Source organism: Panthera uncia, chromosome D1 (genome assembly GCF_023721935.1).
Source record: "Panthera uncia isolate 11264 chromosome D1, Puncia_PCG_1.0, whole genome shotgun sequence".
In the NCBI taxonomy this organism is placed as follows: domain Eukaryota; kingdom Metazoa; phylum Chordata; class Mammalia; order Carnivora; family Felidae; genus Panthera; species Panthera uncia.
Genome location: NC_064808.1, coordinates 6,116,916 through 6,250,098, shown reverse-complemented (window position 1 = coordinate 6,250,098; position 133,183 = coordinate 6,116,916). Strand labels below are relative to the sequence as shown.

Genomic DNA, 133,183 nt, shown 5'->3' with positions numbered 1-133,183 from the left:
GGGGCTCGAACTCACAGACCGCGAGATCATGACCTGAGCTGAAGTCGGACGCTTAACCGACTGAGCCACCCAGGCGCCCTATTTGTTTGTTTTTTAAAGTAAACTCTAAGCTGAACGTGGGGTTTGAACTCATGACCCCAAGATCAAGAGTCGCATGCTCTACTGACTGAGCCAGCCAGGCACCCCGAGGTGCCATTTTATGTATTTATTTATTTATTCATTTTTTTATCAAATTATTTTTCAGTTTTTATTTATTTATTTTGAGAAAGAGAGAGAAGGAAAGAACAAGTGGGGGAGGGGCAGAAAGAGGGGCACAGAGGATCTAAAGCAGGCTCTGTGCTGACAGCAGAGAGCCTGACGCGGGGCTTGAACTCACCAACTGGGAGATCGTGACCTGAGCCAAAGTTGGATGCTTAATTGACTGAGCTGCCCAGGCGCCCCGCAAGTTGCCATTCTATTGCTGAGAAAGTAAAAGCTCAGAGAGGCTAGGGAACTTAGCCAGAGTCACCCTGCTGGGTGTCTCTGAGTCCTGGCCGAGCCGGGACTCTGTCTGGTTCCCCAATACAACTTAGCACTTCTTGTGAGCCAACAGGCCCCACCGTCCGGACCCAGGTCCCCCGGGGCCTGTGGTGAATTACGCCCCTAACCCAAGCAGTGTCTGGGCTAAGCCTTTCCCCACAGTCTCTGGGAAAAGCCAGGGAACAGTCACCACCAGGCTAGACAGCCTGAGTGTCATCGGAGGGCAGAGCAGAGACCGGGAGCCACGTCGTAACTCTGAACGCAGGCCCTGAGGGCAACTGTAAAGGGACGTAGAATACAGGGGTGGGCTAAGGACAGGTCCAGGGACAGCACCTCTTACACAAATGTACCAAAAAAGGTATTAGGGGTGGGGCACCTAGGCAGCTCAGTCAGTTAGGCATCCAGCTCAGGTCATGATCTCATGGTTTGTGGGTTCGAGCCCTGAATCAGGCTCTGTGCTGACAGTATGGAGCCTGCTTGGGATTCTCTCTCTCCCTCTCTCTCTGCCCCTCCCCTGTTTGTGCTCTCTCTCTCTCTCTCTCTCTCTCTCAAAAATAAATAAATAGGGGTGCCTGGGTGGCTCAGTCGGTTGAGCGTTGGACTTCGGCTCAGGTCATGATCTCGCAGTTTGTGGGTTCGAGCCCCGCATCAGGCTCTGTGCTCACAGCTCAGAGCCTGGATCCTGCTTCAGATTCTGTGTCTCCTTCTCTCTCTGCCCCTCCGCCATTTGGGCTCTGTCTTTCTCTTTCTCTCTCAAAAATAAATAAACATTAAAAAAAAATAAACTTTAAAAAAAAAAAGGAAGGTATTGGGGGCAATAAGGTGATGGCTTGGGCAATGAGCGAGCGCTCAGCCGATCAGCACACGTTTACAGGGCCTGTTAGGTGCCAGGCACAGGGCTCTGTGCTGGGGGCTTGGTAGAGAACCAAAAGACACTTCCTGCCCTCATGAGCCTTCTCGCCTGGTGCAGGGAATTTGGGACACACACTTTTCCTTCTGCCACTCTCCCATCAGAATGGACGGGGTTTCCCTCCTGCCCTTCATTCAGTCGTTTCTTTATCCAACAAGTATGTACTGAGTGCCCACCATGAGCCAGGCCTTGTTCTAAGTGTGGAGAACGCATTAGTGAGCAAAACAGATAAAGGTCCCACCTCGTGGAGCTTCCGGTCGATAGGCAACAAAGAAACAAGGAAACACATAGAGAAGTGTTGACTTTGGGAAATGAGGAGGGGAGGGGAGGGGGAGCAGATGAGGAGGACCCAGAGGGTCCGAAAGGAGGAGAGACAGTCCTTCTATCCCCGCAGAGGGTGTACGCAGAGATGTGGGCTCGGGAGATCCAGGAGGACAAGGGAATGAGCGTGGGAGGTTGGAGGCTCGAGAAGTCACGACCAGTTATCTCAGAAAGAGGGACAGCGGGGGTGGGGGGCACCTGGGTGGCTCAGTCGGTTAAGCTTCCGACTTTGGCTCCGGTCGTGATCTCGTGGTCTGTGGGTTCAAGCCCCATGTCAGGCTCTGTGCTGACAGCTCAGAGCCTGAAGCCTGCTTTGGATTCTGTGTCTCCCTCTCTCTCTCTGACCCTCCCCCACTCTCTCTCTCTCTCTTTCTCTCCCTCTCTCTCTCTCAAAAATAAATAAACATTAAAAAAAAAAAAAAAAGAGGGATGGGATCCACACGGACAAACACAGGAGAATGTAAGGAGGTGTGTGCCCAGAGACTCCCGTGGCCCAAGTTCACAGTCAAGCAGCCTTCCGCTTATCATATTTGCTTCTCCTCAGGTGCAGGTACCTCGTAGGCGGGTGAATGGGTTCAGCCAGGGCGTGGTGCTCCTGGGAGGTGTCCATGTGTTCTGGACACTCGTCTAGGCAAGAGGCGGCCCCTAATTCTCCTCCCCTTGAGTGGGCGCTGGGCTGGGTCATTCACTTCTAATGAGTAAATGGTGGCTGAAAAGTGTGACATCCAGTCACAAGAGGCACTTTGGCTTCCTGCTTGCCCTCTGTATTGGGTCACTCACTCTGGGGGAAGCCACTTGCCATGGCGTGCAGACACGCAGGCAGGACCACAGGGTCGGAGCTGAGGCCCTGCAGCCCACAGCCATGAGAGTGAGCCCCCAGGGAAGGGGACCCTCCAAGCAAGTCTTCAGATGATGGCAACTCAGGCCGACATCTTTTTGATTGATTGATTGATTGATTGGCATCTCTCTCTTTTTTTAAATTTAATTTATTTTTAAAATCTCCATCCAAGTTAGTTAGCATATAGGGCAACAATGATTTCAGGAGTAGATTCCTTAGTGCCCCTGACCCATTTAGCCCATCCCCCCTCCCACAACCCCTCCAGAACCCTCCGTTTGGTCTCCGTATTGAAGAGTCTCTTTTGTTTTGTCCCCCTCCCTGCTTTTATATTATTTTTGCTTCCCTTCCCTGATGTTCATCTATTTTGTCTCTTAAAGTCCTCATATGAGTGAAGTCATAGGATTTTTGTCTTTCTCTGACTAATTTCGCTTAGCATAATACCTTCCAGTTCCATCCACGTGGTTGCAAATGGCAAGATTTCATTCTTTTTGATTGCCGAGTATACTCCGTTGTATCTGTATACCACACTTTCCTTATCCATTCATCCATCGGTGGACATTTGGACTCTTTCCATACTTTGGCTATTGTCGATCGTGCTGCTATAAACATGGGGGTACTTGTGTCCCTTCGAAACGGCACACCTGTATCCCTTGGATAAATGCCTAGTAGTGCCATTGCTGGGTCGTAGGGTAGTTCTATTTTTAGTTTTTTGAGGAACCTCCACACTGTTTTCCAGAGTGGCCGCACCAGTTTGCATTCCCACCAGCAGTGCAAAAGAGATCCTCTTTCTCCGCATCCTCGACAAATCTGTGGTTGCCTGAGTTGTTAATGATAGCCATTCTGACTGGCGTGAGGTGGTATCTCAGTGTGGTTTTGATGTGTATTTCCCTGATGATGAGTGATGTGGAGCATCTTTTCATGTGCCTGTTGGCCATCTGGATGTCTTCTTTGGAGAAGTGTCTATGCATGTCTTTTGCCCATTTCTTCACTGGGTTGTTTATTTTTTGGGTGTTGAGTTTGATAAGTTCTTTATAGATTTTGGATACTAACCCTTTATCTGATATGTCACTTGCAAATATCTTCTCCAATTCTGTCGGTTGCCTTTTAGTTTTGCTGAGTGTTTCCTTTGCTGTGCAGAAGTTTTTATTTTGATGAGGTCCCAATAGATCATTTTTGCTTTTGTTTCCCTTGCCTCCGGAGATGTTTCGAGTAAGAAGTTGCTGCGGCCAAGGTCAAAGAAGTTTTTGCCTGCTTTCTCCTCGAGGATTTTGATGGCTTCCTGTCTTAATGTTTAGATCTTTCATCCATTTTGAGTTTTGTGTGTGTGTCTGGTGTAAGAAAGGGGTCCAGGTTCATTTTTCTGCATGTCGCTGTCCAGTTTTCCTAATACCACTTGCTGAAGAGACTGTCTTTATTCCATTGGATATTCTTTCCTTCTTTTCAAAGATTAGTTGGCCATATGTTTGTGGGTCCATTTCTGGGTTCTCTATTCTGTTCTATTGATCTGAGTGTCTGCTTTGTGCCAAGCTCCGGCTGACATCTTGATTGCAAACCTCACGAGAGATGGCGAGTCAGGACTTTTAGCTCTGTTGCTCCTGAAGTCCTAACCCATGGAACAGAGAGGGAGTAAATTGCTTTTTGATCGAAACCACAAAGCTCTGGGATAATTTTTCTACAACAACAGGTAACTAATACACCAAGTGTCTTTGACAGAGGGGCCATCGGAGGGCAGGCTCCCATCTGTTTATGCAAGAACCCAGGCTCCTTCCACTTTGTGGCTCTGCCATCCCCTGGGGACCCACGGAGTGCCCTGGAGACCCTCTGCATTTGGCCGGAAGTCAGGGATATAGAAAGTGAGGGAGATTGTTAGGGAGCTATTTAAATGCCACACCTGGTAGTGAATAATAAAATACAACGAAACATGGGATGAGGAAGCGACATTTAAAATGGAAGCGAAAGAGGGGCGCCCGGATGGCTCAGTCAGTTAAGCCTCCGACTTCGGCTCAGGTCACGATCTCACAGTTTGTGAGTTCAAGCCCCGCGTCAGGCTCTGTCCTGACAGTGCGGAGCCTGGAGCCCAGAGCTGGCTTTGAGTTCTGTGTCTCCCTCCCTCTCTGCCTCTCCCCCCACTCAAGCTCCGTCTCTGTCTCTTTCTCAAAAATAAATCAACATTAAAAAAATTAAAATTGTGAAATACTTGATATGTACAAAATAGTTGTCAAATGTACATAAACCATGGAGTGAAATAATAGACACCAAATTTGAAAAACAAAACATTGGCAACATGTCTGTTTCTCCATGGCCTCCTCCCAACACATCTCCCTGACTTCCACACCCCTACTTTTTATGATTGTATTTTTTATTTTTTTATTATTTATTATTTTTAAAAAATTTTTTAATGTTTATTTATTTTTGAGAGAGAGAGACCGAGAGACAGAGGGTGGGCAGGGGAGGGAGAAGGGCGGAGAGAGAGGGAGACACAGAACTCGCAGAGGGCTCCAGGCTCCGCACTGTCAGCACAGAGCCTGACGTGGGGCTTGAACTCACGAACGTGAGATCATGACCTGAGCCAAAGTTGGACGCTTAACCCACTGAGCCACCCAGGTGCCCCATATTATTTTATTTTTTAAAGTTTATTTCTTTGAGAGAGACAGAGAGAAAGAGCGCACACACGTGGAGGGAGGGGGGGGGTGCAGAAAGAGAGAGGGAGAGAGAATTCCAAGCAGGCTCTGAGCTGTCAGCGCGGAGCCCAACGTAGGGCTCGATCCCACCAACTGTGAGATCATTACCTGAGCAGAAAACAAGAGGGGGAGGCTCAACCGACTGAGCCACCCAAGCGCCCCTCCATTTCCCATTTTCAGTGACACATTGAGCAGATTCCACATTTTTTAGTGCCTAGCATGGGACTTGATAAATGATACTTATTTATAATAAATGGTAACTGTCTCTGACCTTCCTTTGCTTGGACGCATTCTCTCTCTCTCTGTCAAAATAAAAAATAAATATTTTTTAAAAAAATAATAAAAAATAATTATTCTGAATCAATCTTGCCAGAGGTTTGTCGATTTTCTTGGTATTTGTCGATTTTCTTGGTATTATCAAAGAACCCAATTTTGACTTCAAAATTTCTTTTCTATTTTATTCATTTCTACTCTTATATTTGTTAAGTTTATTCCTTCTACTTTCGTTAGGAATGTTTGTCTCTTCTTTTTTTAAAGCTATTTATTTTGAAATAATTTTAGGCTTGCAAGAAATTGCAAAAACGGTGCAAAGAGTTCCTGTATACCCTTCACCAAACTTTTCTTAATGCTAACATCTCACACAACCACAGGACTGTTCTTGAAACCAGGAAATTAACAGTGCCATAATACTATTAGCTAAACTATAGACCTTGTTTTATTTGTGCCAATGGTCCCACTAATGTCTTTTTCCTGGTCCAGGAATTCCAGGATTCCAGGATTCCAAATTGCATATCACTGCTGTATTATTTATTGTTATGTGACAATTACCCTAACACTTAGTAGCTTAAAACAACAAATATATATAATATATATATTATATATATATATATATTTATCTCATAGTTTCTTGTGGGTCAGGAATTTGGGAGCTGCTTAGTTGGGTAGTTCTGGGTCAGGGTCTCGGAGAACGTTGCGTTCATGATGTCAGCCTGGACTGTGGTCATCTGACGTCTCGATTAGGACTGGGGGATCCGCTTTCAAGGCGGCCTATTCACGTAACTGCAGGAGGCTCTAGTTCACGACCACGTGGGGCTCTCCAGGGTGCTGCTGGAGTGGCCTCTGGCTTCACCCAGAGAAAGGACAGCTGGAGTCGCAAAGTCCTTGATGACCTAGCTTCAGAAATCACGCTGTGTGGTTTTCACAATATCCTGTTGGTACACAGGTCAGCCGTGTTCCATGAATAGCAGCCTCTCTCAGGCCGTTTTGGAGGCTGGTTACCACCCTCGTCAGGCCTCCCTGGTCTCCTCCAATCTGGAACAATGTCTCAGCCTTATCTTTCTTCCATGAACCTGACACTTTTTTTGTTTTTTTAAAGCGTACTGGCCCTCAATTTGCATTTCTCTGATGTTTTGTGATGCGTACTTTGAGATGATTCGCTTTGGGTAAGAATACTCCAGAAGTGAAGTCCTCTTGTAAGTCCTGCATCTTAGATGGTCCATGGTGTTGGTACGTCTTATAACTGGACACGTACACTTTGACCACTTGGTTAAGGTGGTGCCTTCCAGGTTTTTCTCTTTGTGATTAGCAAACATCTCTGGGGAGATACTTTGGATTGATGTAAATATCTTGTTTCTCATCATACTTTACTTGCTAATTTTAACATCCATGAGTGATTCATGCAACAATTATTACTGTGGGGTTTGCCTAATGATGATTTTCTACTTCTTTTCATTTTTTAAATGTTTATTTATTTTGAGACACAGAGAGAGAGAGAGAGAGCTCGCGCATGTACAAAAGAACAGGGGAAGGGCAGAAAGAGAGGGAGAGAGTCCCAAGCCTGTTCCTGGCTGGCAGCGCAGAACCTGACACGGGGCTCAAACTCACAAACCATGAGATGCTGACCCGAACCGAAATCAAGAATCAGACGCTTAACCGACTAGGCCACCCAGGTGCCTCCTGATTTTCTGTTTCTATCATTCCTTCCCCATTTATTTATTAGAATCCTACTTAAAGAAGAGCTGTTTCTTCTACCCCATTTATTTATATGAGTATAGGCTCATGCATATTTATTTTATTTTTAAGTAATAATCGATTACTATCTGCGATGGTTCATTTTACGTGTCGGCTTGACTGGATCACGAAGTGCCCAGATATTTGGCTACGTATTTTGGGGTGTGTCTGGAGTGTGTTCCAGGATGGAATGAACGTATGAATCAGTGAATTCAGGGAAGCAGTTAGTCCTTCCCAAAGGGGGTGGGCATCATCCAGCCCAGTGAGGGCCCGAAGAGAACAAAAGGTGGGGGAAGGAAGCATTTGCCCCTTGCCGGACTGCTTGAGCTGGACATCATCGTCTGCTGTCGCTTCTTCTTCTTTTTTTTTAAATTTTTAAATGTTTATTTATTTCTGAGAGAGACAGAGTGCAAGTAGGGAAGGGGCAGAGAGAGAGGGAAACACAGAATGCAAAGCAGGCTCCAGGCTCTGAGCTTGATCAGCACAGAGCCCGACCTGGGGCTCAAACTCACGAACTGCGAGGTCATGACCTGAGCCGAAGTCGGACGCCCAACCGACTGAGCCACCCAGGCGCCCCGATGATAAGTTTATATTTAAAAAAATTTTTTTTAAATGTTTTTATTTATTTTTGAAGGAGAGAGAGAGAGAGAGAGAGACAGAGCATGAGCAGGGGAGGAGCAGAGAGAGAGGGAGACACGAAATTCGAAGCAGGCTCCAGGCCCTAAGCTGTCAGCACAGAGCCTGACGTGGGGCTTGAACTTATGAACGGTGAGATCATGACCTGAGCCGAAGTCGGACGCTTAACCGACTGAGCCACGCAGGCGCCCCCATAAGTTTATATTTAATGTCTTTGATTCCAACCCAACACTACCCTTTTCCTTATTTGTAACTTCTTATTTCAACAGTGACAAATCTGTTTCTCTTCATCCACAATGTATTACTTACCTGCTCAATACAAGTATATACATATTAGATAGTTTCAGAATTTCTAACCCATACCGCTCTGAAAAACAAATATTGTAATTGAAGTGCAACCTTTGTCTTTTGCTTTACTGTATGTAATCAAAATACTGCCAGGCGACCTTCAGTATGGTTATGTTACTCGTTTTTAATGCAGCTAAGTTCATGCCTTACTGTTTATTTTCCTTATTAGGTACCCCCCCACCACATTCTGGTTGACTTTGTTTATTTCTTGTTTTGGGGAGCAGGCAGACCTAAGAGTCAGCACTATACAAAAATTGTACTCAGATTCTTCCCTTACCCCTTCTATGCCAGTTTCATTCCTGAATTCTTTCTTTCTTTCTTTCTTTTTTTTTAATGTTTATTTATTTTGAGAGAGAGAGAGAGAGAGAGAGAGAGAGAGAGAGTGGGAGAGGGGCAGAGAGGGAGAGGGAGAGAGAGAATCCCAAGCAGGCTCTGCACTGCCAGCACAGAGCCCGACGTGGGGCTCGAACCCACGAACCGTGAGATCATGACCTGAGCTGAAATCAAGGGTCAGAGGCTCAACCAACGGAGCCACCCAGGCGCCCCCTGGATTCTTTCTAACCCGTTTCCCACCTACTCCATAAAAGTAATAAATGTCATTCGTTCTGGCTTATCTTTCTTGTCTTTCTTTTTGCACAAATGAACAGATGTATGTCTATTTTCTTAAAATTCTCTTCCCCTGTATGGGTAGCACCCTATCTGCTGCTGGAAATTACTCCCTCGTGGTTCATAGAGATTTTTCTCATTTTTTTTTTTATAGCTGCATTGTCTATATGTACCAAATCTATTCACCCACCTCCCACATGTGGTATAGTGTGCAAAGTTTGTTTCAATTATTTGCAATGACAGACAAAGCTGCAGTAAATAATCTGCATGTATGCTTTCGTATTGTTGGAGATGTATTCTCAGGGGAATTTCCTAGAAGTGGCATTGCTGGGCCAAAAAGTAAGTCCATATGTAGCTTTGCTGGAAGTTGCCAAATTTCCCTGGGGAAGGGTTGTTATACCAGTTCCCGTTTCCCCTGGCGACATATGAGGTCTGTCTCCCCACAGCCTCACCAACAAAATATGTTGGTATTGTTTACTTTTTTACCAATCTGATGGTTGTTTCGGTGTTGATTTAATTTGATTTACTTAACTGAGTTTGAACATGTTCTCGCGCGTTTGAAAAAGATTCTTACTTTTTGTTTTCAAATTTATTTTTATTTTAGAGAGAGAGAGCAATGTTGAAGAATAAAACATAGTTAACATCCCAGCGTCCAAGAATAAACTATATGTGAACCTAAGAGGACCTTAGGACCTGGGATACCGAGCCAATGTTTACGTTGGGCTTTCACAGAAATAAGATATCGTCGCTAAAATGCTGCGTTCCTATTCCCTGAATATTAGTTCTGCTTAAATCCACATTGCTGAGTTACTGAAAATTAAAGCTTCCTCTTAACGGCTTGCTTGGCTTCCGTAAACTGCTTGGCGTAATCATACTTCCCCGTACTCGGTCACCCCATCCTGCTCTAACTAGATTAAAAACTAACATTACCAACAACATGATTCAGCATTCAACTAGCTGGAGTCAGCAAGTTATGTTTCAAATAACTCTAAGGCAATGTGACTGGGGCCCGCCTATTTCAACTACCACCTTTCGTAACCTGATTGGTTTGTGCAGCCTTTATAAGAAATCTTCAAACCTAGTTCGGGGCCAGACTTTTGGGAACTGTTACCCCCCCCCCCCCCCCCCCAGTCTGGCCCGGCCGTCATAAACTTGGTTTTGTGCGATCGCTCTTGCTGTTTTGGAGTTCGTACGCGACCATAACCTATAACATTTGGAGGTTCCACCGAGATCGTTTTATTTCGCGGACTCCAAAATGTTTCGTCAGCATCTGAACGGAATCCCTAGGGGGGAGCTCCCGAGAGACGGTCCTCGGCCCCGGCTTTCCTTGGCTACAGGTAGGCTAGGAACCACACTTGGCTTCTCCTTTAGGTTGCTGTTTCTGGCCAGATCTGTTGCTGGAGAGGAAGGCTGGACGCAGCTCAAGTTCCCCCAGTGGGTGCTTAGAGGAGACGTCCCTAAGACGCCGCCGGGACTCACTAATCGTCATCTGATTCTTAATTTGTTTTGACGATTCTTGGGTCACCTGCACCTGGTTCTGGTTCTTGGTGAGGCTGATCACCCCTACACCACTGTCCATCTCTTAGTCGTCTTTAGAGTGTCGTTTATCTGTTGTGACCCACTGTTTAACCTCGTTATAGGTCTATCTTCCTCTTCCGAGCCTCGATGCCCCCTCCAATGTACGTTAAATAACTTTTCTGGTTTCAGGAAAAGAGGAAAAAACTATGGCTTTAACCTAAAGCCATCCTGGGTGCGGACATATTGCCACCTGGACTGGCCGACATTCTCTGGGGTTGACTGGAGCCCCCAGAGGGCTCCTGTAATCTCAACCTTGCTTATGCCGTCCGCAGGATCTGTCGTGATGTTCATCCCAACCGGGAGCCATATGCCATCACCTGGGTAGATCTTCTAGAAGACCCCCCCGTCCTGTTTAAAATATTGTAAAGGCCAAGGGAAACACCCCGCTGGTCCTCCTTCTGCCCCTGCGCCCCCGACATCCTCTGAAGCCCTTCTACCTGTTACCCAACCGTCAAAGAGGCTCTACCCTGTATTGCAGGAAAACCCAGAGGGAGGGGATTTCACTTCTGGAGAGCAACGGCCGCCCCCTTACCCCTCAGCTCCCCCCTCCGCTGTTAATGCTCAAGATAAGATGGCTAGCCCGCCCCATACCAGGGCAGGGACATCTTAATGGGACTAGACCCCAATCCCCCGAACTCCCAGCCCCCATTCTCCCCCTTCGGCAGACTGCCCCAATTCCTGGCCCAGACGGGCCTCAACCTAGGTCTACTCTAGTTTATACCCCTTTCTCTACCACTGACCTTTACAACTGGAAGGCCCCAAATCCCCCTTTGTCTGAAAACCCCCGGGGCCTGATTGACCTCTTGAGCTCCATTTTCACCACTCACTTACCTACTTGGGAAGATTGTCACCAACTCTTGCAGGTCTTACTGGCTTCGGAGGAAAGGGCCGGAGCGCTCCCGGAAGCCACGAGAGCAGTCCTCGGCCCAGATGGAATGCCTACCACAGACCTTCACCGAATTGAGCACGTTTTCCCTCCCGCGCCGCCCCAGTGCGACCCTAACACGGATAACGGTAGGGAGCATCTACTCCAGTATCGCCAGATTCTGTTACAGGGGCTTCGCGCAGCGGCGCGAAAGCCCACCGACCTGACAAAAATTCAATGACACGGTCCAGGGACCGAATGAATGTCCTAGAAAGGCTTTACCAGGCTTACCGCTTATACTCTCCTGTTGACCCCGAGGCAACAGAGAACCGGAAAACCATTAACATGGCTTTCGTTTCTCAGTCGGCCCCAGATATCCGTAAAAAGCTTCAAGAATTAGAGGGATTCGAAGGAAAGGTAATCTCTAAGCTGGTAGAGATAGCTCAACGAGTTTTCCAGAGTGGAGATAGTCCAGCCGTTATACAAGGAAAGGAAATAGCAAAGGTGCTTGTGGCCGCATGGGGAAGGCCTCCCAACCACAATAAGGGGATAGGGAAACCTCAACCCCAGCAGAAGACACCCCGCTCGACTTTAGGGAAAAATCAATGTTTGCATATTGCAAAAAAGAGGGACACTGGAAAGATGAGTGCCCCAAGAAAAAGCCAAAACCTCCCAGCCCGCCTACCGTTTTGGTCGCCCAGGAACAATGACGTCCCCACAGCTCCCCTCTTTCCCTGAGTCCCCAGGAGCCTGTGGTTACCCTCAACATAGAAGGGAAAGAAACCAGATTCCTGGTTGACACTGGGGCTACGTATTCTGTTCTTAAGGAACCCTTGGGACCCGTGACTAAACAAAAGGTATATATTCAGGGAGCCACAGGACGAACACAAGGCTACCCGCGGACTCATGTCCGAATTACTGACCTAGCTCAAGGGACTATTACTCATTCCTTTGTGCTCATACCTGATTGCCCATATTCCCTTCCGGGGAGAGATCTATTGCACAAGCTTAAGGCCCAAATTTCCTTTACTGGAAATCCTATAGACTTAAGCCTACCGCCACCTGCCATTCTAGTCACCTGTCCTATATCAGAAGAATATCTGCTCCTAGAACAACCAGAGCCGAAGCCCTCTCCATTAATAGAAAAATGGAAGGAGATAATTCCTACAGTTTGGGCTGAAACTAATCCCCCTGGACTGCCATTCAACAAGCACCTCTAGTGATCCAGCTAGCTGCCACAGCCACCCCAAACCGGGTGAGACAATATCCCATCAGCCGGCAAGCGAGGGAGGGACTTGCCAAACACATCAATCGCTTACGAGAAGCTGGGATCCTAATGCCCTGTCATTCCCCCTGGAATACTCCCTTGCGTCCTGTCCCCAAACCTGGGACCTCAGAATATAGGCCAGTACGTGACCTCAGAGACGTTAACAAAAGGGTGGAGACAATTCATCCTACAGTCCCCAACCCTTATACCCTCCTAAGTGAACTCTCACCTAATCACTGTCTATATTCTGCCTTGGACTTAAAAGATGCATTCTTTGCTGTACCGATAGTCAAAGTTAGCCAGCCCATTTTTGCCTTGGAATGGACTAACCCAGATGGAACTTTCAATGGGCAATTAACCTGGACTCCACTGCCCCAGGGATTTAAAAACTCCCCCACTCTTTTTGATGAGGCTCTCCGAAGGGATTTGGTCCCCTACTGGGAGAGCCACCCAGATGTTACACTGTTACAATACGTAGATGACTTGCTCCTGGCCGCTGACTCCTTAGAAAATTGTACAAAGGCTACAGAGGACCTGCTAAGGGAATTAGATGTCCCGGGATATAAAGTTTCCGCAAAGAAGGCGCAAATTTGCCTGGACTCTGTCATATACTTGGGCTACCAACTGCATGCAGGCAAGCGATCGCTGGGGCCGGAAAGAATCCAAGCTATCCTCAACATTCCTAAACCCACGACTAAAAGGGAGATCAGGGAGTTCCTAGGGGCCGCTGGGTATTGCCGCCTCTGGAGAGCGGGTTTCGCTGAAATGGCAAAACCCCTGTACTCTGCCGCTGGGGGTGAAGGAACTGAGATGGTCCGGGGAGAACAAGAAGATAGGGCTTTTAAGCAAATCAAAAGCGCTCTTACCCAGGCTCCAGCCCTAGCCTTACCGGACCTTACCAAGCCTTTCCAACTGTTTGTACACGAGGCCTGGGGAATTGCGAAGGGAGTCCTCACCCAGACTTTGGGCCTCTGAAAACAACCCGTAGCCTGTTTATCTAAGTGGCTAGATTCAGTCGCCGCTGGATGGCCCAGCTGCCTTAGAGCGGTTGCTGCGACCGCCATAGTGGTTAAAGAGGCCTCCAAATTGACACTTGGGCAAGACCTCCAGATTATAGGACCTCATGCAGCGGCTGCCTTGTTACACTCCCCGCCGGACGGGTGGATTTCCAACGCGCGAATCGTCCAGTATCAGGTGCTGCTCCACAAGTCACCTTCCCGAAGACGGAGGCCTTAAACCCAGCTACGTCGTTGCCTGATAGCGAAGCGGGGACCCTGGTCCATGATCGCCTGGAAACAGTGAGTACCCTTACGGGACTGAGGGCAGACTTAAAGGATCTGGTTAGCAGATGTAAAGCTCGTGCTGAAACTAATCCTTCTCCTAAGTTTGATTTGGCAGGACAGAGACTCCGCGGACAGATGCCTGGAGAAATATGGGAACTTGACTTCACTGAGATGAAACATGGACTCTATGGCTGTCATTATCGCCTTGTACTTGTAGACACTTTCTCTGGGTGGGTGGAGGTTTTCCCCACTAGAACAGAGTCAACCCAGGTAGCGGCTGAGAAATTACTCGATGAATTGGTTCCCCGATTTGGCATCCCTATTGGCCTGGGGTCGGGTAATGGCCCAGCTTTCATCGCCCAGATATCTAAGATGTTGGCCAAAAGCTGACAAATAAATTGGAAATTGCATTGTGCTTACCACCCCCAGAGTTCAGGGCCGGTAGAAAGAATGAATAGAACTCTAAAAGAAGCCTTGACTAAATTAATTACAGAAACTGGCGAAAACTGGGTAGGCCTCCTTCCTTTTGCTCTACTCAGAGTATACGTTGCACTTATGTCAAGGGTATCACCCCTTTTGAGATTCTGTTCGGGAGACCGCCTCCTTTACTCCCCACATCAGGAGACGAACACTGGGCTGAAATTTCCGACCACCATCTCCTTAAGGCTTTACAGGCCCTGCAAATTATGCTGCCAGCCATCCATAACCTGATCAAGGAGAGCCGGGAGGAACCCCTCCCCCCCGAAACTGAACCATTAGCTATCAGATTGGTTGCTGTCACACCCACGGATTGGACAACCTCTGAAAAAGGGCTATTCGTGTTCGCTTTTTTATCAGGGATAGAATGTTTTATAAGTATTGGATGCTTTTTGTAATTTCTATAACTAGACAGGCACTCTGTAAACACGCCCCAATCCGATGTCAACGGATTGGTCTCAGCCAACTCCACTTCCTATGCCTCCCCTTCGCTCATTTTTTACCTTTGTAGCCATTTCCTAAGTTGGACAAACCCTGTTCTTTTCAAACAAAGAGGAAAGCCCATACTATCACCCACTGGAGCCAAAATGGGCTTCATTGGAGCCAGCCCCCATCCCAAGGGACCAGAATGTCAACACCTTAAAAAGGTGCAGCTTTATGCTTGCCCCTCGGATGGGCCTCCAGATTGTCAAGGCCATGGGCAATTCCACTGTGCCTCTTGGGGCTGTGAGACAGTTGCAGACCGGACTCATAAAGACCCATTTCTATCCTCTATAACTACATTTTCTAATTGTAAAACCCAACACCTGATATCCCTAAAAATTAAAGATGGATGAGACCCCCGATGGAACTCAGGAAAAACTTGGGGACTCAGACTGTATGTGACTGGAAGTGATCCAGGTGTTAAAATCACCATACAGAGATTCAAGGTCCGGGTTACCCCAAGGGCCCCCGTCGGACCAAACCCCATTATTAACCCTCTACCCGATCCTGAAAGATCACCCACCTTGGCTGCCACGAAGGCAATCTTGCTGACAAACACTTCCCCGACAAAGAGACACATAGTGAGGAGACAGACATCTTTAAGGCCTTATGTTATACTTTTAAGTTTTTAAACTCTACTAACCCTAACATCACCCGAGACTGTTGGCTATGCCTGGATCCTAGAACCACCCCCCCCCCTTATATTGGAATAGGAACACCAATACCCCTGGGAACAGGAGATAATCATATCCAGAATATGAGCCACAATCAATTACAAATTAAGAGCCAACGGGGACAACACCCCAGTCTTACCTTAGGTGATCTAAAAGGTCAGAGACCTGTTTCTATGCAGGAAATTATCAAGTTAATCCCGATATTTAAGCTATTGTAATAGCACCATTCCCATTCCTAAGACCCCTCACCTTGGAGACACCCTCCGCTTCTCAGTACCCCCCACCGGGACTTGGTTTGCATACTCCTCAGGATTAACCCCATGTTTAAACTTATATCACATGAAAAAACTCTCTGATTTTTGTATCCTAGTTCATCTACTTCCCCAGGTTTTTTATTCCTCGGGGGAAGGTGTCCGGGAACACTCAGGCTTCATTCCACAGTCTAGGTGGGTAAGAAAACCCATCTCTATCATTCTGGTGCCCTTATTGTAGGATTAGGAGTTGCAGGGTCCCTAGGGGTGAGCAGGGCTCCTTTCATTACAGGGGACCAAAATTTCAAACTGCTTAGCAAACAAATTAACCAAGACCTTTCGGATTTAAAAAAAAAAATATGGACAAATGAACAAAATCTATAGACTCACTAGCAGAGGTAATAGTTCAAAATCGCAGAGGCCTGGACCTCCTGTTTTTACAACAAGGAGGGCTCTGTTTAGCCTTAGGGGAACAGTGTCGCTTCTCTGTGACCAACTCAGGTCTTATTAAACAAAGCCTGGCCCACATCAGGCAGAGATTAGAAAAAAGGGAAAAACAAAGGCAAGCTAATCAAAATTGGTATGAGTCTCTCTTCTCTTGGTCTCCCTGGTTAACTACCTTACTTTAGTGCCTTGGCCGGGCCACTAATCTTGGTTGTTCTTATTCTCCTTATTGGGCCCTGCCCCGTAAAAGTACTCCTACAATTCATAAATCAAAGACTCGGATCCATTAAACTCATGGTACATGAGGGCATTATGTACCCTTGACGCCCCAGGACAGTAACTGATACCCAAGGAATCGGGTATAAACCAAAAGAAGTGGGGAATGTTGAAGAATAAAACATAGTTAACATCCCAGCGTCCAAGAATATATGTGAACCTAAGAGGACCTTAGGACCTGGGATACCGAGCCAATGTTTACGTTGGGCTTTCACAGAAATAAGATATCGTCGCTAAAATGCTGCGTTCCTATTCCCCGGATATTAGTTCTGCTTAAATCCACATTGCTGAGTTACTGAAAATTAAAGCTTCCTCTTAATGGCTTGTTTGGCGTCCGTAAACTGCTTGGCGTAATCATACTTCCCCATACTCGGTCACCCCATCCTGCTCTAACTAGATTAAAAACTAACATTATGGGGGCGCCTGGGTGGCTCAGTTGGTTAAGCGTCCGACTTCAGCTCGGGTCACGATCTCGCAGTCCGTGAGTTCGAGCCCCACGTCGGGCTCTGGGCTGATGGCTCAGAGCCTGGAGCCTGCTTCTGATTCTGTGTCTCCCTCTTTCTCTGTCCCTCCCCCGTTCATGCTCTGTCTCTCTCTCTCTGTCTCAAAAATAAACATTAAAAAAAAATTTAAAAAAAACAAACTAACATTACGAACAACATGATTCAGCATTCAACTAGCTGGAGTCAGCAAGTTATGTTTCAAATAACTCTAAGGCAATGTGATTGGGGCCTGCCTATTTCTTTTTATTTAAAAAAAAATTTTTTTTTAACATTTATTCATTTTTGAGACAGAGAGAGACAGAGCATGAACAGGGGAGGAGCAGAGAGAGAGGGAGACACAGAATCTGAAACAGGCTCCAGGTTCTGAGCTGTCAGCACAGAGCCCGACGCGGGGCTCGAACTCACGGACCGTGAGATCATGACCTGAGCCGAAGTCGGACGCTTAACCGACCGAGCCACCCAGGCGCCCCGGGGCCCGCCTATTTCAACTACCACCTTTCGTAACCTGATTGGTTTGTGCAGCCTTTGTAAGAAATCTTCAAACCTAGTTCGGGGCCAGACTTTTGGGAACTGTTACTCCCCGTCTGGCCCGGCCGTCATAAACTTGGTTTTGTGCGATCGCTCTTGCTGTTTTGGAGTTCGTATGTGACCATAACCTGTAACAGCAAGAATGGGGGAGAGGGGCAGGGGGAGAGAGAGAGAGAGAGAGAGAGAGAGAGAGAGAGAAAGAATCTCAAGCAGGCTCCACGCTCAGCACAGAGGCCAGGGCTTGATCCCACCACCCTGGGGTCATGACCTGAGCCAACATCAAGAGTGAGACACTCAACCGACTGAGTCACCCAGGTGCCCCTGAAAAGGATTTTTATGTCTTTTATTCTGTGAATTTTCCGTTCAGATCTTTTTTCCTTTTTAAAAATCAGGGTTAAAAAAAATTTTTTTTATAAAAAAATAAAATCAGGGTTTTGGTCTTTTTGTCTCTCAAGTTGTAATAGTTCTTTCTATATTAAGGATATAGGTCAACAAATTTTCTCTTCATTTGTCAGGTGTCTTTGGAAACTGTGAGAGGCTTTTGTTTTCTATTTTATATACAATGTTTCTATGGCTGGAATGTTTTATGGGGATCAAGTGTTAACACGAGATAATTTCAACAGCAAGTAAAAGGCTCCTCTTTAAAGGCTTTAAAATAAAGGACATTTATTATTTCGTATAACAAGAAGTCCGAGTAGGTGGTAAATTCCTCTGATAATTAAGTGGCTCGATGATGTCATCAGAGATCTAGCATTTTCTTATGTTTCTATTCTGACATCCTCAGCGTAATGATTTTTGTCTCCGGATGTGTCCTCTGGTGGTCCTACGATGGCGGTCACAGCTTGTTTATGGCATTTTTAATAATGTTTCATTTATTTTTTAGAGAGAAAGAGCAAGACCGTGCAAGCGGGGGAGGGGCAGAGAGCAAGGGAGACAGAGGATCTGACGTGGGCTCTGCGCTGACAGCCCAGAGCCCGAGTCGGGGCTCAAACTCACGAACTGTGAGATCATGACCTGAGCTGAAGTCGGAAGCTTAACCGACTGAGCCACCCAGGTGCCCCTTGTTTATGGCATTTTTGCTGTGCAAAGATCTTCGTGTGAGGTAGTCAAACTTACTAATCTTCTCTTTTATTGTCTCTGGATTTTGAATCAGAATTAGAAAGCCCTTTTCTACTCAGAGGTTAAAGAGAAATGCACCCATATTTTCTTCTAGTGCTTTTGTGGTTTTGTATTTTACGTTTAGATTCCTGAGCCAACGACTCATGTATAGGGTAAGGAATGGGTCTAGTTTTTGTCTTTGTCCATACGGTTAGTCAGTTGCCCCACCATTTATTATAAAGGCCATCTTTTCTCTAGTGAGTTGAGATGCCTTTGTGCCTCCTTTGCTATACCAAATTTCCACGGTACTCTGTCCCATTGGTTTGTCTATCCATCCAGCACTACTATGCTGTGTTAATTACAGAGGCTTTATAGTGTGTTTTAGAGCCTGTTAGTCCTCTGTATAGCGATCTGTCATGTGATAGCTCTCGATCTACTGTGTTTTAGCAGCTTCTGGGTGTGCCAGGAATCTGGGAACAGTGTAGGGTTGAGGACTCTGGCTAATCTAGCTGTTAGGCAAGTCCACAGTCAACTCAAGGCTCCACGGAGGCTGAAGCCTGAAGAGTCACCTTCTAAGCTCACCCATGTGGTTGTGGGTTGGCCTCAGTTCCTCCCTATCTGGAGACCTCAGTTCCTTCCGGCATGAGCCTCTCCATGGGACTGCTCACGGCATGGTTTCCCTCAGAATAACTGATCCAAGAGGGAGAAAGGAAGAGAGGCCCAATATGGAAACCTCGGTTTTTTATAGCCTAGTCTCAGAACTGACATATTATCACCTCTGTTGCATTTTATTGGTTCAACCCAGGAACAGTGTAGGAAGGGATTACAAAAGGAAGTGACGTCACTGGGGGACACCTTGGAGGACGGCTGCCAAATCTTTCTTCCTAGCTGTTGTTGTTCCCAGTATTTTCCTGACTACTTTTTCAGCATGAGCTTTAGCACCAAGTTGTCTAAGTTGCTGGCTATTTCTATTGGGGTTGCGTTAAAATAATAAATTAACTTGGGGTGCCTGGGTGGCTTAGTCAGTTGAGTGTCTGACTCTTGGTTGTGGCTCAGGTCGAGATCCTGGAGTTGTGGGATCGAGCCCCAAGTTGTACTCTGCACTGAGTGTGGAGCCTGCTTGGGATTCTCTCTTCCTCTGCCCCTCTCCCCCACTCGCATTTTCTCTCTCTCAAATAAAAAAAAAAATTAACTTAAGAATAACTGACATCTTTATAAAGTTGATGGAACCCCCATTCCAAGAACAAAGATGTTTTCCCATTTGTTCACACCTACTGCTGTGTCTTTCAGCAATATTTTACTTTTATTTTTATTTTTTTTGCAATATTTTAAAGTTTTCCTCATTTAGGCTTTACAGATCTCTTGTTAAGTTTCTTCCTAGGGAATCAATCTTCTTTGTTGCTGTTATAAATAAATTTCTCTGCCATTACATCTTCTCATTATTGTTTAGTGTATATAAAGACTATTGCTTTCTGTGTGTTAATTTTCTATCCAGTCAATTTATTTGAAATATTTTATAGTCTGAGTTAGTTTTATCATCGATTTCCTTGGGTTTTATAGGTATACTGTCATTATCTCCAAATAGGCACACTTTTATGTCCTTCTTTATCATTTTTTATGCTTCTAAATTATTTTTCTTGTCTCCCACAAATGGCTAATACCTGTAGTAAAGTGTTGAGTAGCAGAGAAAGTGGGCATTCCTGTCTTTGTTCCTGAACTTCGTGAAATGTTTCTAGTGTTTTCACTTTTAGTTAGATACTGGCATCAGAATTAAGATATATAATATTAGTGGAGTGCCCGGATGGCTCAGTTAGTTAAGCATCTAACTCTTTTTTTTTTATAAATTTTTTTTTAATGTTTATTTTTGAGACAGGGAGAGACATAGCATGAACAGGGGAGGGTCAGAGAGAGGGAGACACAGAATCTGAAGCAGGCTCCAGGCTCTGAGCTGTCAGCACAGAGCCCGATGCGGGGCTAGAACTCACGGACCGCAAGATCATGACCTGAGCCGAAGTCGGCCGCTTAACTGACTGAGCCACCCAGGCGCCCCTAAGCATCTAACTCTTGATTTTGGCTTGGGTCATTGAGGTTTGTGAGATCGAGCCTCACTTGGACTCCACACTGACAGCAAGAAGCCTGCTTGGGATTCTCTCCCTCCCTCTCTCTCTGCCCCTACCCTGTTCACACACATGCTCTGTCTCTCTCTGTCTCTCTGTCTCTGTCTCTCTCTCTCAAAATAAATAAATAAATAAATAAGGCATGTAATATTAATATATCATATTTTAAGATTATACAATTGCTGTTATACTTAATAATATGTGGCATTATGTACATATCATACATCTATACATCCATATATTAATGTATATATATATATACTGTATATATGCATATATAAAATATCTCTCAATTTCTATGTTCTCCAATGTTTTTGTGAAAACAGGGTGTTGAATTTTGTGGAAGGTTTTTTTCATCATTAAGAATAAAATCATACGGGGCGTCTGGGTGGCTCAGTCAGTTGGGCGTCCGACTCTGGCTCTCACAGTTGGTGAGTTCGAGCCCCGCGTCGGGCTCTGTGCTGCCAGCTCGGAGCCTGGAGCCTGCTTTGGATTCTGTTTCTCCCTCGCTCTCTGCCCCTCCCCCACTCACACTCTGTCTCTCTCTCTCAAAAATAAATAAACATTAACATTTTTTTTTAAAGAATATAATCATACAATTTTCCCCTTAAATCTATGAATATGCTGTGTAATATTAATGGGCCTCTTAACATTGAGCCCGTCTTGAATTTCTGGAACAAAGCCCACTTGGTCGTGTGTTGGAGGAGGTCATCCAGAGGACGTGACTGCCAGTCGCCCCGCCAGCTGGACCCAGGCAACTGGGGGCTCCTCACCCTCTCCCCCATCCTCGGAATGTGTGTTCTGCTTGCCTTCCCAGCCCGAGAAGCTGTCCAGGAACACAGCCTGATGATAGTAATGTCATTTTAAATCGGTTTGTTTTCTTATTGTTGAGTTTTAAGGGTTCTTTGTATATTTTGGACAACAGTCCCCTATCCGATGTGTCTTGTGTAAATACTTTCTCCCTGTCTGTGGCTTGTCTTCTCATTCTCTTGACATTATCTTTTTTTTTTCCTTGAATTTTCTTTTGCAGAACAGAAGTTTTTCATTTTAAGGAAGTCCAGCTTATCATTTCTTTCTCTCGTGAATCATGCCTTTGGTGTCGTATCTTAAAAGTCATGATCTTACACCTTCAATGTCGTGTTCTATGTCAATTATACCTCAAAAGGACTGGGGGCAGGGGAGTCATGGCCAGACCCAACGTCGGCTAGATTTTCTCCAATGTTATATTCTAGGAGTTTTATAGTTTTATATTTCATATTGAGGCGTATGATCCATGTTGAGTGAATTCTTGTGAAGGGTGTAATGTCTGTGTCTAGATTCGTTTTTTTGCGTGTACATATCAAGTTGTTCCAGACCAATGTTGAAAAGACTGTATTTTCTCCACTGTATTGCCTTTGTTCCTTTGTCGAAGATCAGTTGTTTATATTTATGTGGCTCTATTTCTGGGCTCTCTATTCTGTTCCGTCGATCTATATGTCTACTCCCCCCCCTCCCCTGCCCCCCACACCACACTGTCTTGATAACTGTAACTTTTCAGTAAGTCTTGAAATCAGGTAGTGTAGTCCTTCTGCCCTTCGATATTGAGTTGGCTCTTCCGGTCTTCTGCCTCTCCAGGTAAACTTTAGAATCCGTTTGTTGATATCCACAAAATTACTCGCTGGAATTTTTGTTAGGATTGCACTGGATCCATACATCAAGTTGGGAAGAATCGATATCTTGGCAAAGTTGAGCCTTCCTAGCTATGAATATGGAATATCGTTCCATTTATTTAGACTTTCTTTGATCTCTTTCATCCGAGTTTTGCAGTTTTCCTCATATAGATTTTGTATACGTTGTAGATTTATACCTCAGTATTTCATTTTCGGGGGATGCTAATGGAAATGGTTTTGTGTTTTTAATTTCAAATTCGACTTGTCCGTTGCTTGTGTATAGGGAAGAGATGGACTTTTTTTTATTTTTAAGATTTTATTTTTAAGTAATCTCTACACCTAACGTGGGGCTCAAACTCACAACCCTGAGATCAACAGTCACATGCTCCAATTGAGCCAGCCAGGCACCCCAGAAAGAAATGGACTTTTGTATATTAGCCTTGTATTCTGTAAACTGGCTATAATCACTTATTCGTTCTAGGAATTTTTTTTTTTTTAATTTTTTTTCAACGTTTTTTTATTTATTTTTGGGACAGAGAGAGACAGAGCATGAACGGGGGAGGGGCAGAGAGAGAGGGAGACACAGAGTCGGAATCAGGCTCCAGGCTCCGAGCCATCAGCCCAGAGCCTGACGCGGGGCTCGAACTCACGGACCGCGAGATCGTGACCTGGCTGAAGTCGGATGCTTAACCGACCGCGCCACCCAGGCGCCCCTCGTTCTAGGAATTTATTGTTGATCCTTTCAGATTTTCTACATCGATGATCATACCATCTACAAACAAGAATCAGGTTTATTTCTTCCTTCCCAATCTGTACCCCTTTTATTTCCCTTTCTTGTCTGATTGCATTAGCTAATACTTCCAGTGCAATGTTGAAAAACAGTGATGACAGGGCACATCCTTGCCTTGTTCTTGATCTTATTTGCACAGCTTTGAGTTTCTCACCATTAAGTGTGATGTTATCTGTGGGGTTTTGGTAGATACTCTTTATGAAATTAGGGAAGTTTCTCACTACGCCTAGTTTACTGAGAGTTTTTATCGCGAATGGGTGTTGGATGTCGTTGAATGCTTTTTCTGTATCTACATGTGATTTTATTTTATTATTTTTTTTAAATTTTTAATGTTTATTTTATTTTTTGAGGGAGAGGGAGAGAGAGAGACAGAGTGGGAGGAGGGGAGGGGCAGGGAGAGGGAGAGGCAGAATCCAAAGCAGGCTCCAGGCTCCGAGCTGTCAGCACAGAGCCCGACGAGGGTCTCGAACCCATGAACCGTGAGATCATGACCTGAGCTGAAGTCAGACGCTGAACCGACTTAGCCACGCAGGCGCCCCCTATTTTATTTTTTATTTTAGAGAGAGAAATAGCAAATGGAGGAGAGGCACAGAGAGAGAGAGAGAGAAAGAGAGAGAATCTTAAGCGGTCTCCACACTCAGCACAGAGCCCCACCCAGGGCTCGATCCCACGACCTTGAGCCGAAATCAAGAGTCTGAAGCTCACCCAACTGAGCCACCCATGCACCCCTGGAGCTCTTCACCCTCACGGCGTGATTAGGGTTTGTTTATTGTTGTTTTGAATATTTTGTTTCTTTGGATTCATGGTTGTTTTTTCCTGGGGGGGGGGGAGTTTCCTCAGTTGATGTGTTTCATTTTCTGATTTGGGGTTTAATTAATGAATTAATTAATGAATTAATGAATTAAATTTAATTAATGAATTAAAAAGTTTATTTATTTTGAGAGAGAGAGAGTGTGTGTGAATGAGCGGGGGAGGGGCAGAGAGAGAGGGAGGTGGGTATGGAGGATCAGAAGCGGGCTCTGCGATGACAGCAGCGAGCCCGATGTGGGGCTTGAACTCATGAACAGTGAGATCATGACTTAGCAGAAGTCCACCGCTTAACCAACTGAGCTACTTAGGTGCCCCTATTTAAGTAGGCTCTGCACCCAATGTGGGGCTTGAACTCGTGACCCTGAGATCAAGAGTCCCGTGCTCTCCTGAGTCGGCCAGGTGCCCCCCCACCTTGTTTTGGTTTTTAATAATAGCTCCATACAGATCTGTTAATAATCTTCCTTTTCATTTTTGTGGTATTGAGTGTTTTACAAGATTCCTAGTTCAACAGCACTCTCTCCTGTCAATATAGCAAAGTCCACAGTTAAGTGGATTTTCATTTGTTTGGTGGGGGGAGGGGCTTGTGGCCTCCAACTTCTCCCTTTTTGCATCGTAAGACCCTGAATTTTCCCCTTTTGTTTTTTACCCCCTCCACCACCCAGTTGCTCAAGGACACCCCTTGCTCATTTTCGCCTTTTTTTCCTTCTCCCAGAACCTATTTTATTTTATTTTATTTTATTTATTTTTGAGAGAGAGACAGACAGAGCGTGAGTGGGGGTGGGGCAGAGAGAGAGGGAGACACAGAATCCGAAGCAGGCTCCGGGCTCCGAGCTGTGGGTGCAGAGCCGTCGTGGGGCCCGAACTCCCCAACGGGGAGATCATGACCTGAGCTGAAGTGGGAGGCTTACCCGACTGAGCCAGCCAGACGCCCCCTTTTTTATTTTTTTAAGTAAGTTTTATGCTCAACGTGGCGCTTGAGCTGATGACCCACAGGTAGGGTCCGGTTCCATCAACTGAGCCAGTGGGGCGCCCCAGAACCTATGCGTTTTAAAGACTGACCGCCCCCCCCCAAAATCCCACCCACTTTTAAATTCCTTCCCCGTAGTGTAAGCTCTGACCTCCCAGGATATTCTCCCAGCATTTTCAGACTGTGGCAGAACAGTCTTAGCGGCGGAGTTTCTGGATCAACTTTGGGCCCTGTTGCCAACCCCTTGTCCCTGGTTTCTCTGCTCGCGAAGCCTGGTGGCTGGACGGGGTGGGGTTCGCGCTGTGATTGGGCGGGCTTTCTTATTATTTACAGTTATTTTCAAGTTTGGACACTCTCTACTTTCAAGTTATGCTGAGGCTGTGGTTTCAGCAGAGTTTTAATCCCCACTCTTGTTATTCTGATTTGTTTGGGGAGGAAACACCGAGAAATGGGGATCCAGGCAGCTGCTGTGGTCCTCAGCTACCCTGAATTTCCCCCCCCCCCTTTTGTTTTGTGACTTTTTAAGACAGAGTTTTGTTCATTAGCTTTCACCCTTTCTTATGTTCCAATATCTGCGTTTGAGGTCATAACTTCCTCTCTTAGAATTATTAGCTGTGTCGCCCAACTTTGATACGTGATCTTTTCATTATGATTGCAGTCTAAAGCAACACAAATCTATTACCTATTTTCTAACTTTTGTTGTGTGTGTGTGTTTTTCCCTTAGCCTGGAAATGTCATAAAACGTTTCTTAGTGTCCAATTTTTTTTTTTTCTATTTATCTGTTTATTGGTGATGTTTAACTTAATGGCACTGTGGCCAAAAACCACAATGATTTGAGTACTTTGAAATTAGTTGAGGTGCCTTCTGGTCTAGAATTTAATCAATTAATTTATTGGAAAATGTTCTGCGTATGCTTTTCTGCATTTAGGTGCACTGCTCCCTATTTGTCCACTAGGTCAAGTTCATTAACCACTTTCTTCATGTCTTTTATAGCTTTGCTAAATTTTTTGCCTGCACACGCCATCAAATCTACAACTGTGATTTGTCTGTTTTTCCTTGTGGTTCTATCCATTGATATATGTATGTTATGTGTATATGTTATATATATAAATTTACATACTTTTATTGCTTTATTGCTATTTGTTTTCCCTTGTGGTTCTATCTACTATGTATATACTTACATATCTTTATTGCTTGTGGACTTTATTTTTAAGAGTAAATAAACTTAAAATTGCTACATATTTTGAAAATCATGATGCAAGCACCCTCTTTCCGTCAAGTAATGCTTTTAACCTGAAATTTTTTTTTTCTGATACTAATGTAGCTATTCTAGCTTTCTTTTAGCATTTGCTTGATTTTTCCCCTATCCTTGTGCTTCCAAACCCTTTATATTCTTCTGTTTTATGTGTATCTTGTATAAATAGCATGCAGTGCTGATATACTATTTTAGAAATAGTAGATTAGTTAGCATAGTGTAAATTACGCTGTGATAAGTGCAGCAGGCAGAATAATGCCCTCTCAAAGATGTCCACATCCCAATTCCTGGCAACTGTGACCATTTTCCTTACGTGACAAAAGGTACTTTGCAGGGGCGCCTGGGTGGTGAAGCGTCTGACTTTGGCTCAGGTCATGATCTCACAGTTTGAGTTTGAAGCCCAGAGTCAGGCTCTGTGCTAACAGCGTGCAGAGCCTGCTTGGGGTTCTCTCTCCCTCTCTCTCTGCTCCTCCCCTACTTTCTCTCTCTCTACAAATAAATAAAAATTTTATTACTTCTTAACATTTTTTAAAATTTTTGTTTTTGAGAGAGAGAGAGAGAGCGTGTGCAAGCTGGGGAGGGGCAGAGACAGAGAGAGACAGAGAGAGAGAGAGAGAGAGAGGTAGAAGGTCCGAAGCAGGCTCTGTGCTGACAGCAGACAGCTCGACGCGGGGCTTGAACTCACGAACCGCAAGATCATGACCTGAGCCAAAGTCAGACGCTTAACCCACGGAGCCACCCCGGCGCCCCATAAATAAAAACTTAGGAAAAAAAAAAAAAGGTACTTTGCAGATGGGATTACGTCTGGGATCTTGAGCTGGAGAGACTATTCCGGATTAACCAGGTGGGCCCGATGGAATCATAAGGGTCCTTAAAAGTGGAAGTGGACTCAGAGTTAGAGATGTTCTCTCTGCTGCTGTCTTCGAAGGTGGAAGAGGGAGGCTGAGCATCAAGGAACGCCGGCCACCTGCACAAGGCATGGGACCTTCCTGACACCTTGACTTTAGCACAGCGAGACGCACTTTGGGCTTCTGACCTCCAGAACCGTGAGGTAATAGACTTGTACTGCTTTAAGCCGCTAGGTTTGTGGCAGATCGTCACAGCCGCAAAGAGAGATCCAATGCAACTCCGAAAATCTCGGTGGCTTTCAAAAACAAAAGTTTATCTCTCGCGTAAATTGCGTGCCCTTTGTGTGTTTGACTTTGGATCCATTTCGTGTCGTCTTCATTCCCGACTCCGGGCTGGAGAGGCTGCCCAGTGCAGATCGAAGAGAGCAAGGGCAGACGCATCCTGGGGCTCTTACAGCTTCCGCTCAGATGTGGCACGAGCCATCTCTGTTCAAATCCCATTAGTTGAAGCAAGCAACCTGGGTGAGTATCAGATGGGGTAGGGAGTAGAATTGTCCCAGAGGAAGGACGCCTGTCTTATTGGGAGGGACTAGCATGCATGTATAAAGGCCCTGGGGCAAGCAGTGGAGGGACAGGGTTGACCGGAGAATTGACAGAAGCTGGTCTCCCTGGAGGGCGCTTGGAGGGGCAGGGCCAGGGATTGGTTGGAGAGAGGAGCAAGGCCAGACGTGCAGGGTGGCAGGGCCTGGTAAGCCATCTATGCATCCAGTGAATATGAACAGAGTGCTTACACCGTAGGCTCTGAGTCAGAGCTGGAAGTCCGGGGACAGACGAGGCCGACAGGGTCCCTGATCTGAAGGCACTGACCCAGTGAGAAGTAACAAGGAAGCGAGATGATTGCAGACAGTGATCCTATAAGTACCACAGTTAAGGAGTTTGTATTTTGTTAAAACGACTATTTTCTTTTCAATTTTTTAAATGTTTATTTTTGAGAGAGAGAGAGACAGACAGACAGACAGAATGTGAGAGGGGGAGGGGCAGAGAGAGAGGGAGACACAGAATCCGAAGCAGGCTCCAGGCTCCGAGCCGTCAGCACAGAGCCCAGTGCGGGGCTCGAACCACAAACCGTGAGATCATGACCTGAGCTGAAGTCAGACGCCTGACTGACTGAGCCACCCCACGCAGGCGCCCCAAAAGGACTATTTTTAAAAGATCATTGCAGCTGTAGAGAGGGTCCAAAGCACAGGACGTCAGAGACTGTCCAGCGGACCACTGGCGTAGTCATGCCGGAGCTGGTGCCCAGGGAGGCAGTGGGGAGGAGAGGTGGGCGTGAATTAGGGAGAGATTTTTGAGCTAGAATCCATAAGATACAGTGATGAAGTGGATGTTGGGGGTGAGAAAGATAGTAGAAGTCCTTCTAAATTCTCACCCGAGAGAACACTGCCCAGCAAGGGGAATGAAGAAGCAGCTTGGGGGGGGGGGGTCCTTACCCCAAAGTAGACCTACTGTGCGCTTCCCATTTACATAAAGTTAAAAGCAGGCGAGACTAAAAACTAACCTATGAGGACAGACTCCAGAATGGTGATTCGTCCTGGGGGAAACGGAGAGGGAGGGGACACCAGAGACCGAGCAGGGCACGTGGGGCCGCTGGCTACACCGGCGTGTTCTGAAAATTCATCCAGCTACTCATTTCTGTTCTGTGCACTTTTCTATGCGGCTGCTGTGCTGCGATAAAATATTACATAAATAAATAGAAAGAATAAAGAAAGCATAAGAAAATGAAAAGCAATGACCTCCAGTTTTTTGTTGTTGCTCTGTTAATTGAATTTAATTTTAAAGTTTATTTATTTATTTTGAGGGAGAGGGAGAGAGAGAGCACGCACAAGCGAGGGAGGGGCGGAGAGAAGGAGAGACAGAATCCCAAGCAGGCTCCGCACCATCGGGGCTGAGCCCAGTGTGGGGCTTGAATTCACAAAGTGTGAAATCACGACGCGAGTGGACAGCAAGAGTCAGATGCTTTGCCAACGGAGCCACCCCAACGCCCCTGTTGCTGTGTTAATTTTAAACAACTATTGGTAAGTAGATGGGGAAACGGAGGAAGGGACAGGTTCATGGGGGCAGATGAGGAGAAAACAAGCAGAGATGTCCGACAGGCAGCCAGGGGTACAAGTGTGGATTTGGAGGAGTGTCAGGGCTGGGAAGAATCTTTGGAGCCTCTGGAAGGATTTACAGCTGGTGGAATAAATAAAGCAATTCAGGGAGCAAATCGGGAAGCAGGTGCCAAGGCAAGGGGCCCAGAACCAGGCCTGGAAGTTTGGCTGTCCTCTGCCTCTTGGATCCACGGTAACCCTCTGGGCATGCGCACTCGGGGCTCATGTCCAGCTCCCCCCTCCTCCTATCCCTGCCCGCCCCTGCCCCCCAGGCCTGTGTCTCCATCCAAGCCAGCCCCCTACAGGTCTACCCAGGGCAGCTTCAGCCCCCAGCCTCTGGCTCTTTCTTCTCCCGGGGTCTACCCTTGGCTGCCTCTCCTCTTTGGCTTTTTTTTTTTTTTTTTGTCTCTCTCTGGGGCTTCTTGAGGCCCTTGAATGGGAGAATCCCTACCTTTGAAATCCCACAGTCTATTTTTTAAAAATCGATAATTGAACATCATCACAATGAAAAATTTCCTCTGTGAAAGATAATGTCCAGAGAGGGGAAAAGATGAGCTATAGTTTGGGAGAGAATATTTCCAAATCATATTATCTGACCAAAGCTTGGATCTAGAATATGTAAAGAACTCTCTAAACTCGACAGTAAGAGGGGTGCCTGGGTAGCTCAGTTGGTTAAGCGTCCAGCTCTTGACTTTGGCTCAGGTCACGATCTCATGGGTTCATGAGTTCAAGCCCCGTGTTGGGATCTACGTGACAGCGTGGATCCTGTTTGGGATTCTCTCTCTCCTTCCCTCCCTGCCTTTCCCATACTCGTGCACCCCGCCCCCCAATCAATAAATAAACATTAAATAAAAATAAACTCGACAGTAAGAAAACAAACCATCCAATTAACAAACAGGCAACAGACTGGAACAGACACTTTGCCCGAGAAGACGCATGGATGCAAAAGTGTCCCGGGGCTGCCGTGTAACAAAGTACCACAACCCGGGGGGCTTCGAAGATACATCTCATCTCTCCCAGTGCTGGAGGCTAGAAGCCCAAAGTCAAGGTGTTGAGGGGCCATGCTGCCTCTCTGGTGGGTGCAGGCCATCTCTGGTGTTCTCTGGCCTGCCACCACAACAATCTCTGCCCCTGTTGTGACCTGGCTGTCTGCCCTCTGAGTGTCGGTCTTCACCTGATGTGCTCCTCTGTGTGCCCGTCTGTGTCTCTTTCTCTTCTTCCAAGGACACCAGTCATACTGGACTAGGACATACCCTAATCACCTATGACCTCATCTTAACTTGATTACATCTGCAGAGACCCTATTTCCAAATTACATCCCATTCACAGGAAACGGTGGTGGCGGGGAGGGGGGTGACCTCAACACATCTTTTGGGGTCAGCAATTCAGTCCACTACAGAAAATAAGCGCATGAGAAGATGTTCAGTATCGTCAGCCATCAGGGAAATGCGAATCACAACCACGCAACTAAGGAAACCGAGTAAGAAAGATGCAGAAGTATGTAACACATTATACAAAGAGTTCCAGTGAAGATTGTTTAATTAAAATTTGTCGCCTCGAAACCCAGCGATCAAAAGTTTATATGTGGATGACGTCCGAGTACTAAAAAAATGGTGAAGAAGGTGCATATTCATTTACAGGTGGAAATAACTAGAAGGGTAGAAGGGGTGCCAAAAACAACAACAACAACAACAACAACAACAACAACAACATAGGACTAAAAAAGAAGATTGGTAATTCCAAAACTCTCTGAAAAACGGCCACTCTGAAAAACAGCTTGGCAGTCTCTCATAAAGTTAAACATAAATTTAGCACAGGACTCCTCCTAGGTGTTTACCCTACAGAAATAAAAACCTGTGTCCGTGTAAAATCCCGTACATAAATCCCTATCGATGTTCATAGCAGCTTCATTTGTAATGGCCCATACTGGAGATCACCCATTCCATACAGTGGAATACTAGATGGTAATAGAAACGTTTGGGAATAAAAAGGAAGGAACCGTTGATACATGCAACAACCTGGATGGGTCTCAAGCACCAAAAAAAAAAAAAAAAAAAAAAAAAAAATCAAAAAGTGAGCGTTTGTAAAAACTGATGAAATCCGAATGATATGTAGAGTTTTGTTGTGCCAACGTCAGTTTCCTGGTTCTAACTGCTCTCTGGTTATGCAAGATGTTGTTACCCTTGGGGGAAGCTGGGTGAAGGGGGCACAAAAACGAATGAAAGAGGAGAGATCACAACCAACACAGCAGAAATAAAAACAATAATAAGAGAACATTAGGAGCAATGATGTGCCAATAAAATGGGAAATCTGGAAGAAATGGACAAATGCCTAGAAACATATAAACTACCAAAACTGAAACAGGAAGAAATAGGAAAATTGAACAGACCCATAACCAGTAAAGAAATTGAACCAGTAATTAAAAGTCTCCCAACAGGGGCACCTGGGTGGCTCAGTCGGTTGAGCGTCCGACTTCGGCTCAGGTCAGGATCACAGTTTGTGAGTTTGAGCCCCGTGTCGGGCTGTGTGCTGACAGCTCAGAGCCTGGAGCCTGTTTCAGATTCTGTGTCTCCCTCTCTCTGCTCCTTCCCCACTCATGCTCTGTCTCTCAAAAATGAATAAATGTTAAAAAAATTAAAAAAAAAAAGTCTCCCAAGAAACAAGAGTCCAGGACCAGATGGCCTTCCAGGGGAAACCTACCAAACATTTGAAGAAGAGTTAACACCCATTCTTTTGAAGCTCTTCCAAAAAATAGAAATGGAAGGAAAACTTCCAAACTCATTCTCTGAGGCCAGCATTACCTTGATTCCAAAACCAGACAAAGACGCCACTTTCCTTACCTCTTAAGCAACATCTGTGCGAGTCTAAATTCTTTCAACATAAAAAGTGAAAAAAAAGAATTCTCCCCAGTGTGGAGTGTCAGATGCCCAAGGCTGTCACCGAAGGGATGGGCCTGAAGCACACCCGCAAGCTTTTTTCTACCAACCTACTGAGGGGGAGGGGTCAAAACTACAGCTGGCCTGGGGGAGTCATTCATTCATTCATTCATTCATTCTGAATACCTCCTCCATGTCAGGCTCTAGACCAGACAGCCAGTCTCCCTGCCTTATGCTTCAACGTGGGGCCTGAGGCCAAGAGACCCCAAAACATCCAGATACCCAGAAACTTGGAGAGATTGAGAGACAGCAGAGAGATCAAGAGATTAAGCGACTCAGAAACCAACAGAGTCTGGGGGACACAGAGCGGGAGGGGCAGTCCCTAGGAATGAAAATTCACACTGGCAGCCGGGGCCAAAGCCTGAGCCTGGGAGCAAAAGCAGAGACGACTCCTGGGTGTCCAACCAGTGACGAGCATCTGGGTCACAGGAAGGAGCCTGCATCTGGGGTCCCGGGACCTGATCTCCAAACCTGGTCCAGTACTCACCACCCATGTGGCCCAGCCACATTCCCTTCATCTTTCATTTAAATGTCAGAGGTCGAGGCCCTGAGCCTCAGTTTACCATCTGAGAAATGGCAACGGGAACCACAAGACCTACTTCCCAGGGGCAGGTGTGTTGGTCCCGTGACTTGAGCCCACTTGGGACTTGGAGCATAAACGATTCAGCTTCTTTCTGGCCTCCATTTCTATTAAAATATGTATTTTATTTTTTATTCTATTTTTTTTAAGGTTTATTTGTTTATTTTGAGAGGGGGAGAAGCAGAGGAGGGGCAGAAAGAGAGGGAGAGAGAGAATCCCAAGTAGGCTACGTGCTGTCAGCACAGAGCTTGAGGCGGGCCTTGATCCATCGATGGATAAAGGGATAAGCACACTGTGGTCTATACACAGAATGGAATATTATTCAGCCGTAAAAAGGAAGGACATCCTGACACATGGTAGGGCGTGGATGAACCTTGCAGACATGCTAAGTGAAGTAAGGGCATCACAAAAAAAGCCAACCCCTGTGTGATTCCACCTGCATGAGGTCCCTAGAGTAGTTGACTTCACAGACGCAGAAGTAAAATGGTGGTTGCCACGGACCATGGAAGGGAAACAGGGAGTTACTGTTTAACAGGTAAAGGCGTCCAGTTTTGCAAATGGATGGTGGTGATGGTTGCACGCTATGAATGTACTTAAAACTACTGAACTTAAGGTGCGCTGGGGCGGCTCAGTCGGTTGAGCGTCCGACTTCCGCTCAGGTCATGATCTCGCAGTTGGGGAGTTTGAGCCCCGCGTTGGGCTCTGTGCTGACAGCTCGGAGCCTGGAGCCTGCTTCGGATTCTGTGTCTCCCTCTCTCTCTGTTCCTCCCCCGCTTGCACTCTGTCTCCCTCTCTCTCAAAAATAAATAAAGATTAAAAAAAATTTTTTTTAAACTACTGAACTTAAACATGGCTAAGGAGGCAATTTTACATTATGTATATTTTACCACAATAAAAAAAAAAAATTGGGAAACAAAGCTTCACCCGTCAAATGTGGAAAGTAATGCAGGTGCTGACTGTCCCATAGGGTTGGAGAGGGAGTAAATGAAGCGGTGAAGACGAAAATCTTAAGGGCAGCTAGGCGCGAGGAGAGGGCTTGACTGTCTTTGGCAAAGGCCTCCTCTCCAGGCTTGGAGCCACAGGCCCGGCTCCCCCAGCCGCTAAAGGATCTTGGGAAGGGGATGTGGACTCCGGGAATTCTCGTGCCAGGACACTCTCTTCTCTAGCTCCGAGGTTTTTGAGATTCCTGGATCTGAAACAAACACAGACACAGCCAGCGACCCTGCCCCAGCAAGGCGCAATCAGTGAAGGGGGCCCAGGCCTCATTTCCGGGCCCTGCACCTTGGCTCCACCTTTATAAAGAGGTGGGGAGGGGGCCGTGTCGCCATGCAGGCCCTGGGGTCCCGCCGGCCTGCCTTTACCCCTCTTGAAGGTGGTGCAGCTTTGGAGAAGCCCTTACCCGGGGAGCCGCAGCTGGGAGGCGAATGTGGAGACCGAGCTGACTCCAGGCAGAGGTGAGCGGTGATGGCCCGAAGCCCCGCCCCCTCCCCAGGAAGGGGCCTGATTGGCGGAGGGCTGCGAGGGCGGGGCAGCGCCGGGGCTCTATAAATACAGCAGCTCTGCACCGGGAGTTATGCTGTAGGTAATGCCCTAGCTCAGGTAAGGCTTTTTGGAGGAGGCTGGGCTGCTTGTGGGAGCCTAGGTGGAGGCCCCCGGGTTGGGCACGGGGTGCCGGGCCGCACCTTCTGAACCCCGTAGTTGGCGTCTCTCCCCGTAGCTTGAAACGTTTGAGGTGCCCCCCGCTCAACTTGCTCTGAAGGCACCCCGCCCCCCCACCCCCCCACTCCCGAGCCTCAGTTTCCTCTCCACGAAGAAAGGGGTTGGTGGTCCTTCCAGGTATGCCACTTTGGTGTGGGGTGAAGGGGTAGTTGGGAGTTGGGGAGCAATTAAACTCTTAGGCTTTGGGGGGGTCAGACAGGCCCCACAGTTAAGTAGCCGCGAGTCTTGCCCGCTTCGGCTCCTGTGTTTGCAAAAGGGGTATTGGGGTGTACCCATCTTCTGGGGTTTAGCGCTCAGCGGCACCAGAGGTGCCTGTCGCTCCCATTCTTGCTCTCCGGCCTGGCCTGGGGGGGGGGGGGGGGGCTAGGACGCGGTGCGAGAGCAAGTCGGCTGCGTTTCTGGCCTCCCCAGCCCACGCGTACCCCAGTTTCTGCCTCCGAGCGCCGCCCCCACCCCCATCTCCACGCCCGACTCTCCATCTTCTGGAGGCCCCCTGTCTGGCCACCCTCGACCCTCTCGACGGGTGGGGGGCAAGGGGGTCGGGGCCGCGTCCCGAGGCTACTTTCTCCACAGGCCATCCTGCCCCACCGCGCCCTACCCGCCCCCACCCCCATGAAATGAACGACACTCAAGACTTTGCCACTTTCCCCGTGGTTGCCACCCAGGTGAAGCTGGGGGGCTGGAGCCGTCAGGGTGGGGGCAGCGTGTCTCTCTGCCCGCGCCCGCATCAGGAGCTCCAGGCCTTCCTCAGCCTTCTGGGTGAGTTCCCCGGGGGTGGGAGTGCCCAGGGGGGGAGGGGGAGTGCTGGGGGACTTGGGGGGACCCAGTGTGAGAGGTGGGACCTGCCCAGGGCAGGCATCTGAAATCTCTGTCCCTTCCCTTCCCAGGTGACCCCAGGAAGAAGGGGGGGGGGCATGTCAGCAAGTGGGTTGGGTGGAGGCTTGGGCTCTGGGGTGCCACTCTTGGCTTGTGTGGGGGGGTGGTAACCCCAGTCCATCATGTCTCTTCTCTACTCCAGAGCATAGTTTCCTGCAGGAATTCCTTTCCAGAGATCCCTGTTTCCAGATTTCAGATAAGGTGAGGTGACACGGAGTAGAAGCCCAGTCACAAGAGGCTTGAATGCTGCTATTTCATTGAGTCTCCCGGTCTGATGGAGGGAGCACCTCCCTTTTAAATCCTTGTTTTGTTTTGTTTTTTAAAATTATTTTTAAGTCTATTTATTTTTGAGAGAGACAGAGACAGCGTGAGCAGGGGAGGGGCAGAGAGAGAGAGGGAGAGAGAGAATCCCAAGCAGGCTCCGCACTGTCAGCCCAGAGCCTGACGCGGGGCTTGAACCCAGGAGACCGTGAGATCGTGCCCTGAGCTGAAATCAAGAGTCAGATGCTTAACCGGCAGAGCCCCCCGGGCGCCCCTAAATCCTTGTTTTCACCCCACTACTTCCCCTGGGTTCTCTAACCTGCACCACGGCTTCCTTGGGTGCAAATGGCCCCTCACGGCCCCCTCTCCCGGTGCCTAACTGTCACCTCTGCCCCCCTCTGTGTCTGCAGTATCTCCTGGCCATGGTGCTGGTCTACTTCCGGCGTGCCAACCTGAAGCTCAGCGAGTACACCCACAGCAACTTGTTCTTGGCGCTGTGAGTGCCCAGGGCAGGAGCGGGGGACCCTTGCTAGGAGTTGTGGGAGGGGGCAGGGCAGATGCTTACTTCTGCTTTCCGCACCCCTGCCTCCGAGGCCAGGTTTCTTGCAAATGACATGGAGGAGGATCTGGAGGACCCTAAATGTGTGATTTTTCTGTGGGCCCTGGGAAAAGATTGGCGTCGTCAGGTGGCAGACTTCCTGCACCAGAGGGATAAGCTGTGGGCCCGGATGGGCTTCCGGGCCATGGTGAGCCGCCAGTGCTGTGAGGAGGTGAGGCCCCGCCGCCATCCTGGGGTGGGGGAACAAGGCCGGACCTCCCACCCCCATTGACTACCCGCTCTCCTCATGCCAGGTCATGGCCAAGGAGCCGTCCCATTGGGCCTGGACTCGAGAGCGGCGTCCCCACCACGGTGGAGCTCAGAGGGGCTGCCCAAAGGCCCGGGTGCCCCTGCCTGGAGGCCCCGGCCTCTCGCCTCCTCACTGTTCCCTCTGTGGCTTGCTCCCTGCCCACGGCCTCTGCAGCCACCAGCCCCGCCCCTTGCCTGTCTTATCCAAGTGCCCTTCCCCAAACCCTGAGTGCCATTGCCCTCCCTCCCAAGCTTGTCTCTCAGTGGCCGAAGACCCCTTGGTGGGGGGCTTCCTCATCATCCTGCCCCCCCAACTGCAGCTGGAGCCGGGCACCTACACTCTCCACAGTGAGTTGGGGACAGGAGCGGGGGGTGGGCTTGGGAGCTTGGGAGGCAGATGTGGGGCCCAACAGAATGGGAAGTAGGGGCACAGGGCCTGGGGTCCAGCAGGCCTGGGCGCACGTCCCAGCTCTGCCACCTCCTAACCGAGGGCGCTTGGTGGGTTTCCTCTCTCAGCCTCTCCCTGACCTTTCTCCCCAGTCCTCCCGAAGCCTCCACCGTGCCCTAGGCGCTGATATTTGCAGGGTGAAGAGCAGCCCGCCTGCTTGTCTGCTGACCCAAGCCCTACCGGCTCTGGGCCCCCCCCCGCCCCGCCCCGGCCTTCTGTCTTATTGGCCACAGGCTGGCAGTGCTGCCCAGGCCCCCCAGTCCCCTCCTCCCAACTGTACCCACTCTGACCCTGGCCCCTCTAATAAACTCGTGTCTATAGGACACCAACTGTGCTTAGGCCCTGGCCTGGCTCCTTGACCCAGGGTAGGGGTAGGGAGGGAATTGGAGGAGGGGGGGGTCTGCCAGCTCTAGGTATCAGTGATTGAGACTCACGAGCAGAGGCTCTGTAATAACAGTTTTCCTTTCCATGGATGACCGGTCATCCTGAGCCTCAGTTTCCCCTCTGTAACATCACCTATGCGTGATGAACCGTACACACAGCGTAGCTGGGGTTGAATGAGATGAAAATACACGCAGTCCTTACAAGGCCCCGGAACCTATAGGACAAAAGAAAGCTTAAATGGAGAAGTACTCTGTGGTTAGCTCAGACAGGGCTGCAGGGCCTTGTCTGTTTAGGAATGACACTTGGTGACTGCCCTGGGCTGCAGTCACATATAAGGTAATTCTTATAATACATCTACCCCCCCATCCCCAAAAGTCAACTTGTTAATGAGAGAGCAGAGAAGGCTTTCCAGAGAAGGTGGCGTTTGAACTGGGCCTTGAACAATGTCAAGTTTGCCCATGAAGGGACAGAGATTGGGAGGTAGGATATTCTTGGATAGTCTAGAGTCGAGACGAGCACTTGGTCTCTGATGTCAGACAGCTTAAATCCAAATCCCAGGTTCCTGTGTGACCTTGGCATGTTACTTGATTTCCATTGCCTCCTCCGCAAAATGGGTATTACTCTAGGATGGGTGTTGTGTGAGGTTTGAACTGCATCAATCCCAGAGGGTTTCAAGCTGTCTCGGGAACAGAGCCCAGGGGCGCCTGGGTGCCTCAGTCCGTTAAGCGGCCAGACTCCATCTTGGCTCAGGTCTCGATCCCAGAGTCTCTCAGGATTGTGAGTTCAAACCTGAGTTGGGCTTCGTGCGGGGCCGGAAGCCTACTCAAAAAAAAAAAAAAAAAAAAAAAAAGAGGAACAGAGCTCAGATGGAAGCCCCAGGTGTTACTAGTGGAGGGAACGCATAGGGAAAGTCTGGAGGGGAGGGTGTGTTTGGGGAATGGCTGGAGGTGAAGCTGGAAAAGTCCACATGGTCAAACAGGGGAGTCTGGACACCATTACCTTGCGTGCTCTACGAGTGGCTCCCGAAAAGTGTAGAAGTAAGAAAGCCTGGAGACTGAGCCCATTAGAAGCCAAGACGAGGGCTACAAAGTATTTTTAATTTGTTTTTATTTATTTATTTATTTATTTTTTTAAAATTTTTTTTCAACCTTTTTTACTTATTTTTGGGACAGAGAGAGACAGAGCATGAACGGGGGAGGGACAGAGAGAGAGGGAGACACAGAATCGGAAACAGGCTCCAGGCTCCGAGCCGTCAGCCCAGAGCCCGATGCGGGGCTCGAACTCACGGACCGCGAGATCGTGACCTGGCTGAAGTCGGACGCTTAACCGACTGCGCCACCCAGGCGCCCCTAATTTGTTTTTCAAATAAGTAATATATTCACCTGTACCTTTTAAATTCTTAACCACGAGTCACCTCCTACCCCTGGCTCCTCTCCCTGGAAGCTATAAAACTTGTCGTTTGTGTCCTTCCACAGAAAGAATATAAACATCCATAACCAAATGTGGTGTAATAAAAAAATATGTATATATATTTGGTCTTAGTCCCTGGTTCCCGGTACAGAGTTACTAAAACCCTTACAATGTTCTGAGTCATAGGAGTGACTTCTGTTATTCACGGTGAGCCCCTTTGGGCCACACCTGAATTTGTGTTAATGAGGCAACTCAGGGTGGGGCCCCCACTTAACTTCAGAGTGGGGGCTGGTCATCCGAAAGACCAGTCAAGAGTGGGAAGTGGAGGAGAGGAGAGGACTGGAAATCGGAACATTTCTGGGTTGATGAACAGAGACTGTACCCGGGCCGGGGGGACATGGGGGGTGGGGGGGGTGGCACCTAGAAAGGCCAAGGAAGCTCTTTCCCCCTCTCCACCATACCTTGCCCTACACACCTCTTCTATCTGGCTGCTTCAGGGTTGTATCCTTTATTTTTTTTTAATTTTCTAATGTTTATTTTAGTTTTGAGAGAGACAGACAGACACAGCGTGAGCGGGGGAGGGGCAGAGAAAGAGGGAGACAGAATCCGAAGCAGGTTTCCAGGCTCTGAGTTGTCAGCACAGAGCCTGATGCGGGGCTCGAACCCACAAGCTGTGAGATCATGACCTGAGCTGAAGCCGGATGCTTAACTGACTGAGCCACCCAGGCACCCCTAGAGTTGTATCCTTTAAACAACTCGTACACAAAGCACTTTGTTGAGGTCTGTGAGTGTTCTACCAAATCAGCAAAGCTGAGGAGGGGGTGGTGGGCACCCCAGATTTGTAGTCAGCCAGACAGGTGTGTGGGTCACCTGGGCATCCCATTTGTGGCTGGCATCTTGTGGGACTGAGCCCTTAACCTACAGGGTCTGTACTAACTGGGAATTTATGTCAGAACTGAACGGAACTGTAAGCACCTAGTTGGCGTTGGGGAGTTGGAGAATTGGTGTGGAAAATCACATGTATTTGGTATCTGGGAAGAAACACATTTGATGTGAGAAGCGGTGTCAGAAGAAAGACACCACACCAAATTATATATATATATATATATATATATATATATATATATATATATATATATATCCCCCTCCCTTTTAAAAACTCAAAGGGAAGAATTCCATGCATCCTGGTGTGTGCTTATCCACATATTTTGAAGACGGTTCCTTATCCGTGTTCCTTTTGACAGCTCTATAGTATTCCTCTTCATGGATGGACCAAAATGTAACTTGTTCCTTATTGATTGACATTGAAGTTGTTTCCAGAGTTCTGCTATTCCCAACAGTACTACAGAGTCACTAAGACTGGGTAAGGATATCATTATTCAAAAGGGAAAAGATATCTGTACTCTGGATTCCTAGAACTGCTCGAAGCCTACATCAAAAGAGTCATTACAATTTTTGCCAGAGGTCCCTCTATAGAGGCTGTACCCATATCGACCCCCGCTTCCAGCAGTACACATGAACGCTCTTTTCCAGAATATTCACGGGTCAGTAACCTACCAGATCTTTTTCTCTTTGGGAAATGATCCCTTGGTGAAGTTCAAATTTGCATTTATTTTTCTTTTGAGTGAATTCAGAGTCATCCCTTTAAGAACTGTTTATCTCCTGGGGCGCCTGGGTGGCTCAGTCGGTTAAGCGGCTGACTTCAGCTCGGGTCATGATCTCACAGTTCGTGAGTTCAAGCCCCGTGTCGGGCTCTGTGCTGATGTCTTGGAGCCTGGAGCCTGCTTCGGATTCTGTGTCTCCCTCTCTCTCTCTGCCCTCACCCACCCCTGCCCTGCTTGTGCTCTGCCTGTCTCTTTCTCAAAAATAAACATTAAAAAAATGTTTTTAATTAAAAAATAAAAATTTAAAAATCTTTAAAAAAAGAGCGATTTGTCTTTTTTTTCTGTGAACTACGCTGTTGTTTGCCCATTTCTCCTGTTTTCGATTTCTGATTGACATAAAAGGCTTTGCGGGAAAAATAGCCCTTCAAGATGTAAATTGTAAGTATTTTCTTCAGTTCATTACTGACTTTGCTGTGCAGATTTTTTAATGTAGTAAAATAAGTTTTTGGGGGCTTTTGGGGTTTGTGTCATAGTTGAAAAGACCTTTTCCACACTGACATGACTAAAGAATCTTCTCCCTTAGCTCTTGGCTACATTTTTGTTTTCATTTTTTCCTTTTAAATCTTGGGTTCATCTGGAATTTATCATATACAAAATTCCTTCCTATATTCCTAATGCCTTTTATTAAAAAACTCAACTTTTCTCAACAGATTTGAAATGTTACTTTTATTATATACTAAATTCCTGTGTGCATTTGGATCTATTTCTAGATTTTTCTATCTTCCAATGATCTATGCGTGTCGATACCCCTCTTTAATTACATTAAATTATCATGGATTTGTTGTGTTTTAATATCTGGTAGAGTTAGTCTCCCCTGATTTTTCTTTGTTTTCGGAAATCTCCTGGTTACTCTTATTTCATTTCCCTATGAACTTTATTTTTTTAAGGTTTTTAAATTTATTTTTGAGGCAGAGAGAGAGGGAGAGAGAGAATCCCAAGCAGGCTCTGTGCCAGCAGCGCAAAGCCCAACACAGGGCTCGAACCCGTGAACTAGGAGATCATGACCTGAGCCGAAATCGAGTCAGAGGCTTAACCAGCTGAGCCACCTAGGTGCCCCTCCCTGTGACCTTCAAATCAGCTTTTCTAACCACCTCCCAATCAGAATATTAATTGTGATAAATCTGTAGATGACTTTAAGGAGAACGGACATCTTTGTGAAGTATCTTAGTATCCAGAATAAAGCGTCTGTCCCCTGACTTCTTCTTTCAGATGGCACCAGTGGCCAGTGGCTCCCCAATTTGTACTTCTGAGAGCTGTTCCCTCCTCAAGCATCTCTGCTTGGAGGGATTGTTCCCAAAGGTCTTCCACTGTCTCCCCAGCTTGGTGAGTCCCCCTGCCTCATTAATCCACTTAAGTGGTCAAGCCACATCAAGGGTTCAGTGTTATCTTTGATCCCTCCTGGTGTTCCAAGAGCCAGATCTAATCAGTAATTAGGTCCTATTGGTGTGTGTGTGTGTTTTTAAGACTAATTTTTTTTAAGATTTTTATTTTCTGAGTAATCTCTACACCCAACATGGGGTTCAAACTTACAACCCCAAGGTCAAGAGTCACATCCTCTACCAACTGAGCCAGCCAGGCACTCCAAGTCCTGGTGGTGTTTTTAACAGCTTATTGAGGTCTAGTTGACATACAATAAACCACGTATACTTAAAATGTACATTTTGTTTTGACATGTATACACCCATATCACCATAATCGAGATAGTGAACACAACCATCACCCCAAAAAGTTTCCTCGAACCCCTTGTCCATCCTTCCCTCGCACCCTTTCCTACCTGCCAGCCCCCACTCTCGCCTCCAGGTAACCACTGATCTGCTTTCTGGCACTCAATTGGCATCCTTTCTCTGGAATTTTCATATAAGTGGAATTACACAGGATGAACTCCTGCCTGGCTTCTTACATTGGTTGTAATTGTGAGATTCACCTCTTGTTCGTCTTTACTGCTGGGTACTGTCCTGTTGTACAAGCATACCACAATTTGCTTATGCATTCACAATGCATGGATGAACATTTGATTGGTTCTAGTTTGGGCTGCCACAATTAAAATTTCTATGAATAGCTTTCAGCTCTCTTGCTCTGAGGAGGCCCCAGTGCAACTTTCGTCGCTAGTCCCGAAATCATCCGGCACTAGCCACCTCCACCACGCCGCTTACATTCGAGCCCCAGGAGATCAAAACAGTATACCTAAAGTGCACTGGCAGGGAGGCCGCTGCCGTGTCTGCCTGGGCCCCCAAGATGGGCCCCTTAGGGTCTGTCCCTCAAGAAGATTGGTAACGACATTGCCAAAAGAAACTGGTGATCGCAAGGGCTGGGGATGACAGTGAACAGATAGGACGCCATACGGGCGGTGCCTTCTGCCTCTCCCCTGATCATCAAACCCCTCAAGAAACCACCCAGAGACAGAAGCAGGAAAACATGAAGCACGGTGGGAACGTCACTTTGGATAATATTGTCAAGTTACTGGACAGATACCGCACCCACCTTTAACTAGAGCACTTGGAACCCACTAAAGAGATCATGGGGATTGCCCCGTCTGTGGGCTGCAGTGTTGATGGCTGTCACCCTCACGACACCATAGATGTCAGCAGTGGTGCAGTGGGATGCCCAGCTACAAAGGAAAAGATTTCAAGGAAAGATCGTTTGATGACCGTCCCTACCAAAGCTATGAATATTCATACACAAGTCTTTGGACATACGCTTTTATTTCTCTTGGGTAAAAGCCTAGGAGTGGAATAACGGGTCATATATGGTAGGTGTATGTTTTAACTTTTTTCTTTTTTTTAAGATAGACTATTTTTTAGAGCAGTTTTTGGTTTACAGAAAAACGGCTCCTTAAATACCGAGAATTGGGCACATACCCGCCTCTTTCTCCCTCACATTGTTTCTCTTGTTAATATCTTACATTTGTGTGGTATAATGTCATGTAACTATCATTGTAGTATCATACAGAAGTTTCAGGCCCTCAAGATGCCCCCAGTTTCATCTATTATCCCTCCCCACCTCCACCAAACTCTTGGCAACCACTGATCTTTTTTTTTTTTTTTTTTTTATTTTTTTTTTCAACGTTTATTTTATTTTTGGGACAGAGAGAGACAGAGCATGAACGGGGGAGGGACAGAGAGAGAGGGAGACACAGAATCGGAAACAGGCTCCAGGCTCCGAGCCATCAGCCCAGAGCCCGACGCGGGGCCCGAACTCACGGACCGTGAGATCGTGACCTGGCTGAAGTTGGACGCTTAACCGACTGCACCACCCAGGCGCCCCTGATCTTTTTTTTAACTATCTCCAGTTTTGTCTTTTACAGAATGTTACATAGTTGGAATCCTACGCTACATAGTTTTTTAATGGCTTCTTTTTTTTTTTTTTTTTACAAGTTTATTTTTTTGGGGAGGGCAGAGAGAGAAGGAGAGAGAGAATCCCAAGCAGGCTCTGCCCTGTCAGCACAGAGCCCCATGTGGGGCTCAGACTCAGGAACCCATGAGATTAAGAGTCAGACACTCAGCTGACTAAGCCACCCTGATGCCCTGTTCTTTTACTGAGCAATAGGCATTTCTTTAAAGTTTATTTATTCCTTTTGAGAGAGGGGGAGGGGGAGAGAGAGAGAGAGATGGAAGCAGGTGCACTCGAATGGGGGAGGGGCAGAGAGAGAGAGAGATGGGAGCAGGTGCACTTGAATGAGGGAGGGACAGAGAGAGAGAGAGAGAGAGAGAGAGAGAGAGAGAGAGAGAGAGACAGAGAATATCCCCATCAGGCTCTGTGCTGTCAGCGCAGAGCCCCAGGTGGGCCTCCTTCCCCCAAACTGTGAGATCATGACCTGAGCAGAGATCAGGGTTGGAGGAGGCAAGAGAGGAAACGGCGCATGCAGATTAAAACAAAACAAAACAACAAAACAAAACAAAACACATCAGGGGGCCGGTGGCTCGAACTAGGGAATGAATCGTAGGTTCAAGAGAGAAGTAGACGGATCTGATAACTATTTAGGATACATCATATCAAAGTCTAAATCAGCCCGGATTATACACCTAAATATAAACCCTAAAACTACAGATAAGCCTAGTGTTGCTTGAGCAGAGCGTTAGGGCAGGGCTAGGTGAACCATGGGCGTTTCCATTCCACTCCACTTGGGGTGGAAGACTGCTCAGATCTGTACAAAAGAAGGAGGCTGCAAGGGAGTGGGACGGAGGGGGCAAGAGAGGTCAGTGCGAAGCCCGGGGCTGGGGGAACGCCGCTAGTCCTCCTCCCTCCTTCGGTCTTCTGGCTTCTCCAACTTCTCCCGGCGCAGCTCTGCGGGCGGGAGGCGGGATCTCCCGGCCTTGGGTGGGCCTGGCGATCGGCTCGCAGCCTCTGCCGCCCCCTCCTGGGGGAGGCGGCACAAGGGCGCTCCCAGGTGGGTGGGCCGAGGGCCTGGGGGCGAGGGCAGGGACGCCCACCCCTCGCAGGGTCCGGGCTCCAGAGACCCCAGAGCGCGCGAGAGAGACGGGTGCCCGCAGCGGCTCACCTCCGTGCCCTTCGCGGCGCAAACGGGAAACCGAGGCCGAGAGGGGCAAGGACTCGCCCAGGGTCGCGCGGCGGGGGTGGGGTGGGGGCGGGGAGCCGGGGTGGGGGGACCCGGCCGCCGCCGGCCGAGCGTCCCCCCGCAGGCGAGCGCCCTGCCCGGCCCCTCCTCGGAGCGGCTGCTGCCGCCGCCCGGGGTAATCTCGGCTGGGCGCTGGGGGCCGGGGGCCGGGGCGGGGGCGGAGGCGGCCCGGGGAGGCCCGAGGGGCAGGGAATGCCCTCCGGGGGCGCCGCGTGGGGTGGGGCCGCCCGGCCCTGCAACTCGAGCCGCTGCCCCGGGTTAAAAATACCCCCGGCCCTGCCCTCCCCGCACCCCTCCCCCTCCCCCGCAGTGCCCTTCCGTCTGGGCGCCGGCGGCCCCTCCCGGGGGACAACTCCGCCTTTTACTAATTTGTCCTCTCGCGGAGCTGGCCGCCGAGGGAGGGGCGGGGAGACGCCGCTAGAGAGATAGTCGCAGAAGGTGGCGGAGAGGTAAGGGAGAGCGGAGAGGAAGCGGGGGTCGGACCCCGGGAGGGGAAGGAGAAGGAGGAGGAGGGAGGGGGAGAGGAGGGCGGTAGGAGCAGCGGGAGGAGGGCGGGGAGGAGCGCTCTTCCTGGTTGGGCCCTGCCCTGAGCCGCCACCCGGGAAGGCAGCCGCGGGGACCGCTGCGATCCCCCAAACACTGCTCCCCCAGGTAAGGAGCTGCATGGCCGGGCCGGGATTCCCCGACCCTTGGCCACTGCTGCCGGCCGAGGGGCTGCCCCTACCCCGGGGCCTTCTGCGTGCCTAGGACAGGGGCGGGGGCTGGGGAAAGCCGCACCGCCCGGGCCACCGGCCCAGCCTGCGCTCATCACTGTCTCCAGGGTCTGGGCTGGGGGAAGGCCAGAGGGGAAGGGGTCCAACAGCCCTGGGCACCCAGCCTGCCTCAGGGGTCTGGGGACGGGGTCCCTGGCTGCCCGAGGTTCTCAGCCTCCAAGCCAGGGAAAGGGGCCAGCGCCTAGGAGCTTGGCTGTTTGGGGAAGGGGTTACCGTGTTATTATCTCCAGGCTCTGCCCTGCCCCACCTGGCTGGCTGGCCACAGCACTGCAGGCCCAGGACAATGGGAGTCTGGGAAGGGAGAGGTGGTAGCCTTGTGGGGGGGAGTAGGGAGGTGGTGGCCAGCATACCTAGGGGCAGAGAAGCCCCTCTCCTGGATGCTGGGAGCATAGAGAGGTGGGGAAACCCCAGGTTTGGAAAGGAAGGGTGGGCGGTGGGCCACAGGCAGGAGCCCCAGTTCTAGCCCTGGGAAGGCCTGGGTTCTGAGCAGGGTGGTCTGTCCTGCAGGATGGCCGAGGAAATCATCACCCCGGTGTACTGCACGGGGGTGTCTGCACAAGTGCAGAAGCAGCGGGCCAAGGAGCTGGGCCTTGGCCGCCATGAAAATGCCATCAAGTACATGGGCCAGGATTATGAGCAGCTGCGGGCTCACTGTCTGCAGAGTGGGGCCCTCTTTCGTGATGAGGCCTTCCCCCCGGTGCCCCAGAGCCTGGGCTACAAGGACCTGGGCCCCAACTCCTCCAAAACCTATGGCATCAAGTGGAAGCGTCCCACGGTGAGAGGGACCACCACCCTGGGTGGGACTCAGTTTACCCCCATCCTGGGTGAGGAGTGGGAACAGGACTCCAGGTCCTTGGTGGGGAGTGGGGTCTGGGGTGGCTGGGTTCCAGTGTCTAGGAGGGCTGGCCCAGAGACAGGACTCTGGGTCTCTTGCAGGAGCTGCTCTCAAACCCCCAGTTCATTGTGGATGGAGCCACACGCACAGACATCTGCCAGGGAGCACTGGGTAGGCCGGGGGGGGGGGGGGGGGGGGGGGGGGGGGGGGGGGTGGGTTCTGGGTGTTTTTTCCATAATAGTTCCCCATGCCTGCTCCTTCCAGCTCTGCCCTAACCCCTCCCTCCTGCAAGCTCAGACAGGCTCTGGCTATCAGTGCTGGGCTGGTTTGCCTAGATTCCTGGGTGTCTTCTGTAAGTCGAGGGACCCGGCACCCAGCATGGGCCCTCGTGCATCACTGGGAGCAGATTGGCAGAGCAGGTCTGATGTGGATCCCTCCCATCCCAGGGGACTGTTGGCTCCTGGCTGCCATTGCCTCCCTCACCCTTAATGACACGCTTCTGCATCGAGTGGTTCCACATGGCCAAAGCTTCCAGAATGGCTATGCCGGCATCTTTCATTTCCAGGTGAGGAGCCCCGAATCCACCGGGGACCAGGGCGTGGGGGAAGGAGGGGTAGCAGGCACCCGAGGAGGTGAGGACCGGTGACGCACAGCAGTCTGCAGTTAGGTGGCTTAAGCCCACACCCTGTGGGGGCCAGTCCTTCCTCTAGAAAGAATTTGACCTCCTGATACTATCTCAGATCTGTCATGTGTGAAACGATTGGGCAGGGCAGGTATTTCAGCTGGCAGTTTCCCTGTGCGTCTCACAGGGAGAAAGTGCTGGGAGGGATAGAGAGATCTCTGTGTCATATCCTGTGGGACAAAGCCTTTTCCGCCACAGGGCCTCAGTTTCCCCATCTGAAAAATAAATAACGTTCCACGGGGAGAAACGGAACAGCACATGTGGCCGTCCCACCCAAGACGTAAATGTCTGCACCCACCCACCCCCACCTCCTCTTGTGACTTTGGCAGTCTCCAGCCTCTGACAGAGCCCTGCAGAAAAGAAAGACAGGATTTAAGTCTGTTTAAACCAGTTATTCCTTTTTTGCACACAGGACCCATTTTTCAAGTGACACTAAGGAATTCTCAGTCAGCTGATGGTGGGAGACACACACCTCCGGGAATCCTGGATTAGACCCTCTGGCCCTGGTGGCCCCAGCCCTGCCCTCAGGACTCCTGGGTGCCCTCCCCTTACACCTAGTCAGGGAGTCCCTTACCCTATTCCGAGCAGACCAGCCTACAGGACCCACGGTGCCATCCATCTACTTAGGCCAAGTGCTGCACCTGCTCCCCTAGCTGGTATGCAGGGGTGTGGCCTCGCTGCCCCTTCCTCCGCCCCCTTCCCTCACTCCTCTAATCGGCTCCTCCTCAACCTCTTGATTGGCCCGTTCAACACTCCCCCCCTACAACCCTCACTACTGGGGTCCACCTCCTCTCTTTGTCCCATTGTTCTGCCCTCCTTCCCGCCTCCCTAGCCCTTGGCCGCTTCTGCCCCAGGGTCCTGACTCCTCTGGGCCCTGGGAAACCCGTCTCTCTGGCCATCCCTGAAGCAAACTCATGATTGCGGGGAACGTCATCCATCTTGTGGTCTAGACGCCACATGTTTGATCTACACTTAATTTACACATTCGCCCCCGCCCCCCATACACACACACACACACACACACACACACACACACACACACGTCCGGACCTAGCTTGGGGAGAGGAGAGATAGGGGGCTGGTTCCATGGAAGCCAGGTCCCCAGGGCTTTCCAACCTCTCCATACCTGACAAAGCACCTTGGTCTGTTTCAAAAATATCAGTAGCGCTGCCCTAAAAGCTTTACCTTTGTGATCGCGTTTAGTGTTCCCTTGAGGACGTCCCTGCTGTTCCCTTTAAAAAAAATTTTTTTTTTTTTTTTAGTGTTTATTTATTTTTGACAGAGAGAGACAGAGCATGAGCGGGGAGGGGCAAAGAGAGAGGGAGACACAGAATCCAAAGCAGGCTCCAGGCTCCCAGCTGTCAGCACAGAGCCCGACGCGGGCTCGAACTCACAGACCGGGAGATCATGACCAGAGCCCAAGTCGGACGCTCAACCGACGGAGCCACCCAGGCGCCCCCCTGCTGTTCCCTTTTATGGATAGGGAAACTGAGGCTCAGAGAGAATAACTTGTTCAGGATCCTGGATCTAGAGACGGTCAGGTCTCTAGTAAACGGCAGAGTTGAGACTTGAGCCGCGGCCTGGGAGATCCCAAAGCAGGTGTTCACTGTGCTCTCCCCTCCTCCAGCTGTGGCAGTTTGGGGAATGGGTAGATGTGGTCGTGGATGACCTACTGCCCATCAAGGACGGGAAGCTGGTGTTTGTGCACTCCGCCCAAGGCAATGAGTTCTGGAGCGCCCTGCTCGAGAAGGCCTATGCCAAGTGAGTGGGGGCCCGGGGCAGGGCTCCAGGCACCCCTGGGATCTAGGGTCTCGTTTGATGTCAGAGTGCTGACCTGGGGCTGCCCGCAGGGTGAATGGCAGCTACGAGGCCCTCTCCGGGGGCAGCACTTCGGAGGGCTTTGAGGACTTCACAGGCGGAGTCACCGAGTGGTATGAGCTGCGCAAGGCACCCAGCGACCTCTACCAGATCATCCTCAAGGCGCTCGAGCGAGGTTCCCTCCTGGGCTGCTCCATCGACGTGAGTGCACCCAGCCCTGCCCCTCGCGCCCCGACCTGTGACCAGTCTCCTCTTGCAGCCCGGCCTCATCCCTTGTCCCGGGCTTGGCTCCAGACCCTGTCCTTCACCCCACACCGTCTCTGGATGCTCCCCCGGCCTTATCCATCCCTCCGGTCCCATCTGCCTCCGTTGTGTCTGGCGTCATCCCTGCCCCGCAAACCTCAGACCCCAGCTTGCCTTCCCGCCCTCCCGCTGCTTGTTCCTGTCATCTAATGCCGTGCCCATCCGCCGTCCAGCTCACCAGCCTCCGACTTCAGCTCTTTCCTAGCCTCCGCTCCCGCCCAGCCTCCTTCACCCTCTTTGCTGCAGTTCTGTTCCCACGACTCACCCTTGATCTCAGCCTCCCCCCCCCCACATCACTGCATCCTCGACTCTAACCCCGTTCCCACCTTCCACTTTTCCCCAGTCCCGGCCGCCTCTAGCCTGTCCTCACCCCCTCCTCCACCTCACTGCATCCCTCCTCGCGAGGGCCTTGGGGGCCTGGGGGAGCTACGTGCGACTACGTGTGTGGACACGCGTGTTTGCACGGAGTCCGGTCAGCTCTGGCCAAAGCAGTGTCAGTGGGCGGCCCGGGTCCCCTACCGGCGGTAGTGTTGACGGAGTGGCCAGACGGCCCCTCTTCTAGGGGCACCGTGTGAGGGGCTATTAGGCGGAGTCAGGGTCCCCGCCTGCCACTCCCAATAGCTGTCGTACGTGCGTGGGGAACGTTCAAGACCCGTGAGTGTTTGGCACTCACCTCCTGACTGGGGATGGGGACGCCGGCCTGGTCCCCGGAACCGGGCCCCTGACCACAGCACGTGTGTCTCTACAGATCTCCAGTGTCCTGGACATGGAGGCCATCACCTTCAAGAAGCTGGTGAAGGGCCACGCCTACTCTGTGACGGGGGCCAAGCAGGTACCACCGCACGTGGGGGCTGTCCCTGCAGGGTGGTTCCTGCCCCCTTGCTTGCCTTTGCCTGTCTGGCCTGTGACCAGGGCTGTGGGAGGGGCTGGCTCTTCCTCTGACCTCCTGCAGCATCTTATTTGTCTCTTGGGGCCACTCGTCCCGAGATGTTTATCTTACCCTGCCCCGATTTTCTGTAGTCTTGTGCGTAGCTGCCTCCCTCCATGGTAAGTTCCTGGAGAAGGGGCTGTACTTCCCCTGGCGTGGTGCTGGGTACCGAGCGGGGCTCCTGAGGGTGAGGTGGTGGGCAGGGGTGTTTAAGGTGCGTGCCAGAAGCAGGTGCTGACGGGAGCTCTGGGGCACAGGTGAACTACCAGGGCCAGATGCTGAGCCTGATCCGGATGCGGAATCCCTGGGGCGAGGTGGAGTGGACGGGAGCCTGGAGTGACGGGTGAGGGGCAGAGGACGCTGGCCGGGGAGGCTGGGGAGGGCTGGTCAGTGCCACTGGCATTTCTGCTGGGGCTCTGCTCGGGATTGAACGGGGGGTGGGGGGGGGGTGGGGAGGGGTGGCATCTCCGTGTTACCGGGTCCGGGGGGCTGTCCCGACAAAGCTCAGGCCCAACCGGCCACCGCACCCAGCCTGTGAGCATCCTCAGAGCTGGCCATGACAAGACAACCCCTGGGATGGGATCTCGGGCTTGACCACGCGGAGGTCTTCTGACCTGGGCTGAGGGCACAGGCCCCAGGAACAGAGGCCGGCGGGTCAGTTCCCACCAGCCCCTGGCAGCACCCTTCTCCCCGCCAGCTCCTCGGAGTGGAACAACGTGGACCCTTACGAGCGGGAGCAGCTCCGGATCAAGATGGAGGATGGAGAGTTCTGGTGAGCGCCCCCCCTCCTTAGTCTGGTCCCTCTCGGGGCCTGGCGCCCCAGCTCCCAAGCTGCACAAAGTCCGCATGTGCCTCCTCCCTGGGTGCCCTGACTGGGGACCATGGCTCATCCCTGCACCGTGACCCCAGGATGTCCTTCCGAGACTTCTTGCGTGAGTTCTCCCGCCTGGAGATCTGCAACCTGACGCCCGACGCGCTCAAGAGCCGGTCCATCCGCAAATGGAACACCACGCTCTACGAGGGCACCTGGCGGCGGGGGAGCACCGCGGGGGGCTGCCGGAACTACCCAGGTGATCTGACCTCGCGGCCAGCAGGGCGCACAGGGGCAGGGAGCACGGGGTGGCCGTCGGGCCCTGCTGCCTCCCGGCTCGAGGGCCTCGCCCCCCCGCAGGTCCCCTGGCTGGGCCTCAGTTTCCTCGTTTGTAAGATAGCATGGTTGTGCTGAGCTCTGGGATTTGCTTTGAGACCTACAGTGTTGAATGTACTTGTAAATTCTGAAGAGCCGTGCCGGATTCACCATCCTAGGGCCTGAGCCCAGGGAGTTAACAAGTGGAGAAGACTCTGTGGCCATCCAGCCACTTTTCTGTCACTCCTCATTCTGGAACCTTCTCTCCTGGCCCACTGTCTTCCTCCCTGGGCCTCCATCACCTTTGCCTGGGCTTCTGAATCTATGTGGGTGGCTTGGTCCACGGCCTGGCCTCTCTATTCTTCCCCGTCTTGACCTGCAGTGGCCTTTTTTCTTCCACCTTAGTTCAGCCACCCCCTGAGACACCCGGGAGCCCAGCCACACCTTCCGGTCTGACCTCTGCCTTCACCCGTTCAGCTCCCTTATCCTGCAGCCCTCAGCGGCGTCTTACTATCTGGTCCATTAAAGCCACTGTTGTGGTGTCCTTTGTCTCCCGTCTTGTCTTCTCATCAGGTTAGCGTCGTTGTTGTAATCTTGTCCCTGCAAACATTCTGGCTCCTGCCTTGTGGCTCCCTCTGCTCCTCCCCCGCCTCCCCCGGCACAACCAGCGTCCTCACTGAGCCCCCTTCATCAGCTTCAGGACCACCGAGTGTGGCTGCAGAGAAAATCACACACCCGGGGCTGCACCTGCCCTGTGAATTCACGGCCACAAATCCCAGATGACCACCTTTCGTGGTCCCCAACAAGTCCACTGCTGATTAGTAACGTTCCCGTGCCCTCAAACTGGCCTCCGTGGTTCCTCCCATCTGTGGACTCGGCCTTGTACTTCACTGGAAGATAGCTGTCTTCACGCAGGGCACCTCCTGGATTCGCCCCGCCTGTCTCAGCCTGTGCCTGTCATTACTGCCTTCCCGACTGTGACAGTGGCAGAACTGTCCATGCTCATGGGGACCACGCCCAGCCCTGCTCTCGCTCGTGTTCTCCCATGTGTCTGGAAGCCTTTGGCTCCTTCATCCTTCACTTCTTGCTCCTGGGTCATTATGGAGAGTCTCCTGGCTTAGAGCAGTCCTCTTTTTGACCCCACTTTCCTACCCATTTCTGGGCTCCCCTTCGAGGCAAAAATGTCCAGCTTGCCACCCTCCTGCGTTTCCTTTCCCACTCCCAGCTCACGTTGTAACCCACGCCCGTCCAGCTTCCGTCCTCACCACGCTACTGTCACTGCTGGTTTGAAGGCCACCGGAGCCTTTGTCTTTGCCAAACCCACCTCCGCTCTGTTCTCATGTCCCGCGTTCTCCACCTTGCCAGCATGGCTCACAACCCCGTTTTGGTCTTCTTCTCCCTGATGGGGATCCAATTTCAGCTTTTCCTCAACTAGAAGACCACCGTTCCCTGCATCATTTAGTGCGAAACCTGCCCTTTCCTCGCTGTCCTGGAGTGACGGCCGTGTCCTGTAGCTCCCGTGTATGTGTGGCTCTGTTTCCGGGCTCACCCTTCCATCCCTCGGTCTGTCCCTCCAGCTGATAGCACGTTGGTTTCATTGCTGCGGATTTATAGCTTTTGGGCAGGGTGAATGCCTTCAAGAGTCTCTTAGCTATTCTCGCCCTTTGTTTCCCTGTGTGAATTTTAGAATCAGCTAACCAGGTCGTACAAAGAACCCTTTTTGAGACTTTAATTTGAATTGCCCTGAATCTATAGATCGATTTGGGGAGAAAGGACATCTTTCTGGTTTTGAGTCTTCTTATCTAAGAATGTGGTATATCTCTTTCTTTATTTTGGTCTTCAATGTCTCTCAATAACGTTTTATAATTTCTATTTAAAGGTTTTCAGAGTTATTACTAGATATTGTATCATATTGTTGCTATTATATTAATCATATTAAAAAATGTAATGTTTATTTTTTGAGAGAGAGAGAGAAAGAGAGAGAGTGGGGGAGGGGCAGAGAAAGCGGGAGACACAGAATCCGAAGCAGGCTCCAGGCTCCCACCTGTCAGCACAGAGTTTGACACGGGGCTTGAACCCACGAACCGTGAGATCATGAACTGAAGTCAGACACTTAACCAACTGAGCCACCCAGGCACCCCAGTGTTTATTTATTTTTGAGAGAGAGAGAGAGAGAGAGAGAGAGAGCACAAGCAGGTGAGGGGCAGAGCGAGAGGGAGACACAGAATCCAAAGCAGGCTCCAGGCTCTGAGCTGTCAGCACAGAGCCCAACGTGGGGCTCGAACCCATGAGCTGTGAGATCATGACCTGAGCTGAAGTTGGATGCTTAACCTTAAGACTGAGTCACCTAGGCGCCCCAGTATCTCTTTTTAAAATTACATCTCCCATGTAATAGTGGCTGATAAACAGTAACATGCAGTTGACCTTTTAAATGTATTTTGTATCCAGCAAACTTGTTAAACTATAATTAATTTTACTGATTTACCTATAGATCCTTTTTGATTTTCTAATTGCAAATAATGATAAATTTGTTCGTTTCCAATTCTTGTAACTCGCACACTCCCATTTTACTGAGCCAGCCAGGCGCCCCCTCCCCCCCACCCCCACCCCTACCCCTTAGCCCTTTCACAAAGGACAACTTTTTACTACTGGATGTTTACTACAGATTTTATCCCTAAAGTTTTTTCTGTTCTAGTTTTTTTTGTAGATGCCTTTATCACATTAATGGGGTTTAATGTTATTAAATGCTTTTAGGTGTATTTATTATTATAATATGCTTCTTACCTCTTAAAACGGTAAATTACGTTAATCACTTTTCTAATATTAAATCAGCCTTACGTTCCCGAGTGAAAAAACAACAACGCGGTCATGACATAGTTTTTTCAACTGTAGTTTTACATCCAAGTTCACAAATGAGATTGGCCCGTAATTTTCCTTTCTCATACTGACCTTGTCTAGTTTTGGTACGGGTGCTATATTTGGCTCAGAAGGTGGACTGGGAAGTCTTCTATTTTCTGGAAGAGTTGCATAAGATGGGATGATTTGTTGCTTAAATGTTTGGTAGACTTGATCTTTAAAGCTATTGGCCCTGTCTGTTCTCGGCGTGAAAATCAACATTTTGATACTGATCTTTAATGGTTATAGGATTATTCAGGTCCTTTATTTCTTCTTGAGCCTATTTTGACCAAGTTGTGTTTTCTAGGAGTTTATTTATCCTTTGCCTCTGTTTTCAAAATTATTAGCATAAAGGTATTAATATATTCTGATACCTCTTCTGTAATGACGTCCTCTCTTATTTATAGTATTATTTATTTGCACTTCCCTTTTGTTTTAATATATTTTTTTAACGTTTATTTTTGAGAGAGGCAGAGAGAATGCAAGCAGGGTAGGGGACAGAGAGAGAGGGAGAGACAGAATCTGAAGCAGGCACCAGGCTCTGAGCTGTCAGCATAGAGTCTGATGGGGGGCTTGAACTCACGGACTGCGAGATCATGACCTGAGCCTGAGTCGGCCGCTTAACCGACTGAGCCACCCAGGCGCCCCTGCACTTTCTTTCATCTTTATTAATTCTGTGAGAGGTTTGTTGGTATTATGCTTAAAGAAATGACTTTTGCCTGTTGATCTTTGTATAGTATTATTTTCTTTTTTTTATGTTTATTTATTTTGGTGGGGGGGTGATTGCGATCAGGGAAGGGGCAGAGAGTGAGGGAGAGAGAGAATCCCAAGCAGGCTCTGCCCTGTCAGCATAGAGCCTGATGCGCGGCTGGAACTCAGGAACCTGTGAGATCAGGACCTGAGCTGAAATCAAGGGTCAAACACGTAATGGGCTGAGCTACCCAGGTGCCCCTATAGTATCATTTTCATATGACTTTGTTTGCTGGCAAACACTAATCTACATTTTTTTTTTAATCTCTAGATTTGCCTCTCCTAGACTTTTCTTATAAATGGGATCATACAAGATGTGTGGCCTTTTGTGCTTCTTTCTTTATTGTAATGTTTTCAAAATCTGTCCATCTTGTAATGTGTGTCAGGACTTGATTTCAATTTTAGGGCTGAATAATATTCCACGATTTGGAGATACCCCATTTTGCTTATGCATTCATCAGTTGACGGACATTTAGATTGTTTCTAGTTTTGGGGTATTATGAGTAGGAATGCTGTGAACATTCATATACCTGTCTTTGTGTGAGCAAAAGTTCTCTTGGGTCTCTAAGTAGGAGCAAAATTGTTGGGATCCATGGTAACTCCCATGTTTAACTTTCTGAGGAACTACCAACTGTTTTCCAAAGTGACAGCACCATTTTACGTTCCCACTAGCAACGTGTGAGTTCCAACTTCTCTGCATCCTTGTCAACACTTGCTGTTGTCCATGGTTTTTAGCCATCCTGGTGGGTATGAAATGGTATCTCATTGATGATGTGCGTTTCCCTAATGACGAATGATGTTGATAAGAATATCTTTTTATGTAATTATTGGGCACTTACATATATATTTCAGAGTTTCTATTCCAGTAGTTTGCCCATTTTTAGATTGGGTTGTCTTTTTTTTTTTTTTTTTTTTTCTTTTAAATTCATTTTGAGAGAGAGAAAGAGAGCAAGAAAGAGAGATTACGGGGTAGGGGCAGAGAGACAGAGAGAGAGAGAGGATCCCAAGCAGGCTCTGTGCTGCCAGGGCAGAACACTTAACCGACTGAGCCACCAGGCACACCGAGTTGTGTTTTTTATGCATTCTGGATATGACTTTATGAGATTGATGATTTGCGTATAATTTCTTCCATTCTGTGGATGTCTTCATTTTCTTGATAATGTCCTTTGAAGCATGGAAATTTTTAACGGTGATGATGCCCAATTTTCAATTTTTTCTTTTGTTGCTCATGGTTTTGGTGTCATATCTGAGAAGCTATTGTCAAACCCAAGACCATGAAGATTTATCCTTGTGTTTTCTTCTGAGAGTGTTAGTGTTAGCTCTCATATTTAGATTGTTCATCCGTTTCAAGTTAATTTTTATATAGGCATACCTCAGACATAAATACTGTGGGTTCATTTCCAGACCACCGCAGTAAAGTAAATACCACAATAAAGTGAGTTAAGTGAATATTTTGGTTTCCCAGTGCAAATATTATGTGTATGCTATACTGTATTCTATTAAGTGTGCAGTAGCATTATAACGTCTTAAAAAAATTGTATACATCCTTGATTTAAAAATACTTTATTGGTGGGGTGCCGATGCAAAGCTCAAACCCACAAAGCCATGAGATCATGATCTGAGCTGAAACCAAGAGTTGGATGCTTAACTGACTGAGCCACCCAGGCGCCCCTAAATCACAAATGTTCTTAATGGCATCTAGAATGGTGAATCCTTTCCAGAAGGTTTTCAGTTAATTTTGCCAGGATCCATTGGAGGAATCATTATCTTCCTCACAAGATGTATTTGTTTTTTTCTTTTTTACGAATTTTTCAACGTTTATTATTGAGAGACAGAGAGACACAGAGCGTGAGCAGGGGAGGGGTAGAGAGAGGGGGAGACATAGAATCTGAAGTAGGCTCCAGGCTCTGAGCTGTCAGCACAGAGCCTGACGCGGGGCTCGAACTCACAAACTGCGAGGTCATGACCTGGGCTGAAGTCGGTCACTTAACCAACTGAGCCACCCAGGCGCCCCAAGATGTATTTCTTAAGTGGTAAGACTTGAAAGTTGCAAGTATTCCTTGATCCAGGGGATGCAGGGCGGGTGCTATGTTAACAGGCATGAAAACAACATTAATCTTGTTCTATGTCTCCATCGGAGCTCTTGGGTTACCAGGTGCATTGTCAGTGAGCAGGTCATATTTTGAAAGGAATCTTTTTCTAAGCAGTGGGTCTCAACGGTGGTCTTAAAATGCCCAGTAAACCATGTTGTAAACAGGTGTGCTGTCGTGTAGGCTTTGTTGTTCCCTAAAGAGCACAGGCAGAGTAGATTTGGCAAAATTCTAAATAGCCCTGGGATTTTTGGAATGGTAAATGAGCATTGCCTTCAACCTAAAGTTACCAGCTACACTAGCCCCTGATTAGCGAGAGTCAGCCTGTCCTTTGAAGCTTTGAAACCAGGCATTGGGTTCTCTCTAGCGATGAAAGTTCTGGACGGCATCTTCTGATACAAGGCTGCTTCGTCTACATTGAAACTCTGCTGTTTAGGGCAGCCGCCTTCCCTAATTACCTTAGCGAGCTCTTTTGGTAATTTGCTGCAGCTTCTGCACAGGACTTGCTGCTTCCCCCTGCACTTTCATGTTACGGAGTTGGCTTCTTTCCTTAAACTTCACGACCCGGCCTCTGCTACCTTCACACGTTAATTCTGCAGCTTCCTCACCTCACGCGGCCTTCATGGAATTGGAGACAATGAGGGCTTTGCACTGGATTAGGCTTTTGCTTCGGGAATGTTGGGGCTGGTGTGATCTTTCATCCAGACCACTAAAACTTTTCCATATCAGCAGTAAAGCTGTCTCACTTTCTTATCATGTGTGTTCACTGGAGTAACGTTTTCAGTTTCCTTCAAGATTTTTTTTCCTTTGCACTCACAGCTTGCAGTTTGATGTGAGAGGCCTAGGCTTCTGCTTATCTTGACTTTTGATAAGCCTCATCATTTCTAGCTTTTGATTTGAAAGTGAAAGACAGGACTCTTTCATTGTGACACTCAGAGACCTTTGTAGGGTTGTTAATTGGCCTCGTTCCAAGATTTTTGTATCTCCAGGAATAGGGAGGCTCCAGAAGAAGGAGAAAGATGGGGGAATGGCTGGCTGGTGGGTGGAACAGTCAGAATGCACACAGCAGTTTTCTAAGTTTGCTGTCTTACGTGGGTGTGATTTTTGGTGCCCCCAGACAAGCACAGCAGCGATGTAAAAGATCACTGGTGTGAGATAGGTGCCCAACTTCATTCTTTTGCATGTGGAAATTCATTGTTTCAGTATCATCAGTTGAAAAGACTATTCTTTCCCCATCGAATGGTCTTGGCACCCATGTCAAAAATCAGTTGGCCATTGATGTCTGGGTTTATTTTTGGACTCTCAGTTCTTTTAGTCTGTATGTCTATTTTTATGCGAGTACCACAGTGTTGTAATTACTGTAGCTTTGCAGTGAGGTTTGAAATCAGAAAGTGCGAGTCTTCCAACTTTTGGGTTTTTTTCATAATCTTTTGGCTTCTGGGACCCTTATAATTCCATATGAATCTGAGGATATGCTTTCCACCTCTGTGAAAAGGCTGCTGGAATTTTAATAAAGATGGCATTGAATCTGCAGATCACTTCAGGTAATGTTGACATCATAATACTACTAAGTTTTCCGATCCATGAACATGGGATGTCTTTTTTCATGTCTTTTTTTTTTTTTTCATGTCTTTTTTTATTTTTTATTTTTTCATGTCTTTAATTTCTTTCAGCAACATTTTGCAGTTTTCAGTGTTCAGTCTTTCAGCTCTTTATTAAATTTATACCTAGATATTTTATTTTTTTGGATACTATTGTAAAGGAATTGTTTCCGTAATTTACTTTTTCAGTTGTTCATTGCTGGTATTTGGAAAAACAACTGATTTTTGTGTCTTGGTCTTGTAACCTGCAACTTTGCTGTATTTGTGACTAGTTCTAGTAACTTTTTTGTGGACTCTGTGTTTTTCTACATACAGGATCATGTCGTTTGCAGTTAGAGATAGTTTTCTTTTTCCTTTCCAACTTGAATAGCTTTTTTCTTTTCCTTGACTAATTCATCTAGCTAGAACTTCCCATACAGTGGTTGTTTAGCAACGATGTAAGCAAGCATCTTGTTCCTGATCTCAGGGTGAAAGCTTCAGTCTTTCGGCACTGAGTATGATATTAGCTGGTTTTTCCGTAAACACTCTTTGTCATATTGAGGACATTCCCTTTTATTCTTAGTTTTCTGAATGTTTTTATCATGAATATGTGTTGGACTTTGTGAAATGCCTTTCTGCATCAATTAAGATGATCATGGGGTACCTGAGTGGCTTAGTTGGTTAAGCTCTTGATTTAGGCTCAGGTCATGATCTCACAATTCGTGGGTTCAAGCCCTGCTTCGGGTTTGGTGTGGACAGTGAGGAACCTGCTTGGGATTCTCTTAATCCCTCTCTCTGCCTCACCCCTGTGTGTGCTCTGTCTCTCTCTCTCTCTCTCTCTCTCTCTCTCAAAATAAATAAACTTTAAAATATATTAAAAAAAAAACAAACATGATCATGTAGGTTTTTCCCCTTTGTTCTATTAATGTGGCTTATTACATTGATTGACTTTATGTTGAACTATCCTTCATTCCTGGGATAAATCCTATTTTGTTGCATCTCGTCCTTTTAATATACTGTTGGATTTGATTTGCTAGTATTTTGTTGAGGATTTTTATGTTGATATTTATAAGTGATATCGTCCTGTAATTTTCTTGTGATGTCTTTATTTGGTGGGCTTTGGTATCAAGATAGTGTTGGCTTCATAGAATGAGTTAGCTTGTCAAAAAGCAATGATAATGTAAATGAGAAATCAGGGGTGCCTGGGTGGCTCAGTCGGTTGGGTGGCCGACTTTGGCTCATGCTTTGTGGGTTTGAGCCCTGCGTCAGGCTCTGTGCTGACAGCTCGGAGCCTGGGGCCTGCTTCAGATTCTGTGCCTCCCTCTCTCCCTGCCCCTCCCCTGCTCATGCTCTCTCTCTCTCTCTCTCAAAAACTAAAGAAACATTAAAAAAATGCAAAAATATGAGAAATCACACAGAATGGTAATTAAAACAATGCGTACCTATGTTAGAAAAGAAAGATCTCAAATCAACAACCTGATCTTCTACCTTAAGAATGTAGTAAAGGGTCAAACTAAACCCAAAGCAAACAGAAGAATGGAAATAATAAAGATTAAAGTACACATAAATGAAACAGAGAATGGAGAAACAATGGAGAAAATCAACGAGACCAACAGTCAGTCCTTAGAAGAGCTCAGCAAAATTGTAAAATCTTTAACCAAAGTAAACAAGAAAAAAAGAAGACTCAGATTACTAAAATCAGGACTTAAAGAGAGACCATCATTATCAAACCAACAAAAATAAATGGATTATAAGGAAGTACTGTGAACAACTGTGTGCCAACCAATGAGCTAACCTAGGTGAAACGGACAAATTCCTGGAAAGAAACAGGACCAACTTAAGAAAAAGAAAAAATCTGGATAGACCTGTAACAATTAAGAGTGAATTAATAACCAAACGTCCCAGTTATAACCTGCTAGTTACCGTTTTATTGTTGGTTTCTAACTTGATTTCCTTGTAGTCAGAAAACACGGTCTGATGAGATCGCAGCTTTGAAATCAATAGAAGCTGGTGCCGCGGCCCAGCACGTGTTCACATGCTCTCAGAAGACTGGTTCACGCTTTTGTGTGTGTGTCTTATATGCCAAGCACTCCCCTAAATATTTTAAGTATGATAACTTGTTTAACTTTCACACTGACCCTGTGAGGCTGGCACTATTATGATTCCTGTTTTACAGGTAAAGAAAGTGAGGCACTGATAAGTGGCGGAGCTGGGATTTGAACAGAGGCATCGCAGCCCTACAGTCTGTTCTCTCGAACAATCCGAGTGGCACGCAATTCTGAGTGTTAGGGGGAATGTTTTATAATTGTCCGTCAGATCACACTTAATATTTGGTCGGCTTAGTCTGTCAGTTACTGGAAGAGGGAAGATAAAGTCATACACCATCCTGATGTTTTTGCTAGTTCCTCCCTTTATATCTGTTATTTTGCTTTACAGATTTTGCGTTATGACATTAGCTGCATCAAGCTTAGACTTGTTGTAAGTTCCTAGTGAGTCAGACCTGTTTTGTTGTTGTTATTTAATGGCTGCCTTCTCCGGGTGTAATTCTTTAACTTTCTAGTCCCTCTCAGTCGCTGTCACTATAGCTGTTCCAATTTTCTTTCCGCTAGTATTTTTGTGGTATATTTTGTTATACTGTTTGACGTCTAATCTTTCTATAGCTCAGCGTTTTGGTGGTTATCTCTTGTAAACAGCATGCCACTGGCTTTTTGATCATCCGGTTTGAAACATTTTACCCTTGGATTGGAAAGTTTAGTCCATTGACATTCATGGTGATTGCTGATGACTTTGTATTTATTTCAGCAGACTTCCTGTGCGTTTTCTGTTTGTCCCTCCTGCTATGCCTTATTTTGGATTGAGTTCTCTTCCTTTTCTCTCGACTAGTTTTCCCGTCTCTGGGTTTGGAGGACCGAGGTGTTTGCTCCGTATCATTATTTGATACAGCCCATATTCACTGGCTCACCCATAGAAGAACAGTGTTTATTGCTCACCATTTCCACAACTTTTATCTGAGCTCATTTTCCCATCTGCCTAAAACATAAGCCTTCGTATTCCTCCTTCTCCTTCCCCTCCACCTCCTTCCCCTTCTTCGCCTTCTATAAACTTTCTCCACTCTTCTGAAAATACCTCTGCAGCGTGCTCGTTCTTGACAATTCTCTGAACACAAAATTCTGGATCGCATTCCTTTTAGCCCATCGGAGGTACCGTTACTCTTCACTCTGCTTCTCTGGTTGCTCTGTGAGCCGAGACTCTGTCTCCCACACCTTCTGTGATGCTTTGTCTTTTCTGTTTTAAGATTGTTCATCTTTGAGGGGCACCTGGGTGGCTCAGTCGGTTAAGCGTCCGACTTCGGCTCAGGTCATGATCTCACGGTTCTTGGGTTCGAGCCCCGCGTTGGGCTCCGTGCTGACAGCTCAGAGCCTGAAGTCTGCTTTGGATTCTGTGTCTCCTTCTCTCTCTGCCCCTCCCCTGCACACGTTCTGTCTGACTCTGTCTCTCAAAAATAAATAAATGTAAAAAAAAAAAAAATTTTTTTTTTAAAAAGATTGTTCATCTTTGATATTCCGTAATTTCACCAAGATGTATTGAGGTGTGGATTTCTTTTTATTCTGCTTTGGATTCACTGGGCTCCCTGGGCCTGCAGGTTGATGTATTTCAACAGTTCTAGAAAATTCTTAGCCATGGTCTTTTAGAATAACAGCTCCTTCTTACACTCTTCATTTTTTCCTTTTAGAATTCTAATCAAACGTAAGCTGGAACTCCTCGCTCAATCATCTAATCTCTTATCATTGCTCAAATTTGCCATCTCCTAATTTCCTTGCATTGCCTTCTGCTTCTGGGTAGTTCCTTCCGATCCATTCTCATTTCACGAGTGGTCTTTTTTGCTGTGTCAAATCTGGTGGTTAATCCTTCTAACAAGTACTTACTTTTATTAAAAAAATTAATGTGTAGAAGTTCCAGTGGCTCGTTTTCAAATCTCTTTATTCTTGCTTATATTCCCAAGCTTCTCATTTATTTCTTTAAATATAATAAACCCAGTCTTTTATATTCTGGCATCTGATTATTTCAATATTTTAAGTCTCAGAGGGTTGGTGTTTTGGTCCATTGTGGCTGCTGGTTCTCACTTACTCATGCCTTCTTTCCTTGTGAGATTTTTGTCTCCTTTGGCCTAGAAGTTCATCTGTGGGAGTTCTTTGAGTCCTTGGGTGAAGTTAGGTTCTTCTGGTATTTCTATCAGTCACCTGGGATGACTCTTTGAATCCCAGGACACTTTTAAAAATAAATTATCTCCTGAAAGTTTCCTTGACTTCATAGGCAAAACGAATTGAAACTGGGGGCGCGTGGGTGGCTCAGTCGTTTAAGCGTCCAACTTCAGCTCAGGTCATGATGTTCTGGCTCGCGAGTTCGAGCCCCGCGTTGGGCTGTGTGCTGACGACTTGAAACCTGGAGCCTGCTTTGGATTCTGTGTCTCCCTCGCTCTCTGCTCCTCCCCTACTCACGCTCTGTGTCTCCTTCAAAACTAAATAAACATTTTTGAAAGATTTAAAAAAGGGGCGCCTGGGTGGCTCAGTCGGTTAAGCATCCGACTTCAGCTCAGGTCATGATCCCACACAGTTCGTGGGTTCGAGCCCCGCATCGGGCTCTGTGATGATAGCTCAGAGCCTGGAAGCCTGCTTTGGATTCTGTGTGTCTCTCTCTGCCCCTCTCCCGCTTGTGCTCTGTCTCTCTCTTAAAAATAAACATTAAAAAAATTTTTTTTTTTAATTAAAGAAAAGAAGGAACAAATTGAAACTGCAAGATCACGTGAAGGCTTGTGGTTATAAATTCTTGGGGAGGGGCGCCTGGGTGGCGCAGTCGGTTAAGCGTCCGACTTCAGCCAGGTCACGATCTCGCGGTCTGTGAGTTTGAGCCCCGCGTCGGGCTCTGGGCTGATGGCTCGGAGCCTGGAGCCTGTTTCCGATTCTGTGTCTCCCTCTGTCTCTGCCCCTCCCCCCTTCATGCTCTGTCTCTCTCTGTCCCAAAAATAAAAAAAAATAAAAATAAAAAAGTTGAAAAAAAAAATTAAAAAAAATAAATTCTTGGGGAGAATTTTTTTTTTTTCCTTCCTCCCAGTGGGGTTTATTTTTCTTTCCTATGTACGCTGTTGGCATTCCTCATAAGGGTCCCAGTTTTATTGCAAAGATCTCCTGCTAGATTTTGTCTCCTGTCCCTGTACCCAGGGCTCGGGGTCTCCAGGAGTCTGCGGGAGTCCTTCGGCATTATTTACCTCGCGGGGCTCCTAGTGGCCATGTTTTAAAAAAGGCTTTATTGAGCTATCACTCACATACGGTCCAGTTCACCAACTTAAAGTGGCAAATTCAGTGTGGTTTTCATATATTCACAAAGTTGTGCGTCTATCAGCACATCAATTCTAGAGCATTTTTATTACCCCAAAAAGAAACCGTCCACCCTACAGCTGTCACTCCTGACCCCTCCGCCTCACTCCCAGGTAACCGCCAGCCTCCTGTCTGCGTCTGTGGATCTGCCTGTTCGTATGCTTATCTGTGTTAGAGCCCGTATCGGTACTCTCTTTGTGTTGCCGAATAATATTCCATTGTTTGGTTATACCACGTTTTCAAAAATCCATTTCTCCGCTGATGGACGGTTTGGGTCACTTCTACCATTCGGGTATTACAAATAATGCCACTGTGAACATTTACATCCACGTTTTCGTGTGGATGTACGTTTTCGTACATTGCAGTATTGAGTATCCTTGCAGGGTCATAGGATAATTCTGTGTGTAACCATTTAAGGAACTGCCAGACTGTTTTCCGAAGCGGCGGCCCCGTGTTACATTCCCACCAGCAGTGTGTGAAGTTCTGATTTCTCCACATTCCCGGCTAACACTTGATGTCTGTCATTTTGGTTAATGTCAACTTGTGTGTGGTGGGGGGAGGGGGAGGGCACTGCTGTGGCTTATTAGTGCCTCTAAAAAGCAGCTTCGCTTACTGTGTCCAGCACCTGGTTGTTTTAGGGGGTCGTGGGCAACTGAGTCACCACACTGCCAGAGACGCAAGTCTCTGTCACCCTTTGCAGCCGTGTGGCCTCCTATCAGACCCTGCCTTCTCTTTTTCTCTCCTAAGTCATCGTCCACACAGCAGCTCCAGCTACCTTTGCAAATCCGAATCCGTTCATGCCGCTCCTGGTGCAAGCCTGTTGGGGCGTGGGGAGGGCCTTTTGCCCTTTGATTCAAACCACCCTCCTCACTGCCCACCCGGCTCCCACCAACCTTTGCCACTGTCCGCATTTCCCGTGCTTGCCGGAGCTGGATGCTGCATTAGACACCGGCTGTCTCCTCGTGTGGGTCCTTGTTTCTCCCTCCTGCTTCCCAGTGTCTTCCCAGGGCTTCTCCTTCAGATCTCACTCAAATGTCACCTCCTCAAAGACGCCTTCCCTGACCGGCTCCCAGCTCCAGCTTGCTTACTCTTTGTAATTGTTCTGATAAGTGCCCCGACTTGCTCAGACTTGGCCTCCCCTCCTGGAATGTGAGCTCATGAGGGCAGGGACTGCGTGTGCCCCCCACTGCCCGTCTGTCACACGGGGGACACTTAGTAATACTTGTTGGACGAATGAACGAAGGGACACGTGGGGGAGGGGAAGCCCGGAGGCGGGGACCACTCTGCTCTGCGCCTCCCCTGACCCCTCCCGCCAACCCACCTCCTACAGCCACCTTCTGGGTCAATCCCCAGTTCAAGATCCGACTGGAGGAGACGGACGACGCGGACGACGACTACTACGGGGGTCGAGAATCAGGCTGCAGCTTCGTGCTAGCCCTCATGCAGAAGCACCGCCGCCGTGAGCGCCGCTTTGGCCGCGACATGGAGACCATCGGCTTCGCCGTCTACGAGGTGAGCCGATCACACGATCACGCCGAGCCGGCGTCGAGAGCCGGCCTCCCGGTGCACCGTGGGCGAGCCCCACCAGGGGGCGCCAGAGGACACCGCCGCCACAGTCCTGAGGCAGGTGGCCCTGGCCACTGTCCCCCGGAGGCGCCTGCCGTGGCCGCTCTTGGGCCGAGGGTTCTGGCTTAGCTGACGACTGTGACGTAGCTTCTGGGGGACAGACTTTGGCTCAGCCTCAGAAAGAAGTGGCCAAGTGGGCGGCCCTGGAGGAGTAGTGAGCTCCCTGTTTTAGTATATAAGCAGAGACTGGCCTGGGAGGGCCCTGCTTCACTCACTGTGTCCAACACAGAAACTTCTGGACCTTCCTGGCAGAGCAAGAGAACCGCTACAGTCTCGGCCCAGGCCCGGAGCTCCCGACAGCAAACTGGTGGGGACTCTGATGTCCCTGGGCTGTAGGACATTGCAGTTGGCCGCTCTGGGGGCTGTGTTGGGTCCGACTCAGAGCCAAGGCCCAGGGTGTTCCAGGGGTGAAGAGGACCTTGCCCGGGGCCCTTTCCTGAGGTCCTGAGGTGCCTCTCTGGTGTGAAGACAGGTCTGGGCGGCCAGTGGCCCCGAGCCCTGCCTCCCGGTCTCCTCAGGTCCCGTGATTCTTAAGAACCCAGGGCCTCTGTCCAGCACACGCTGTGCCTGTAGGCCAAGCACACATCTCTAACTTCTTCCATCTCTCTGGCAGGTTCCTCCGGAGGTAGGTGACCTCTGACACCTGGATTTACATACCCCTGAACACACAAGGCCTGTTGGTGCCCAGAGGGGAGCAAGATGGCAGCAAGCCCACACGTAGAGAGTTAAGAAGTCACCTCGTTTTACTGTTCGCGAACGGTCTTCCCACCCCCGCCCGGAGGGGGCAGATGTTGCTGTCCCAGGGGGTCTGACTCGGGGGACGCTCTGGGTAACAATAGCGGGAATGTTATTTCGCCGGAGTCCTAGTGTTCACGTTCACCTCCAGAGTATGTCCTCACCTCCGCCCTGTGCGGTAGGCAGCGTTGTCCCCTCCGTCTTGCGGACGGGGAAACTGAGACAAGATGATCTGGCGGGGCCGAGACCAGCCTGCCAGCCGCTCGGCTGGGGCCCGGGGCCTGCGGCCCGGGTGTGCGGGCAGCTCCCCGAGGGCGGGCTGAGCGGCTGGCTGCAGCCCCCACCCCCTCCTCCCCTCCCGCCAGCTGGTGGGCCAGCCGGCCGTGCACCTGAAGCGCGACTTCTTCCTGGCCAACTCGTCGCGGGCGCGCTCAGAGCAGTTCATCAACCTGCGGGAGGTCAGCACCCGCTTCCGCTTGCCGCCCGGGGAGTACGTGGTGGTGCCCTCCACCTTCGAGCCCAACAAGGAGGGCGACTTCGTGCTACGCTTCTTCTCGGAGAAGAAGGCCGGGACCGAGTGAGTAGAAGGCCCCTCCCCGGTGCCCACTCCCCGGGCCCCCCTGCACCCCCACCCTGACTGGCCCCTCTGTCCTTCCACCTCTGCAGGGAGCTGGACGACCAGATCCAGGCCAATCTCCCTGATGAGGTACGTGCCCTGCCCGCCGTCCCTCCACTGCCCAGGTGCCTTTCTCCTCTGCCTCACCCCTTCACCCTGGGCGTATCACGGGGACCTGGGTGTCCTGGCTCCTGGGAGCCCCCCCGGCAGAAGCCTTAGGGGTAACACCAATCCCTCATCTGCCCAGCACTTTACGGTTTTGCAGAGGGCTTGGTGATAATAGTGATGCGAGGTCCCTGAGCTCTCGCTGGTCTCACTGGTCTCTGCCGCCCCGCCATCACGGAGCTGAACTGCACTCTCCTCAGGCCGCAGAGCCCCGGGCAGGGGGAGAGCGATTCCCACTTTACTGGTGACAAGAGGGAGGCTCAGAGACACGAGGAGGCAGGCGTGTGGTGATGAGTGGTCCCGGCCTCGCCCCAGCTGCTGCCCATGCGGGGGCCTGGCCAGAGCGCCCCTCACCTGCTCTCCCCCTTCTCCATCTAGCAAGTGCTCTCAGAAGAGGAGATTGATGAGAACTTCAAGGCCCTCTTCAGGCAGCTGGCAGGGGAGGTAGGCAGGGTGTGGTGGAGCGGAGGGCGGGGAGGGGGGCGCAGGGGCGCAGCGTTTCTCCAGGAAGGGTGCCTCCTCCCTCTTCCCCCAGGACATGGAGATCAGCGTCAAGGAACTGCGGACCATCCTCAACAGGATCATCAGCAAACGTGAGTGTCCCAGGACAGCAGCTCTCCACTCTGTAGTCGGCACCCCCCCTCCTCCAGACTCCAGAATCGAGGCTTCTGCTCTCACACTGAGCCCAACCCAAGCCCTTGGTCTTCATGGGCAGGGGAAGCCCCCACTGCCTTTCTGAGCCCTGCTCACCCCCATTTTCCTCCCAAACTCCTTGCACCATCTTGCCGGACCCCGTTCTCCATGCCCAAGTGCCGTGACCTGGTGTCGTTAGAAGCCGAGCTGGTGACAGCACCGTAGGAGCAAGGAACAGACCTCCCCTTCCTCTGGAAGATACGCCCCAGGGCCAGGCCGAGGGGCTGCCTGCAGAACGGGGCTGGCTTCACTCCCCCGCGTGCGCAGCTCTAGGCAGCCCCGCCCCCCAACCTTCCCTTTGCCCCTGCCTCTGACCTCCATCCATGCTGTTCCCTCAGCCCAGACCCCTCTCCTCTTGTCCCCCTTCGGGGCCTGCGGCCAACCTCACCCCCGCCCTGGCCGCCTTGGCCTCACATTTCTACTGTGTTTCTCCCACTTTGGTGTAGCACTGATCTCCTTTCATTCTTGGTTCTTCGCGGTGTAGACACCGGCTCGGTTGCTAAAGTACTTGACCCTGTGCCGATAAAAGTGACCTGACGCACCCACTCTGCTGGGCTTTGCACACCAGGTGCCAGGAATCCAACTTCCCTGGTCCCCATCCCACCCAGTGCCCCGGGGGCAGGCCCCGGAAGCCTGCTGCTTGAGGTGTTGGAACCGATTTTCTTGCAGACAAGGACCTGCGGACAAAGGGCTTCAGCCTGGAGTCGTGCCGCAGCATGGTGAACCTCATGGACGTATCTTTTGCTTTCGTTTCGTGAGGCTGCTTTGGTGTGGGGGACATGGTGGGGAAGGACGCCCTGTGACCTTTCCCGGAACAGTGCAGAGAAAGGGACAAAGCTCTGTGGAGTGTAGAGGGACCAGTCCTTTTCCCAGGCCATTTCTCCATGATTGGGGGAGGGGGGGGCAAGGGGGAGGGGCAACTGAGGCACAGGCTTTATGTTGAGTGAGAGGTAGAGGAGGGCCTGGGTCCTTGAGTCACCTTAAGGCTGGTGCTGTTGGCACCCCTCCTTGTCCAACCCACTTGGCCCTGTGGGCGCCTGCCCTTCCCCCTCCCCTCGTCTTGCTGTCAGTCTCCCCTTCTCCCCATTGTTCCCTCACCCTGTGCGGGTTTAAGCTTCCTAACGGTAGCCCCCCAGCGGGACGGCAACGGGAAGCTGGGCCTGGTGGAGTTCAACATCCTGTGGAACCGCATCCGGAATTACCTGGTAGGTGGTCCCTCCCTCCCGTGCGGCCTCCGTCCCAGGAGGGGTCTGCAGCGGGCTCCCAGACGGGCTGCGTGGTCTAGGCCCTCCGCCCTGGGTCTGCCGCTCCAGACCCCAGCCCCCGGCCCACCTTTCGGGTCTTTGCCCTCCACCCGCAGCAGCCCCCCACCCTGGGGTGGGCCGGAAGGGCTGGGTGCCTCCCTCGGCCTGGCCCTCACCCTCTGTTCCCCACTCTAGTCCATCTTCCGGAAGTTTGACTTGGACAAGTCGGGCAGCATGAGTGCCTACGAGATGCGGATGGCCATCGAGTCTGCGGGTAAGGCCTGTCCCCAGGCAGACGGCCCCAGGCTGATTGCCTGTCGGCGGCTACCCAGAGTGGCGGCCCGCGGCACCGGCCCTGTCCCCGGGGTGGAGATGGTGATGGTGTGGCGGTAACGGCCATCTCCTGCCTTCTTACTGAATTACTGAGCTAAGTGCTTTATCAGTGCTTCCTTGTGTCCTCACTGTGGCCTAACGGGGATAAGGCCGTTACTGTCTCCATTGCGCCCGGAGAAAAGCACGACTGGGGACAGTGACCGGCCTGCGGCCACACAGCCAGGGAGAGGTGGAGCTGGGGTCCAGAGCCTCCAGTGAGAGAGGTGCGGGCCTCATCTTCACAGTCCCGTGTCAGGATGAGGCCAGGGCACTCGGCACAAATAAAACTGGACCCCCGGGCCCTCCTTGGCCGCTGATTCCCTGGGGCGGTCTGGGCTCCCGCTCCCTCGGGCTGGCACTTGCTTGCCCAGCACCCCCCGCCCCCCGCACCCAGCTCCTGGCCCTACTCAGGTGGGGCTCACCCTGCCCAGGCCCCAGCCCCCCTCCCTGGCCCCGCTTCCCTGGCCTTCATGCACTGTCCTGGGCCAGGCTTCAAGCTCAACAAGAAGCTGTATGAACTCATTATCACCCGCTACTCGGAGCCCGACCTGGCCGTGGACTTTGACAACTTCGTGTGCTGCCTGGTGCGGCTGGAGACCATGTTCCGTGAGTGTCTTCATCTGGCTCCTGCCTCTGGTTCTGTCTCCCATAAGTTGATGGGAATGACAGCTACAGATGGGACCTATGTGCCATGGCGTGTCCCAGAGAGGCGAAGTACCTGGGAACCTGAAGGCCGAGTCGGGAGACTGGGGGAGGGGGGAAGGCAGTAGGGGAGGGGGAGGATAGCAGAGAGAGCTGCTTCCCAGTGTGACAGGTGAGGGCTTGGGGTGCCGTGGGGATGTGGGGGGGGGGGGCAGGCGGCAGGGTGGTCCTGCGTGAATGTCCCACTGATTTCTAATGCCAAAACGTCTTCTTTTGAATGTAGGGTTTTTCAAAACTCTGGACACAGATCTGGACGGGGTGGTGACCTTTGACTTGTTTAAGGTGGGAGCGTCCCTTGGCTGTGGCGGGGGAGGGTATTCGGGTGGTGATGCTTTCTACCCACCTGGGGCAGGAACTTGTGGCCTCAGAACCAGACCCAAAGGGCAGGCCTCTGGAAGGATGGAAGGATGGGATGGGGTGGGGGTTTCTGGGTCTTGGGAAGGGAGGTGGGGGGCATGCTCCTGGAGGTCTTCGTGGGTGCCTGTGCCCTGGTCTCCCAGGGGTAGAGGAGGTAAGAAAGTGCCCCTCCCCAGAGACAGTGGCCCCTGGGCTAGGAGGCTGGACTGGGCGTTTCTGCCGTCCCTGGCTGACCTCTCTCTCTGCCCTCCTCTGCCGGCAGTGGTTACAGCTGACCATGTTTGCATGAGGCAGGGGCTCCGGTCCCCTTGCCGTGCTCCTCTCCCTCGTCTGCCAAGCCATGCCTTCCCGCCATGCCGCACCGGGCCACACCAGCTGCAAGTGCCTTCCTTGGAGCAGGAGGCGGCCTTGTCCTCCTGTCCCCTCACCTCCCAGCTGCCACGGTCCCTCTGCTCTGCGCAGAGCCGTGTGGCCTTCCCTGCCTTCACCAGTCATGGGCTCAGATGGACTCCCCCCGCTCCTCCCGTCGCCAAACGAGGAAGGCCACTTTCGCTTGTTCCTGCCTCAGGATGAGGCTGCCAGGGGAGCTGACGGCCCCCCGGCCTCCGAGCATCCTGACGTGTCCTCTCCCCTCGCTGCAGCCAGAGGGCACCCACCCAGCCTACCCAGCGGCCTCACCTGCAGACTTTACACCATAACCACTAACTCTGCACCGTCTGCCGTCTAGATGTGCAGAAGCCCTTCCCAGCCGAGGCCTCTTCCTGGGGCTGGGAATGCCTGTTCTCCCCCGTGCAGAAGCCAGTGCCCCTCACCTCCGTGGCCTGCCCCCCAGCCCTGCCCCACCTGCCAACCACGAGTCACCTGGACTGAGGGGTGGTCAGGCGCTCCCTCCCTCGCTCCCTCCTTTTTTATATCGGTGATTTTAAAGGGGACTCTTCAGGGACCGGTGTACCAGTAACGGGGGTGCCAGAGGCACCTGGGTGTGGGGTGGGGGTGGGGTCTCGGGTTTCCATGCAGAGAGACCCCAAACAATAAAGGAAAAGGCCCCACATCTGTCTCTGGAGTGTGCTTCTGTCCAAACCTGCTGCCCAGGAAGGCATCAGCAAGCCTTGACCTTCAGGGACAGCCCGGGACCTCACACTACCCCTGCCCGCCTGCTGTCTCCTTCCCCAGTACCCTGGGGGCTCGCACCCCTGCCCGAGTACTGGGTATCTAGGACGTTGGGGGGGATGGGGCCCCAGCTGCAGGGACGGGGCCAGACTGCTGAGGTCCCATGTGACTCTGCTGATCCTCTGTGCCCTCCTCACAGCCCGGTCCCTGCCCTCCCTGTATACTCCAGCCTGTGAGGCTCTGGCTGACACCCAGACTCCCGCTGAGCACAAACCTGACCTCCCAGGAAGCTCCCAGCGCACAAGAGCCTCCTTCACCTAGACACCTGCAGCTTTATGTAAGCCGCCCCAGCCCTCTGGGGTCCTGGCTTTTCTTCCCATAGATAAGGGTGGGTTGCAGTGAGGGTGGAAGACGAGACAGAGTGGGGGGGGGGGGGGGGGGGAGGGGGGGGGGGGGACCAGGGGTAAGCCACAAACTAGGATAACTAGGATAGCATCTGCAGGGCAGAGGCTGACAGAGCCTGGGTCGGAGGTGGGAGCTGCCCTCAGAGCCCCAGGTGGAGCCCCAAGTGCAGACTTTTGGGACACTGCTTGCCACAGGCTGGCACAGGGCCCGGACCCACTGTCCTGAGCCTGTGTGTTGTCCTTGGGAGTCCTAGACCAGGTCCTGGGCCTTGGCGTCCTGTCTGTAAGGGGAGTGGCCATCACCTCCTGGGAGCCCGGGCTGGTTTGGGAGAGGGCCAGGTCGAGGGCTGGGAGGGCAGGTGCACTGGGCCCCGCCCTCTTAGTTCTCTGTATTGGGTTTTGTCTGATGAGACGGTTGGAATGCTAAGGGTCTGGATGATCTGGAGGCCCTAACCCCTCACGAACCCCCACGCTGGGGCTGAGTGCCTGGGGCGGAGGCAGGGAGATCAGGGTTTCCCCTTGGCTGCCTTGTTTGAGCATTTTCAATGCTTTTTTTCTTTTTTCAATTTGTATTTATTTTTGAGAGAGAGAGAGAGCATGAGCTGGGGAGGGGCAGAGAGAGGTGGGGACAAAGGATCTGAAGCGGGCTCTGTGCTTCGATGCTCAATCCGATGCGGGGCTCGAACTCACCAACCACGAGATCATGACCTGAGCCGAAGTTGGACACTTAACCAACTGAGCCACGCAGGCGCCCCTGCCCTGTATGAGCATTTGTAAAGGACTTCTCCCCCAGCCCCCCACCTCAGGCTCTCCTGTGCAGCCAGCCCCTGACTTCTTGAGGGTTGGGGGACAGGGACTGGATCCCATGTGCCGAGGCTGGAATCGGGTTCTTGAGGATGCCTCACAAAGGCCTCCAGAATAAAGGGGAGCGTGGTGATGGTGCCCCATTTACTGCTGGGGTCCTCCTGGCGAAGGCAGGGGTCCGGTGGCTGGGCCTGCAGACCTGAGCGGTGGGCAGTGCGCTGTGAGGTGGCGCCCTGGGACCCCTGGTCTTCAAACTGGGAAGTGAGATTAAGAGAAATGAGGACAAAGGGCCGGGGGGGCGGGGGCCTGCAGACCTGGGGACACTCGAGGCCTCCTGTGAGGTGTAATTGGATCCCTCTGACCTGCCAGACACGGGGCATCTGTGGTCCTGACCCCGGGCCTGTTCCTCCACCTCCCAGGGCCCCGTCCTTTACATAAGGCCCCGGCAGGCTGGGCCGTAGGCCAGGCCCGCGGCCATGGCCTTCACAGACCTGCTGGACCGCCTAGGCGGAGTGGGTCGCTTCCAGGTCATCTACACGGGCCTGCTGCTGCTGCCCTGCAGCCTGCTGGCCTGTCACAACTTCCTGCAGAACTTCACGGCTGCCGTGCCTCGCCACCATTGCCAGGGCCCCGCCAACCACACTGCGGCCGCCACCAACGACTCGGGGGCCTGGCTCAGGGCCGTCGTACCCCTGGACCGCCTGGGGGACCCCGAGCCATGCCGGCGCTTCAAGGAGCCTCAGTGGGCCCTCCTGAGCCCCAACACGTCTGTCCGCGGGGCGGCCACGGAGGGCTGCAGGGACGGCTGGGTCTATGACCGCAGCGTTTTCCCGTCCACTATCGTGATGGAGGTCAGCGGGGGCCGGGGGCGGGGTGGGGGGCTGCTGCCCGAGGCCGAGGCTGGAGCGTCCCTCTCTCCCCTGCAGTGGGATCTGGTGTGTGAGGCCCGCCCCCTCCGCGACCTCGCTCAGTCCATCTACATGGCCGGCGTGCTGGTGGGCGCCATCGTGTTTGGTGGCCTCGCGGACAGGTGAGCCTTTAGGGAGGAGGGTCCCAGCCACCTGAGCCTCTTCGTTAATTTTTCTTTTTTCTGTAATTTAAAAAAAATAGTTCTTAATGTTTATTTATTTTTGAGTGAGAGGCCGGGCACGAGTGGAGGAGGGGCAGAGAGAGACACAGAGTCCGAAGCAGGCTCCAGGCTCCGAGCTGTCAGCACGGAGCCCGACGTGGGGCTTGAACCCACGAATTGTGAGACCTTGACCTGGAGCTGAAGTCGGATGCTTAACTGACTGAGCCACCCAGGCGCCCCTAACGTTTCTTTATTGAGGCTTGTTTGTGTATACATAACACATTCACACGGTTCAAAATTCCAGAAGGTAGGAGAGAGCATGCAGGGACCTGTCCCTTTCCCACTCCTGCCCCGCCGTCCAGTAATTTCTAGAGGGCAGCCTGGTTTCTGTGCATCCTACCGGCGATGGTTTATGACTTTATGCAGTCCAAGCCAACATGGACACGTGGGCACCTGCTCTGTCCCACCTTCATTATACAAATGCTGGCCCACCCCACGCATGCTTCTGTGACCGGCTTTTTCTTCACTTCGAGGCCTCTGCGTATTCCATTAGAGAGACCCCTCCCCGGGGCGCGTTCGTGGCTCAGTCGGTTAAGCATCCGACTTCAGCTCGGGTCATGATCTCGCCGTCTGTGGGTTCAAGCCCCGCGTCAGGCTCTGTGCTGACGGCTCGGAGCCTGGAGCCTGCTTCGGGAGTCTGTGTCTTCCTCTCGCTCTGCTCCCCCCCCCCCCCCCCCCGCCCTCTCTCTCTCCCCCTCCCCCACAAAAAGAATGAATGACTGAATGAGTGAGTGTATCATGGGGTGTGTGGAGAAGAAATGTTGCCCGCCCCCTTGATAGCCTGCGGCCCTCCCAGCCCAGCTAGAAAACTCTGGCCCTGGACCCTCACTGAAAAAACGGGGCAGTGTCAGAACCAGACTGGGATAACCCTGCTACCCTGAACCCTGACCTTTGACCCCTTTGTGGTGTGACAAGGCCCCAACCCACCCTGGCCTTCCCAACATGACCAGTTTCCATGAAGAGTTGACCCAGGGGTCCTGCTCCCAGTGGCCCGTGACTTCCGGGGTGAGGCCTCCAGCCAGCCAGAAGTTCGCACAGGGGACCCTCTCCTCACCTGCTGCGCCTGCCTCTGGACCTTGGCAGAATCCCTGCCTTTCCCTAAGCCTGAAGATTAGGAGGTGAGGGGTGGGGGGGCAGAGATACTCCTCGAGTGAAGGGGCCAAAGAGGAAATACATCCCTGCGTCTTCAGCTTTCTTCCACACCATGCTTCTCCCTCCCTGACCAACCTCTGCCTCCAGGGCCTGGGGCCCAGCGGATGTTCTGTTATGAGGGAGGGGCCTGGGGGGCACTTCCTCTTGCCCTCCCTGCTGCTGCCACCTCCAACCCTAACCTCGTGCCCGGCGCCTGGCTCAGGCTGGGCCGCAAGGGCCCCCTGGTCTGGTCCTACCTGCAGCTGGCAGTTTCGGGGGCCGCCACGGCATACTTCGGTTCCTTCGGTGCCTACTGTGTCTTCCGGTTCCTGATGGGCATGACCTTCTCCGGCATCATCCTCAACTCCCTCTCCCTGGGTGAGTCCGGCCGAGGAGGGGCCTGGCGGGGAGGGGGGCTCGTGGAAGGGAGAATGGCTGCCCTATTAGTGCAGTCTTTCCTGTTGTGTTGTGTTGGGAGTCTCACCCGGTAACCTCCACTCAGAACCCCCAGCCCGGGGTTCTTGGGTGAACTGGGCTCTCAACCATGGCCCTGTCAGCAGTGAGCTGTGGACCCTGGGTTTCGATTTGCCCACCTGTATGCTGAGAGGGTTGAGTTATTTCCTGTGTGAATAAGTCAACGATAACCACTTAGTAAGCGCCTACTGTATGCCAGACTCGTTGTGGGCTCAGGGCGGGGACCCAGAAGGGAGGTGAGATACAGTGGCCCCCAAGGCTGTGGGGCTTATGTGGCTCCAAAAGGGGCAGGGTTCACCCAGGCCGCAAAGGTGGTGACTCCACAGCGCCATGGTGGAGACCTTGTGCCCTGGAAGCCAAGTGGGAACGTCCACCCAGCACCCCCGCCCCAGGCCGAAGTAACAGGGTCCGTCCTCACTCCAGGCTGGTTTCAGGCAGCTCCCGGTGGCTCTGGCCTGGCGCACTGTCAGGCAGCAGGAAACCCACGGTGGATGCAGGCTAGCCACCTGCGTTTGCTGATGACTTAGTTTGCTCCCGGGACAGGCTCAGGGAGGGTCTGAGGGATCCAGACGGCTGCCAAAGACGGAATGGATCTTTCGTTTCAGGGGTGGGGGAGATCTTGGGGCTGGAGAACCGGGAGGTGCCAGGCCGGCGCACCTGACAGCCCCCCTCCCTGAATCAGGACATCGAAGGTTGCACGAGCTCACTCAGGATCCCAGCAAATCCCAGCCCACTCGCCTCAGCCTTCGGGATGGGGTGTCAAGCCACAGCCCGTGGGATCTGAAGGCAGGAATGGACATGCATGGCCCATCTCATGCTAGAATCGCCTCTGTGACACACACACACCCCTACATACACATGCACCCATATACACACACCCCTCCCCACACACATCCATGCACCGCCGTGTACCTGATGCTCCTCTAAGCACCAGAGACAGAGCAACGAACAAGGCAGATCTCTGCTCCCGTGGAGCCCGTGCTCTTGTGCAGGAAGAAAGATAGTAACACAAATAAGTAGATTATATAGTATGTTGGAAAGTGATAAGTGCTACAGGAGAAAATTAAAGCCCGCAAAGGAAATAAGCTTGGGGTGGGGGGCAGAGGGAGGGGGCAGTGGCCAGGGAAAGTCCTCACTGAGAGGGGTCACTGAGGAAAGCTCGCAGGAGGGAGGGAGGGCATCTGCCGCTATCTGGGGGGAAGGACATTCCAGGCAAAGACCCCGAGGGGTGTGTGTTTCTAGTGGGCTCCAGAGGAGGGGGTCCTTGTGGCTGGAGCAGAGCACGGGGTGGGGAGGGGGCAGGGGAGTGGTGATGGATGAGGTCAGGGAGTTGGGGGGCAGACCCTTAGGCCCTGTGGCCATTTACAGGACTTTGGCTTTGATTCTGAGCAAGACGGGGGCCACTCGAGGATCCCGAGCTGCGGAGAGGATCTGACTTAGCATTTGCCAGGATCCCCGTGGGGGCCAGTTCCGGGGCTCCCGTGCTGGTCAGCAGGCTGCGGACGGGCTTGGGCCAGGGGGTAGCAGGAGGAAGCAGGAGGGGCTCTGCTAGATTCTGCCCGTGGAAGCAACAGGATTTGCTGATGGCCTGGACACACGATGGACACAGGAGCTGGCTGCTCATGGGGAAGACGTGTCCTCATTAATCTGTTGTGGTTGCCTCCTACGAGCATGCATGATTCAACCAGTCCCCCATAGATGGGCTTGTAGGTTGTTCCCAACTTTTGCTGTTTACAAAACAATCATGTAATTAAGAGCCATTCTATTTCCTTTCCTTCCAACCATCTACATCTTTTGCCTGTTTTTTGTTCGTTTGTTTTGCCTTTTCTTCCGTTTCCTATTGATTTGTAGGAACCGGTCCAATGTTAGGGAAATTCACCCTCTATCTGTAATTTGAGTTGCAAATTTTTTGTTCCTTTGCTTGTGTTTGCTGACTTTGTGACCTGGCTCATGGTGTTTGTTTGTGTTTGTTTATATTCAGACGTTCCTGTGTTTATAGAGTCAAGTTTTGTTGATCTTCCCTTTGGTTGCTTCTGGGTTTTGTGACTTTCTTAGAAAAGCTTTTCCTGACTCTAGGATTGAAAAAAAAAAAAAATCTGCCGTGATTTTTCCTAACATCCTTGTGGTTTTATTGGTTATGTCTGATTCTTTGATGCTCCCTGTGTCTCAGCAGATCTCGGGAAAAATTTCAGGTGTCCACAGAGTCCCTATAAAGGGCACAGGTGAATGAGACAACCCCGTGGGCTATGAGTCCCACTGATCCTGTCCTGCTTTTCTCTGCAGTCGTGGAGTGGATGCCCACCCGGGGCCGGACCGTGGCGGGGGTCTTGCTGGGATACTCCTTTACCTTGGGTCAGCTCATCCTGGCCGGAGTGGCATACGTGATCCGCCCCTGGCGGTGGCTACAGTTTGCTGTCTCTGTTCCTTTCCTCATCTTCTTCCTCTATTCTTGGTATGTCCTGACAGAGAGGGGCGTGGGGCGTGGGGCGGATGACAAGTTTGGGGTATGCAGTGACCCACGAAAGAGGGTCGATGCCTGTGGAGGCCATGGGCTCACAGGTACGGCCCGTGGCTTATCGGGAAGCTCCAATAAAATCCCTTACACTAGCGTGGGGCTCCAGAATATTACAGCGGTTTTGCCTCATCAGTTCCTTTGCAACTCACAACCAGTGGGGAACCGAGGCACAGCCCAGGGAAGGCCCGTGCCTCATTTAAGCTACACACAACCAGATTCAAAACTGGATGTGTGGAAGTTACTAGATGCCCTTCAGGGATTCCCTGTCTGGTGCGCGCTGAAAAAGGCAAGCTGGCATGTTCCAGTCTTCCGGATTCAGCAGGCAGCAGGAGAGGTCACGTTTCAGGGTCCGAAGGAAGGGGAACGAAGGTGTACTTGGGTCTGGAGAGTGGGTTCCGCTCAACGCTGCCATTCTTCGTCCTTCTTTCGGTCACAGGTGGCTGCCAGAGTCTTCCCGATGGCTCCTGCTCCATGGCAAGTCCCAGCTAGCTGTGGAGAACCTTCGGAAGGTGGCTGTTATGAATGGGAGAATGGAGGAAGGGGAAAGGCTGACAAAAGAGGTGGGCAGCAAGGGTGCAAGGAAGAGTAGGAACCATTTCTAATCTTGCTGGTGGCCGGCCTCAAGATGTACCAGGATTTAGTAGCTTCCCAGGACTCGTCCACCATCCAGGTGGAGAGGCGGCGGAATAAGCAGAGTAGGATGAGTTCCGGTCTGGCCAAAACGTTCGCCATCGAACGGCTGTGTGATCTGAGATAAATAATTTAACTGCTTTGTTGATCAGGCCATCCATCTATGCCATGGAGGGGCGGGGGGGGGACCGCATTCCCATCGACGCCTCGCTGAGACTTAAATACAATAACAAAATAAAATGAAAACATTAACATAGAAATCATAAGGTGAAATTATCAAAGAATCAATAATAAAAGTACCATGTATTATAAATACCCTCATAAGATAATTACCATTTATAAGACAGTCACCAGTTATTATAAATTAAGTACCATTTATCGAGCCCCATGTTAGGCACCATGCTAAGGTACATAGTTTTATTTATTTATTTATTTATTTATTTAATCTGAGAGAGAGAGAGAGAGAGCACACGAGTGGGGGAAAGAGGCAGAGGGAGAGAGAGAGAATCTTAAGCAGGCTTGATCCACCCTCCTTTGACCGTGACCTGATCAAGAGTCCGACACTCAACCAACTGAGCCACCCAGGTGCCCCCATAATCTCATTTAATTGTCACTGTAGCAGATAAGGAAACTGAAGTTTGAATGCATCACGTCATTTGCCTAAGAACACACGGTGGGGAGTGGCAGAACCACGTGAAACCCCTACCCCTGACCACTGGCCAAGCCAATCTCAGATCCTCTACCAGAAGTGAGGCATGAGGGTCTCTCTTGAACCACGGGTGGCTATTTCAGCCTAAGCAGCAGGCAGCTCAGGAGTCTTGGAACTCGCATGAGAGCCTCTGCTTCATTCTAAAGCTCGGGACGCGATCTGTCGAGGGCCATTGGTCTCAGGACAGAGAGGAGACTAGAAACAGCCATCTTGCCAGAGAACTCAACCTTGACCTTCCTCTCCACAGATGAAGGGACTCCTGGCAGGAAGATAGGATCCCAGATCCTTCCCTTCTGCTGATCAACCTTTCCTTGCCCAGGTGGTGACCTCCTACATCCAGAGTGAAATAGCAAGTGTCTGCCCTTCCAACTCAGTCTTGGACCTCTTCCGAACCCCGGCCATCCGAAAGATCACGTGCTGTCTCATGGTGGTCTGGTAGGTGATGTGCTCAAGCCCAAGTCTTTGACCTGAGGCCGGGACATGCCTTTCATCCCCAATTCCAAAGTCTGTTCTTAAATACTCTTAACGTAACAGGCAGGTGAGCCTTGTGAATTCAATCTTGTTTCATACTCTTTCTCTAGGGTCCTCTGACCCTCTGCTGGGCGCTGACATGTGGTCATAGATGAGACATCTGGGCTGACCTAGGGACCCCAAATCTGGGCAGTGGGTCTCACGTTGGTGGAGGGCCACCTGTTGAAATCACCCACACAGCTTTTCCCAAATGCACCTTGTCCCATCCTGATATGCCCTTGGGGCTCTCCAGGAGATTCTGGGAAGTGTCCCACTCTAGAAAAACACTTGGGGGTCCAGAAGGGGACAGACAGGGAAACGGTAATGTCTATGAGGTATGACAAGTGTCCTTATGGCAGTTCTCTTGGCTGGGGATGCTGAGTGCTTCATGCAGGAAATGGCATTTAGGGGGATTTTACAAAATGGCTGTGGAGTTTGCCACGTGAGCAGGAAGAAATTCACAGCAGCTGTGTAGATGGGCCTGAAGATGTAAAAGGGATAAAAATACAGGGACGCCTGGGTGGCTCAGTCGGTTAAGCGTCTGACTTTGGCTCAGGTCATGATCTCGCGGTTGACGAGTTCAAGCCCCGCATTGGGCTCTGTGCTGCCGGCTCAGAGCCTGGAGCCAGCCTCAGACTCTGTGTCTCCCTTTCTCTCTTCTCCTCCCCTGCTCATGCTTTGTCTCTCTCTCTCTCTCTCTCAAAAATGAATTAACATTAAAAAAAAGTTTCTTTTAATGGGTAAAAATACAAAAGCGATCCGTTCCCCTTGGCACAGACTGAAAGCTGGCAAATCCTCAGATAAGGAGCTGATTTAAAAAATGGGAGGGGACCATTGTCATTTCACTTGACAGAATAATAGTAAGTGTGAAATAGGGATATTTGTGAAGTAGGGAACACAGGCTATGAATGACCTGTTCTCTGGAGCAGACCCAGCCCTCGGGTTTAGTGGGAACCAGCCAGGCAGTGATAGAAGACAGACTCCCTGGGTGACCTTGAACAAGCCAGCCAGCCTCCTGGTGCCGCAATTTTCTACTTAGATACCTACCCCTAAGGTCCTTTTGAGCACTAAACGTTTGGGGGCGCCTGGGTGGTTCAGTCGGCTGAGCGTCTGACTTCAGCTCAGGTCACGATCTCGCGGTTCACGAGTTCGAGCCCCGCATCAGGCTCGCTGCCGTCAGCCTGTCGGCACAGAGCCCGCTTTGGATCCTCCGTCCCCCTCTCTCTGCCCCTTCCCTGCTTGCGCTCTCCCAAAACTAAATAAGTGTTTAAAAAAAAAAGAGAGAATGAGAGAGAGAACAAAACTTTTGGACACATAACCCCACACCTGGCTGGGGTTTAAGTGCTCAGGTAGATTCTATTCTCTGATTTAAGTCTGGAACTGTATCTGCTGTGCAGTGGAAATGTGGAATGGTCCACCACTCTGGACCTTGAGAGGGCTTCTGCCCCAACAGTGTTGCCCGTGGGGCAGTTCTGGCTCTGGGCAGCCAGAGAACTCCTCGGAACCCAAGTCAGGGAAGGGACGCCCTACTGCGGTCACCCAGCTGACCCAGGCTTTCCCCTGGCCTGTGAGCTTCCAACTTTCCTGTCTTCTTCCCACTGGGAAGAAACATCATAAATTAAAAATTCCAGGGTGGGCGTGCCTGGGTGGCTCAGTCGTTAAGCGTCCAGCTCTTGATCTCAGGTCTTGATCTCAGGGTCGTGAGTTCAAGTCCCACGTGGGGCTCCACTCTGGGTGTGAAGCCTACTTAAAAAACCAAAAAACAAAGAAACCAAAAAGTTCCAGGGTTGAAAGTCCCCTCTTGGATCCCTCTGGGAAGAATAAGCTAAGGCCCATTTCTGTTAAAAGGGAGGAACTTGGACAGCTAGGGACTGGGCCGCCCGGACGGTTTTTCTGTCAGCGGGTGGGGAGGAACTGGTGGACTTTCACAAACTTCTGTTGTAAATGCTTTCTGTTAACTTGCATTTCTCTTTCTTCGCTGGCTTTTTTCCTAGATAAAACGTACGGCGTACTCATTGAGAAAAATATTTTCTTTTCAAACAGCTCAGAAACATACAGGCAGCACAGTGTGTTGGTTAAGAGGCAGGACTCAACTGTACTTCGATTAAAAAAATAAAACAAGGGGCGCCTGGGTGGCTCAGTCGGTTGAGCGTCCGACTTCAGCTCAGGTCACGATCTCACGGTCCGTGAGTTCGAGCCCCGCGTCGGGCTCTGGGCTGATGGCCCAGAGCCTGGAGCCTGCTTCCGATTCTGTGTCTCCCTCTCTCTCTCTGCCCCTCCCCCGTTCATGCTCTGTCTCTCTCTGTCCCAAAAATAAATAAACGTTAAAAAAATTTTTTTTTAATTTAAAAAATAAATAAATAAATAAAACAAAAACAAAAGAGGCGGGACTTGGAACCCGATCGCTTGGATTAGAATCTCAACTCTTGCCACTTACTGTCTGTGTGATCTCGGGCGAGTTACTTAGTCTCTCTGTGCCTCAGTTTCCCCATATGTAACATTGATGTCATAAAAGTACCTACCACATAAGTTGCTTGTGAAGATTAGAATTTAAAAAAAAAATTTAAGGTATTTTATTTACTTTTGAGAGAGAGAGAGAGAGCATGAGAGGGGGAGGGGGCAGAGAGAGAGAGAGGGAGACACAGAATCAGAAGCAGGCTCCAGGCTCCGAGCCGTCAGCACAGAGCCCGACGCGAGGCTTGAACCCACTAAATGTGAGATCATGACCCGAGCTGAAGTCAGATGCTTAACCGACTGAGCCACCCAGGCACCCGTGCTGCTTACTTTTAATAACTTAATCACATATGTAAATATCTGTACAGTGTTGTGTGAATCCAGCTCATGGCACATAGCAGCTTTGCAATACTTTTTGTGAATTTTTACTTAAATTCTAGTTAGTTCACATACAGCGCAATATTGGTTTCCGAGGTAGAATTTGGTGATTCGTTACTTACATACAATACCCAGTGCTCATCATAACAAGTGGCCTCCTTAATGCCCATCACCCATCTAGCCCATCCCCCACCTACCTCCCTCCATCAACCCTCAGTTTGTTCTCTATTGTTAAGAGTCTCTTTTGGTCTCTCTCTCTCTCTCTCTTTTAATGTTGATTTCTTTATTTTTGAGAGAGCGTGTGCACAAGCAGGGGAGGGGCAGAGAGAGGGAGACACAGAATCCGAAGCAGGCTCCAGGCTCCGAGCTGTCAGCGCACAGCCCGACGCGGGGCTTGAACTCACAAACTGTGAGATCATGACCTGAGCCAAAGTCAGATGCGTAACCGACTGAGCCACCCAGACGCCCCCAGCGTGTACTCTTTTGCATCTAGTTTCTCTTGTTCAAGATCATGTTTGTGAGGCACCTCCAGGTTGCAGGATGTAACTTAGTTATATTCCTTGTGTAACATTCCACTGTATGAATATACTATTTGTGGGGGGCTGAATAATGACCCCCCCAAAGGCGTCTAATCTAACTTTTCAAAGTTTCTGTGAATATAAACTTTTTCCAAAATGTAAAAAGAAAAACCAACATCCGACAAAAACTCTACCCAGAATATAAATATATATATTTATATTTATTTAATCATATGTTCTCTCTGTATATAGTTAACTGATGAGTAGTATCGATCCCTGTCCTAATCCCAGGAGACTGTGACTGTTACCTTACGTGATATGAGATAAGAGAAAGTGTATAAATTGGTTTCTGCCCCCAGCTCCTCCCACAGAACCCCTAAACCCCTCATCGTTTCTTAAGTGATAAGATGACTAGGAGGCAAGTAAGAATTTTGTCTTTGTTTTGGGCCCCTCCTCTTCCTGTTGTCACAGCCTCATGTGACCCAGTCAAGAGTTTTCTAGGTTCACCATCTTTGATGACACAGGATGTGGTGGTTGCAGGGGCCACGAGGAGAAAAATATCATTTGGGGTTGTCGGACTCTAGACTGGTTTCACATAAGGGAGCAGGGATGAGACCTTTGTCTTCCCCACCCTTGGAAAGTCATTCTTACCCCAAGATGAAAATAGGGCACATGATAAAGAGCAAACTGTTTTGGTTGGAGGGGGACAGAGATACTGAGCTGCTAGATCGGGGCTCCTGGGCGACTCAGCCAGTTATGCGTCCGACTCTTGATTTCAGTTCAGATCGTGATCTCACAGTGTGTGAGTTCGCGCCCCGCATCGGGCTCTGCACTGACAGCGCGGAGCCTGCTTGGGATTCTCTCTCTCTCTCTGCCCCTCCCCCGCTCTCTCTCTCCAAATAAATAAACTTAAAAAAAAAAAAAAAAGCTGCTAGACAGCCAGGCTCCATCCATGACCCCTCCCTGAAATACGAGAGCCTTTCCGAAATGCCATGGGGGAGGGGTATGGCCTTGCAGCAGACCCCTGGGCAGAGGAGGGGAGATGAGGAGAGGGGTGGAAAGTGAGAGTCCAGGGCTTTTTCCATGAGAGTCTTTGTCCTCATCTGAGCCCTTCCCTGCTGTCCTTGGGGTCCAGGTTGCCCCACATTCCTGCCAAAACCATGCCAGAAAGGAGGCCAGGGGCTCTGGAGGCCTTACTAGGAAGGGAGCCCCAGTGTTCGCTCAGGAGACGGCAAGGCAGGGAAACACGAAGGATAATTGTGTTGTGTTTGGATAACGTGACAAAGTTGTTTCCACGATGGGGAGAGGAGCGCGGTTTCCTTCCCAGAATGCCTGTCTCCCCACCAGACCGGAAGTCCCGGGAGGGCAGGCCGCGTCCATCTTGTTCACGGCTGTGTGCCCGGATGTGGTGGAACATTTATTTCCATGGTGTGAAGGAAGAAAGGCAGGAACATGTACACCGGAGAGAATGAGGAAGGGGGAAGAAGACAGAGAAATACCAGACAGAGGGGGAAGGAGAGCATGAGGGCTCAGCGTCCGGGAAGCCGAGGCAAGAGGAGCCCACCAGAAGGGAAGGGTCGGCGGAGGACGGGGTGGGGACAGAAGGACATCGAGAGGGGGTCCGAGCAATGCCCCTGATGTCCAGGCAGGTAAGGAGACTGATGAGGCAGAATTGGTCTTCCCAAGGTCAAAGTATCTACGCTAAAGCCAACAGGGACGCCTGGGTGACCCAGTCGGTTAAGTGTCCGACTTCGGCTCAGGTCATGATCTCGTGGTCAGTGAGCTCGAGCCCTGCTTCGGGCTCTGTGCTGACAGCTCAGAGCCCAGAGCCTGCTTTGGATTCTGTCTCCCTCTCTCTCTGTCCCTCCCCCGCTCACGCTCTGTTCTGTCTCTCAAAAATGAATAAACGTTAAAAAAAATAAATAAACAAATAAATAAATCATAAAGCATAGCAAACAAAGCCTACATCACGCTGCCTTCCCCTCAGTATTAAGAGCCACAGGGTGTTTTATCCTGGGTTTGTTTGCTTTCCAGAGTGTTCAAAATAATATGTTGGCGGCCTTGCCTCTCAGCTCCACCTGGGAGGAGAAATCAGACCCGGATTTCCCGTGGACTCCCTCAGACCTGCCCAACAAGAATTACCGTGTCACCTTTCCAGAAGCGTCTTTGCTTTTTCTCCATCTCCCCTGACTCCTGTGGCGGGGGGGGGGGGGGGGGATGGTAGGCGTTTCTCCGTCGGGGGAAGGGGGCAGATGCCAGGCCCGCTTGGGGAGAGCCCACCGCCGGATTCTGTTTTCCCACCTCCCCTCCCCATACGCTCCTGAGGCCATGTGGTCAGCATGTGGTCCGCCGGCAGCAAAACCAGGCCGACCCACAGGGCTTCATGAGGGTCGTCAACCCCAAGCCCCCTTCCTCTGGACCTCGTTTTGTTTCGCTTTTCGTAAGTGTGGTAAAATACACGTAACAAAATTTAGCATCTTGGCCGTTTGTGGGTGTGCAGTTCAGCATTGCTGTGTTCCAGAACCCTCCTCACCTTGCAACACTGAAACTCTGTTTTAACCCACTAAACAAGTGCTCATTCTCCCTCCACCCGGCCCCTGGCAACCGCCGTTCTCCTTTCTGTCTCTACTTTAGGCTGTCTCTACTTTTGTCTGCTTTGGGGACCTCGGGGAAGCGGAAACGTACAGTATTTATCTTTTTGTGACTGGTTAATTTCACCTCAAGCTTCATCCATGTCGGAGCACGTGTCAGAATTTACTCCCTTTTTATTTTTTGTGAGAGAGAGAGTGCGCAAGTCGGGGAGAGAGGCACAGTGTGTGGGGGGGGTGGAGATGAGAGAGAGAGAGAGAGAAAGGGAGAGAATCTGAAGCAGGCTCCATGTTCAGTGAAGAGCCTGATGCGGGGCGCGATCCCATGACCCTGGGGTCATGACCTGAGCCGAAAGCAAGAGTCAGATGCTTCACCGAAGCAGCCACCCAGGGCGTGCCAGAATTTCTGCCTTTTTAAGGCTGAGTAATTGGCCTCATACACCACACGCTGTGTCTCAACTCATCTCTCGATGGACAGGTGGGTTGCTTCTGCCTTTCGGCTGTTGTGAATAACGCGGCTATGCACGTGTATGTACAAATGTCTCTTTGAGACACTGCCACAGGGATGTCGTAAATTTCCGCGGAGACCCCCCCCACCCCCACCCCCACCCCCACCGGGTGTGGGAACTCTACCCCCCTTTGCTGTCAGATTGGCCGTAAACCCCCTTGCCAGAAGCAGCCCATCTTCAGGTGCCGATTTCTCGGTAAACGCTGGGAGACGCGGTGGGGGTCCCGTGGAGTCTTTGCCTTGTTGGAAGGCTCTCGTTTTCTCCCTCCAGCTCTTAGACGTGAAGCTCAGATCAGCCACTGAGGGCTGGAGGTGGAGGGGACAGGGGAGAACACTCACATTCCAGAACCCACGGGCTTGGGGGAGCAGGTGGCTGGGCAGGCAAGCGGGGGGAGGGACCAGGGCTCTAAGACTCAAGTCAGAGACTTGGATTTGGTGGCGGGGAACGGGAAGTCGGGTGATATTCCCCCGAGAGAGGAGTCCTGTGTCTTTCATCCCGTGTGCTGTCCCCCCGGGTCCAGAACAGTGAACCCCGGGCTGGAGCAGGACCATTCTGCTGCTTCTTCCAGGTTCTCCAACTCCTTGGCTTACTACGGGCTGGCCATAGACCTGCAGAAGTTTGGACTCAGCATATACCTGGTCCAGGTCCTGTTTGGGGTCATAGACATCCCGGCCATGCTGGTAGCCACCACCACCATGATTTACGTGGGCCGCCGGGCCACAGTGGCTTCCTTCCTCCTCCTGGCGGGGTTCATGGTGATCGCGAACATGTTTGTGCCAGAAGGTGAGCCATCCCTCACCTTCCCGGCCTCCCTCCCCCCTTTCCAGGCTCCAAGCCTCACCCTCTGCCTCCTCTCCATGCCCCAGCCCCTCCTGAGCGCCCTGCTCCCTCCACTACCCCCTCTGCCTCCCTGATCCCTTCTGGGGCTCCGAGCACCCCCGACCCTCTGCTCTGCCTCCCCCCTCTACAGACATGCAAGCCTTGCGCATGGCCCAGGCGGCACTCAGCAAAGGCTGCCTGGCCAGTTCCTTCATCTGTGTGTACCTGTTCACGGGCGAGCTGTACCCCACAGAGATCAGGTGGGTGCATGGGGAGAAGCCGAGCAGCGCCTGCCCCGACCTGGAAGGCCCGGGAGCTCCAGGTCGACACCTGCTGGGCTTGCTGAAGCAGGACCCCCTCTCCTCTCTGCTCTGCCCCCTGGCACCCAGGCCCTGGCACTCCCAGCCCTCTGGGAGGTCTGGGCCATGGCCACTGACCGGTCCACACTTTCTAGGCAGATGGGGATGGGCTTTGCTTCGGTCAGTGCCCGCTTTGGGGGTCTGACTGCACCCCTGGTCACCACGCTTGGGGAGTTCAGCACCGTCCTGCCGCCCTTGGGCTTCGGGGCCACCTCGATCCTGGCCGGCCTGGCTGTCTGCTTCCTGGCTGAGACCCGCAACGCACCCCTGGTGGAGACCATCGAGGCCATGGAGAGGAGGTGAGGAGCCTCTGGGGACGGTGGGGTGGGGGTGGCCAGACAGGCCCAGGTCCCCCGTGACACAACCCGGGGCAACGAGTGTCCTCCTGCGGCTGCTACAATGTCATGGCGAGTGGGGCCGTACTGGGAGACTCGCGTAGGCCACGCCTACGCTTGTGTCTGGGATCTTGGCTTAGCGTTCAACAAGGACAGAGCCGGCAACCAGTGTCAAAACAGAGCCCAGAATAAACCGTGGACCAGGCAAAGCAGGAATGTGAGCTGAAGTAAAGCGGGGCAGAGAAGCAGGGATGGCAGTTTGTGGGGAGGGGAGGTATCACATCCTGGCTCAAAGACAGGCCCGTGTGGCTGCCGTGGTGGCCTTCAAATTTGGCTCAGAGATTCCTGGCAACAGAAAGGGAGAGCCCGTTAATGACTTTTGTCCTACTGTCAGAGAGAAAAAGTGATACCAGTTCTCTGGGGAAAGTGAAACTTTTCTCAACAGTTGGCACCAGATGAAACGTCTCTAATGATCTCCTTAGAGAGGTCACCGAGTAAGGTGACAATGTCTTTGGCGATGTTTCTAAAAGTGCCAGGGTGGGGGCACCTGGGTGGCTCAGTCGGTTAAGCCTCCGACTTCGGCTCGGGTCATGATCTCGCGGTCCGTGAGTTTGAGCCCCACATCAGGCTCTGTGCTGACGGCTCAGAGCCTGGAGGCTGCTTCCGATTCTGTGACTCCGTCTCTCTCTGACCTTCTCCCGCTCCCACTCTGTGTCTCTCATTCTCAAAAATAAATCAACATTAAAAAAAAACATAAAAATAATCCCCCGTGAGCATCCTACATCTAACCTGAGCCATGGCCTAGGGCTGGACTCACATAGATCAAGGACAAGGACATATGCTTTGGCAAGTCCTGCCAATTCTGCCTCCAAAATGTCTTTAGAACCTGTCCATCTCTGTCACCCCTGTGACCATCCCCCTCCTGGTCTAGATAACTATACAAGCCTCATAGCCTCCCCTGTCCCTTCCACTTTATTCTTTTTTTTTTTTAAGCTTATTTTGAGAGAGACAGAGACAGCATGAGCAAGGTACAGAGAGAGGGAGAGAGAGAGAGAGAGAGAGAGAGAGAGAATCCCAAGCAGGCTCTGTGCTGTCCGTGCAGGGCCCCATGAGGGGCTCAAATCTACGAAACCATGAGATCATGACCTGAGCCGAAATCAAGAGTCAGACGCTTAACCAACTGAGCCACCCAGGTGCCCCTCCACTTTATTCTTTATATAGCAACTAGTGCAAAAGGCTTGCCATGTAAAGAAACACACCATTCCTCCTTGGAACCCTTCACTGGCACCTTTTTACATTAAAGGTAAAATCTGAAATCTCAGGGTACCTGGGTGGCCCGGTTGGTTGAGGGTCCGACTTTGGCTCAGGTCATGATCTCATGCTTTGTGGGTTCAAGCCCCATATCAGTCTGGCTGCTGTTAGCACGGAGCCCACTTTGGATCCTCTGTCCCCCCCTCTCTCTGCCCCTCTCCCACTGGAGCTCTCTCGCTCTCAAAAATAAATAATAAAAACATTTTTACAAATCTGAAATCTTAAAAAAAAAAAAAAATCTGACCTCTTACAAGGCTCCCAGGATCTGGCCCCTGACACCACCGAGGCTGTTCTCTCTGTCTGGAACGTTCCTCCCCATGCTCTCTGTTTAATTCCCACCCACACTACAGATATAGGTCCAGACACCCCAGATGCTGGGTAAATATTCGTCAGGAACCCAAGCCAGAGCCTGTTTGCAGGTGTTCCGAGATGTTGCCTGAGGGACCCAAGTACATGAAAATGCAGCCAGAGAAGTGCCCTCCCCTGATGTTACTGCGATGGTTCTGATCCCGGCCATGTTTAAGATCACATTTTGCTTTCCCTGGCTATAGAGAAATCCCACCAATGCCAAATGAAATTCTAGCTGGGGTAACACCGCTTCCTTTGATCCTGCCAGGAACATTTATTCTAAAACTACCGTAGGTTGTTATGGATATGAACCAACAACTAAAAAATGATGGAGGCCATCTACTAAAAATAATTTTAATTTTTATAAAAGTTGATAACAAGGCCATTTTTCCCACAACAATTTGCTGACTGGATCTGACCTAGCTGGTCCTGCCAGGAGTGTGGAAAACTAAGTGAGCTCCAAAAAGGCAGGGAGCTCTCTTAAGCTCAACAAATGTTGCTGTACTAGACAAGGAACTTTTTGTCCGAATCACAGGAGAGAAAGTCATTGAGACATCTCTCCCAAAGCCTCGCGTGTGTATTTCCTTAGAACAAGGATGTTCTCGGGGCGCCTGGGTGGCTCAGTCAGTTAAGTGTCCGACTCTGGACTTCTTTTTTATTTTTTTTAACATTTATTTATTTTTGAGAGAGAGAGAGAGACAAAGCTGAGGTGGGGGACGGACAGAGAGAGAGGGAGACAGGATCTGAAGCAGGCTCCAGTCTCTGAGCTATCAGCACAGAACCCAATGTGGGGCTCGAACCCACGAACCGCGAGATCATGACCTGAGCCGAAGTCAGATGCTTAACCGACTGAGCCAGCCAGGGGCCCCTATACCCTGATTATTTTGATTGCTCAATTTGTTCCAAATTTGACCAGTAGGACCCTTTTGACTTCTGTGTTCCCTTAAAATTCTTTAAGCACGTCCCTCTTTTCTGGCACAACCAGACAGTCTAGGCTCATCGCTTCCCTGCGGCTGTCCCGGGAGCGGCCATTTCTCTGAGCGTCCTGGTTCATTTAATAGAGAATCGTATTTAGAAGCCAAGATCCAGGTGAGAGGGGCTCACCGTTATTGGGGGTTTTCTACTCTCAAGCCCTCTCAGGGAACAGAAGCGGCGAATATATGAATATACATATAGATCACACACCTGTGTATCTGTTTTTCCATATCCAGAGATCATACTGAAAACGATGAGCTCACACCATTACCTCCAACCTCAATCTGACACGCCCCACCGCCAGTTTCTCCCTTCTCATATTGAACTCCCTTCCCCCATAATGGCTTGAAGACCGAATTGTTCAGGAGGGGAAGGGAAAAAAGTTTTCCATATATTCTCGATGGCACAGGTTGTTGTTCTCCTCAATAGACCTCCAACCTCATATCCTCGCATCTATGCTTCCCCTTGAGCGAGTGTAACCATGCCAAAAGGCAGACTAGCTGCACTCAAAGTCTATTTGCATTTCACATAAACTTTTGCACACAAAATTGAAGCCTGTGACTTATTAAGGAGGAAACAGCCAGATCCGGGGCAACAAAGCCTGCTTTCGAGTAGGCACCAAGCAAGGGCACGTCCAGATGGAGCCCTGCCATAAGTGAGCCAAGAAGAGTGGAGGACACAGGGAGATTTGGAGAGTTCTGGAGGTCAAAGATTTGAGCTGGTGTGTAATTTAGGCTTTTTGACATCTGATCTATGTATTAAATTATTATTCACTGAGTTCCTACTATGTGCCAGACACAGTGCTCAGTGTCGGTGTAGAGTGAACAGAAAAGATGTGATCCTTGACCTCTTGGAGGTTACAGAGTTAAGAGAGGCACATAGAGAGCAAATACACAAAAATAAATATGTAATTAAGAGAGAATAATCGAGGGGCGCCTGGGTGGTGGCTCAGTCGGTCAAGTGTCGATTTCGGCCCAGGTCATGATCAGTTTGTGGGTTCAAGCGCCGCGTCGGGCTCTGTGCTGACAGCTCAGAGCCTGGAGCCCGCTTCGGATTCTGTGTCTCCCCCTCTCTCTGCCCCTCCCCCGCTCACACTCTGTCTCTCTGTCTCAAAAATAACATAAATGTTAAAGAAAAAAAAATTTTTTAAAGAGAGAATAATTGAGTGGTTGGGGATGCCCCTAGACTTGAGAGAGATGGAATGAGCCAGGCTGAGAAGGGAAGGCGTGTGTTCCTGGACAAGGGAACACCCAGTGAAAGCCCCTTGAAGTCCCAGAGAGCTGGGAGGAGCTGCGTGATGAACCTGAAAGGCCAGCCTGGAGAGGGGCAGGGGCAGCCCTAGAGACGACTGAGAATTTAGGCTTTTAAATCAGTAGAGAAACGACCGCAGGACTTGGAGGAAGGGATTGATGTGATCTGATTTTTAAAAACCCCTTCTGTCTCCTTTGCATTAGTAAATCTCAGCCTAAATGGGGCCTTGGGTTTAGGAATTTAGACCTTTCTCCATTATCACCCCCACCCCCACTGCAGAGACCTTTTTGTATATACATTTTTTCCCCTAATCACACCCCCTCCCTCCCAATAACATTTTAATGCCACAGATATACTGTGTATCTATTCACGAACCGTGACCCTTTGGAAGACCACAAGCCATTGTAATATCTCAGATTTTTTGTCCCCTCCCCTGTACCAAGAACCACTTGTTGACCCCTGGGGGCAATATCTCCCCCGAGAAGATTCATAGACAATGATAACCTGTTCCGTCAGCCGTAGGACTCCTTGTAGTTAAGATTTTTAGAACCTCTGAGGGGCTTATAATTAGATCCACATTCAGTATGTCCCTGCAAGGTTCCCAAGTGTTCTGGTCCATGGGCTTCTTCAGGAACCTGTAAGGAGCTCTTCTTGGCAATTCCCTTCCAACCAAATATGAGACAGAAACGACTCAACTTGTTCTGGTTTGGTAGGAAATAGTGATGCTGGGGAACCAGAGACAAGAGATAGCCTCTCTCATGAGTCAGTCGAGTGGAGTTTTTGATATTTGAGACAATAAGAATTCAAGAACTCCTCAGCCAATTTCGTTTTCCTCAATTTCTAATCTCATCAACTAATTACGAGTGCTGGTCACAGGCCTTGGGTGTCGAGGATTAAGAGAAGAAAATGGCTTGTCCAAGGTTCAAGTTACCCATCTCCAAGATGGCCGCAAGCTGAGAGGGATTCCCTGTAACATACCTTCTAATGCTGGTTCCCGGAGTAACGATGGAAGGGAACTTCCTCCACTTCACAGGCTGACGAAAACCCATTTGTAAATAAATTATTTCTATGTTAAGTTGCCAGATCCTTCATGAATCACAAGACTAGATAGATAGTGTTTCTTCAGAATGGCCTAAATGCCTGGTGTGGGGTTGGGTCAACCTCTGTGACCAAGTTGGACTTATGCCCCAGATTTTTAGGGCGACATAGCAAGGGAACAGTTGACTAATAACCCTGTTCAAAAAACCCTTTTAAGTAAGACTATCACATTCACAAAGAAGGAAATGCTGATCGAAAATAAACAGAAGAGGGGCGCCTGGGTGGCGCAGTCGGTTGAGCGTCCGACTTCAGCCAGGTCACGATCTCGCGGTCCGTGAGTTCGAGCCCCGCGTCAGGCTCTGGGCTGATGGCTCGGAGCCTGGAGCCTGTTTCCGATTCTGTGTCTCCCTCTCTCTCTGCCCCTCCCCCATTCATGCTCTGTCTCTCTCTGTCCCAAAAATAAATAAAAAACGTTGAAAAAAAAATTAAAAAAAAAAAAAAAGAAAATAAACAGAAGAGAGGTATTGAGGTCAGTCATAATGAAAGAAATGCAAATTAAAACAGGGGAGAGGTCATTTTAAAATACCCAATAAGAAAAAAAAAAAAAAAGGAAACATAGTAGTAGTCAATTAAGATGTAGGGACAGGAAGGAGGAAAGTCCTGCAACTTTTCTGGAAGTTTCTTTGGCATTGCTGTTCACGAGATGGAAAATTTTTCATATTCTTCTAAGCAGCAATGACATTTCCAGGATTCTGCCCTAAGGAAATAAGCTGAAATGTGGCCATTGTATGTGACATAAATGTTTATTTACAAGGCTATTCATCACCATGCTTGAGGTATCAGGAAAAACATGTCAACTCTCCAGATCTCCAACAATTTAAATAGATTATGATATATTGCGCAATAATTAAAAGTTATGTTGGTGAAGAGTTTTTAAGGGCATGGGAATATTTACAATATACAGTTAAATAGTATATTAAAATAATTATGATAGTTTCTTAATTATGTCCGGAAATAGAGACTCGAGGGGTGCCTGGCTGGCCCAGTTGGTAGAGCATGTGACTCTTGATCTCAAGGTCATGAGTTTGAGCCCCATGCTGGGTGTGGAGATGACTTAAATAAATAAACAAAACTAAACAACAAAAAAGAAACAAAACAACAACAAAAAAATAGGGGCTCAAAAGAGAGAAAGAAATAGGTTAAAATGGTGACAGTGGTTGCCTCAAAGTATGAGTGACGTTTAATTTTTTTTCCTAGCTGGTTTACATTTAGAAATTATCTCCAGGTGTCTGGTTGGCTCAGTCAGAAAAGCATGTGACTCAGTCTCGGGGGACTGAGTTTGAGCCCCAAGTTGAGTGCAGAGACTACTTAAATAAATAAAACTTAAACAAATTTTTTCAACATAAAAATTATCTTCAAGTTGTCTATATTGAGCAGGTTTTCTTTGGTAATTAAGGGGGAGAGGCACACAAGGAAAGCATTTATAAGCCTTCAGTTAAGTCGTTTCCCAGACACAGGGTAGCCCCTCTGGGGGCCTAGAAGCTAGGGAAGGGTCTGACGCTCCTTAAAGCCTGCCATGATCTTGGAAAGACCCAGATGAGAGGCAGCAGGGCCTGGACAAAGTACCAAGGATCCAATCAGTGACCTTCCATGGAGCTTCTCCCACTGGTACTGGGAGCTTAGAGAGGGGAGGGGTGGGGGATGGGCTCTCAGCCTTGCAGCAAGAGGTCTGGCGCTCCACCGAGGCCAAAGCCCAAGCCATTGGTTAACTGGGACCTCCTGCCGCCCTCTCCTCCATGGTGAACACCAGTTGCATGGCTGACCCTGGCTTGTTTTTAACGCTGACTATATTATATTTCAGACATTAAAAAAAGAAAGAAGACCATTGACTTTGGGTCACACAACAGGCTGCCTCTGGTCATTTTGCTCATAAGATGACTTTTAAAAGTGATATTGAGCAAGCCTAACCATTGTAGCAGTTGGATCTGGAGAATGTGTGCCTCTGGGTTTTTCGGAATTATCTTTGAAAGGGATGGGGAATCTATCGCCAGAACTGGGGAGAAACTGGCAGGCGGGACATAAGGGCCGTCCGTCAGCCCCCCCAGGCACACAACAGATACAACAGATAAGCTGGATGGACCGAAGGGGCAGAGTCAGGAAAGGCTTCAAGTGCAGAAAAGACACATGGAGGACAGCAAAGTGAGAAGAAAAGTGTTTCTTTGTGATTATCGAAGCAAAAATCACACACAAAAATGGCTTAAACGATTGAACTAAGAGATTAGAAATAAAAGAGTTACAAGGTAAGGATAAAAACACTGATGAAACATTTTTTTTCATGTTTATTTCTTTTGAGAGAGAGAGAGAGAGAGAGAGAGAGAGAAAGCATGAGCAGGGGAGGGGCAGAGAGAGAGAGGGAGACAGAGAATCCAGAGTGGGCTCCAGGCTCCCAGCTGTCAGCCCAGAGCCAGACACGGGGCTCGAACTCACCAGCCGTGAGATCATGACCTGAATCAAAGTCGGACACGTAACCGACGGAGCCACCCAGGCGCCCCAGACACAGATCCTTTCAAAGAAACACGGATAAAAGAGAAAAGGGTAAAACCGCAGCCGGTCAAGCAGAAAGCCCCAAGGGGCAGCTCTCGAACTTGGAGGCTTTCCTGGTGACCTCCCTGCCATCTCCCATCCCCTGACTCTTCTCCCCGCCTCCAGGGCTGGCTGACTCTCTACCTGGGTTGGGGGAGAAGGGCCTTGGTAGTGCCCACTCCCCCAGGGTCTCTGCCGGAGCGCCTCGTCCGCAGGGAGCCAAGCCCGGCACCTGCAAGTTCGTTGAGCCTCGTGCCCCATTCACCAGTTGGGTGACCTTGGCACGTCCTCCCTGGAAAACTCTTTGACCTTGCGCTCTTTCCCTGAGGTGCCCCGTGAGAACTAGAGGGAGGGCTGCTGCGGCCCCCACCTTCCTGGGGACAGCAGCGACGCATGCCTTGCACGTAGCACAAACACACCCATGAATGCTGCGCACACACCGTCTGCTTCTCACCCCTTCTTTTCTGCCTCTCCGTCTCATTTTTCCATTTGCCTTTTCATTTCAACAGAGTCCGACAAGGTCTTCGCAAGGAGGATGCAGAAGAGAAGACGGAAGAAATTTCTCTCCAGCAGCTGGGAGCTTCTCCCCTCAAAGAAACCATCTAAGCTGCCAAGAGCCTGGAGCTTGCTGGCCGCACCTTCTTCGGTGTTTAGACACCGCTGGGGCTTTTCCTGACAATGATCAGGGGTGAGGTTGGCCAAGGACCGTGGTGGCCCGGCGAGTCCGTGCCAAAGAGCTGCCTACAAACCAGAGCTGTGGCGACTGGAAGAAAACCGACCAGCGGCAGCCAACTGGCGTCCCAAACATGCAGAAAGTCAAGAGAAATATGCCCAGGCACCAAAGGAGGAACTGTTTTCCCTTCCGTCCTTGAATCCGCCCCCTTAAGACCTCTGTTCATTCTTATCCCACCTCAAAACACCGTCTTGGCAGCGTTAGGGTGGCTGACATTGCTGCCCCTGGTTGTCCCTGGAACAGCCCCACCCGGCTTGTTCTTGAGAACCCATTCTGCTCCACTCATGGGGCCTTTCCTCTTTCTGGCCGCATATGCAATTAAAGCTCTCTTCCCCTGTGTCTGTGACTTACCTTCTCAACTAGCAAATGTGGGACTTGCACGTGGCACGTGCTTTACGTGCTTAATAAGCAGTTGGTGAATAAGCGGTGAAACCAGACTTGGGAGACGGAGAGACCTCTAGCCCTCAGCTGCATTCCTTGCAGCACCACCTTGCAGAAATGGGATGTGGTTTGCTTCTCCACAAGTCTTGCAGAGAGACAAATCCCTGGTGTGGGACGGCATCCCTCTGACCTTGTGCCTGCCTCCCTGACCTTGACCTTCACTGGAATTCAGATTAGATTTACACCAGGGATTCAAGTCCTGGCTCATTCCGTAGTCTTGGGCAAATTTCCTTGTCTAATCCCTTCTTCCTGGAGCGGCCAGGGAATCGACGAGATCAGTGTCCCATCCCCTAAAGCCCAGGAAAGAGCACAATCTGGGGGGAAAAGTAAGAATATCACAGTGTGGGCAGGAACCACTGCGACCTGCCATTTTGCCAAGGTCATCTTTCAGCAGCTTAGCCCTTGGGAGGGAGCTTGAATGAGAATCCAAAAAGCTGTCCCAAGGTATCAGCCTCGAGGTACCGACTCCTCAGTCCCTCCCATAGAGTGAACCTCTCATTCAACGATCCTCTATGTGGGTTTTCCTGTTTGAGTTCTTCTCAACCCACAGCCCTCAACAGCTCAGTAAATTTGAAAGGTGGAAGGTTTCTGTGCCTGATCATACTTTAAGATTCACCTTGGGAGTCATCTCCTCCAGGCAGCACTCCCTGACCTCCCCTGCCTGCCTCTGGGCTCCCATGATTCTCTCCTCACATTCTTCCTACTGTGTTGTAATGGATCCATTCCGTACTTAGTGGCTCCTTGAAGACAGAGTTAGGTCATATTTTTTTTTAATTGTTTTAACATTTATTTATTTTTGAGAGACAGTACGAGCAGGGGAGGGGCAGAGAGAGAGAGGGAGACACAGAATCTGAAGCAGGGTCCAGGCTCTAAGCTGTCAGCACAGAGCCCAATGTGGGGATCGAACCCACGAATGGTGAGATCACGATCTGGGCTGAAGTCGGACGCTTAACCGGCCAAGGCCCCCAGGCGGCTCAATCAGTTAAGCGTCCAAAAGTTATTTCAGGCAAGGCCACCTTCCTTTGGGGGAAGGACAGGGGGGTCTATCAAGCAGATGACCTCACTAGTGTTGATCAGGAAATTCTAGACTGGTTTAAAATTCCAATCCTGGGAAAGGCTAAAACTGCAATTAGGTTAAGTCTTGGCTTGTTGGTGTAAGGCTTAGCACAAATGACTTTATTTTGGCCTGTTTTTTTTTTGTTTTTTTTTAACGATTCTCCCCACCTACCCACCCCCCGCCCCCATTTTTTTTTTTAGAGAGAGAAAAGCAGGGTTTGAGCTCGCCTGATGTGGGACTTGAACTCACCAACTGTGAGATCGTGGCCTGAGCCGAAGTCAGATGCTTAAGAACTGAGCCACCCAAGCGCCCCACGATTCCCCTCTTTTGATTAGACTGTCAGCCTGAGAGATGTGATCAAAATTCTAGGCATGAGTGCCATTTTCAGCTACCACTCTGTAGTTCTCCAGCCTTTACTGATCCTCTGGGTGACACAGAGGTCACAGGTCATGACGGTTTTTGCAAGGTTCTTTTGCTGAACCTCTCTGGTATTCACAGGTCATGACTTCAGGTTTACAATTTTTTAGTCTTTGTTCCTTCTCTGATGTTCCAGTCTTGGGGGGATCATTTACTTGATGGTTAGCCGTTGCCAACACGCATTTAAACCTCTTGAGAGAATACAACATGCCAGGCAGATTCCTATGGTCATTATAAACCGGATAAAACCCAAAGTCTGGAGCACACTTCAGAGCCACGGTCCCCAGTACCTAATCCAGTCAAAATCAAATGAGTCAAAGACCCTTTGGAAGGAGTCACCTTTTTAAGCCTAGCAGCTTGCTCAGTGTAATTATGTAATTGGACATAATGGGGTATAGCTGAGTTTATGTAATTGAGTTTCAACTACACCCCTGCAGGTATAGCAGGCTGGCCACAGCACAGACACCTTGCTCAGCTAAAAGATCATAAAGGGTTATCCTATCATCAAGAACAAACTTTGGCCAGAGAGTCTAAGGATTTTTGTTGGGCAGCTATTTTTTTTAATGTTTATTTTTGAGAGAGAGCAAGACAGAGAGACAGAGCACGAGCCCAGGATAGCAGAGACCAGGCGCCCCTATATAAGCTCTTTTCAAGATTGTTTTGCTGGAAATTTTTATAAGAAATCTCAGATTAAACTCTTAAAAGCCTGAGGCCAGGAAGCAAAGCCAAGGTTAAAGCAGTTCCTTAAAGCTGTCTCGTCACGTCTGAGTTTTACATATCTTTCTCAAATATGATATTCCAAAGTTTTGGTAATATAGCCACTGTCTTTAAATGTGTCCTGTTATAAGGAGAGAACCGAGTCTTATCGAACTTACACACATAACTATATGGCCATGACAAGAATACCCAAGAGTTTCTGGAGGGATCCGGTAGGGAGAGAAAATGTTTCCTCTTCGTTTACAAAGGTATACTTTACCAAACTGCTATAAGCCATAGTAAGAGAAAAGAGAAAAAAGTTTTCTTAAATCTGGAAAGGCAAAAAGTTAAGGAGCCAGCAACGTTTCAAACAAAAAGTCCTAAAAACTATAATCATCCCTGATGAGTTCACTCTTTCCCATGTTATGAATTCTTGTTCTGCTGGAATCCAATGTTTCCATTAGTTCTGGAAGTTCTTACCCAGTTCAGTTTTATGACCTTAAAGATTAAAAGAAGACAACAACCAAAAACCCTGTATTCTGGAAAACTTTCTGCGAATTTCCTTGAAATGGAAGCAGTTTGCGGGAAGACTTTCATCAAAGCATCAGAGTAATATAATAATTCTGTAAGTGACAAAGACGTTTAAATATCCATTCTTAAAGATATGATGAGAGTTCATGAAAATGGAATTGGCAAGAAAGTTTGGTTATTTCTGTGACACTCAATATTTTATTTTATTTTATTTTATTTTTTAATGTTTATTTATTTTTGAGACAGAGAAAGACAGAGCATGAATGGGGGGAGGGTCAGAGAGAGGGAGGGAGACACAGAATCTGAAACAGGCTGCAGGCTCTGAGCCGTCAGCACAGAGCCCGATGCAGGGCTCGAACTCACGGACCATGAGATCATGACCTGAGCCGAAGTCGGCCACTTAACCGACTGAGCCACCCAGGCGCCCCTCAATATTTTAAATAACTGGAGTTATGATGTTAACATTATACCAGGACATACCACTTTAAGAGTTTCACACAATTTCTGGGACACTTACCACATGGACCTGTAAAATACAACTTGGAGAATTAGTATTACATCTTGACAGTGTTTCCCATGTAATTTAACATATCCAATTAGCCTAATTAGTTTCACATCTCCCTTCTTATGAAGAGAGAACAAACCTTTTGAGACGTTCCAAGGACCTCTGAAAAATCCCAAAGTGAGTTCAAGGTCAAACAGACTTCATTTAAGAATTTGATTTTTGGGGGGCGCCTGGGTGGCGCAGTCAGTTAAGCGTCCGACTTCAGCCAGGTCACGATCTCGCGGTCCGTGAGTTCGAGCCCCGCGTCAGGCTCTGGGCTGATGGCTCGGAGCCTGGAGCCTGTTTCCGATTCTGTGTCTCCCTCTCTCTCTGCTCCTCCCCCGTTCATGCTCTGTCTCTCTCTGTCCCAAAAATAAAAAAAAACGTTGAAAAAAAAAATTAAAAAAAAAAAAAAAAAAAAAGAATTTGATTTTTGGGGCGCCTGGGTGGCTCAGTCAGTTAAGCATCCGACTTCAGCTCAGGTCATGATCTCGCGGTTCTTGAGTTTGAGCCCTGGGTCGGGCTCTGTGCTGACAGCTCAGAGCCTGGAGCCTGCTTGGGATTCTGTGTCTTCCTCTCTCTCTGTCCCCCCCTCCCCCCACTCGCACTCTGTCTCTCTCTCTCTCTCAAAAATAAATAAAAATAAACATTTAAAATTTTTTTGATTTTTGAGGGGCACTTGAGTGGCTCAATCGGTTAAGTGTCTGACTCTTGATTTCGGCTCAGGTCATGATCTCACAGTTTGGGAGTTCAAGCCCCTCTTCAGGCTCTGCACTGACAGCATGGAGCCTGCTTGGGATTCTCTGTCTCCCTCTCTCTCCCTACCTCTCTCTCTCAAAATAAATCAATAAAAACAACAAAAAAGAATTTGAGTTTTGAGAAGCTTGTCAAAAATACCAAAAGTTTTTAACCTTTGGTCAAATGGGATCATGGGTCACTATGAAACATTGCTCAGTTACCTGAAACATTAGTCCATTATCTATTAAAGCAAAGTGACAATTAAAGACATCACAGCCACAGCTAGATGGTTACGTAATTTTAAGAAAAACTTAGGTCTGCTAATGTTGAGAGTATTAGATCTAAGTAGGCAAAGACCAGATGAAGACAGCAAACACAGGGAATAGATGTTTTTTCGGGTTTTTGTTTGTTGGTTGGTTTTTGAGAAACAGGATGCTAGTGGCGAAGGACAGAGGGAGAGAAAGAGAGAGAGAGAGAGAGAGAGAGAGAGAATATCCCAGGAGGGGCAGAGGGAAAGAGAGAGAGAAGTAGGGCTCACCTGAAGCAGGGCTCATGTTTCTACCCCAAGTGGGGCTCATGTTCACCCGATGTGGGACTCAAACTCACGAACCATGAGATCATGACCTGAGCCAAAGTCAGATGCTTAACGACTGAGCCACCCGGGCGCCCTGGAAATAGTTTTGATAAAAAATATCAAAGGTAAAGAAAGCCCGGGGTGCTGGGCTGGCTCAGTTGGGAGAGCATGCGACTCTTGATCTTGGGGTCATGAGTTTGAGCCCCACATTGGGTGTAGAGATTACTTCAAGAAATACACTTTAAAAAAAAAGTAAAGGAAAGCCCTTTTAACCCTTAAAAATCTGAATTTCTAGTGAAAAGGAAGCGAACAATTGTGAAATGTTCCTCCAGCATTTTATAGATTGGCAAGATAACGAACACATTTAACCTTCGACAAAGTCAGCCATCACCACAAGATATCTTTCCTGCTGATGAATTTTGTAAGCAATAATATGAACTGAGTGGGCTTTTAGTAAGCCCAGGTGGGATAAAAATACCATATTGAATGCTGATAACTCTAAAGACATGCCTGTCTTAATTAAATCAACAGACTTAAAAACTGGCTTTAATACCAAATATTTTCCCGCATCACATGAGCCTGAACTTTATCTGGATTAAGCTTCTATTCTATCTCTGAGAATTTCACTTATATAAGCATTTAATTTTCTTTAAGCCAATTAAAGGGAGCTCTTTTACAAAATTATTTTGGCAACACCATCTGGAGGTAGAAAATACCACGTATCTAACAACACACACATATATAGACACACGTGAACATACAGACACAACAGACAGACACGAACGGGGACCTCACAGCTTCCGCTCTAAAATTTTAACCATGAGGACCACCTGGGTGGCTCAGTCCGTTAAGTCCGACTTCGGCTCAGGTCATGATCTCGGGTTCAAGCCCCGTGTCGGGCTCTGTGCCGACAGCTCAGAGCCTGGAGCCTGCTTCCGATTCTGTGTCTCCCCCTCTCACTTCCCCTCCCCTGCCGGAGCTCTGTCTCTCTCTGTCTCTCAAAAATGAAAAACACATTAGGGGCACCTGGGTGGCTCAGTCCGTTGGCAGCTGACTTCCGCTCAAGTCATGGTCTCCCGCATCGGGCTCGCTGATGTCAGAGCAGAGCCTGCTTTGGATCCTCTGTCTCCCTCTCTCTCTCTCTCTGCCCCTGCCCCGGTTGTGCTCTCTCTCTCTCTCTCTCTCTCTCAAAAATAAATAGTTTTTAACAAGTTAACTGTTTAACAGTCCCTCCATAGTGGAAAAGGCAGTTCAGGCAGGATTGGTACAGTCTTTTGTCTTAGGTACCTTTTATATCTTTGATCTTTCATTAGCTTTTTGCCATGAATCTTTCAATGAAACTATTTTGTAGTTTTGAAAACTTTTGGAGGCCCCTGCATGCCACCTAAAATAGGTATGCCCGTTCTTTGTGTTTAATTCGAAAACCTCTACTTTCAAATGCACTTTTTATTTTCTTTATTATTTATTTATTTATATATATATTTGTTTTGGAGAGAGAGAGAGCGAAGGAGGGACAGAGTGGGAGGCAGACTCTGAAGCAGGCACCACACCCACACATCCAGCTCGGAGCCCAACACAGGGTGGGATCTCACCCCCGTGAGGCGGTGACCTGAACGGAACTCAAGAGTCGGATGCTTAACCAACTGAGCCACCCAGGCGTCCCTCGGTTGTGTTCTTTAAATGAATAGTCTAACCATACGTTGCTTTTATTTATTTATTTTTGTTTTATTTTTCTGTACTTATTTTGAGAGAGAGAGAGCACGCGCACAAGTAGGGGAGGGGCAGAGAGTGAGGGAGAAAGAGAATCCCAAGCAGCCTCGCCACTGTCAGCGCAGAGCCCGACGTGGGGCTTGAACCCACGAACCGTGAGACCGTGACCTGAGTCGAAATCAAGAGTCAGGTGCTTAACCACCTGAGCCACCTTGGGTTGTTTTTAGTAAGATTTTGTAATGTTGTGTAGCTGTCTGAAGTTTCAGGGACCACAGTTCTTAGATATTAAAATGCCAGAAAGGGGGTATGCTCAACTCTATGGAATTCAAAGATCCAATCTTATTATTATTACTTTTTTTTTTTTTAACTAAGGCTTAGGGTATCTTGGAGCCAAACTAACACCCAAAAAGGATGTGCCACTGGGTTGGGAATTGTGTGATGTTTTACAGCATACCTTGTTGCACAGTTTTCTTGAGGTTGGTAGGTGATCTAATATCAATCTGACCTGTTCCATGACCAACGTGCCCTAATACAGACTCTTTGGGTTAGGTGGCTGGTGTTCTAACAGCTTTTAAATGCTTTACTTAAAAAAAAAAAATTTTTTTTAATGTTTATTATTTTTGAGAGAGCGAGAGAGACACAGTGTCTCTCTGTGGGCAGACAGACAGGGAGGGGCAGAGAGAGAGGGAGACACAGAATCTGAAACAGGCTCCGGCCTCGGAGCTGTCGGCACAGAGCACAACACGGGGCTCGAACTCATGAGCCATGAGGTCACGATCTGAGCTGAAGTCGGTTGCTTAAAGGACTGAGCCACCCAGGCGCCCCAGCTCTTAATTGCTTTAAATGCCCACCAATTTTTGTGGACTTTTTTGATTTCTCATTAGCAACTAGCCTTTATCTCTATGGGACAAGACAAACCAACAGTAACCGAGAGATGTCAAGCGAATGACCCCAGCCAAGCGAATGACCTGTGGGCACCACCACCAATGCCCTTGAACTTTGGACTGGGGAAAGAATTGAACCAGCAGATCTCAACAGGTGGGGACTGGGGACTGCCACTAAAGGTTCCCACGTGGATCCTCAGAAAGAATTAAGGGCTGGGTGTTGTCCGCTCAAAAATCAGGGAAGTGCAGTGGAAGAGGCCAGACGCTTGGCTTGGGCAGAACCACCTGCCAGCTCAGATGGGCTCTGGGCAGAGTTGTCTGCCGGTTCAAGCTGACCTGCCGTGTAGCAGAGGCCAGTGAGACCAGGAGCTGGACGCAAAGGAAGCAGAGCTCAGAACTGAGAGGCACTTGCCCGTGGCTTCAGAAACAGCAAGAAAGACAGAGAACTCAAAAGCTTCAGGGTGCCACAACCTATGTTTCTCGTGGTCCCCAAATGCCCTCGAAAATTGGGCTTTGGATCCTATCCCTGCTGCCAAATTTGTTAAAAACAAAAACAAAAACAAAAAACAAACAAAGTTGAAAGAGTAAATTTGAAGATCTAAGTGGCTGTATTCCATGATTCATGAAGCGGGCAGCATCCCGCCTAGCAAACAGAAAGGAGCTCTGAGGAGCTGTACCGACTAAAAAGCTTTTTATAGGCAAAAGGGGGCAGCAGCATGGAATTCACAGACCAAAGAAATGATTATTTCAGTCACTTTCCTTTTGGCGGGGAAGGGCAGAGGTCTATCCAGCGGGTAGTGTTACCAGGAAATCACTAGTGTTACCAGGAGGTGCTACATTGATTGGTTTAAAATTCCACTCGTATGAGAGGCTAAACCTGCAATTAGGTTGGCTATTAAGTCTTGGTTTCCTGGTATTCTTTAGCTTTTATTTTTGAAGAAAATTTAAAATAGTGATTCCCAATCCTGGAATCACTTGCAAACTTTTGAAAAATACCAGTGCTAGGAAGGGCCCACTCCCAGGGACCCTCGTGTCATTATTTGGGGTTGAGAAACATTGATCTGGACATAGTTTTCCTAACCAGCAAGAAAATGCACACAACTTAACCTAGTTGATAGGGTTATTATGGCAATACTCTCCGAATACCTGGTTAGTGGAGTAGTTGCCATGAGGTTATGTGATTTGTCAGGACAAAGGGTATACATATCTCTAAGTGAACAAACCTGATTGTCTCCAACAAACATCCTGACAAGGAAGTTTCCGATGAAAAACGAGGATAATCTTGAGGTTATAGGTCACAGTCTACGGGATAAAACCACGCACCAAAAATACTGGCCGAAACTAAGGGAAGACAAGCTCTTGATCACGATACGAGCGCGAACTGTTTCAACAGAACTCCCCCTGCCTGCTGTCCCCTAGAATCATTTTCATGGTGACTGGCAGACGGCCTCCAGACTTTTTTTTATCTTTTACTCCCCCAGGCACTAACCAGCTGGGGCACTCGTTTCTAGGAGCCCTTGACAACGTTCTGGACGTCTCCCGCTGTGGCTCCGGAGAGATGGCTCTCCGAGGTGCCCAGGGTCCGAAGATCAAGGAATGCCTGCACCAGGCGAGACCGAGAAAGGTCAGCTGAGATAAGGGCTGGTGGTATCCCGGCTGCTGAGAACTGTACGTGGAAGAGGAAACTCAGCTCACTGGGCAGATTTGGGGGCTATGGTGCTCACCCCGGAAAGCAGCCCCCACAATGCACCTGCGTACATCTTCGCTGACCCACAGGCAGGGTGGCCTGGTGCCTGGCAGCGGGAGGACAGGAAGATGTCACCAGGCCCACGACCCCCTCTCCGTGACCCAGACGCAACATGAATGTGATCTACATGTTGATCCAGCCTCCGCTGCTGGATGGCAGGAGCCACCAAAGGGTAGACTTTATTTATCTATTTATTTATTTAAGTTTTTTAGTGTTTATTTATTTTTGAAAGGAAGAGACAGACAGAGACAGAGAGACAGAGCATGAGCTGGGGAGGGCAGAGAGAGAGGGAGACCCAGAATCCGAAGCAGGCTCCAGGCTCCGAGCTGTCAGCACACAGCCGGATGTGGGGCTCGAACCCACAAGCCGTGAGACCGTGACCTGAGCTGAAGTCGGATGCTCAACCGACTGAGCCACCCTTATATTTTTTAATTTTTAAAAAATGTGTATTTATCTTGAGAGAGAGAGAGAGAGAGAACACACGTGCACGCAAGAAGGGGAGGGGCAGAGATACAGGGAGAGAGGGAATCCCAAGCAGGCTCCTTGCTATCATATCAGCACAGAGCCTGATGTGGGGCTCGAACTCACGAACCGTGGGATCACGACTTGGGTCGAAATCAAGAGTCGGGCGCCTAACCGAGCCGCCCAGGAGCCCCTAAAAGGCGAAACTGAAAAAGTCAACTGGACGTCCAGGGCTCAGCACACACACTGGCAATCCAAGCCCTAAATTCCGTAAAGAATTTTACCGAAAGAATTCCGTAAAATTCCAAGCCCTAAAGAGTTCCGTAGCTTTAATAGAGTGCTTGATTATGAAGCTAGGGAGGGGTGAGGAGGTCCAGACTGGCTCTAAGAGGCCCGACCACGTAACTAACCCGTCACCCTCTCTTTTTCCCTTCCCATGCCTACCCCTGGACAACCAGGTCACTAGAATTTGCAAGTAGCAAAAAAGCGGGTGGGGGTGGGGGACTCGAACCTGGTACTTCTTTTGCAGCCACTATGGGCGCTGGTTTGGGCAATCAGTAGTGTTGATATTGATGCTAATGACCGAGAACAAAAGGTGATGACTCCCGAGGTGTCCTGGCGTGGCCCCCCAAGGCAGGCGGTGGGAGATGACTTAGGGTGCTACAAGGGACATACAGAAGAAACTGCTGAGCCCCCGGGGGACCAGCCTGGGCAAATGGTGTGGGTAAAGACTGGAAAAGGATGTGATCGTCACAGGGACCAGGCATGGGGGTCGTAGGGCTGTGGAAGGAAGGGACCAGCTTCGAGTCGGGAGGTCAAGGCACAGACGGGGACACCAATCTCTTTCTCTAGCTCTTGTGCACAGGACGTCTGGCCAGTTTCACCCAGGCGTCCACGGCCACCCTCAACCTGACCACTAACGAAGAAAGAGTCTTAATCCCACGCCTGCCAGCAGCTACTGAATCCAGGAGGAAGCAGCCTCCACTCGGTTGCGAAAGTCATAAATGCTGTCGTTTCGAGAAGAAGGCAAGCCACAAAGCGACGACCGCGAACGAGAAGTGCAGTTACATGGTGCAAAGTTTGCAAACCATACCAAGCCGTGTAGTATTTAAAGCGACAGGAGGCATTCAATATGGGGGTCGCCGAACAATCGTTGTCTTTACGTTTGTTAAGGGGGAGATACAATTTGAAAGATTACAGCGGGTACAGGATACATGATATTTGTTAGCATACCTAGAGGTCTTTGAGGAATTATAATCTCTTGAGGTTAAACATGCCTATGGAGGTTGCAAGCAAGCTCGTACCTGATATTTGCCCTGATTTTCCGGCCTGGGCAGCGTTACCGGTTTTCGACAGCAATTGCACGCCATATTCCAGATTGAAAATACCCTGCCTTTTTTGTCCACGGGGCGGGGGATATATTCATTTTTCCAAGAGTATCTAACATGAGCTGATCCTAAGAAAAATCTATAATCTACAGAAGGATCTGCACACCTTTTATCAGTTAAGGTCAAATTTGTTCCAGGAATAGCAATATGAGTCTCATTTTTATAAGCACAGTGCCTCCACTTTGGGAAGCCTAGCTTGGGGCTCACAAAGACCCATTCCTCAGTAGCGTCATCCCTCTCTGGAGGAGAAGTGGCACAAACAGGAAAGGCTTTAGAGTGATCTTCAGGAGCAGACATTCTAGGAGAAGGGTCTCCAGGTAGAAGCAAGATTAGAGACCATAGGAGCCTTTTGTTTACCTCTGCATCGTTAGGAGAACCTGTCAACAACCCTTTATAAGAAGTTGAAGCACAACCATCAATGGAGGGAGGCTCATCCTCCGTAGAATTGGGGATAAGAAAGCAGACAGGAACAGAACTTGAGACTCCATAAAAGGAGAAGTTATTTGTATTAACAGCCTGTCCCAATTGAACAGGAGACTGAGTTCCCCCCATCCAAAGAGGAATGTTCGTGTAAACTGGGATAACCTCATTTTCCCAAGTTACCGGTTGAAAAGGAGGAGGGTTAGGTAAATAAGGCCAATACGAAGTAACCGGTTCAACACCGTTTACCTGACACGCCGAGATAGCAAGCATAGCAACAAAGAGAGTAGGAGACACTGAACTCCTTGGTTGAGAACCACACCTTCGGCTTCTTTGGGCAGCTTCTTCAGTTGGCCCCAAGTTCGTGGACTGCTTTCTCGAGTCGTCTGGGTCGCCCGTGTCGGTCTCAGCGGCTGCCAGTTGTCCTGAAGGCGAAGCTTTCTCATGGGATGTGTCAGGGGTTCTCTTAGGTTCTCCTCCGGAAGATGTCTCTTGTTTGAGTCAGCAAGTGGCGAGGCAGAGGAGGCGGTGGGTTGGACAAGTCCGGTGAGTCTGTCCGGAATCCACAAAGGTAGATCTGAATCCTGTGGAAGAACACGAGCGTATCCTCTCCCACAGGTCAATAAGACATCAGGCCCTTTCCACGTTCCTGTAAGAAGATCCTTCCATTGTACCAATGGTTTAGGAGCCTCAAGATCAGGGTTCCGGTGACGCTGCATGGCAGACATGCCCGCAGTATCCATATTGAGATCGTTAATAACAAACATGGCATGACTTAAAATATGACGAGGGGAACTATATTTGAGCTCTCCTTCTTGCAGTTTGGTAATCTGATGTTTTAAGGTCTGATGTGCTCTCTCTACAATAGCTTGTCCCTGAGGATTATAAGGAATTCCTGCAGCATGTTTAATGTTGAAGGTGTTACACAATTGCTTAAAAGCTTTTGAAGGGTAGGCAGGTATTGGCTGCGTCCTCATCTGTTGACTCTTCGCTGCCACCATGAGGCGAGAGACAAAATCCTCAAAAGGCTCGTCTGCCTTTTGTCTAACACTTGCTAGTGCTGTTGCCTTTCCAGTGGTGACCGGCAAGGACTTCCGAACACTGGCTGGACAGGAATTTACTTCTGCAAGGACATCCTTGTCTAAATGACATCTGACTCCGGGCAGTATCATATTCTCCTTTCCCTAACAACATTGCTATAGTCATAGGAGCATCGTTAGGCTTTCTTTTTATGGAAGCCCGCTTTTTGGCCAATTCTTCATATTCTGCCTTCCACGGTAGATGATTGCCACCAGACAAGCAGGCCTTGGCCACTTGCACCCAATCATAAGGTGTCATCCATCGGTTAAGCAGTGTGTCCGAAAGAGTCAACGTATTGGGAGCAACAGGACCATAGTCCTGACGTGCAGCCTTTTCGTTCCTTGAGTATTTTATATGGCAGACGTTCCCAAGTGACCGCCTCATCAAATTCTCCTCCATACATGACAGGAAAACAGTGAGCAAACTCAACCTCCCCTGCAAGTTCTGCCTGTCTTAACGCAGCTGAAAAACCTGAGGATCCATGGGCCTTTTGTTGTGCCCAGGTCACTGGAGGAGGGGGACGAGCTGGCAGACGTCTAAACAATTTATCACGGTGTAAAGGACCAGGGGGAGCCCGAAAAGGCTTCGCAGGCTCTTTATTGTTTAGCTGAGCTGTACAAACCCCTATAGGGCTTCCCTCATCACGATACTTGGCTGCAGCATCCTCCAAATTCTGTTCCTCCTCGGGTGTAAGCTTATCGTCATCAGGCGGGGCCGAAGCCAGCATCGCCCGAGACTTAGCAGGAGAAAGCCAAGGAGTGCCTTCCCCTAAAGAAAAATTCTCCCGCTGGGGAAGTTTTTCCACCTCTTGTTGGGGTTCTAAAGCATCTTTGGTTAGATTCCAAAAAAGAGCAAAGGCATCGACAGGTACCTTTTCTGGTCCATGGAGAGTATGATGTTCTCTAAGCTGATCTCCCACTCTATTCCATGTCTGCAAATTTACCGTACCTTCCTCAGGAAACCACGGACAACATTCCCGAACAAAATGCAGGAATCTAGCCAACCGGCTGTTGGCGACTTCAATTCCTCTTTTTCCTAGCATGCGCAATGGCACTTCAATAAAGAGTCTTCTCTCTTTAGACTCAATAGGGCCCGTGACTTCTCAACTTCTGTTCTGAACTGTCCACCCTTCGCTTACCTGCTTATCTTCCGCAGGGGGGTCTGCAGCACCCCAGGGGGAGTCCTAGCCATCCCGAATACTCTCAATTGCTTACATTTCTTAGTTGCTTACCTTCAGGTCCCTGTTCGGGCGCCACTTGCCGAGGTCCAGCCCCAGCAGGTCCAGGGGTTCCCGAAGGATGAACGGCGTCGGCGAAAATGATAGACGGACACAGACAACAGCAGAGGGTTAGACTGGCCGTTTTACTGTGGCGGGCGTGGCGTTATATTTGTTAGCAAATTCCTTGCAGCGGGCGTTCTCTATGCTTCTCGGCATTGCCTGATTCTAAAAAAGTTCCTTTGTGTGATCACCCATAAAGGAACAACATAGTTATTTTCTTAGAACATTCCCTCCTGCCCTTTCAAGGTCATCAAGCTCTCAACACCTCAAGTGGAATGTTTACAAGGACATGACTTCTTAATTGTTCCTTTGTGCCATTGGCGGTACAAGGAACAAAAGTATTCGCTTTGGTCTGGGGTGCCGGGAGGGAGCCCAGAGGGTCCTGGGAACCCACGCCTTAGACGCTCCCAGAGAGACAATGTATACTTAGGAACTAATGAACCATTCTGTACCTTAACCCACCAGGTCCGGTTATCATCTGGAATGCCTCCTGGGGGCCAAGGGGGCCTAGGGGTTGGAGTAACTTGTATCCATAGATACATTCCTTTGTTGCCGGAGTGGGGATTTCGAACCCGTTTGTCCCCCTCCTTGGCTGGGAAATATATGGGCCCGTCCTTCCTTTAGGTAGAGGAGTCTTTATAGGGGGTGGCAAGGACTGGATGTATGGCCGCACAATTTCCCTGCGGCATCTTATTTCTTTCCCCAGTGGTTCTTTTCCCGGGGGGGTGCCTGTCGTGGGCAATTCTCCAACCGGCAAATCCCCAGGTACTTTCACTGGTAGGGGGGCCGCCCCGACCAACGCCAAGGCCAAATTACATGACAGCAGGAGTACAAGAAGCTTCACGGTCGGTGGGCCACCATGTGGTGCCGATCCGTTCCCCGCCTGGGCCCTGACATCAGGCTGGTTGGATAGTTTGGCTTCCGGCATGGCGGCTCCTCTGAAAAACCAAAATAGAATTACCTAATGATCCCACAGTTCCACTTTGGGGTACGTACCCCCAAAGCACTGAGCGCAGGAAATCCAAGAGATACGTGTACATCCGTGCTTATTGGCAGCATTATCCAGAAGAGCTAAAACGTGGAAGGAAACCACGTGTCCGTTGGTTGATGACTGGATAAACAAAATGTGGTATATGCATCCAATGGCATATTAGTCAACCTTAAAAGAAAGGAAATTCTGAACGGGCTGCAGCATGGACGAACCACAAGGACATTATGCTAAGTGAAATAAGCCTGACACAATAAAATAAAAAATAAGCCTGTATTACTCCATTTATATGAGGTGCTTAGAGCAGTCAAAATCATAGAGACAAGGGGCGGCTGGCTGGCTCCGTTGGTTAAGCATTCGACTTCGGCTTCGGTCATGATCTCGCGGTGCGTGGGTTCAAGCCCCGGGTTGGGCTCTGTGCTGACAGCTCAGAGCCTGGAGCCTGCTTCGGATTCTGTGTCTCCCCCACCCGCTCTCTGCCTCTCCCCTGTTCGCACTCTCTCTCTGTCTCTCTCTCATAAATAAATAAACACTAAAAAAAATTTTTTTAATTAAAAAAACAATTTTACCACAATTTTTTTGACATCACAATTTTAAACATTGAAAGAATACTTAGTTCAAGCCCCTCCCTATCCGTACGATTAATGTCGGTATCTGATGGGGCGGCCTTAGCTGCAGGTGAAAGATCGGGGGCAGAGTTTTAGGGGCAGGTGTTCCCCCATGGCGCCCTGGTGACACTGCACATGTCCCCACGGGCCACGCAGGCAGAGGCTTGAACCACAGCTCCTCCAAGTCTGGGCAGGAAGCTGTGGTCCCCCGAGCCACCAGAGGGTGGGAGGACTATGGGAGCCTCAACGAGGTCATCTGTCATTCGCTCACTTACCGACCCTGAGGCACCATGAGACTTGCTTGTCACTTTCATGCTCTGATGTGGCCCAAGGCCTCCAACCTGCCTCCTCAGGAGAGCTGCCGGATATAAAACAGCCAGGGGCTGGCGCGGGCTTCTCGCCTGTCAGGCAGCCCGCAACTCACCTTGCGGCCCATTGGCCCCTTCGGTTTCGAGGTCGTCCTTTTTGGTACGTGCGACCGGGACCCCAGGAAACTGGCACCTTTGACGGATTCCCCTTCTCACTGTCTATGTGAGTAATCACCCTTACATCTAACGGGGCTCGTTGTGTCTGTAGCAGCTACATCAGTCAGGCTTGACCTTGGCCTGGCACTGTCTCCCGGGCGAGGTTGACCGTGGCCTACCATTTCACCTCTCACTTTTAACCAAGTCTGTCTCAGAGAATTCGTCACTTTTTGTCATCCCACACACAGCGGAAATGAAACCCCTGAGCCCGGAGGGGTGACGGGTCCTGCAGGTCTTTGATAGATATCGACAACTGACTTACACAATTAAGATTCAGGGAACTTAGGGGCGCCTGGGTGGCTCAGTCGGTTAAGCGTCTGACTTCAGCTCAGGTCACGATCTCTCGGCTTATGAGTTCGAGCCCCGAGTCAGGCTCTGTGCTGACAGCTCGGAGCCTGAAGCCTGCTTCGGAGTCTGTGTCTCCCTCTCTCTCTGCTCCTCCCCTGTTCACACTCTCTCTCTTTCTCTCAAAAATGAATAAACATTAAAAAAAAAAAAAGATTCAGGGGACTTATCGGGAAGGCTTCCATTTAAATGGTCACATGAAAAGTTTATTCCCTGAAGAAATACTCTTATGTAGAAACACCTTATTTCCTGAATGAGAGCAAATACGATATGATTGTATCATGGCACTGGACCAATGCCCGGAAGCTCTTCCCCGAGAACCCACTAGAAGAAGGAGTAAAGAGAGTGTATAAAATAGGCCATGAGCGTGTGTTCTGTGAACACCTGCAGCGGAGAGAGACGCGATGGGGTTCCCGGAACTTCTCCACGCTGCTGGGGGACATGGGGAAATTCCAAGTCGTCCGAACCATGCTTATACTCTTCCCTGCCATCCTGGCCTCCTGTAACAACCTCCTGAAGACCTTCACAGCCATGACCCCAGAGCATCCCTGCTGGCCAGCCAACTGGACCAATGAATGGGTCCCCTGTCTCGGATGGGACAGCTTTGTGTTGACACTGTAGCTTGAAAAATAACAGCTTTGTTCTGACACTGAAGGTCAAGAGATAACAGTCTTGCTTTAGTCTTGTACATTACGCTTCATACTCTTGTAAATCAGGCTTCACCAACTCAGGAAACAAAAGTTCAAAGGGGATGGGGACCGGCTGAGAGTCTTCATCCCACTGGACAAGGACCAGAAGCCTGAGCGATGCCTGAGGTCCTCTGAGCCCCCCTGGCAGATCGTAAACCTCAGTGACTCCTTCTTCTTGAGTCCGGACACCGAGCCCTGCCTGGATGGGTGGGTGTACGAGTAGAGTGTTGACTCGTCGATCGTTTCTGAGGGGAGGCAAAGCCAGAGCCAAGTGCTGAGCCTTCCGGTGATTTTTTTGTTGTTGGTTTGTTTTACTTTAATCAAGATATAACTTAACTCCATTAAATGCTCAAAATGTAAGTGCGCAGCTGGGTAAGTTTTACACACGTAAACACCAGATCAAGATACAGATGATTTCCGGGACCCCAGCAGTCTCCCTCGCAGCCCTCTACGTCATTACTGGATCCCCGCTATAACCACCGTTCAGACCTCTATCATCATCAGTTGGCTCTGCTTATGTTTGAATTTCACGCCAGTGGAATCGCACGGTCTGTGCTCTTTCGTGTGTTGGGATTTTTTTGCACTCATTACAGGTTTTTAGGAGTCATCCGTGGTGATATATGCTTTGGGAGTTGGTTTTTTCTCAGTGCTGCAAAGCATTCCATTGTACAAATGTGCCACAGTGTACATATCCATTCTCCTCCTGAAATACATCTGTGCTGTCTCCAGGTTGGGGCTATTATGAACATCATGGTCATGAACATTCTTGTACAAGTATTTGGGTGGACACAGCCACTCATTTGTGCTGGGTGTATGCCCAGGGGTGGGCGTGTAGGATCATAGAGCGGCCCCAGATTCTGCCAAACAGTTTTCTAAGTGTGTAAGACGTTCAGACGTGTCTGATTGCCTCATCTCCTTTCCCACACCTGGTCCAACGGTAAGGGTTAAATTGTAGTATAGGGCTAATGCCTAGCTTGAAAAATAACAGCTTTGTTCTGACACTGAAGGTCAAGAGATAACAGTCTTGCTTCACTCTTGTACATTACGCTTCCTACTCTTGTAAATCAGGCTTCACCAACTAAGGAAACAAAAGTTGAAAGAAAAGAGCATCAGAGGCAAGGTCAAGGAGATCCACTGGTTGCAACTTAGCGGCAGAAAGTCTAAAATAAACACCTCATTCGGCAACTGTTTCTAACTCATCTGGGAACTGTTTCTCTGTTCTGTTCCCAGGTGATGATAAAACGATGTGATCGGCCATAAAAACTCTGTACCCTGGCTGTTCGAGGCCACACTCTGATCAAGAGTGTTGGTCCCGATCGGTCGGCCTTGCCTCTCATTGCAATAAACTTTGTTGTGACTGTCACTGGTGCCCGTAGCATTCTGTTTCAGGAGTCGTGTGGATGCAACATTCGGTGCATTGGCCGGGAAAGTTAAAGGTCTGAAACAGGGCCCTTTCCTCGGACTGCTCCGCCGACCCCTAGGAGGAGGCTTGGGATTGGGAGAGGTAAGGAATTCTTGGGGCGCGCCATTTGAATGACTCAGGAGGGTCTGCTGGACGCGGCTATAGACCCAGAGTCAGGGATCCTACCGGGACGCCGGTGGACCCCATTTGGTTTGGTTTTTGTCCAGAAGGATCCTATTTTCAGGTGGCTGCCACGGCCTACTGGCCTTGAGATCTCGAACATGTGTTTTTTTCGTGTCTTGTCTTCTTCCTGTTGACTGTCTGTGCGTCCTTGTCAGTTCTGCCTATCTTTGTCATGGGTCAAAATCAGAGTACCCCCACCCCTCTGAGTCTCATACTAACCCATTTCCAGGACTATAAAAGAGCTGCCTCAGTTTTTGGCCTCCACGTTAAGAAGCCAGTCCTCCGAACTCTCTGCGAGGTGGAATGGAACAGCTTTCAGGTCGAATGGCCTCCACAGGGGAACTTTGACCTTACTTTGGTATATAAAGTTCGTGATATTGTCTTTCTAGGCACGAAGACCAAATCCTATACATTGGAGCGTGGAGAACCCTCATTGAAAACCCTCCAGATTGGTTAAAACTTCTCCTTCCCCTTCCCCCTCGCCTCCCTAAAGTACAGGCTTTGCTGCTCAAAGGCCGCCCATTTGGAGCTCAGAATAAGAATCTTGATGGGACTAAGCGGCCACCCCCTCTATCACCTGCACCGGAGGAAGAAAAAGAAACTCACCACCCGCCGCCCTATAGTTCTCGCCCGAAGAATATGGGTCAAGATGCTTCAGATCAGGAGGCAAGCCCGAGTCGGGACACTCCCCTGAGCCCGTCTCACACCTGGTCAGGGACTCCCTTTCATCCCCCTCCCGCTGCCCGACCCCTTCGTCCAAGGCCACCCCTGCAGGGTGATGTCCGACCCTTTATGACTTATGTACCCTTCTCCACTAGCGACCTTTACAATTGGAAGCTTCAAAACCCCTCGTTCTCAGAGAAACCCCAAGCATTAATTTCTCTCCTTGAAACTCTATTTGTGACCCATCAGCCAACCTGGGATGACTGCCAGCAGCTGTTGCAAATTCTCTTCACCACTGAGGAGCGAGATAAGATCCGTCGCGAGGCCCAGAAATTAGTGATGGGGCCAAACGGGCAACCCACCGAGGATCCTGCTGTAGTCGAGGAAGTCTTTCCTTCCTCGTATCCTGAAAATTGGGACCCAAACACTCCTCACGGTAGGCGATCATTGACCCTATTTCGCCAGACTCTACTGGGAGGTCTCCGAGCGGCCGCCCGCCGGCCCACAAACATGTCTAAGGTAACAGAAGTCATTCAGGGGACCGAGGAAAGCCCCTCGGCCTTCTTAGAAAGGCTCATGGAGGCGTATGGCACCATTACCCCTGTAGGCCCTGAGGCACCTGAAAACAGAAGGGCATTAAATCTGGCCTTTGTCTCACAGGCAGCCCCAGACATTCGGAAAAAGTTACAAAACTTAGATGGGTTGAAAGGAAAAAAATTATCTGAGTTAGTTGAAATAACCCAAAAAGTTTTTAACAATAGGGATTCTCAGGAAGAAAGACAGACACAAAAATTGACTAGGGTGGTAACGCCCATCCTGGATGCCCGCGAGGGAAGAGGACCCCAAACGCCCAAAGAATTCTGGTCTGCGCAAAAGAAAAAAGACAGACAAAGGGTTAGAGCGCCACTAGGAAAAAACCAATGTGCATATTGCAAACAAGAGGGACACTGGAAGAAGGATTGCCCCAACTTAGCCCAACGCAAAACTCGGCCACCCCAGGCGTCGATAATGAAAGTTGATTCCGACTGACGGGACCACGGCTCGGTGGCCCCTTCTGAGCCTTTGGTTACTGTTAATATAGGGGGCCAGACTAAGACTTTCTTGGTGGACATTGGGGCAGCCTTTTCAGTTCTAAAACAAGATCCTGGCCCCACCAGGCGAGGAGCAACCCTGGTGCAAGGAGCGACTGGGTCCCAGACTTGTAAACGGACCACTGAACGACAAGTAGATTTCGGCCGTAAAACTGTCACACATTCTTTCCTAATCATGCCTGAATGCCCCTGCCCTGGATTACTAGGTAGAGACCTACTACATTAACTAACGGCTTCTTTGAAATTCACTAAAGGGGGGTATGCATATTAAAGTCGGCCAGGGGGGCGCCTGGGTGGCTCGGTCCGGTTGAGCGCCGACTTCGGCTCAGGTCATGATCTCTCGGTCCGTGAGTTCGAGCCCCGCGTCGGGCTCTGTGCTGAAAGCTCAGAGCCTGGGGCCCGTTTCGGATTCTGTGTCTCCCTCTCTCTGACCCTCCCCCGTTCATGCTCTGTCTCTCTCTGTCTCAAAAATAAATAAATGTCAAAAAAAAAATTAAAAAAAAATAAATAAATAAAGTCGGCCAGGATGGCCCAACAACCGTAATGGTGACTGTGCCACTTGGGGAAGAGGACCTGCTCACTCCGGTGCCTAATGAAAGTGTCCATGCATTCAATCCCCTCCTTAAAAGCCTCCAGGCGGGCTTCCCCCAGGTATGAGCTGAGACCAATCCACCGGGGCTGGCGATTCATCAAGCTCCGATAATAGTGGAACTTAAGGCATCCGCCTTCGGGTAAGACTAATATCCCACGTCCCGGGAGGCTAGGCGGGGAATCGCCGTTCACATCATGTGTTTGCGCGACTCTGGCATTTTGATCCCATGCAAGTCGCCATGGAACACTCCGCTTCTCCCTGTCCGGAAGCCTCAGTCATCCGATTTCCGGCCAGTTCAGGACCTAAGAGCAGTAAACGCCAGGGTAATGGACGTTCATCCCACTGTACCCAACCCTCATACTCTCCTTAGTTTGCTTCCCCCTTCTCAGGTGTATTATATACAGTTCTGGACTTAAAAGATGCCTTTTTTGCCATCCCGCTGGCCCCACAAAGCCAGCCACTGTTTGCATTTGGATGGACTGATCCTGAAGAGGGAAAAGCCGGACAGCTCACCTGGCCGCGACTCCCCCAGGGATTTAAAAATTGTCCTACTCTTTTTAATGAGGCCCTGCACCAGGATTTAGAGCCATTTCGAATCTCCAACCGCAGGTAACTCTATTGCAATCTGTTGATGAGATCTTGTCGGCAGCCCCCTCTCATTTAGGATGCCTGAGTGCCACCAAAGGACTCTTGAGTCTTCTGCAAAAACTGGGGTACCGAGTGTCAGCCAGAAGAGAGCAGATCTGTCGTGCCGCGGTGACCTATTTAGGTGACAACCTTAAGCAAGGTAAGCGCTATCTCGGTGAACAAAGAATTCGGGCTGTACTCGATATTCCTCAGCCTAGAACTCGCAAACAAGTCCGCGAGTTCCTTGGGGCGGCAGGCCACTGCAGACTATGGATACCTGGCTTTGCTGAACAGGCAGCCCCTTTGTGTGCCGCTCTCAAGGGGTCTCCGGAGTCCTTCACATGGGGGGAGACTCAAACTAAAGCCTTCCAGGCCTTACGAGATGCTCTCACGACCCCACCGGCCTGGGCCCTGCCAGATCCCACCAAGCCATTCCATTTGTTTGTAGCCAAAAAAGGGGGGGTGGGTAGTCAAGGGAGTTCTGACTCAGCACCTGGGAACTTGGCACCAACCGGTGGCCTATTTATCCAAACGGCTGGACCCAGTTGCTTCCGGGTGGCCCCCACGCATTCGACAAATTGCCGCCACCGCGCTCCCAGTTAAAGCCGCCGACAAACTAACCTTGGGGCAGGCATTGTCTGTCACGGGGCCCCATGAAGCGGAGGCTTTACTGCGGGCTCCCCCAGAGCGATGGCTGTCAAATGCTCGGATTACCCAATATCAGGCATTGCTACTCGACCGGCCCCGAATACGTCTTTGTGCCCCCGCGGCCTTAAACCCAGCCACTTTGCTGCCCGAAGGACAAGGTCCCCCTCTGCACTCTTGCCCAGAAACCTTGGCGATGATCTCGTCCCTCCGCTCCGATCTTACGGACGTTCCCTTACAGGACCCTGATATCAACAGGACCCTGATATCAGCATGTTTTCAGGCGGCAGTGGTTTTGTGTTTCAAGGGCAAAGGCGTGCCCGCGCTGCAGCGATGACAGACCACGAGGTTCTATGGCAACAGACCCTTCCCCCCCCCCCCCCCGGGAACTTCAGCCCAGCGCGCAGAGCTCATCGCGCTAACGAAAGCCCTAAAACTCGAAAGAAACAAGGCACTTAATATTTATACGGACCGCCGCTATGCATTTGCCCCCGCCCATGTGCACGGATCCATTTATCAAGAGCGCAGCCTCCTCACGATGGAAGGCAAGGCCGTCAAAAACAAAGCTAAAATTTTAGACCTTCTGGCGGCCATCTGGGAACCTGCAACACTGGCGATCATTCACTGCCGGGGACATCAAAAAGGCGACTCCCTAGAGGCAGTCGGAAACCGCCTGGCTGATGCAGCAGCCCGAGAAGCTGCCCTAAGAAGCCCGAGAAGCTAGCCTTGAAGCTACCGATCGAGCCCAGTTGCACTCCTAAAGATCTGGAGTGGGTTTCCAGAAAGGGGGGAAGTAAGATGCCGGGACAAAAGTGGCTTCAGGATCCTGAAGGTAAGATACTCCTACCCGCGGCACTCGGGCGGCGCATGGTGGGTCAGCTTCACCAAGGGACTCATCTGGGGAAAACGAGGATGGCGGGATTAGTGCGGAAAAAGTTCAGGGCGCAAGGGCTGGGAAAAGAGATCGAAGAGGTGGTTGAAAGATGTGTAAGTTGCGCCCAAGTAAACCAGGGTGCAAATAAGAAGCTTTCGGAAGCTAAAAGAGATAGAGGAACTGAGCCGGGCCGGTTTTGGGAAGTAGATTTTACTGAAATTAAACCAGGGGAACACGGATGCAAACACCTGCTTGTTTTTGTGGACACCTTCTCCGGGTGGGTCGAGGCTTTCGTCACTAAATCAGAAACGGCTCAGGCGACAGTTAAGAAATTCTTAAATGAGATAATTCCTGGATTCGGGCTGCCTCTGAGCATAGGATCGGACAATGGCCCGGCCTTCACGGCGCAGGTGTCCCGGGGTCTAGCCCGGGCATTGGGAGTAGATTGGAAATTACATTGTGCATATAGACCCCAGAGCTCGGGTCAGGTAGAAAGGATGAATCGGACCCTAAAAGAGACCTTAACCAAATTGTCCCTTGAGACGGGCAAAAATTGGGTCGATGTCCTGCCTTTTGCCCTTTTGCGAGCGTGTTTTACTCCATTTGTCAAGGGATTTTCCCCTTATGAAATTTTATTGGGCAGACCTCCACCTATCCTGCCGAGGCTAGGAGACGACGTAATGGAACAGTTGGAACGGGACCATTTGCTGGCTTCGCTCATGGCCCTGCAACATGTACAGAAGGAAATAACCAGGGCCTTGAGAGAAGCCTTCGCTCATCCTCCTGTTCTTCCCCACCCCTTTCAACCAGGAGACTTGGTCTGGGTCAAGAGGCACGAGCCTAAAACCCCGGAGCCACGCCGGAAAGGACCGCACACCGTGATCCTGACTACACCCGCGGCCGTGAAGATAGACGGTGTCCGAACCTGGATGCATCACTCTCGGGTCAAGAAAAACCGCGTGAAGGCGGGAACACCCCAGACTGATACGGAACCAGATAACGAACACAATGGAAGGTCCGAAGGCACCCAGAGGATCCTTTAAAGCTAAGACTGATGCGGGCATAATAATATTAATTGTCTGGGTTTGTATAATGGTAAGCGTGGGGGACTGCACAGAATTGCATCCCCTATCTTTTTGGCCATACCAATGGGAACTCAGGGACACTGTCACAGGGTAGGTGATAGCATCTAATACCTCTTCCACTGTGCCTTGTTTTTTGTTTGATTTATGCGACTTGATGGGGGACTTTAATTACTAATTAGAAACAGCCAACGGGCTTTGCTCCTCCGGTCCCCCAAAACCCCTATATGGTTACGTATGGATTGGGACACAGGGATCAAGAACAAAAATTGACTGACATACCAGGGTTATACAGTTGCCCTGCAAATAGAAAGGTCGAATGTGAAGGAAAAGGCCAATACCATTGTGCAAAATGGGGTCATGAAACGCTGGCTCCCTGGCTGGCGGGACAGGGCCATGACCCCTTAATCACCCTCCTTAGAACTCCAGATCCCAGGGGCGCCTGGGTGGCGCAGTCGGTTAAGCGTCCGACTTCAGCCAGGTCACGATCTCGCGGTCCGTGAGTTCGAGCCCCGCGTCAGGCTCTGGGCTGACGGCTCGGAGCCTGGAGCCTGTTTCCGATTCTGTGTCTCCCTCTCTCTCTGCCCCTCCCCCGTTCATGCTCTGTCTCTCTCTGTCCCAAAAATAAATAAAAAACGTTGAAAAAAAAAATTAAAAAAAAAAAAAAAAAGAACTCCAGATCCCAAATGTAAGACCCAAGGAAAAGGCAACCCAACAAAAATATGTTTAAAAAAGGTTTCTAGTTCCCGTACCTTTTCCTCTTCCTGGGACACTGGATACGCTTGGGGGTCTCAGGATGTCCGCTCCAAGGGTTGACAAAGGCATTTCCTTTACTATACAACGGGTTAAAAAAAAAAAAACAACTCCACCCGATCTGGTAGAGCCAAACAAGGACATTATTTTTCCCCCCCCCCCCCGCCCCCGCTCTTTCCGAGTGTCCCTTCCCAACCTACCCTGCGCTCGGATGCCCCCACAAAGTCAGAATTGCCAACTACGGGTCATATCCAGAACCCATTCTCCCCTGAGACGCATTGGCTAAACGTAGCAGATTCTATGTGTGCTTGGCTAAATTCATCTCACGCCGAGATTGTACAAGGTTGCTGGCTGTGTTTAAACCCTAACCCCCCATATTCTGTGGGAATGGCTACAAATGCCAGCGTTAGACAAGACGTAGAAAAGCATGTCATCAAATTGCTAAATCCAAGCATGTCATTGTGCCCTTGGGGTTCACAACCAATTTTAACCCCAGGGGACCTCCAAGGGCAGGGTTGGTGCATAGTGTCCCGAGAATATTATTCCCGTCCTCGTGGGGCTGGGAATTGTGATCTACTCTTCATGAAGGCAGGGGCCTCTGCGTGGCCCTCGGGGAAATGTGTGTTTTCATGCCAACAATTCCGGAGTAATCCGAGACACTCTCAGTTTGGTCAGGGATAATCTTAGGACCAGGGAACGTGCCTTGGAGGCCAGCGATAATTGGTATCCGAGTTTACTCTCTTGGTCCCCCTGGCTCACATCACTGCTCACCGCCGTAGCTGGGCCACTGCTGTTGTTACTTCTCGGGTTAACTATCGGCCCGCGCATTATCAACTGGTTAGTACAGTAGGTCAAGAGGCGAGTTGGTGAAACAAAAATAATGATGATTAGGTCCAACTATGTCCCCTCAGTTCCTAGATGAATCAAGGGATCGATTCACTGACAAGAAAAGGGGGAAATGTAAGGGTTAAATTATAGTGTAGGGCTAATTGTAGCTTGAAAAATAACAGCTTTGTTCCCACACTGAAGGTCAGAGATAACAGCCTTGCTTTACTCTTGTAAATTACGCTTCCTACTCTTGTAAATCAGGCTTCGCCAATGAAGGAAACAAACGCTCAAAGAAAAGAGCATCAGAGGCAGGGTCAAGGAGATCCACTGGTTGCAACTTAGCGGCAGAAAGTCTAAAATAAACACCTCATTCGGCAACTGTTTCTAATTCATCTGGGAACTGTTTCTAACTCATCTGGGAACTGTTTCTCCGTTCTGTTCCCAGGTAATGATAAAACGATGTGATCGGCTTTAAAAACTCTGCACCTCTGCTGCTTCGGGGCCGCAATCGGTCGGCCTTGCTTCTCCTTGCAATAAACTTTGTTGTGACTGTCACTGGTGACCGTAGCATTCTGTTTCAGGAGTCGTGTGGATGCAACAAAGTGTTGTTTTTTTTTAATCGGTAGCTTTATGTGGTTGTTTTTCCTAACACCTTTTTTGAGATGTAATGCACATACCATAAAATGTAACCTTCTAACGTTCACAATTCTGTGGAGTTTGGTATATTCACAGCCTTGTGCAACCATCCCCGCTGTGTAATTGGAGAACATATTCATCACCCCAAAAAGAAGCTCAGTAGCCATCAGCAGTCCTTCTCCTTTCCTCCCTTCCCCCCAACACGTGGCATTCACAGGTCTACTCTCTGCCTCCACAGAGTTGCCCATTTCGGATATTTCACGTAAAGGAAATCATGTAATATTGTTGCATCCACACGACTCCTGAAACACCTTCAATGTCAACACAAAGCTGTTATTTTTCAAGCTAAGCATTAGCCCTACACTACAATTTAACCCTTACAATATGTGGTCTTTTGCATCTGGCTTCCTGCACTTCGCGTCATGCTTTCAAGAGTCGCCCACACTGTAGCATTATCCGTGCTTCATTCCTTTTTTACGCCCAAATAATACTCCATAGTGTACATCTACGACCCTGTTTCTCCATTCATCAACTCTCGGGTCATTTGCGTTGTTTCCACTTTGGGGCTATTGTGAGTTGGTTGCTATGAACGTTGGTGTACAAGTATTGGTCTGAATACCTGCTTTCAATTCCTTTGGTTGTACGGCCGCTAGGGCAACTATTGGGGCATAGGGTAACTTTGTGAGGACTCGCCAGGCTGTTTTCCACAGAGATGGCACCGTTTTACATTCCCGCCGGCAGGGTGATGGATGAGCCTTCGAATTTCTCCATGTCCTTGTCAATACCTGTTATTATTATTTTTTTTTTGATTATAGTCAACCCAGTGGGTGTAACGTGGCATCTCACTGTGGTTTCGATTTGCATTTCCCAAATGACTAATCTGTTGAACCTCTCTTGCAAGCCTCTGATTAATTGTGATTAATTTTCAGAGTTCTGAAAAAGGTGATTTTGATATCTTCTTGTAAGTACTCACATTGTTTTTCGGTGAGGGGGGAGATTCGTGGAGGTCCCCACTTTGCCATTTCAAAAGGGCCACTGTCCTTGCTGACCTCTTGGTGGATAACACGGGCCACGGTACCGTCATCACCCTGTCTTAGGGTTGTTTCTACAACACAGCCTAACAGCATAATCAGGAAAGGATGAGGGGCTCCTGGGTGGCTCAGTCAGTTAAGCGGCTGACTCTTGGTTTCCACTCAGGTCATGACCTCCCCGGTTTCACAAGTTCAAGTCCCGTGTTGGGCTCTGCGCTGGCAGCATGGAGCCTGCTTGGGATTCTCTATCTCCCTCTCTCTCTGCCCCTCCCCCACTCTCCCTATGCCTCTCTTTCTTTCAAAAATAACCATTAAAAACATTATTTAGGGGCACCTGAGTGGCTTAGTCGGTTAAGCGTCCAACTTCGGCTCGGGTCGTGATCTCGCAGTCCGTGAGTTGGAGCCCCGCGTCGGGCTCTGTGCTGACAGCTCAGAGCCTGGAGCCTGTTTCAGATTCTGTGTCTCCCTCTCTCTGACCCTCGCCCGTTCAGGCTCTGTCTCTCTCTGTCTCAAAAATAAATAAAGGGTAAAAAACATTTTTTAATTATTTAAAAAATAAAAACAAATAAATAAATAAACTTTAAAAATAAATAAATAAAACAAAATTCAGTCCCTCGGTTTCACTAGCCACAATCCAAGTGCTTAGTAGCCATATGTGGCTACTGTATAGGAGAGCACAGATCTAGAACATTTCTGCCATTGCACTCCTCCAGATACACCCTCTCCAGCTGTCTTCAAGCACGCAATGGGTTTTGGAGTCCAATGGCTCAAGAAGCCCGGGGCGTCAAGTCTCCTTCATTTGCAAGGGGGCACCTTTCCTAATGGGTGCTGATTACTTTTAATGAACAAGGTAATGAATGTTTGAAGAATATGACTTTACTGGGTCATTTCCTACTCCTTCTAGATGGAAATTTCCAGAGCAGTTCTGCTCAAGAGAAGATAACAAAAGAAAACACCCTCGAAAGTATCTTAAATAGTGCTACCGTTGTCATGGGCTCCCAGGTCCCAGGACCATTTCTCTCTTTAGCAAGCCCTCACTCAAGGGCAACCCCAGGTCCATTGTCATATAATCCTAGACAGGTCTCCTGGTTCCCCAGCCAGGGCTGTTGCCAGCATAACCACCTGCCTCTCATAGACAGCAGCTGGTCTCAGAAGGATTTAGTAAGGGTTACAGTGATGATGTTGGGGGGGGGGGTGGTCAGTTCATGGGGTCCAGAGCTGATGTCCAAGAAAGAATTCTTGAAGACGCCTTTCGTACAAAAAGGTGGTTTTATTCAAGCACGGGGACAGGACCCGTGGGCAGGAAGAGCTGACAGGTAACTAATTATATACCCTCAGGTTGGGAGGTGGTCAGGGATAAAGTAAGTCTCCGAGGTATTTTGGAAGCAAGGTTTAGGGGCTAGCTGTTGCTAGGGAAACATCACTTTTTACTGGTTAATAAAACCCCAGTCATGAGACTCTTCAGATGTATATCAGGGGCCATAACCTCAGGGGTATGATTGCCTGCACGTATCTTGGGGCAGTGGAGATAAAGGAAGTAAACTTACAGGGTTCTTGAGGTTGGGATAATGTTGAGCTAAGGTTCTCTTTTGCCCCCAGCAAAGTGTCATCCTTGCGGCAGCTGAGCTCCTAGAGGGAGGTCACTCTGCCCGTTTCAAGGACTTGTCAGGGGGCTGCCGGCAGTAAGGGAATTTAGTTTTTCATTCGCCTTAGTTTCCCATATTACCGTGGTAAGCACATAAACACCTCCCCTTTGTTCTTGGGTAGCCAGGAGTGTCCGAGGAATATCACCCATATTCCGCCTTGGGGTTGGGTGGGGGGCTGCTAGCTTGTGCTTTGCCCCTTAGCTTGCCCCACGCTCCCTCATCAATAATGTAGATCCATTCAGATGGGGCTCCTGGATGGCTGCGTCCATTAAGTGTCCGACTTCGGCTCAGGTCAGGTTCTTGCGATTCGTGAGTTCGAGCCCCATGCCGCGCTCTGTGCTGACAGCTCAGAGCCTGGAGCCTGCTTCAGATTCTGTGTGTGTGTGTGTGTGTGTGTGTGTGTGTCTGACCCTCTCCTGCTCACACTCTGCCTCAAAAATAAATAAATATAAAAAATTACAAAATCATACTATAGATCCATTGAGGAGAAATGCAGCAGCTGAGAGGCCCAAGTCAAGAGAAGGGCGACCAATAGCATGGTCCTGGCCCAGCGCTGGCTTCAAGCAAAGGGATGCTATGACTTTAGCTGCGAATGACTGAACACAGCCACCCTGAAGGATGTGCAACCTGTCCCCACACTCGGGAGGGTCCCACATTTGGTTTAATGCTCTGCTGCCACATCTGGGAATTCTCATTTTTTTTTTTAAGTTTATTTATTTATTTTGAGAGAGAAAGAGCACGAGCGAGCCAGGGAGGGGCAGAGAGAGAAGGGGAGAGAGAATCTTCACCAGGCTCTGTACTGTCAGCGCAGAGCCGGACACAGGGCTCAAACTCACGCACCGCGAGATCATGACGTGAGCTGAAACCAAGAGTTGGACGCTCAACCGACTGAGCCACCCAGGCGCCCCGCCATCTTGAAATTCTTAATCATTTTGGAACAAGGAGCCCTGGGCCCTTCAACTCATGCGGCTGGTCCCATCCGCAGAAAGTCGAGTCTTTTCCGTGGGAGGCGTTAATCTGTGAGCAAGAGCCAGAACTGGCAAGAGAAGAGACATGGGGAGGGACTGGATGGGGCACTGAGGGAAGAGCTGGCCCACAGGCTCTGTCTCTCTCTCTCCTTCAAAAATAAACATTAGAAAAAACTTTTTTTCATTAAAAAAAGAGAACAAAGAGAAGAGATGGGGTACAGGGGGGCTTCCAGCCACAGAGAAGACAAGGAACAGGGGCTGGCTGCCCATATGGGGCCCACGGCGAAGGCATGATGAGTGGGAATGGGCCCAACCCCCGGCCACAGGAAGGGCACTCTCTGCTCCAGGCACGTGGGCAACATTTCTCTCCTCTGCTGGCCTCAGCTTCGCCAGTTAAGGGGATTTGCTTTTTCTCACCCTCCCAACCCCAGTCAATATGCCTGTGGTGGAATGAACTTTTATGTGTCACCTTCCTACACCCACTGCTGCAGCTACGACCGTCCTGCTACTCGGCCTCTCCTACCACATACGCTCTCCACGCCGGCAGATGTGACTTCACTAAGACACGGTTCGTGGGTTCGAGCCCCGCGTCGGGCTGTGTGCCGACAGCTCGGAGTCTGGAGCCTGCTTCGGATTCTGTCTCTCTCTCTCTCTCAAAAATAAATAAACGTTAAAAAAAAAGAAAGATACAAGCTGTCAAGAATCTGTTATTGCCCTTCCAAGACACGGGCGGTGGCAGAGACGCCAACAAAGCGAAAGAGAATTGAAGGTGAGAGGGAGAGAGAACTTGCAAAGGTCTCCAAAGTAGCCACTGGAGGAACTTCTTGGAAGGACGGGACTCCAGTGGAAGTGTGCACGGTCTGGGGACCCACAGAGCCGCCTCAGGGGTCCCCGGGGGTTCAGGCGTTTAAGGGGTATAAGCTTGCTTGCCGCAGAAATGTGACTCTTCAGAGAAACTATGATAACATATAACAAAGGTTTCTGTGTTGTAAGTTGGTTTTACCAGAAAGTGGACAGTTTATTCTCTTCCCCAGCTTTTGCTTAACTTCATGTAAACCGGTAAAAACTAAGAACTGACAAGACTCCTTTAATGTCCATTTGAAGCAAAATTTTTTTTGTCTTAATATCAAAAAAAATTATTTTAATGTTTATTTTTGAGACAGAGAGAGCCAGAGCGTGGGTGGGGGAGGAGCAGGGAGAGAGGGGGGGGGAGACACAGAATCCGAAGCAGGCTCCGGGCTCCGAGCTGTCGGCACACAGCCCGACGCGGGGCTCGAACTCACAAACTTCGAGATCAGTGACCGTGACCCGAACCGAAGTCGGACGCTTAACCGACTGAGCCAGCCAGGCGGCCCTGAAGCAAAATTTTCAATGTTTGAAAGTAAATTCAATCAGCAAACTTGCAATGATCATTCTTCATTCAACGCGCCAAACACGATAACCACTACTTCTCGGCAAGCCAGGCAGCATATTTTTGATGTTTAAAAAGTGACCGAGTGACATCAGAACATAAAGAGAGACTTAAATCTTACACACAGAAGTGGAAATAGCTAAATGCCAGCTTTTATCTGAAAAGGGCTCCAAATTCTACTTTTTTTTTTTTTTTTTGCCTGATTAGGAGAGGAGATATAACTATTGAAATACATTAGACAAGAAAACAAGGTACGGAATCGTGAAAGAGCAGATGGTCAGAGTCAGTCTGATAATTACGAAAAATACGATGTCAGAGTAAGCTCATTCTGACTGTGAGGATGAGTTGAATACTGCTGTCTACCAAAAGTAGGACAAGGTATGAAAACCATAGCTTTAATTCCACGTAAATGGAGCTGAAAATGCACCATAGCTGCGTGGCCACTTGCTAGCTACGTGTGTACATTCAGGGTATTTGCTTTTTTCAGTAATAAAAAATCAGCTAATTCTAAAAAAGGAAACAGAAAAAATTTGCGTCCTTGAGAGCTCCGTCTCCCGGGCTCACCTTGCGCACCATCTCGTCTTCCTGAAAATTTATTCTTTTCCCAGGATGAGCCAGAAGAATATTTGAATTTCTTTTTTTTTTTGAAACTTTTTAACTTTTTTTGAAGTTTATGTTTTGAGAGACAGAGTGAGTGGGGGAGGGGCAGAGAGAGAGAGAGAGAGAGGGACAGAGAGCATCCCAAGTAGGCTCCATACCGCCAGCACGGAGTCCGACGCGGGGCTCCAACTCACTAACTGTGAGATCATGACCTGAGCAGAAACCACGAGTCAGACGCTGAACCGACTGAACCACTGGGGCGCCCCGAATATTTGAATTTCTTAAACTTGTCAGACTGTCCATCCCGAGAAAGCTAGAGCGTCTGGGCCAACAACAGCCCGCCTGTTAGGGTGAGCACTTAGGCTCAGTCTAGCCCTGGTTCTGGAAGGACAGTTAACACGACGCCCTAAAGAAGAATGTCCAGCCGGTGAGAGCCACCCACCCTGAAGGCTGGACTGGGAAAGAGAACAACTGATGTCCTTTCCATCTTTTCCCGTTCATACACGATACTCCCCAAATACACAAGGACCCTTTTCTTCCGAAATTGCTACAGCAGAGCATGCTTCATTCAGTTAAAACACGCAGGTGGGCTAAACATAAATCCAGGGCCATCTAGACCACACGCCACCCTTGAGTGACCTTGGGAAAGACACTCCCCTCTGGGCAGAGGCAGCTCCCTGAGCAACCAGCTTGGTGAGTGAAGGGTGCCTTTGCACAAGCTGGAAAGAGTCCCAATCCCCACCCCACCCTGGGGTGATACAGCTTCACGGCAAGATGCACAGCTTGGCCAGCAGAACCCAGGCTTAATTTCACCACCTCATTCCCACCCATTTGGCCAGGTGCGCTTGCTCAGTGAACCGCCTGCACAACTGTACTCAGTGGTTCTGCTTAATCACTAAACAGGAAGCTGTTCTACAGTAAGGGGAAAGCAGTTCACCTAGCCTGATTCTGATCATGTGCAATGTACTGACACTTCTTAAAATGTCACAGCAATAATTACTTGAGGCTGGTTGACTCAAGAGAATCCCAGGAAAATGTCAGGTTATATAAAAGGAAGTAAAAAAACGTAGACAAACTCAGAAAGACGTTTGGGACTTTGCCAAATAACAGAGGGATAGATGATGTGTCTGTATAGTCAGCTGGAGGTGAGTTCAGTTTCTGGCTATATGACCTTAGGTAAGTCATTTAGCCTCAGTTTCCTCATCTGGAAAATGAAAATAAAAGTGTGTATCTCACAGGGCTATTCTGAAGATTACAGGAAGTAACCTTCATTCAACTAATACTTACTGAAATACTGAACACTTCTCACATTCCATGCACTGAAACACAACTGTGAATACATAGGCAGGGTTCCCACCCTTTAGCATGGGGTCAAAAATAATATAAAATTTCCTGGGGCACCTGGGTGGATCAGTTGGTTGAGGATCTGTCTCTTGATTTCAGCTCCGGTCATGATCCCAAGGTCATGGGATTGAGCCCTGCATCGGGCTCTGCCCTAAGCATGGAGCCTGAGATTCTCTCTCTCTCTCTCTCTCTCTCTCTCTCTCTCCCTCTGCACCTCTCCCCTGCTCAAGCTCTCTCTGTAAAGTAAATAGATAAGTAAATAAAACAAAAATAATATAAAATTTCCATTAGGATAAGAGTTATGTGAGGGTATAATGGAGGAAAATTTACTTGGTCAGGTGGATTGGGGATAGTTTCCAGTTCGTCTGTGATCTGAAAAAAGAATGGAGGTTACCAAGCAATGAGAGGGGGAAAGAGACACCCAACCAACGGGAAGGGAATGTGCAAGAGTCCTGTGGCAGGAGGAAGCTTGGCTTGGTCGTGGAAGCAAGGCCATTGGGGCTGGAGCACAGAAATCAAGGAGAAGAGTAATATCATTGTTGTATCGCTTTGTATGTTGGCTTTTATTTTATTTTTTTTTTAAGTTTATTTATTTTGAGGGGAGGAGGGGCAGAGAGAGAAGGAGAGAGAGAATCCCAAGCGGGCTCTGTGCTGTCAGCCTGCTCAACTGACACGGGGCTCAGCCTCACAAACTGTGAGATCATGACCTGAGCCAAAATCAAGAGACGGTCGCTTAACCAACTGAGCCACCCAGGTGCCCCTATAAAACATTATTAGTGAGATCATTTACGTTCTTTGGTGGGTCTCTATCCAACACTCCAGGGCCTAGAGGCTTCACCCGCATCAACTCATTTCATTTCACAGCTGCCCTGGAGCCCAACAGCCCTTCCTTGTGGTTTTATACTCATTTGACAAACTAGGAAGCTGCAGTGCAGAGATCAAGCAACCTGCCCAAGGTCACCAAGGGCTCAAAGCCAACCTGAATGGATAGAGTGCAAATCTGCATCCACTCTAGGTTGGGATCTCTACTGGCTGCGGGACCCCAAGCAAATGCCTGCAACTTCCAGCTTCTTGTTTCCTTGGTTCAGGCAACCAAGAAGTGGAGTTAGCTCTGCAAAGGTGGGCGCCACCCGGGGGATGAAAGTCCTGTGGCAGACAGACCTGTAGGCTGTAGAAGGAAGAACAAAGGGTGAGTAAAGGTGGGGGGTGGGGGGGCTTACTGTCTTTGAAACCCATCTCCCTCTCCACCACAGATCAAATCCAATGCCTCAGACAGGATAGGAACTCGGGAAACGGTAGTTCGTTGGCTCAAGGCTGGGGACCTGAAAGCCCTAGCTTCACATCGCTACAGAAGGGGAAATCTGGGCGGGACGGTTTGAATAGCGATCCCGGATCGCGCCACGCTGCTGCCACCTGGTGGCACCGTGCCTACGGTGTCGAGCAATGCCTCCGGGCAACATTAGTGTCCGAAGTAAAGAAAAGAGAACGCTGATGAACGGTATGCTTAGAAATGGTTAAGATGGTAAGTTGTACGTTATATGCCTTTACTGTGATAAAAAAAAAAATAAATGGAAAAAAATGAAAGTGTAAAATGAATTAAATTTAAAGAGTGAAATAAGTCCTTTCTCACTCCACTCAGGAGGTAACATTGCTTCTCCTGAGATTAGGTTGTAGCATCTCATTATCATGTGACAGTTCGAAGTGTTTCTGTCCTGTCTCTGCGCTTCCCTCAAGCCCTTTAAAATTTCCCTTTGGCATCCTTGGAGCAGGGGTGTGATGATCTATTACTGATCATATATAGATGTATGATCTAACACACATATATGCTATTAATTATGTTGTATTATAAATATTATATATTTATATATACTGCCGCTCTTTGACTCAACTCTCTCAAAGCCACCCTTTATTCAGTTTGCAGTTTCCAAAGATGAAATCTCAACCCTAATGTTCCATCTGATTCCTACTTTGCATCTGCCCTTGCTAAGGTACAAATATACGTGACATAGGGGAATGCAAGCTGGTGCAGCCACTCTGGAAAAAAGTATGGAGGTTCCTCAAAAAAACTAAAAGTAGAACTACCCTATGACCCAGCAATGGCACTACGAGGTATTTATCCGCGGGATACCTGTGTGCTGTTTCGAAGGGACACATGCACCCCCATGTTTATAGCAGCGCTATCGACAATGGCCAAAGTATGGAAAGAGCCCAAATGTCCACCGATGGATGAATGGATAAAGATGTGGTATATCTATACAAGGGAGTATTACTCGGCAATCAAAGAGAATGAAATCTTGCCATTTGCAACTACGTGGATGGGACTGGAGGGTATTAGGCTAAGGGAAATTAGTCAAAGACAAATATCATATGACTTCACTCATATGATGACTTTAAGAGACAAAACAGATGAACATAAGGGAAGGGAAACAAAAATAATATAAAAACAGGGAGGGGGACAAAACAGAAGAGACTCATAAACATGGAGAACAAACAGAGGCACCAGGAGGTGCCCTTCTCTACACCGTAGGCTAGGCGGCCTGGGTTTTCATCCACAGAGTTTTAGCACGCGGCTGCTTGAGACATTGTTTATATTTTATTCCCACCATGCGGCCCCTTTGAGATGACAAGACACTCGAGAAAACTAATGACAGGCACTTCCACCCCAGCCCTTCAGGATAATAAGGTTTATTCACAGCTTAACAGGAATTAAATTGATGATATAGGATCTCATATTAAAGAAAATAATGAGCATTTATACTAGACTGTGTTGCTTATAACACACATAACCCCGTTAAAAATAAAAGTTTTCTTGAGATAATTCACCCTTTAAAATTGTACAATTCAGGGGCGCCTAGGTGGCTCAGTCGATTCATCATCTGGCTTCCGCTCAGGTCACGAACTCGTGGTTCGTGAGTTCGAGCCCCGTGTCCGGCTCTGTGCTGACAGCTCGGAGCCTGGAGCCTGCTTCGGATGCTGTGTCTCCCTCTCTCTCCGTTCCTCCCCCACTTGCATTCTGTCTCTCTGGTTCCCTCTCTAAAATAAATAAAGATTAAAAAAAGTTTTCTAATTGTACAATTCGGTGGTTTTTAACACATCCACAGTGTTACATATTCACACTGTTGTGCAGCCATCACCACCATCAAATTGTAGAACATTTTCATCACCCTAAAAGGAAAGAAACCCTATACCCGTTAGCAGTCACTCCGCATTCTTCCCTCCCCCAGCTCCCGGCAACCGCTAATCTGTTCTCCGGTTCCACGCTGTTGCCTCTTCTGGGCGTTTTACGTAAACAGAATCATATACTGTGTGGCCTTTTGTTTGTATCTTCTTCCACTTAACATAATGCTTTCAGGGGTCACCTATGTTGTGGCATGTGTCAGTAACTTTATTCCCTTTTGTGACTGAATAACACCCCGTTGTATGGATATACCATATTTTCTTTATCCATTAACAGTTGATGGGTATTTGGGTTGTTCCTATTTGGGGTATTATAAACAGTGTCACTGTAAACATCCTTGTAAA

General features: G+C 49.6%; 3 protein-coding genes and 1 long non-coding RNA gene across 10 annotated transcripts; all 4 read left to right on the top strand.

Annotated features, from left to right (window-relative positions):
- The first annotated feature begins 15,698 nt into the window (after window positions 1–15,698).
- LOC125930921 (uncharacterized) lies at window positions 15,699–29,148 on the top strand. 2 transcript variants are annotated; one of them, XR_007460305.1, is made up of 4 exons: window positions 15,699–15,942; window positions 23,713–23,912; window positions 27,113–27,235; window positions 28,891–29,148. It is a non-coding gene; the product is annotated as an uncharacterized LOC125930921 (long non-coding RNA). The 2 variants fall into 2 exon arrangements; XR_007460304.1 differs by lacking the exon at window positions 15,699–15,942 and adding an exon at window positions 21,378–21,565.
- A 970-nt stretch (window positions 29,149–30,118) lies between these two features.
- Window positions 30,119–38,304, top strand: SPDYC (speedy/RINGO cell cycle regulator family member C). 3 transcript variants are annotated; one of them, XM_049643018.1, is made up of 7 exons: window positions 30,119–34,152; window positions 34,991–35,176; window positions 35,436–35,494; window positions 35,965–36,050; window positions 36,153–36,324; window positions 36,407–36,749; window positions 36,942–38,304. In XM_049643018.1, exons 2-7 carry the CDS (start codon window positions 35,035–35,037, stop codon window positions 36,974–36,976), a joined length of 837 nt encoding a protein of 278 aa, XP_049498975.1. In that variant the 5' UTR covers window positions 30,119–34,152; window positions 34,991–35,034; the 3' UTR covers window positions 36,977–38,304. The 3 variants fall into 3 exon arrangements, with proteins under 3 accessions (XP_049498975.1, XP_049498984.1, XP_049498991.1); XM_049643027.1 differs by having other exon boundaries at window positions 36,918–38,304; XM_049643034.1 differs by lacking the exon at window positions 30,119–34,152 and having other exon boundaries at window positions 34,745–35,176.
- A 6,126-nt stretch (window positions 38,305–44,430) lies between these two features.
- On the top strand, window positions 44,431–71,296 carry CAPN1 (calpain 1). Of its 4 annotated transcripts, none has more exons than XM_049642988.1 (22): window positions 44,431–44,502; window positions 46,164–46,431; window positions 46,593–46,662; window positions 46,938–47,056; window positions 48,801–48,934; window positions 49,024–49,192; window positions 50,043–50,126; window positions 50,480–50,565; window positions 50,920–50,994; window positions 51,132–51,292; window positions 65,369–65,550; window positions 66,278–66,289; window positions 66,765–66,976; window positions 67,066–67,105; window positions 67,559–67,624; window positions 67,716–67,773; window positions 68,543–68,607; window positions 69,010–69,078; window positions 69,313–69,391; window positions 69,979–70,095; window positions 70,415–70,473; window positions 70,811–71,296. In XM_049642988.1, exons 2-22 carry the CDS (start codon window positions 46,165–46,167, stop codon window positions 70,835–70,837), a joined length of 2,151 nt encoding a protein of 716 aa, XP_049498945.1. In that variant the 5' UTR covers window positions 44,431–44,502; window position 46,164; the 3' UTR covers window positions 70,838–71,296. The 4 variants fall into 4 exon arrangements, with proteins under 4 accessions (XP_049498945.1, XP_049498971.1, XP_049498961.1 ...); XM_049643014.1 differs by lacking the exon at window positions 44,431–44,502 and adding an exon at window positions 44,623–44,694; XM_049643004.1 differs by lacking the exon at window positions 44,431–44,502 and adding an exon at window positions 45,094–45,332.
- Window positions 71,297–72,148: 852 nt separating this feature from the next.
- LOC125912412 (solute carrier family 22 member 20) lies at window positions 72,149–97,300 on the top strand. Its single transcript, XM_049616803.1, has 10 exons — window positions 72,149–73,717; window positions 73,793–73,896; window positions 75,350–75,504; window positions 77,884–78,052; window positions 78,552–78,675; window positions 79,774–79,889; window positions 86,980–87,194; window positions 87,382–87,490; window positions 87,685–87,888; window positions 95,940–97,300. The coding sequence occupies exons 1-10, from the start codon at window positions 73,343–73,345 to the stop codon at window positions 96,034–96,036; spliced, it is 1,668 nt and encodes a 555-aa protein (XP_049472760.1). The 5' UTR covers window positions 72,149–73,342; the 3' UTR covers window positions 96,037–97,300.
- Window positions 97,301–133,183: the final 35,883 nt, after the last annotated feature.

Coding starts and splice junctions, on each gene's coding strand:
- SPDYC (XM_049643018.1), top strand. CDS start 35,035: ATGAACGACACTCAAGACTTTGCCACTTTCCCCGTGGTTGCCACCCAG. Junction 35,177..35,435: donor GGCCTTCCTCAGCCTTCTGG/GTGAGTTCCCCG, acceptor TCTCTACTCCAG/AGCATAGTTTCCTGCAGGAA. Junction 36,051..36,152: donor AGCAACTTGTTCTTGGCGCT/GTGAGTGCCCAG, acceptor CTCCGAGGCCAG/GTTTCTTGCAAATGACATGG.
- LOC125912412 (XM_049616803.1), top strand. CDS start 73,343: ATGGCCTTCACAGACCTGCTGGACCGCCTAGGCGGAGTGGGTCGCTTC. Junction 73,718..73,792: donor CGTCCACTATCGTGATGGAG/GTCAGCGGGGGC, acceptor TCTCCCCTGCAG/TGGGATCTGGTGTGTGAGGC. Junction 78,053..78,551: donor ATCTTCTTCCTCTATTCTTG/GTATGTCCTGAC, acceptor TTTCGGTCACAG/GTGGCTGCCAGAGTCTTCCC.
- CAPN1 (XM_049642988.1), top strand. CDS start 46,165: ATGGCCGAGGAAATCATCACCCCGGTGTACTGCACGGGGGTGTCTGCA. Junction 48,935..49,023: donor CTCGAGAAGGCCTATGCCAA/GTGAGTGGGGGC, acceptor GGCTGCCCGCAG/GGTGAATGGCAGCTACGAGG. Junction 68,608..69,009: donor GCATGGTGAACCTCATGGAC/GTATCTTTTGCT, acceptor GTAGCCCCCCAG/CGGGACGGCAACGGGAAGCT.